The sequence below is a fragment of the Pleuronectes platessa genome, chromosome 18 (assembly GCF_947347685.1).
Source record: "Pleuronectes platessa chromosome 18, fPlePla1.1, whole genome shotgun sequence".
NCBI classification, from domain to species: domain Eukaryota; kingdom Metazoa; phylum Chordata; class Actinopteri; order Pleuronectiformes; family Pleuronectidae; genus Pleuronectes; species Pleuronectes platessa.
Window position 1 is genome coordinate 14,229,781 of NC_070643.1, and position 125,799 is coordinate 14,355,579.

At 43.1% G+C, this 125,799-nt stretch overlaps 10 protein-coding genes and 1 non-coding gene across 24 annotated transcripts in view; 5 read left to right on the forward strand and 6 right to left on the reverse strand.

Annotated features, from left to right (window-relative positions):
* tmem64 (transmembrane protein 64) overlaps positions 1-246 on the forward strand; it is a 15,609-nt gene extending 15,363 nt beyond the window's left edge. For all 4 annotated transcript variants that reach the window (XR_008342273.1, XR_008342274.1, XR_008342275.1 and 1 more), the window contains one exon: positions 1-246. This exon is cut by the window's left edge and continues 2,369 nt beyond it. The gene's annotated coding sequence lies outside the window, so the exon portion shown is untranslated.
* A 7,977-nt stretch (positions 247-8,223) lies between these two features.
* On the reverse strand, positions 8,224-10,501 carry LOC128461936 (tyrosyl-DNA phosphodiesterase 2). Of its 2 annotated transcripts, none has more exons than XM_053447126.1 (6): positions 10,208-10,501; positions 9,626-9,759; positions 9,357-9,448; positions 9,059-9,177; positions 8,798-8,968; positions 8,224-8,717 (listed from the first exon to the last, which is right to left on the reverse strand). In XM_053447126.1, the coding sequence occupies exons 1-6, from the start codon at positions 10,208-10,210 to the stop codon at positions 8,436-8,438; spliced, it is 801 nt and encodes a 266-aa protein (XP_053303101.1). In that variant the 5' UTR covers positions 10,211-10,501; the 3' UTR covers positions 8,224-8,435. The 2 variants fall into 2 exon arrangements, with proteins under 2 accessions (XP_053303101.1, XP_053303100.1); XM_053447125.1 differs by having other exon boundaries at positions 9,626-9,754; positions 10,208-10,494.
* A 78-nt stretch (positions 10,502-10,579) lies between these two features.
* On the forward strand, positions 10,580-18,286 carry acot13 (acyl-CoA thioesterase 13). Of its 2 annotated transcripts, XM_053447131.1 has the most exons (5): positions 10,580-10,773; positions 11,212-11,257; positions 11,588-11,664; positions 16,096-16,280; positions 17,005-18,286. In XM_053447131.1, exons 3-5 carry the CDS (start codon positions 11,647-11,649, stop codon positions 17,189-17,191), a joined length of 390 nt encoding a protein of 129 aa, XP_053303106.1. In that variant the 5' UTR covers positions 10,580-10,773; positions 11,212-11,257; positions 11,588-11,646; the 3' UTR covers positions 17,192-18,286. The 2 variants fall into 2 exon arrangements, with proteins under 2 accessions (XP_053303106.1, XP_053303105.1); XM_053447130.1 differs by lacking the exons at positions 10,580-10,773; positions 11,212-11,257; positions 11,588-11,664 and adding an exon at positions 15,800-15,959.
* On the reverse strand, positions 13,170-15,759 carry tdp2b (tyrosyl-DNA phosphodiesterase 2b). Its single transcript, XM_053447124.1, has 7 exons — positions 15,348-15,759; positions 15,125-15,243; positions 14,652-14,801; positions 14,358-14,449; positions 14,001-14,119; positions 13,751-13,921; positions 13,170-13,670 (listed from the first exon to the last, which is right to left on the reverse strand). Exons 1-7 carry the CDS (start codon positions 15,492-15,494, stop codon positions 13,389-13,391), a joined length of 1,080 nt encoding a protein of 359 aa, XP_053303099.1. The 5' UTR covers positions 15,495-15,759; the 3' UTR covers positions 13,170-13,388.
* On the reverse strand, positions 17,362-21,681 carry c18h6orf62 (chromosome 18 C6orf62 homolog). Its single transcript, XM_053447127.1, has 5 exons — positions 20,016-21,681; positions 19,719-19,895; positions 19,506-19,631; positions 18,824-18,958; positions 17,362-18,721 (listed from the first exon to the last, which is right to left on the reverse strand). The coding sequence occupies exons 1-5, from the start codon at positions 20,142-20,144 to the stop codon at positions 18,596-18,598; spliced, it is 693 nt and encodes a 230-aa protein (XP_053303102.1). The 5' UTR covers positions 20,145-21,681; the 3' UTR covers positions 17,362-18,595.
* Positions 20,982-25,385, forward strand: gmnn (geminin DNA replication inhibitor). Its single transcript, XM_053447128.1, has 7 exons — positions 20,982-21,864; positions 22,159-22,226; positions 23,249-23,350; positions 23,511-23,664; positions 23,753-23,835; positions 24,209-24,319; positions 24,591-25,385. The coding sequence occupies exons 2-7, from the start codon at positions 22,176-22,178 to the stop codon at positions 24,753-24,755; spliced, it is 666 nt and encodes a 221-aa protein (XP_053303103.1). The 5' UTR covers positions 20,982-21,864; positions 22,159-22,175; the 3' UTR covers positions 24,756-25,385.
* Positions 25,386-25,783: 398 nt separating this feature from the next.
* On the reverse strand, positions 25,784-85,180 carry ripor2 (RHO family interacting cell polarization regulator 2). Of its 3 annotated transcripts, none has more exons than XM_053447123.1 (22): positions 84,956-85,180; positions 49,191-49,311; positions 46,477-46,632; positions 46,043-46,121; positions 45,488-45,511; positions 45,081-45,134; positions 36,927-37,076; positions 35,278-35,341; positions 34,891-34,934; positions 34,524-34,649; positions 33,895-34,043; positions 33,094-33,223; positions 31,525-32,274; positions 30,790-30,962; positions 30,371-30,533; positions 30,120-30,252; positions 29,844-30,005; positions 29,536-29,709; positions 28,898-29,100; positions 28,708-28,791; positions 28,496-28,586; positions 25,784-28,244 (listed from the first exon to the last, which is right to left on the reverse strand). In XM_053447123.1, the coding sequence occupies exons 2-22, from the start codon at positions 49,283-49,285 to the stop codon at positions 28,144-28,146; spliced, it is 3,105 nt and encodes a 1,034-aa protein (XP_053303098.1). In that variant the 5' UTR covers positions 49,286-49,311; positions 84,956-85,180; the 3' UTR covers positions 25,784-28,143. The 3 variants fall into 3 exon arrangements, with proteins under 3 accessions (XP_053303098.1, XP_053303096.1, XP_053303097.1); XM_053447121.1 differs by lacking the exon at positions 84,956-85,180 and adding an exon at positions 78,018-78,446; XM_053447122.1 differs by lacking the exon at positions 84,956-85,180 and adding an exon at positions 66,047-66,336.
* Positions 85,181-90,334: 5,154 nt separating this feature from the next.
* Positions 90,335-90,406, forward strand: trnam-cau (transfer RNA methionine (anticodon CAU)). The gene has a single exon. It is a non-coding gene; the product is annotated as a tRNA-Met (tRNA).
* A 3,627-nt stretch (positions 90,407-94,033) lies between these two features.
* On the reverse strand, positions 94,034-104,311 carry si:dkeyp-120h9.1 (Y+L amino acid transporter 2-like). Of its 4 annotated transcripts, none has more exons than XM_053446792.1 (13): positions 104,094-104,311; positions 102,410-102,467; positions 101,778-102,119; positions 101,255-101,430; positions 100,780-100,922; positions 99,579-99,704; positions 99,322-99,466; positions 98,954-99,077; positions 98,031-98,134; positions 97,802-97,898; positions 97,511-97,660; positions 96,903-97,086; positions 94,034-96,073 (listed from the first exon to the last, which is right to left on the reverse strand). In XM_053446792.1, the coding sequence occupies exons 3-13, from the start codon at positions 101,904-101,906 to the stop codon at positions 95,979-95,981; spliced, it is 1,473 nt and encodes a 490-aa protein (XP_053302767.1). In that variant the 5' UTR covers positions 101,907-102,119; positions 102,410-102,467; positions 104,094-104,311; the 3' UTR covers positions 94,034-95,978. The 4 variants fall into 4 exon arrangements, with proteins under 4 accessions (XP_053302767.1, XP_053302766.1, XP_053302768.1 ...); XM_053446791.1 differs by having other exon boundaries at positions 104,012-104,311; XM_053446793.1 differs by lacking the exon at positions 102,410-102,467.
* stmn2b (stathmin 2b) lies at positions 104,284-118,858 on the forward strand. 4 transcript variants are annotated; one of them, XM_053446799.1, is made up of 5 exons: positions 104,284-104,296; positions 113,149-113,244; positions 113,334-113,506; positions 114,138-114,329; positions 114,618-114,677. In XM_053446799.1, exons 2-5 carry the CDS (start codon positions 113,163-113,165, stop codon positions 114,675-114,677), a joined length of 507 nt encoding a protein of 168 aa, XP_053302774.1. In that variant the 5' UTR covers positions 104,284-104,296; positions 113,149-113,162. The 4 variants fall into 4 exon arrangements, with proteins under 4 accessions (XP_053302774.1, XP_053302773.1, XP_053302771.1 ...); XM_053446798.1 differs by lacking the exons at positions 104,284-104,296; positions 114,618-114,677 and adding exons at positions 106,632-106,650; positions 118,853-118,858; XM_053446796.1 differs by lacking the exon at positions 104,284-104,296 and adding an exon at positions 106,632-106,650 and having other exon boundaries at positions 113,149-113,247; positions 113,319-113,506.
* On the reverse strand, positions 118,403-121,234 carry hey1 (hes-related family bHLH transcription factor with YRPW motif 1). The gene is made up of 5 exons (XM_053446795.1): positions 121,031-121,234; positions 120,809-120,884; positions 120,581-120,664; positions 120,386-120,467; positions 118,403-120,099 (listed from the first exon to the last, which is right to left on the reverse strand). Exons 1-5 carry the CDS (start codon positions 121,114-121,116, stop codon positions 119,441-119,443), a joined length of 987 nt encoding a protein of 328 aa, XP_053302770.1. The 5' UTR covers positions 121,117-121,234; the 3' UTR covers positions 118,403-119,440.
* Positions 121,235-125,799: the final 4,565 nt, after the last annotated feature.

Here is a 125,799-nt window from a genome sequence, read left to right on the forward strand (position 1 = left end):
AATGTCATATCCTCTTGTAGAAGTCATTTCATATCCAGTTAATCATATGTATTGTAATTGGTCATCCGTCTCCGTGATTCTTTAGGTTTTGTCTGAGCTCTGAGTTGTATTACTCTCATCCATAGACACCTATGAAGGTATTTTCTGCTGCAAAACACTTGTAGAAAATCGTCTTTTCTTAAATGTTCTCCATACAGTGTAACATGAACCTCTTGGTAAAATAAATTTAAACTATTTAAGTCTGAATTTTGAAATATCCTGGGTTGTATAATGTTCACATGTTCGTTTGTGATGAAATACTGCGGCTAAGAGTTACACGACGAAATGAACAATGTATTTTGTTTCATTTATGTATACATGCATATGTATATGTATATAAACATATATGTAAATATATATTGTATATATATATATATATATAATATATATAATATGTATATATATATATAAATACTAAGACAAGAAGGTGATAAGACAGGAGCCATTAAAAAAATTAAAGATCAGATGCTGCAAGAATGATGCAATTAAAAGTCCACCAAAATGAAACGTCCTGTTTTTATTTACAGAAATAAATGATCGCAAAACTTCCTCATCAGTAGGTGGTTATATCACCATAGCAACCAGATGCTAAGATTTGAAATAGAAGATTATTTTGATTGACAGGGACACTCTCTCAATACCTCCTTTGATGCTTTGATGAACAGCATCAAAGTTGGTATTTTGATAGGAGACCTCTGATTGGCTGTTGATTGCTTTAAATACTGTTAAATTTTAAGACAGCTGCTATTGCACTCTGACCTTGACTGAGGTAAGTCATGTCTCACTCTCTCTCTCTGTATTTACCCAGCATGCTAACCAATACAATTCAGGCTCATTATTCAAGTTTGAAATTAAACCACTGTATAATATGAAGCTTCTGCTGTTACATGTTGATAATGTGCGGTTTTCTGTTGCTTTTATGACAAATGTGAAAATATTGTTGCTGGCTTCTTTTGTGTTTTCTGCTGCTTATCTTAATGAGTGATATGTGTTAACGTGATGCTAAGTAGCTTTAAGTCGCCGAGGCCAGGCAGAGCGAGGCATTGTGGACAAAGCACCTGTAGCACCAGGAAATGTTCCCATTTCACAGCTTATTCTACCAAACGATGTGTTTTGTAACATTGGGAAGATTAACCTTGGTATTTAACTTTAGTATTTAAGATAAAGTAAAAAAAACAACAGCTTCCATCACTGCCAATCAAATTCAGATTCAAATTCAAATCGAAGGGGCTTGGTGCCATGGTGATTGATGAGGGAAGTTTTATTTCAAAAAAACATTTACTGGTGATTTTTTGGTTAATGTGTAGTTTGAATGTGTTGAAGGACAAGTTGACGGAAGCTTAAGTTAATGCTAGGAGCACATTACATGAGGTGTGTAGCTCCTTTAAGGGAAAAAACAATCCCTCTCCACTGGGTCTAATGTTATTTCAGAGAAAGCTTTTCTGGAAGGAGCATCAACTTGCATAACTTGCTCACACGGCCCCATTTTTTTACTCTCACAAATTTCTAATTTATCTGTGTGTCCGGCAAATTCTTGGAATTCTCACGATGTCTTTATTTCACAGATAGGACTTATAGTTTCTGAATTATAGTTGTTTGAGTGGTGCACTCAGAGTTTAGATTTCTCTCTTCCCAGTGAGGAGAGAGCAGTTGCATTCAGTTGAGTTTCCATGGCAACCAGATACACGTAGCAGGAGGGGAGTCCCTCTCTCTCTCACTCTCTCTCTCTCTCACTCTCTCTCTCTCTCTCCTCTCTCTCTCTCTCTCTCTCTCACTCTCTCTCTCTCTCTCTCTCTCTCTCTCTCTCTCTCTCTCTCTCTCTCTCTCAATCTCAATCTCTCTCTCTCTCTCTCTCTCTCTCTCTCAATCTCTCTAGCTCTCTCTCTCTCAATCTCTTGCTTAAACCAGCCAGTCTGTCTCTCTCTCTCTCTCTCATTCTCTCTGCGTGTGTCTCTCTATCTGTGTCAATTGTTTTATATTGAATGTTTGATTGATCAAATTCACCTAAATCTTACACACTATTTCATCCTGTCACCTGCAGACATAAAGCCTTTTGACTTCAAGTTCCAGACAAGAGCAGAAACTTCTTCGGAAAATAGTGCATCCACTCATCCAACAGCTTCTTCAAAAGATACATCTACTCTCTGTGGTGAACCATGGAGAAACCAGATATTCTGAAGATCCTCAATGACGAACTCCTCACAGCCTACAGGAAGATCAATGCTCTTAAGGAGGAGGTGTGGCAGCTGCAAGACCAGCTTCAAGACAGAGATGAGTTCATAAAGATGGCGGTGGAGAAGGATAAGGAGAAGGAGAAGGAGAAAGAGAAGGAGAAGGAGAAGGAGAAGAGGAAGGAGATTGAGACCGAGACCGAGAAGGAGAATGAGATCCAGGCCCTGACGGAGAAGGTGGAGCAGCTGGAAAACCAGCTGAAAGAGAAAGATGTTGTCATAGCGAAGGAGGTGAAGAAACGGCGCGCTCGCCTCAGGGCCTATCTGGACTGCCTTGCTGAGCTAACTGACTGTCAGGCCAAGGTTAAGCTGATGGAAGCAAGGCTGCACCAGGAGCCGCACCAGGAGCCACCGCAGCCTGATACAGGATGTAGCAGTGAGGTGGAGGTGGAGAAGAAGAAGGAGAAGGAGAAGGAGAAGGAGAAGGAGAAGGAGAAGGAGAAAGAGAAGGAGAAGGAGAAAGAGAAGGAGAAAGAGAAGGAGAAGGAGAAAGAGAAAGAGAAGGAGAAGGAGAAGGAGAAGGAGAAGGAGAAGGAGAAGGAGAAAGAGAAGGAGAAGTACAAGGAGAAGGACAAGGAGAAGGAGAAGGAGAAACTTGTGACGATCTACAATGTCGAAATCCTCCGAGCCAACAGGAACATTTTGATTCTTAAGGAGGAGGTGTGGCGGCTGGAAAACCATCTTAAAGACAGAGATGATATCATAAAGATGGCGGTGGAGAAGGAGAAGGAGGAGGAGAAGGAGACGGAGAAGGAGAAGGAGAAGGAGAAGGAGAAGGAGAAGGAGAAGGAGAAGGAGAAGGAGAAGGAGATTAAGATTGAGACTGAGACTGAGACTGAGAGGGAGATGGAGACGGAGAAGGAGAATGAGATCCAGGCCCTGACGGAGAAGGTGGAGCAGCTGGAAAACCAGCTGAAAGACAAAGATGTTGTCATAACGAAGGAGGTAGAGAAAGGGCATGCTCGCCTCAGGGCCTATGTCGACTGCTTGGCGGAGCTCACTGACTGTCAGGCCAAGGCTAAAATTCTGGAAGCAAGTCTGCACAAGTGAGCAGTGAGGTGGAGGTCAACATGGAGAAGGAGAACGAGAAGGTGCTTGCTTCAGGGCCGAAAGGAGACGAAACTGCAGCAGGAGAAAACTCCAACTATAGGACTGAGCTACAGAAAGGAGGAGGCCGAGATGAGCTGGAGGAGAGAGAAGAGGTGGAGAAGCCCCCCCCCCCCACCCTTTTTCTACTCCTCAAAACAAACCCCTCCCCTGTCCCCCTTTGTACATATTTGAAATGATCTAATGATGTGTTGTAAATATGTTAAACTTTTTGAATAAAAATAACTAGTATATTAACATCTACCTCTGTCTTTCTGAATATACACACAGGATTCATTGATCAATTAACACAGTGTTGGAGTGAAACAAATCAGTGTGATTCATTTAGTTTGCTACTATTCATATGAACACAGCAGAGCATAGACAAACAATGTTTCTTAACTTTTTTACATTTGGTCAAATCTATATATTAATTATGACAACAATACAATAATAATACTATCATCTCATCTGAGGGCCCACCCATCACACTGACCACGCCCATCTGACACGCACACACACTCACGCACATGCACACACACACACACACACACACACACACACACACACACACACACACACACACATACACGTACACACACACGCATACACACACACGCACGCACACACACACACACAAGTCATTATCATTTATATATTTACTGTATATATACACATTTATTTCAATTTATTCATGGTTGAGGTCAATATCAGATCAGAAGACATGTTCATGGCCCTGAAGTCAATTTAAAATGACATGTAGCATGTTAGAGTTATAAATAACTTGTCCATGTGTAAAACAATAGTTTAATTAAAAAAAAAAAAAATCACAATAATTATTTTGGGGGGCTGAAGCACATTTTAGGGGGCTTCAGCCCCCCTAAAACAGGCCTAACGACGCCCCTGTTGACGTGAGACAATAAGTATCACTAAGCCTTCAAAGCTTAGGGAGACACCAGCTAAAAGTGTTTCAGACAGAAGCTGAAAAGAGGAGCTGCAGCAATGGACACTTTTAGGAAAGAGATGTTTTCTGAACATAAAAGCATATAAAACCTTTAAAGTAATAACCCACATTTAAATCATGAACATGAAAATGAGCATTATAGGTATCTTCTTAATGTTAAAGAAATACATTTTGCATCCTTTTTTACCATTCTTTCCCACACCTCATGGATGACTAAATCTCCAGCTGAGGTTACCTTTTGTAATACCCATGTTCTTGCTAGCCTCTAATATATTTTTTTTCATCTTTCTTATCAAAGATGGAAAAAACCACAAAACTGAATCTTCCTTACATTAGTTTCCGCTCATCAGTATCTTTAAGCTGCCACACATTTCATAATCCTTTTCCCCTCACACCCTAACCTCACCCCCTAATCCCAGCATACCTGGCTCAATCCCTCGTCCTTTCAAAGTGATGGGAAGACAAAATATTCTTGCCTAGAAGGTTTTTCCCTTACCTTGCAAACCTCTAAATAACTGTCAGCCCTCAAATATTCAGCAGAAGCAGCGGCGGCCGCACTGTAAGGCCAAAAATAACACTGTGGCTTCTGGGATAGTTTGTCGCCACGATTTTGAGTGAAGTTGTGATGGATGTGGCGGGGGGGATAGAGAGTGGAGCGGCACTTACGCCTGCCCTTGCCCTTGCCTTTGACAAGCTATCTGTGCAGGGGGAGGTGGGAGTGGGTGTGGATGGTGTCTGACATGGTTGGATTCTGTGCCCCCCCCCCCCCCCCCCCCCCAACACACACACACACAGTCATGTCTTCATGACTTCACATGACATAACATAGACTTACATTGATTTCCTGGAGACATACTTGCATTTACCATAGTGACTACTTGCCAAACCCTTATAACAACCCTAACCCTACAACGACCCTAACAACAACCCTAAATACAACCCTTAACCTAATTAGAATCCTAACCCTAACTAGGGCTACGTTGTAGCATTAACAGGACGGAGCCCTGCACTAATATTAATATATGGAGCTGTTCCCACCGTAGGTGCTCGGGCCCTAACAAGAACCCCAACCCTACACCTAACCTAAACCTAACCCTAACCCAAGTAGAACCCATTCCTAATCTAAATCTAACCTAAATAAAAACGCAAACCCTTAACCTAACTATAGCTACTACTTTTCTAACCCTAACTAGAAATGTTACCCTAACCTCAACAAAACCTTAATAATAATACATTTTATTTGTAGGTGCCTTTCAAAGCACTCAACAAAAAGCGATGTATCAAAAAAGAGACGGGATTTGAAAATGGAGAGAAACCCTCAATCTTAAACCTAACCATAACACATGTCCTCACCTAAAATGTAATCATTTACATTATGAGGACTTGATTTTACCCAGAATGTAAATGTGAAAACAACATGAGCAATACCTTAGAGACAGACACACACACACACACACACGATCTATCTGTGAAACAGTAACAGCTCAGACACCCCTTGCGTTTGATTGCATTGTCTGTTGAGCTGCAGCACAGATTCCGCCGCTGCTCTTTGCACAACACAGTCAGGCTGGGGTCATATCTGTGTCCAATCCATCATCATCCAACCCCGCCTCAAAGGACAAAGGGCCTCCTGCAGCCTCGCCGCCAGCGCACAGATACGTCCACGCACAGCCAAGAACATTCATTTTGACAGGCCTCAAATAAAAGCCTCAGCTCTCACTGAAGGCTACGCTTTTGGAAGGAAAGATCCCAAAATACATCTGTGCTTGAAAACACATCTGAGAGGGAAATAATGTATTTCATAAAAACAGGGTGAGTGAGATTATCTTGGAATACGTCCAGTTATCCGTCCAGAGGGAAACTTGCGGTGCGGATGTTAAAGGATTTGTGGAGGAGGGGGATGTTGATTGGCCTCTGGCACAGGGATCCAGCTCAAGACAGACGGATTGATCACATGACCACTTTCTTGGCCCAGACAGCTGTCGCCTCCATCTGTACCATCTCTGACCTGCTGATGTGGAGTGAAACTGCTCAGTAAAAATAGTTGTGCAGCTCTGGAGGAGCCTGGGAAGCTCGACGAGTCGGATTTCTGCTGATTATCAAATCAACTTTTCAAACAATGCAACAATAACACCTCAAATATTTCTAATGCAAAAGTAATACACTAGTGATCACATATAATCGTCTGCATGTTGCTGGATGAAAGAAAATCTGCTTCACATCTACATATTTTTTCTGTGGGTTAACTCATATAAACAGATTGTCCATCATCCATTTATAAAGCATTAACTTTCCATGTTAACTCAATAATGTCCTTATTGTGCATATTTTAAGGGGAGAAAATACAGAAATGAAGAAATATATCATGTTTTAATATGGGGTATGGGTTATGGATGAATACATATAGGGACAGTAAGGTCACAGATGCAGAAGTCATGAAAGTCCATTATTCTCAGCTGGTGTTACTGAGATCTCTAAGGCATGATTTTATGTAGCAGCAGAAATATCTATAAAGTGTAAAAGCTATTGTTATTTTTCAAACCGTCATATATGAGGCTGATGATATCAAGAGAAGTATTTTTAAGCTGTGTCAGGTGTTCCAGTGTCTCCTGAACTCCAGAGGGAGCATACACAGGAAGGAAAGCCTTGAAAGGAAAGAAATGCTTACTCTTCAGATTGACATATTGCAGGTTTAAGGGTGAACTCATTCAAGCTCTGCAGTTTTGTTCCATGTGTCCTTGCTGATCTGGAACCAGGAAGGGGGGAACAGATAAGGGAGAGAGGGAGGGTGGGAGGGAGGGCCTTTTGTGATGACGCCTGCTCACACAGAAGAGTCACATCTGTGTCCTCTCCTGAGGTCAGCTCTTCTTCACGCTGTGTAACTGTGCTGTAAAAAAAACTAAAAAAACACGGCGCCGTCTACACTCCAGACAAACATACAAACACCCTCTCAGACTTCAGGGGGTGTTGCAGAGAGGAGGGAGAACTGTTGACAGTGATGGCAGGGGCAGAGAGGTGGAGGTTACATGTGGTTTGATGTAGAACTCAGTTCTTCATAGATTGTCAAAATCTACGGTATGGATTATAGGTGCTATTGAATAATTGCATAGAATAATCCTTCGAATGGTTCTTTTTTTCAAATCCGATATTTCCTGTTACATAAGAAAATTGGTGGATGAAGAGGTACAAAGGTTCAACTTATCAGGGTCAGCCTTATCTTTGTTTTTTATTTATTTTGTGGTTTGGCCTTTTTAAAAATGGCCCTTTTCCAGCAAAAAAACTCCATGTATGTGTGAGTATGTGTACACACACTATGTACATGTCTCTATATTAAATCTCTCATATATATATATACACATATATATATATATATATATATATGTACAAAAATAAATAAATGACTCTGCACTGCCCTCTAGTGGTGTTGATGCCAATATCACTAACAGTGCTGGCAGTTTATAATACAATATAGTTGTTGACATCAGTCACATTCCTTCCTAAAATGTGACTGAAGCTTCCTGCTGGAGTTAACTTTATATTAAAATACAGACTATTTGACGAGCTGTAACAACAACAAAAATCTCACATGAATAATCATTTTCAGGCCGAACCTATCAAGGCCCTAAAGTTAATGGAAACTTGAACATTAATGGGCAAGCTGCAACTGTTGATGAAGATCGTGTGATGTGCACAAAAGCTCCAGAACACTTCATTTTGTCTTGGATTTGGATAAACGGGTGGATCCTGGATTTCCTTTCTTTGACATGGAAAGATGGGCATTAGTCTTACTGGAGGTAGAACCACTGAGCTCCCTTCTAGCTGACCTTGTTGTTGGAGTGCACCGTCGAGGGCAAAGGCTGTCAATGTTACACTGAATAAAAAAGTTAATCTCAAATCACTGCAGACTTTTATTTACCATTTATTGGTACTTTCTGCATTTATTTGTTCATTTTAAGTTCAGAAGATAAAACAAATCAAGCGTTAAAATAAGAAGGCAACGAGAGGTGAGAAAATTAAAGGAGAAACTGATTGTGTGTTTTAAACCCAGAGGCAATGCTTTGCACTTTGAACAAAACAAACTGGACATTGCATGTTTTAGCAATATGTGTAATCTTCTACCCAGCTGAGAAGCTGCAGTAGATTCCCCAGTGATCACTAATGAAGCGTCCACAGTCCAGCTTCTCCAGGCCCACCAGGGCCATGTGGTCGGGGGCAAGACGTGGGACTCCATCCTTTGTTGCTGGGCGGAAGTAAACCCGGTCGAAGCGGCAACGGCTGATATAGGGAGCAGCCTTGTTGTTGTTGGCTTTGGTGTCCCACGTGTAGCGGCAGTGCTCCTGCTTGCCCAGTCGCTCCCACACATCACACACACTGGAGGGCAGGCCCACCTTGGCCACCTGAGATGAAGCGGAGGACAAGGATTACTAAAGAAAGAAATAAAGGAGATTGCATGTGACTGGAGAGACAAATGACTTACCTCTGGGTCCCTCAGGTTTGTGTCCCCTCCAAACAGGACGGTGACATCGTAAGGCGCCCCCTTCATCCTCTGCTTCACCACCCTCAGCTGCTTCATCCGCTCTGCTGCGTGGGCCTTACAGCTCTCAAAGTGAGACGTCATCAGACACAGCTTCTGGCCTTTGAAATCCACCTGTTTTTGAAGGAAAAATATGTTTTAAAAAAACAATTTGAGGTAATCAGAATTTAAATATTTGTAGTGTTTGGACGACTGAGCACGTACTTGAGCTAAAAGCAGATTCCTCATCATTTGCGTGGTGGGATAAGTTACTATCTCGCTCTCCACCAGTTTGACTCGTGACCTCTTCAGCATCATACCAGTAAAGTAACCTTCTTCACCACCTGGTTAGCACAAGGGAAGAGAAAGTGAAACTTAAATGATCAAGTTTTATCCGCAGATTATCTCATGTTTTTTTCCCCAGTATAAAGACGTGTGGTTGATGCTGGGTATGTAGAAACTTTAACAGAATCCTGCACTACTTATCTGAAACATGGATCTTGCCTCATTGAAAATAATGTACCTTGAATGATCAGGTAGCTGACGGCCCGTTTCTTCAAGTACTGGACGTAGGGAGGAATGAGCTCCTGTAGGAGAACCACATCAGGAGTGTATCTGCATGAAAAGAAGAAACACTTTACCTATCTGGGTCGATTATGTATCACTGAGTCATACATTGCATCTCCAGGGATACGGCACTGCAGCTGACCTTTGATATAACTGCCCCCCTTAAAACAATTTGAATATCAATTGATGCCAAGTAAGTGTAATAGTGAAGAAACACAGGCTCACAAGGCTAAGAAGGAACACAGGCCTCTGGCGCGCTCTTCAATTTTGTCTGTGTCAAGTCCGTCCACGTTCCAGGAGATCACCGACAGTTTACCGTTATCTTCCTCGGACGGTTTGTGTGAGGAGGCTGGGCTGTCCTTGGTCAGAGAGCGTTATTTCCACAGTGTGTCCGACAACAGGTTTTAATTTACAAAATGTAGGCTTTTTTTTTTTTTTACACAGAGCAGATGCTGATTTACATTTAAATACATTTTAACAAAAGACAGACAGAATATAAGACAGAATATAAATCACAACCAAATTAAGGAATATAACTCTCACGTTTTCCTCCTTTGGTTCTTTTTTTTTATTAGATAAACATAATAATGATAAAAAGCCAGTTAAGTCGTGGGTCATTTTTGTTTTCCAACATTTACGAGACATGATCAGGAACTTGGCAACAGAATCAATGTCATTATTGAACATATCAAACTATAGAATTACTTTTTATTGTTAATTCCTACACATTTGTATATTTAAAGAGACATTCAGGGAAGTAATTGTGTGCTAAAGATGGTGGAACTAGGTCAGAATGAGTGGGTTTACCATGGTTCTGCAGCTTTTTCTTCTTCCTTCTTTCGGGTGTCAGGACAGGAGTCTCTGTCTGGGATATCTTCATCCTCGAATATTCGCTCCATGTCCGCCTCAAAGAACGAGTTCAGCGCTTTTTGAGGGAGGAGATGAGAATGAGTAGCCTCGATGAAATGAACAGTGATCGCAGGCTAAAGGCTAAAGGCCGAATTTTAGTACTGCGACTGCAACCGCGGATGGCCACGTAGTTGCATCGACGGACTCGTTTTGGTTTCTGTTTCCCCAAGGCTTGCGCGTGTTACAAAGCAATTCCCCGCCAGAACACTAGGCGGAGTAACGTGTTTAGTCGAAGACGACCTTAGAGACGCCTTCTTTCAGCTTCGTTGACTGTTTATTTACATCGCCACTGCGGCTCCTCGTAGCCTTTTTCTGGCGGACAAATCCGCCAGTCAGTGACGGGTTGTACAAGAGGTCATGCTTTCGGATCTCTTCTGCCAAACGCTCTTCTATTTGGTCCATATGCGTTCTTCTAAATCTTCCGTGGTTTCCATTCATTAGGGTTTTGTTTCACTTCTGTTTAGGTCAGTGATAATAATTTGCAGTAGGTTCCAAGCATAGGTTCCAAGTTGGGTTTTACCCATAGGTTTTACCACAGAGATTTATTTTACCGATCTGATTGATGACCAGGAACATCATACTGGATATTCTGGTCATATTCTGTTTAATGAATAGATATTCATTGAAAATCTATTTAATGAATATTAAATAATCGAGGAAGACGTGATAACTATTGATCTTTAATGAATTCCTCAGTGTGTTCCCAGTCATTAGAATATTCCTCTGTGATTGACTGATTCCTCTGTTTATGCTAAAATGTATCTAGCACTGTGTGATAAAACCCATTCATGCTCGTAAATTCTCTGATCTGTCAAAGATAAAGATCAAAGAATCTGTTTAACACTACATAATCTGTCTGATTCAGGTTTGAAGTCATTGTGGTTCTGTACATTTTTTTTCAGAGAAACCTTCAGCGTGTAGTGTACTCCAGGGCCAAGAGACAGCCAGGTCAGTCCCGCAGTCTAAATCCTCTATAAGGCTTAGAATCACATCGGCACAGCTATAGTGACTCAAGAAGCCAGGCTGTAGACCTCCTGTCCGTATAGACTGCAGAGATGCTCTAGTACCCAACAGCAGACATGGAAGCCCCCTTACTCCTTCCCATCTGCTAGCTGAGCTATAATATTTCATCTTGTCACGCAGCATGCCACAGAAATGTCACTCTGTCTGCCACTTTCACAGCCGTTTGACTCCACTGTATATTTCCTGTGAACTAATCTTAAACCTGTATTTCCTTTTTGTTTGTTGTTTTGTTTTTGTGTGGGTGTGTCTCCACAGATCTTAAGGATCCGTACGCAGAGGGAGAGGGGACCTCGAACACCATCGACCGCAGCAAGATGCCAAAGTTCTCCAAGGTGAGACGAACTGTCAGAGGCTTCGACGCAGATCTTACCATTCTACCTTTTTCTTACCTTCCATTCTGATTCTGGTTCTGTGAGGATTGTACAAATGCACTGCCTACAGGAGACGTGAAGCTGCTATCTACTTTCTGTACATAGTTGATTTGCTCATATTGGAATCACAAAACAATGACAAACAATTACCATGTGGTAACTGGTCGTGTTCCATGGAAACTTAAGCCGTTGTCAGACGTGACCTCCGGTTAAAATCTGAAGAATTGGCTACAGAATTCAAACATTTAAATTACTTTAGCTGAAATTTTGATTAATGATAGTTTGATCTGAGAGATTTGAAATGTCACTAAATGTCTTCATGCTTCCTCCTCACGCCCACGATTGCACGCCCTCAACTCAGAGTAAATCAATTCAACAATATACATAATGATTTGTATAATGAGTTTAATATTTTAAAATGTACAAGAGAAGTTGAATATAGTAGATTTTGTGAAATCAGCAGTGACCTCTGAGTGGAAGCTGAGCACAGTCAATATGAAAAGTTGTGAGGCTCACAAATTGGGTGAAAAGCTTGATATTCAAAGTTTCTCATTTATACTGACATCCTTCCTGATGACAGTGATGGCAGGGAAAGAGAGGTGGAGGTTACATGTGGTTTGATGTAGAACTCAGTTCTTCATAGATTGTCAAAATGTACGATATGGATCATAGGGACTATTGAATAATTGCATTGATTAATCCTTCGAATGGGTCTTTTTTCAAATCCGATATTTCCTGTTACATAAGAAAATTGGTGGCTATTACAAATGATGAAGAGGTTCAAAGGCTCAATTTATCTGGGTCAGGCTTATCTTTTTTTTTAAAATTTATTTTGTAGTTTGGCCTTTTTAAAAATGCCACTTTTCCAGCAAAAAAAACTCCATGTATCTGTGTGTGTATGTGTACACACACTATGTACTTGTCTCTATAATAAATCTCTCATATATATACACACATATATACAAAAATAAATAACTCTGTACTGCCCTCTAGTGGTGATGATGCCAATATCAGTAACAGTGCAGGCAGTTTAAAATTCAATATAGTTGTTGACATCAGTCATATTCCTTCCTAAAATGTGACTGAAGCTTCCTGCTGGAGCTAACTTTATATTAAAATACAGACTATTTGACGAGTTGTAACAACATCAAAAATCTCACATGAATAATCATTTTCAGGACTGAACCTATTAAGGGCCTAAAGTTAATGGAAACTTGAACATTAATGGGCAAGCTGCAACTGTTGATGAAGATCGTGTGATGTGCACAAAAGCTCCAGAACACTTCATTTTGTCTTGGATTTGGATAAACGGGTGGATCCTGGATTTCCTTTCTTTGACATGGAAAGATGGGGCATTAGTCTTACTGGAGGTAGAACCACTGGGCTCCCTTCTAGCTGACCTTGTGGTTGGAGTGCACCGTCGAGGGCAAAGGCTGTCAATGTCACACTGAATAAAAAAGTTAATCTCAAATCAGTGCAGACTTTTATTTACAATTTATTGGTACTTTCTACATTTAGTTGTCCATTTTAAGTTCAGAAGATAAAACAAATCAAGCGTTAAAATAAAAAGGCAACGAGAGGTGAGAAAATTAAAGGAGATTGTGTGTTTTAAACCCAGAGGCAATGCCTTGCACTTTGAACAAAACAAACTGGACATTGCATGTTTTAGCAATATGTGTAATCTTCTACCCAGCTGAGAAGCTGCAGTAGATTCCCCAGTGATCACTAATGAAGCGTCCACAGTCCAGCTTCTCCAGGCCCACCAGGGCCATGTGGTCGGGAGCAAGACGTGGGACTCCATCCTTTGTTGCTGGGCGGAAGTAAACCCGGTCGAAGCGGCAACGGCTGACATAGGGAGCAGCCTTGTTGTTGTTGGCTTTGGTGTCCCACGTGTAGCGGCAGTGCTCCTGCTTGCCCAGTCGCTCCCACACATCACACACACTGGAGGGCAGGCCCACCTTGGCCACCTGAGATGAAGCCGAGGACAAGGATTACTAAAGAAAGAAATAAAGGCGATTGCATGTGACTGGAGGGACAAAGGACTTACCTCTGTGTCCCTCAGGTTTGTGTCCCCTCCAAACAGGACGGTGACATCGTCAGGCGCCTCCCTCATCCTCTGCATCACCACCCTCAGCTGCTTCATCCGCTCTGCTGAGTGGGCCTTACAGCTCTCAAAGTGAGACGTCATCAGATACAGCTTCTGGCCTTTGAAATCCACCTGATTTTCAAGGAAAATGTTTTAATTTGAGTTAAACAGAATTTAATTATTTGTAGTGTTTGGACGACTGAGCACGAACTTGAGCTAAAAAAAGGTTCCTCATCATCTGCGTGGTGGGGTAAGTTACTGTCTCGCTCTCCACCAGTTTGACTCGTGACCTCTTCAGCATCATACCAGTAAAGTAACCTTCTTCACCACCTGGTTAGCACAAGGGAAGAGAAAGTGAAACTTAAATGATCAAGTTTTTTCCGCAGATTGTCTCAGGTTTTTTCCCCAGTTTAATGACGTGTGGTTGATGCTGGGTATGTAGAAACTTTAACAGAATCCTGCACTACTTATCTGGGACATGGATCCTGCTGTTTCATTTCAAACTAAGTACCCAACACTGATCATCTGGTAAAAAGAGCAAGTTCCTACATCATTGAAAATAATGTACCTTCAATGATCAGGTAGCTGACGGCCCGTTTCTTCAAGTACTGGACGTAGGGAGGAATGAGCTCCTGTAGGAGAACCACGTCAGGAGTGTATCTGCATGAAAAGAAGATTCACTTTACTTATCTTACTCGATTATGCATCGCTGAGTCATACATTGCATCTCCAGGGATACTGCTCTGCAGCTGACCGTTGATATAAACACGGTTTATATAAGAACGCTTAACTGCCCCCCTTCAAACTATTTGAATATCAATTGATGCCAATTAAGTGTAATAGTGAAGAAGCACAGGCTCACAAGGCTAAGAAGGAACACAGGCCTCTGGCGCGCTCCCCAAGGTTGTCTGTGTCAAGTCCGTCCACATTCCAGGAGATCACCGACAGTTTACCGGTATCTTCCTCGGACGGTTTGTGTGAGGAGGCTGGGCTGTCCTTGGTCAAATCGATGCTGGAGATTTTTCAGAGAGCGTTAGTTCCACAGATGTTTTTCCTCCTTTGGTTCTTTTTCATTTTTTATGCGATAAACTTAACAATGATAAAAAGCCAGGCAAGTCGTCTGTCATTTTTGTTTTCCAACATTTACCAGACAAGATCAGCAACTTGGCAACAGAATCAGTGTCATTATTAAACAAATCAAACTATAGGACTCATTTTTTATTGTTAATTCCTACACATATGTATATTTAAAGAGACATTCAGGGAAGTAATTGTGTGCTAAAGATGCTGGAGCTAGGTGTGCAGAGATATAAATATCAGAATGAGTGAGTTTACCATGGTTCTGAAGGTTTTTCTTCTACCTTCTTCCTCTTGGCTTTAGGACAGGAGTCTGGGAAATCTTCATCCTCGAATATTCGCTCCATGTCCGCCTCAAAGAACGAGTTCAACGCTTTCTGAGGGAGGAGATGAGAATGAGTAGCCTCGATGAAATGAACAGTGATCACACGCTAAAGGCTAAAGTCCTCTGGTGATGGTGCAGCTAAGCTAACCACTGTACCTCCATCTCCCAGCCATTTATAGACAGGTAGGACTGCGCTGCGTCGCTGTCTTTTCCCGTTATGGCGGCAAATTCCTCGCAGAGACGACTCCTGCTTTCCTCCAAGTTAGAAACGGACGGTTTGTCCGAGTCAGATGCAGACGCCATGTTGGGTCGCCACCAGTTTAAATCACAGAGGAAAATTCAATGTAAATATCATGTTGCTTGTTTCCTCTGCAAGTTCTGGCAGGTGCAACAGCGAAAAGAGTCCGGGTCACGCTGCTAAATAGTTAGCTAAAGCAAACAAAAACTAGAACCTGGCAAATAACTACAACTCTACGCGACGTGAATATTTACTAATACATATTTCTACACATCTCTGTAGTAGCTGCGTAGTTTATTTTAAATTCACCCTAGCTAACACATTAGCTTCAACTGGTCCAAACAAGAAGGAACTCATGTTCCCCCCGGAAGGTTTATGGAACGCTACAGTTTCCGGTTGGAAGTAAACAGAAGTTTGACATTGGCTGAATTTACCAGGAGTTAAATATGGTTTCACTGTCTTTAAACTCGATAAGACAAGTAATGAGAGCAATAGTGGACACTCCGGGTTTCGAAAAAGTGTTGAGCAAGGTAACGACGCAGACTGTGGGATAGTTCTCCACCGTTTTAATGTCTTTCTTTCAGATGTGAGCATATTAACCCAACCTGTTCTTCCAGTCTCTCTCTCTGTCTCTCACACACTTCGCTTCACGTGTGTTTTCCTCAGGTGGATATTTTATCCGCCAGCCCGGGTAAGGTGGTGTGCGAGATGCGGGTGGAGGAGGAGCACATCAACCGGGGAGGGACGCTGCACGGCGGGCTGACAGCCACCCTGGTCGATGTCATCTCCACCTTGGCGATCATGAACAGCGAGGGGGGATCACCGGGGGTCAGCGTGGACATGAACATAACGTGAGTCCATCGATGTCATGAGCTCCATGGATTGATGGTACAGTTCTTAAATGTAATGTATTATGAAGCCTGACAAAGATGCATTATATATGGAGACTCTTAGCAACTTCCATGGATGCATTTATTGTCACCTGTAATTGACTTATCGGTACTTAGAAATTCTAAGTTTACCCCACAACTATTTTTAAAGGTTTGTATTTAGGTTGTTATACTAAAGTTTTCAGTTAAATGTGAAGTTATTCATCCTGTAAATAAAATTCCCTTAAGTGAAAACGGTTTAACTGCAATTTGGTAGCCTTCTTCACAATATTCTATTTATATTGTACTTTTTATTTTTATTGGCCTAAAAAGTATTTGAAAAACCACATGTATTGATTCTAAAAAATACTATAATCTACACATGAAATACCCACCATGTGCAGAGTATTAATAATATTCTAAAAACAAATTTTCATTCCTAAACACCCTCCTAAAAGCCCAGGAATAATAGTTTGATACGTCCTGAATTGTATCTACAGCTTTTTGCTTCGTTTTCTTATCTTCCATGTTTTCCCTGACCCCAGTAACCTGAAGATATGTGTGGTCTTGGCTTGACATAAAACATGTGATGTTGAATCTACCACGAGGCTTAATGTTCCCATTGTCGACCTTTACCTCCAGCTTCTTGACCCACCCATGTTGTTGAAGATTAACTTAATTAACTACGGCTGTCACTGTCTTACAGATATATGAATGGTGCCAAGTTAGGAGAGGACGTCATCATTACGGCTCAGGTTCTTAAGCAAGGACGGACGCTGGCGTTTGCCACCGTAGACCTCATCAACAAGGCCAATGGGAAGCCCATTGCACAAGGAAGACACACAAAGCACCTTAGCAGCAGCTTAACAGGCCCCAGTCTGAGCCATTTGTAATGTGTGGTGATAATGAGTGGTGAGTGAACTCCCTAATACCACCCACAGCTGGTTACAACTGTTGCATATCTGTTATCAACAGTTACAGAGGAACCTTTGATATTGTGGTCAATTCTGACACTTCCTGTATTCTTGATTCATGCACATGCAATAAAAGAAGTGAACAAGGGTTATGCTTTCAGAATTTGCACTGTATTGGGATATGCTCAGCAGTATTGATTTGCGAATCATCAACAGAAAAAAAAAAACAGAAGTTACACGCCTTATAACCTTTGAACTGAACACACTGAATCAACAATGAGCAAAATTATACGTGCTATGTACTTATTCTTTGACAAGCAAGCCTGCAAAACCCAATTTAAATGTGCATGGCAGGAAATCTTAATCTTACTAGGTCAAATTAAACTAAGATCCGTTAGCGTTCAGCAACTTTTGTTAGGTATGTTTAACATTAAATCTTACACCACATCTCAGTTTCTCACCAACCCACATCCCCAATAAAACAAAATGTTAAGAATCAGATTTCAGTAGCTTGAGTAGTGCATGAACGGCCAGCTTGAACGATGACAATGACCTTCATGTCTCACCTTTGTGTACAATGCCTTTCAAGTAACTTGAGATTTTAGCAAAGGCCTGCCTAGCGTGTTTCAGAGAAAAGCAAATGACACCAAAACATCTTTTTAAAGTCCAGCGGAAAAAAAGAACTAAGGCAGTTTATAAGAAGCAATGCCTACACCATATGATTTGACAAATATTGTTCATCTTGTTATCTTTGTGTATACAGGTGATTTAACACCTGTTCACACCTGTCCTTGGTCAAAAGATTGTGTAAAGTTGTTCTAGAAACCCCAATGACATTACAAACAAGCTTTAACAATCCTTTCTTATGACAACAAGGATATAAAACACGTCCGTCTGAGAACCACCTTGAAGACCTGGGTATTGTTTGTTCCTGTTCTGATGCAACATAAAGAGTTCCTTCAATGACCGGTGCTGTTGACAGTGCGGCTCCAAGCGAACAACCAACCACTCAAAATCAATGTTCGTGCAGGTTCAAATAAACAAGAATGGATGAGTGAGTAGGAAGGGAATAAAGAGGGAGGAAAAACCAAACCAAAACGAAACAAAAAAAAATGGGGCAACCAACAAAAATGATGGCAGAGAGAAAAGGGGAAACGTTGGGACATGAGGGAGAAAAACAAGGATGGGAACTGAATCAGCCTCAGGCCAGGGAGGGGAGAACGAGTAGGTAACAAAAAAGGGGAAAAAAGGAGAGATCCAAGCACAAGTTCAAATCTTTTAAAAGGAAACGGGTGGAGATGAGTACATCAATTTGCTTCTGAAGGCTTAGGCAGGAGGAAGGGGAGGGGCTTTTCCCTATGTGGCTGGGTGGAGCTGGAAGCCTTAATCAGGCATGTATGGGCGGAGGTGATCCTCGATGTCTCCCACACCCCAGCAGGTCAGCTGGTCCTGGGGCAAGTACAGGCAGAGGCTGCAAAGCTTGAACACTGTGGCCTTGGTTTTAGCAGTCTGCAACAGAGGTCGACAGAGAATGTTTGTAGTCAAGTGAGTTTGAAAGGTGTCCCAGGAGTCAGCTTTTCAAACCGGTTACATCTCAATTGACTCACTCACCTGTAAGTGCTGTCGATCCATGAAGAGAAATACAGACTGAGTTGGGTTGTTCATGACCATTCCAGCCTTGTCTTTCCGCCCCAGAGCATGCAAGCACTGCTTCTCATAGTCTCCATGATGAAATTCAAACTTGGCCTGTAAGTCGGACGATGAAAACGTGCAACAAGAAGAAAAATATCGTTAAGTTCCGATGAAGGATGGTTGACCAAATATCAAATTAATCTGATTAAGTAATTTGTAGTTTTTGCACAATGTGTATATTTTCTGAACGTCAGCACCCAAGTCATTCAAACAGACGGAACAAGGTTTTCAGTCCAAGAATAAGTTGATTAATGGTACTGCACCTCAGTAGCTAACTTGTATGAGTGTTTTTTCAAAATATGTATCAAGATGACCACCTTGTCAGCTGTGCTATTATTTTGTTATCCCTGCTCATCCGTTTTTTGCATGAAGGTTTAAATAAAAAAAAACGTCAGTTTTTTTGGGGCAGTTTGCTGACAGAAAAGTCTGATGGAAATTGATAAATGTCTCCACCAGTATAGGAAGAGAAATATGTATTGACCTCACTGCACAGCCTTAATTCAATAACATTCAACTTCATTGAGAACAACTGCTACATAATAATTAAATCACAACAGACTTCAGACATCTAGGTAATCTGACAAAAATGCCAAGTTCTGACCTGAACAGGCCTAAAGGGTTCGTCATCGGCCCCTTTCCATCTGGAAAACAGCAGACACACAATCTTCTCAATGTCGTTGCGAGGCCAAAGGATGAAGTCCATCTCCTGTGTGCATCCTATCACATCCTGTGATGACATGGTAAAGACACACAGTGTTATAACACGACTCAATTTAACTTCCAGGTATCCCACCCTGAGATGGTTCAGTCTTACCCTTCGCATTGACTGGTATCGGGGTGCGTGTAGTTGCACAACATCTTTTTGCAGGAGCTCTATCGAACTCTCGAGAGAGTAGTTGGAATCCCGCACACCTCGTAGGATGTTTTCCTCATAGTTGTTGGTCATCACTGGCACAACTTCAGCTACCTCAAAGAGGGCAGACTTCTTCTTCTGTGACGACAAAAACCAACACAAGCATTGAACCAAGTTCGAAACAGACATTTAAACGCATCACGAGCAAGTCTGAGGTTAGTTCAAGAATTACTGCAGGCTTCCACTTTGCCAACAAACCTTGTCCTTGAAAACGAAGGCTATATAAATCTTGAAGTCAAACTGATCAGCCAACGATTCCCTTTTCTTCCGAAGTTGAGCTCGAAGTCGATTTCTTGTTTGACTTCTTCGTGAAGTTGGGTCCCCCATGGTGAGATTTTGATGGTGATGCTCGTCTTGCACAGAATATTTTGTCTACACTCTCTACTTTTTATATCTATACGTTGGATAAAGGATGGAGTTCGCTACCCTTTGCAGAAACAACCCATCAAACAACTCTTAGGTTTGATCTGTGAAATACCCAGTAACTACTAACTGAAAAAGGTCAACAAATCAGAAACGAGACTAAGTCATTTTTTTTTTTTTTGTGTGTGTCAGGGCAGTGTTGAGGAGGGGAGTGATCCTCAAACTAAAGACTACATCTCCTCATTACTTGATCAGAAATCCATGTTTTAAGACATGATTTTAAGCCGCGTGAGCTTTGTTTTCAACCTGCCACCGACAAGGGATTTAAACGAAACAGCAACTTAAAATTTGACTAACTTTTCTTCTGGAGAAAACAAATGAAATCAACAATAACGGCTGCTACTATAAAAACCCATAGTGACAGAATGTACCTCTGCTAGTGATTTTGACGACTACAGAGACTAGCGAGCAGACAAATATTCTATTGTTTGGGTCATTTCAAAGTCTCTCATCCATGGCTGTCGTTGTGTGCGTTTCTCTGCGGAGACGTCGCTATGTGCGTGTTACAGGCGGATCGGGGACACGGACGAACATGGCAGGTAAATGCAGATGCCAGGAGAAGCTGGCACCGGGTAACATCGAAGACTACTGCGAAGGTAACTTGACATTTCCTTTGACTTTCACTGCCACTCATTCGGCCCACGGCCCCGCGGCGCTGCCGCCGCTAGTAGTCATGGCGTGGGCGTATTTTTAGCACACTAGCTTAGGCGAGCTAGCAGGCCGACCTCGGCGCTCACTTCCGACACTAACTAGTAGTGAACCGACGATATAACTACATCTTATCTTCCGACTGACGGGCTGGATCGAGGCCTGTGCGTGTGTGTGGCGGTGGAGGCTAAGCTAGCGTGCGGTCATCTTTCCACGCGTTTACATCTTCTCGTTGGCTTCAACGTGGCTGCCAGAGCTGTGAGAGTCTGGAGACCTGCGGGGGCTCGACGGACTAGCTGATTTCGCTTGAGCTCGACATTTTTTTTTTTAGCTAGGTGCCAACATTTCCTGAGCCGTGCGTCGTCGACAACTTCACCGACACCCCGAAATAATCAAACCAGGGAACCGAGAAGCAAACCACACACACAACGCTTGAGAGGCTAAAGAGACGCTAGCTTGATCGTTCCGTGTCTGGAGCTTGGTGGCGTTAGCTGCGCGTGTTGTCTTTCTCTCCCTTTTCTTCCGTCGTCACAACCCCCGACTCGCCCTGCCGCATGCCATGTCAAGATAAATCGACCGCCAGGCTGAAGTCCTCCGTTCTCTCAGTCGACGAGTGGCGCGTCCTGTCTCCCGGCGGCCCCATAGCTCACTGCTTCTTCTTCCAACGTTGTGTTTTGCTGATCGCTCCTTCTCTTTGTGTGTGTGTGTGTTTTTTCGGGCAGCAGCTGACAAGTGGGCTACAAGCTCGTCGCTCCGCAGCCTCCCCAAAATGGCCGCGTCTACAAAGATGTGACGTGTGTTGACATGTGACCGCACGAGGGTGAAAAAAAAACAAAACAACAGCGTGGAAAAAAAGGAAAAAAAAAAATCCTCGTGCTGCGTCACGTGGCCGGATGGGCGTTATTTAAGCTGTTGGCGCGGGAGCCAGACACAAGAGAATCAGCTCGTACAGGAAGTGAATAGCTCCGGATCGGCGGTAAGTCGGTTTAACGTTTTATATGTTATTAATACCGTGTTTTACGTTTATCACCACGTGCTGCCCGTTTAATAGCCAACGCAGTTAGCTGAAGCCGTGTTAGCTTTAGCCTCACTTCCCTGGAACCAGCATATTTGTAATCGTTTCTGACTCGGTTCACTTATTTCCTACAAACATGGCGACCTCTTTACACGTCAACGAATTTAATACAACAAACACGCACACAATATAATGATACACGCTGTTTATTTATTCCGTGGTTTGCTCTAACGTTGTTTATATTTGCTTCCTCAGGTGTTTTGATAGCCAATATGAGTGGAAAACTAAGACCAAGCCAGCAGAAGTCTAACGAGAACATAACAGTAAGTGAAATGCTCCCTCCAGAGTGTGCTAATGTTAAAGTTTAAGACGGTAATCAACAAATTGAACGTTATCATAGTATATGATTAATAACCAGTAGCTCTTAGTATCTGTAGGTGACACCAGCAAGTTCTTGTAAATGTTCATATGACGAAATGAATGACTGCTGGGCTAAAGTAGCTGCCCAGGCTTCGTACTGGAACTTTGTCATGTCAGGTAATATTAACCTTGAAATGGAGTCATTGTTGTTGGTGTCACCTGAGCATATCCTGCCAAGTCAAAGGACTTGGATTGGAAAATTACCTTTTGTACCACACTGACCTGCTCAGTGTGGCATGAGTGGTAATCTGAGACCATTCTGTGTGGTACTGAGTCACAGGATACTTGATTAGAGGGGTTTGCATTATATATCAAGATCCATTTGGTCAATATTGATAAATGTTACTTTAAGTTTAAAGACTAAGATTTGCTCCCCAATGAACGTTATATTTAAAATAATCTTTATGAACAGAATGGAAATATTTAAGACTATGCATAGGCTCTAATTGATAATGTGGACACTTGGTTTCAATTTAGAAAACCCCTAGGTATTTTAATTTCTATGTAATTGAATGTTGAATAGTTTCAGTCATTGTCTCAGCTGAAACTCATCAACAGATCACCCTTTACAGGCCTGAAACACTATAGCTGTGAAGGTGGGCTTAAACATTAACAAACTGATTATTGGCTACCCTGTAAGGCTCCCTGAGGAGAAACTTTCCCACGGGGGTTGTTGAGAGATTTCAGGCCCTGCCCCTGTTCCCACACCTGTTGGTCTGTTTCACATGGCAGCAGTGTTGTCTAGCTGCTTCACTTATACCACCTCCCATAGTGACTGTGTAACTGAGTAAAGAATTCAAAGTAATGTAAAACCCTAATTAACGGGGGCTCTGAAAATGAGAATGCTGATTGTGCTTGTTTCCCATGAGACTCAGTTTTGAGGTCATTTGGGGTAAAACTAATCGGTCATTGATTTTTCTTTCAGAGTTTTTTCCCACCCTCCCATAAGGCAATGGGACCCCCCAGACAATCCCTGCAGGTCCTTCAGCCCTCAGCTGTCAACAAAGATCTTGGGCGGTCAGCTCAGGTATTTATTGGCTTGTCACTTAAACTCATTGGATGTAAATGTCTATTGTCCATGTTTTCATTAATTATTAGAGTTGGTATACTTTGTTAACTCGGTTGAACAAATGATCTAGAGCCACCTTCTGTTATACATTTTATAAAATTACCTTTGTTCTCTTTAGGCAGGAAAGATCATTCCCAAAAGGAAACACTGGAGCGCAGAACAAACACGAGGCCCAAAGAGGGTGAAGGTAGAAGTCAAATCCACACAAACAGAGGAAACTCAGTGTTTGACTGATGGCACGTCCACTGAAGCATATGAACTGATGGTCAAAGGTAGGTTTCCTAATCCATATCCAACTTATCACAAAATGGTTGTCAGCTAAAATTTGTTTATCTTGACCTTAAATCTCCCCTGTTATAGAAACTCCTCCCTCCACCTACTGGAAAGAGATAGCCGATGAGCGACGGAAGGCCTTGTTCAATGTTCTACAGGAGAACGAGAAGGTGAGTTAATCACTAAGGGGCGGCTAATGTTTAGCTGTCGGTCGAGCTGTTCCCACGCTCCTGCTGGGTCGACCTCGGTTGGATGTTATCCAGCTGGCACTGAATGTTGACGTAACTCTGCACCTAAACTTTTAAAATCTGTTCAACTTTAACAGGCTTTGTCCTGAAGGTGCCGATCCTGTTCAACTAAACTCAATTCGTACACACTGATTCATAAAGGATTTAAAGTTGATCCCAGTACCCTTTTACCAACAGCCTAATGTTTTAGTCAGAGATTACAGTGCCATAGTTTAAGATGCATTTTATGTAAGCCCCATTGCCCATTGTGTCATCACGTCTAATGAGGTATTTTTCTTTTTTCTTCTTAAACCAGTTGCACAAAGACATCGAGACCAGAGATGAACAGATAACTCGACTGAAGAGTGAGAATGAAGAGCTGCAGGAGCTGGCACAACACGTCCAGTACATGGCTGATATGATCGAGGTAGGCACACAGCACTGCTTGTTTGTTACCCACGCTAAAACCTGTGACTTTTGTACACATTTTAAAATCTGTTTTTGATGGCCTGCCCTGAATTAAAGTTTAAGTACATACAAATGGTTTTCTTGATGTGTTTTTTTTTTTTTAAAGATTTTCTCAAGATGCGTGTACATGTTCTGATATACAGTGGTTAATATTTGTATCAGTAAACATGAACCACTATATGGATGTCATTGCAATTAATTTTAACTGAATGTATATCTTGTATTTTCAGAGGTTGACGGGAAAGTGCCCTGATAATCTGGAGGAACTGAAGGACATTGCTCTAGACGTGGAGGAGGAGGAGGAGGATGATGAAGATGACAGTGACGCTGCCGACGAGAGTGAGGATGAATATTCAGATGACGAGGAAGCAGAGACTTCAGTGGAGCAGGATTAACTGACTCACCTCGTGCTCTTGGACTTTGTCTTAATACAGAAGCCGATTTTTGGCCCGAGCGACATCAATCTGAAGATGTTTGCTTTTCAGTGTAATATATGTTCAGACCGCATTGTTCTAGAAATGCATCATTTTAAAACCAATGTTTTACAATGAGTTTTTTTTTTTTTTTTTAACTTGTAAAATTCGTGGCCAAGAAGTGTTAAACTAAACCAGTATAGAACTTTTTTTGTTTTTAATGGATGACATGTCAGTAGTAAAGCACAGGCTACACTGTTTCAGTTAATGTAAAAATCAATACCTCAAACATGACCGTTTCAATCCTTACAACAAAGGGGATCCTCACTATTCTGTAGCATACCAAATTCCTTGTGTTCCTTCGTCTCCTGGTGTGTGACCTGTTTGCCCTGTTGAACGTCAGCAACCTGTATATTGCAAAATCACAATGAAACAGTAATGCCTGTGATTTTCTTACTGAGGTCTACTGTGAAAAGATTTATTTAAGAACAGTTGTGCTACACTCACTGGTAGCATGGCTATAAGTGTTTTGGTTTACGCTGTAAAAAAATGTGCAATGTTACAGCACAGCTGTGTACATAAAGCTTGTGTAAAATAAACACTTTTTAAAAAAAATCTTGACATTTCAATTTGTGATTACATGGTGCAGAGGTGATTGTTTAACCTGGAGCTCCAGTTCTGCTTTAGTAAACAAACCTGACAGATGCTCTTTGCTGCTAAATTAACATGCACTCTTATAAATTGTTCCTACAACTACTGCTTTGGCCACATTAAACATCGTCTGCACTCGATACAGAGCCCCAAATGTGGTTTAAGCATTCCACTAGTAAAAACAAATTTCCAGTGTTCCTTAAAGCGAAATAAATGTGTATAAAACAGTCATTCTTGACTGATAAATGTGAGTATGAGGTGCTGACTTAATAGGCAACCATCCAACTGGCCTGTTTAATACGAGGATATGACAAAGGGAAAGGTCCTATTAAGATTTAAGGAATCCACAATTATTTCAATTATGCAAAAATAAAATTTATTGCAACTTTAGATGAGCAGAGTAAACGCTGCTGACCACAATGAAGAAGAGGATGCAACTAAATGGATGAGTACAGAAGCTACAGAGATGGATCAAGTTCAATTTTAGCAAGTGTACCAAGTTATTCTGATAATTAAACATGCACATTTTTGCCAACTTGTATTTGTGGTGATCAGGAATTGAACAGCAAAACTTTATAACACTGGTCACCTGCAAGTTTGTAAAAAGAGAAAAAAAGTAGACACTGAATGAGTAGCTGAATTAGATACTCGACCAAAATACTGTAACTGGACTTAAAACATGTTTTGTAAAAGGTTGTATAGAAAAAAAAAGTTTCAGCTTTTAGTAACAACTTCACACATTTAAGATTATAATACAAAAAAAAAAATACATTTCATAGAAATATTACCACTTGTTTTAAATCAGTATGGCTTCTGGACTGTGCAGTTAAATTCATATGTTATGGGTTTGTCGTATTTTTTAAAGTTGTGCTTTAAGTTCGAGTCTGAGCTTTGTGGCCAAAATGCCAATGTCGTATTGAAAATACATTCTCCAAGATGAATTATGAGCGTTTCTTAAAGGACAATTTAAAAATTAATTCTTCCTTTGGTTACAGTTAGTCTAAGTCATAAAGTAAAATTTCCTATATATAATGTCCCGTTACGTCTGGGACCTTTTAGGGGAAAACAAATCCATAACGCTATTAGACCATTAGCAAATCTTAATCTTCTCCAAAATAATAATCCATATAATATAATTCTTTCAAAATAAACTCCAATTTAAGTTAAGCATGAGATCAGTTGCATTTTAACACAGAGGCCTTTTTAAACCAACTGTCCTAGACCTGATCCAAAAGTCCAACCTAAATATATACATAACAAAGTCACCTGCACGGTTACAAAACTTCCAAAGCATATTAGAAATCCGAGAGGTAAATAATAAATAAGAGGTGAGAACAGAAGTGAGTTTCATCGCCTCACTGGACTCAGTAGTTGGGTTACAATGAGAAAAGCTGAACTCGGGTCAGTTACAGAAGAACGAGACGACCCGAGACGCACCAAACACTTGATCCTGCAGCTTCTCATAGAAAAAGCTTCACTTCTCATCTCGCTTTTTTTCCGCTCACACGCCAGATGAAGGTGCAGTTACCGAGAAATGAAACAACATCCATCCATCCATCCATCCATCCATCCATCCATCCATCCATCCCCTCCGTACAGTTACTGAGAAAGTGCGTTCTCATGCTCCGCAAACTGAATTTATTGCCCTCGAGTGGCTCCGTACCTGCTAGGAAAAAAAAAACATTTACAAAAAGAGAGAGAGTTCCTGCTCGACCACATCAAGGCTCAAATGGTCAAAAGGCCGACTTTTAACAAGTCAGCTATGTACAGAAAAATTGCACTTGTTAGACTGCAGGTGTGAGAAAAACTCCAGGTTCACTCTCTCAGCAGTTTAGATCTGAGCTTCATCCTTTTTCTTTCTGTCTCCACTGATAAACACGACTTGAGGTTTTTAAATCTGCTCGACGCCCTTTCACCGCTTCACCTCACTCTCTCTCCGAAGCCACTCTCCACTCGTTAACGGTCCTCGCCGCCACAAAACACACGAGAATCCCTGAAACTCAAAAATGGAACGTACTAGAAAAACGGAACCTAAAAATACACTTTGAATTACAACCATATATATATTACACCGGCCGTGTAAAATATGCCTTATTTACATGCATTACAACAGTGCAGGTCGTCCGAAAGCGCCGAGAAACATCTGTGATGCAAAAGCCACCAACTTAAACGTGTGATAAAACAGTGATTATACAAAGGTCATAGTTAGAATATCGCTCGACCCGACCGACGCTGCAACAGCCAAGACGAGAGTTAATCAGCGGGGGGGGGGGGGAGTGATACATGTGTTGTGCACGTTGGCGTGTGGGTTGTGTGTCGATGCACCGCTTCCAGTTTCCACATCGTTTCTGCAGCGTTCAGTGGCTTCGTGTCCCGTCAAAGCTGTGCTCAAGTGAAAAATCCACGTGACCAGTGTTCCTGGCTCAGAACGCGGGGGGGAGTGAGGGGGTGTGCGGGAGTAAAGGTGGCGGGACAACGTGTGTGTGTGTGTGTGTGTGTGCAAGAGGGGTATAGGTTGTGCGTCTTGGTGGTTAAGACAGTTTGTATGGTGTTAGTTCCTTGTAAGAGGCAGTATCAGTCAGAACAGTGATAGATGTGGCGGGTGGAGATCAATAAACTGATCAGTAAATGAACAGCCCTGTGAGGTGCTGGGGGGGCAGTGGTATCCTCAGAGCTCAGGCTGGGGGTTGATCTCTCGTCTTCTCCGTGGAGCTGTGGCTCAGAAGGCCGTGGTGACAGCGTTCCCTCGCCGCGTGCCCAGTCGGAGAATTTCCCCCGGCACGGTGTCCAGCTGCTCGTACGCCAGCCGCCCCTCCTCACCTGGAACAAACACAACGTTGTCTGTCAACAGTGTACAAAACACTCACTACCTCACAGACTACAGTTATATTCGTGTGCTCTTTAATTAGGACTAAATATTTAATCTTTCGGTCACAATCATCATCTTGTATAATTTAAATCTCTATAAAGCAGAATTTATCACTGTAAATGCCATATTTCTGGAATAACACAGATTTCTAGAACCATATCAACAGACAAAACTGAATATTTTGTCTATTTTTTTTACTTACCAAATGTGAGTAGTGTTTCTATGGCGACGTGGCGAAGCTCCTCATCGGCTGCATCGCACAGAGCCACCACCGCCCTGATGCTCTCCACAGCCTGCAGGCAAAACCACAAGCTCTCTGAGGTTGGTACTCATCAAATACATGCAGCACACGAGGGTCTAGATAAACACAGGCATCCTCGCCATTGTCCCTGTGAACAACGAGAGGCCACTGACCTGCAGGCGGCTGAGAGCTGAACAAGCCGCCCTCTGGCTCTGACCTCCGGCCTCTGACAGGGCCTGGGTGTAGCACTCCACAGCCTGTAAACACACACACACATATTCAGACCTGACATGCAGCATCAGTCATGACTCAGTGAACGGTGAGAGCGGTGCACATGCAGCCTCTCTCTTTAGCCCCACTCACCCTGCTCCTGAAGTGGCCGTGTGACGCTCCTGAAGAGAGGTAGTCAGCTGCGACCTCGTTGACCTGAGGGTCGTCTGCGGTGAGCAGGGAGGCCAGGGCCCTCAGGGTGCTGGTTTTAGGCCACAGGGTCGACACGGGCACCAGCTCCAGCTCCGCTAGACACCGAGAATAGTCCCCGCTGCAGAGGGCCTCTGCAAACAACTCTGAGTGGGAGAGACACACATGTTAGAGACTATAGACGTGACTTGTAGAGCAACAAGCAGAGGTGAGTCAGAAGCAGGTTTCTAGTAATAATTATTAAGGTAACAAGGAATTTATGTGTGTTTATTTTAGCTGTAAAATTTAGTTTTAGGTGTGCCGATCATTTGCACACAACCCATTTTCTGAAAATGTGTATTCTTTGATGAAATCAGACGAGGAGCCGTATCTGCATGTATTATACAACTTCCTTTCAAATTCAGATTTATTTTACTATTTCATCATTTTTGTTTCAAAAGGCAACACAGAACCTCAACACTTCCTCAAACACTTTCTCTACCTCTAACTAATCACAGAGAGAAAAAAAATAGACCCTCATTTATCTGTCAATGTAAAACACAAATCATCTTGAGACAGAAGCAGTGAGAACTATGGCTCACCTTCTCTGGCCAGGTGCAGCAGGTGCGTCTCCATGTCCTGGACCTCGTGTTGGGAGATGTAGCTGTGGAACTGAAACACGGTCAGGACGTCCTGGGCCAGAGCAGAGGCGGGGGGGTCGTGTGACGTCACCAGGTCGCTCCTGTCAACCATCTCGCCCACCACGACACCAATCACTGCAGAGAAGAACAAAGGAAAATCAGAAAATACTGAGAGTGTTTCATCTTTGATCTATTCTTGGCGACTGCAGTGATCCCATTTCCCCCCAGGAGCATATTTAAAATGGTAACTGACTAACTGAATAACCGACCTGTGTCCGCGCTGTGTGGGTGTCTCTCCTGCAGCGCTGCCGTGTAGCGCTGGTTCATGTGTTTGAACACTCGGTCCAGTGTGGTGTGGAACAGTCCAGCAGACCCGCTGCACTCCGACCACAGCGTCATCAGCTCGGGGCGCTCGGCGAGGCCCGGGAGGACTGAGAGGGGACGACAGAACCCAAGGTCAGAGGCTGAAAAACGCTGCCACAACACATAATATTCTGTGTGTGTCTTCCAGTGAACCAGACTGGTTGTCACTGGTTGTCACGCACCATCAGCGGCAGATGTGATGGCTCCCAGTCTGTCCACACTGATCTCCGCTAGCTCTTCTAACAGCTGAGTCTGTGCGGACAGTTTGATGAGCAGGCTGCGCCGCTGCCACCCACCCGGCCCGGTGGTCAACAACTGTGGATAAATGAAAAATCAAAAGGGCACGGTGAACAAATGTGTGTTTTTTACGCCTGTATGGTTTAATGTTGCCAAAATGAAAGATTTGATTGCCAGGAGTGGGAAGCAGCTCTACCTGTATGAGGTGGTTACAGTACTGCAGGTGGATGACGATGGCCACGTCCAGGTTCTCGTTTCCTGTGGTCAGAGGCAGGGGGCTTCCCGCCACGCTGTTCCCGACCCCGGTGTCTTCTGTCAGGGCCTCGCTCAGGTGTCCTCTGGCTTCTGGATGCTGGCCCCTGAGAGGTAGATACACAGAGTCACCACCGGGGGGCAGCAGCACAGAACTAGGTGATATATGTGACATAATGTCTAATCAAAGGCTAAAAATACAAGAAGATTATATTTCTGTTTTAGAGAAGAGCTGTATTTCTACAAGCAGTGCATCTGTTGACCTGAAACCAAGCATCAAAAGCTCAGATGTCCAACTTCAGCTCTCACATTGATTTTGTGATTATGTGATATCGTTTGCGTCTCTCCATGTGTCCCACTCACCCGATCCTCTCTCCATCGGCATCGAACAGCGGGGGGGGGCTGAGGACGGCGTTGTCGTCGCCCGTGTCCTCGTCATCGAAGTCGGACGTGTTGAGGAAGTCGAAGCTCTCCAGGGCGCTCTCCACCGTCAGGCTGAGGCTGGACGACCTGCTCCTGTGGCCCGGGAGACGACACTGCAGAGGGAATAGAGCGGGTTCATGATCATTTACTCTTTTGAGTCCATCACATAAACGGCAGCTTGTTTCAGTTTTTGATTCTATAGGTGGATTTCATGCTGTTTGAATCAAAGCTAAACCTTTCAGACAATATTTCATCGTATGGATAACTTTAGTACTGGGATTCAACCAGGACAGGCACTCAAACAAGCAGTACTCACTTTCTAATGTAAATTCATGATAATAAGGGCTTTAACTTTACTTATTCAAAATGTATGATCAGTTATTATTTAAATGTATTCTCGTATACATTGTGGATATTTCCTTTATAGACAGTAGATCATGTGCACTACATCTATCGTTTGATTTATCAAAACGAATACACTTCTGAAACCTTTATAAATATTTATGTGCTGATATTTTTTACTCTCTTCTATCATGTCAGCATTTCTCTATGTCACTGATGTAATATTTAAAAGTACGATAGGTAAGAAGCATAAAATGTAAGTAGTTATCTTTGTTGTTCATCTCTGTAAATGTAAAAAGCGAGACATTAAGGACATATCAATGGTTCAGTCACCTTGAGCAGGTCCTCCAGACGCATCACTTCCTGTTCCAGGTCCTGCAGCTCTCGGCAGCGGTGGGTCAGTGACTCCAGCCTCATCAGCAGGCTGTGGATGGCCTCCTCCAGGCTGCTCTCCAGGAACGCCCTGCTCCCCTCTCCGGCCCAGCTCAGGCTCCCCCCACCCTCGGCCGAGCTCCCGTTGGAGGGCACGATATCGGAGGACGTCAGCCTCTTCACGAGCTGCCTGGTGAGGCTGCCCGCCTCCTCCGTGTCCAGTTCCACGGGTTTCAGTTCATCAGCGTGATCCAGGAAAACATCCTCTGGAGCCACCGTAGACAGGTGGCTGTCAGAACACAGGGACGGGGCAGCAGAACCACTGTTGGAGCCAGAGTTTCGCTGGGACTCGGTGCGTTCCCACTCCTCCTCCTCTGTCGCCTCAGCTTCATCGCTGGCGAGGCTGCCGCTGGTGCCCCTGCTTCCTCTACTTCCTGTATCACCTTCTTCTTCATACTCCTCCTCCTCTTCCTCTACAAAATGTTCCTCTGCGATGGAGTCCTCTCTTGTCGGGAGGATTTGGGTGGGCGGCGGTTCAGTTTCTGGAGGAGTGACGGTGATCTCCGGGTTGGACTGGCTGTGGGAGTGGGAGCTCGGGGCGGGGCTGGGGCTGGCCGTGGAACCAGAGGTGTCGGAGAAGGTGAAGGAGAGACGCTTACATTCTGCCATGCCACAGCCGCCGTTCTCAAAGACATCATCTGGTAGAGTGGACTGGAAGAGGAGACAGGAGTGTGAATATGTGGAAGATAAAGACATGAAAAGAGTGAAGTGGAAAAAGATTCTTTAACTTTTCTCTATTTTCATTCCCCGATCTGTGCAAACAAGATAGAGTCACAGGGCATCTTAGCAGAGAAGCACAACAAGAACACAGACAGTTGAATGCATGTCATGCGAGTTAACATGCAAACAGCCCCGCATGGTGTCCCCACAAACAGGGAGTGGTCTGTCCCAAGTGTGTGCACACCAGCAGGGGAGTTCATTCCCATCATGTCAACGAGTCAGGGGGCACACGAGAGTCAGGTTAGGGGGCTCAAGGGGCCACAGCACACTCACATAGACCTCCAGACTGGATTTGGGCCTTGGCCGAAGCGAGGCCAGGTCACCAAACGAGCGACTGCGCCTGAGCTTCTCTAGCAGGCTGTCTCGGAGCATGTGCAGGAAGGAGAAGCGCTGGCGCTCCACGGGATGTGGCCGCCACTTCGTTGCACAACACACGCAGGCAAGCGGGACGAGGTGTCGGGTGTTTGAGCGAGGGCAGGTGAGTGGGATACAGCAGGATGAACGGGGGATAGCAGGGAAATGGGTGAGGGTTAGTCAGGAGAAGGGCTAAGCATCGTTTTAATTAGTGCAACAACAGGGAAAACTGAGCCACAATCACAATGTCCTAAAACCTCGGAGCAGGCAGTGTTCACATTTGTATGTGAGAATCTCACAATGTTGGGAAAACTAAAACAAACATAGTCCAGAATAACACCAGTGATGCCAAAGGAGGGGTGTGTGTGTGTGTGTGTGTGTGTGTGTGGGACTCACAAAGAAGGAGTTGTCCTGGAAGGTGGGTGTCTCTGGCGTCCCCTGGCTGTAGATGGACACTCGTCTCTGCAGAGCTGTGGCTTTGCTGACGTTGCTGGACGACAGAGTCAGGTCCTCGACATCGAAGGGGCTGGACGGGGGGGGGGGGGTGGTACGGGAACAAGGCACTTAGTGTGATTGCATTATGATTCACCAACGCCTTCCCGCTGCTTAAGTGATGTCATTCATTCAGTGTTGTCACAGGGCAGGATTTGTTATTGTCGTCCCTTGTGGTGACGATAACATGTTTCTCCACTAGATGGCAGTCAACACTCAATTAACTGCTGTGCTACTAAAAGCTTTGACTTTGGGTTCTTTAGCAAACATGGACAACTGAGTGTTAGTTACAGACTCCTTTTAATTTATGACACCATCAGGAGTGTTGAAATACTCTTTAAATATATTTGACTCAAACATTAAATCAAACATTAATCCCCTTAATAAAATTAAAATAAAGGAATCTCTACTTTATTTCCAAACTCACAAAATAATCCAGTAATTGCAGTTTGTCAGTGGTATATCACTATCTCATCTATCAATGATAAAATACAATTATATTTTTGGCCAAACTTGTGAAGAAAATGAGGAAACGGCAGAGTGACATTTTGTATTTATTTTGAGCACAAATCTTTTTACTCTTTACCCCATTTGAAAATGCACCAGTTTTCCTTCATGGATTAACACATAATCAACCATATAAATTAAATGACAACTACAAGACAAACCAATGACTAGCATTAAAAACCAGTAGAGTCTACTTACTACCACATGACCTCCAGGTTGAGTTTAATGGTGCCCAGGTCGTTGACGTCCACAGCCACCACCTGAGGCATGGCGGTGAACAGCTCCTTGGTCTCGCAGATCACACTGCCCACCAGCATGTGAGTGGCCAGGCCCTTCAGCTCCGTCACCTGATTGGACCACAAAACAAGTTCATCATCAAGTGAAAGTGCCTAGAAAACAATCTACCAAGCTCCTCTCACAAGGCACAAGTCGGGCGAGCGTAGATGAATTGTTGTTTTGTGTATGGTCTTATAGATCTTGTGCTTTCATCCTCCACTGCAGATGAGAAATGAGAAAGAGACGTGCATCTGCAGCAAATTTTGATTGGGATGTGGTCGCAGTGAAATCAAGAACAAATCTGTGCTGGGAACAGTCATGAGCCATTCGCCTGAATGATACACACACATAAAGAGAAAGACCAAGCTCTGAGACACGAGTCAGTCCTTCCAGCCGCAAATAATACAGATGATAATCATATGTGAGAAAAACGATAACAGGGACTGAGGTGATCAATCAAAAAAGTTGATTTTCTGCAACGTAAATTATGGATTTATGAATGAAGTGTGTCAGCTCTATTCTATTTTTTTCTTATATTTTTCTATCTGTACCTTGATGTTGATGAGGTCAGTGATAAGCGGCATGAAAACCATCTCATCTCCATCCCAGCTCTGTCTGGAGTTCACCTCAATCCTCCCCTTCAGCTTCCACCTCTGGCGACCATAACGCATGAAGATCTGAAGGGAAGGAAGAGCAAATCTTTAAATTGTCACCATACCAAGAATGTCAAGCACCATTGCCCCGATAAGATCACATTGTAGCCACTGCCACTATGGAAGCGACCCACTGGACCTGCTCCAAAGCTTCTGGTTAAGTAGTATTCATTTTTAAGCCTAGGCCCCAGGTTTGAATATGCAGGAATTTCTCTTGAAGTTGTCATTAACATCACTGTGTGACATGTATAGAAGAACAACTTGCCTCATACTGGTCTCCAGGACAGAGTCTTGCAAATCCAGCCAATCCTGTCAGGATGAGGAAGTAGATTTAAGAAGACGTTTGGACATGACAGGAGAAGAAAACTGAGCCTCTTCAGCTTTTGTGTTACTTTAATATTACGCTGGGTGATTGAGTATATCAAATGGCTTTTGATGGAGTTACTTTCTTATTGTTCCCCTTCCCAGGATAAGCACTTGTTCAGTGATGATCTTAAAAACAGAACGTGGACATGTTCCATACGTATTGTAGTGAATATAGCTCATCCCCAAAGCTTTCTTGTGAATAAAGTTTAATTAATGCTTCCTTTTCTATAAATTATCCTCATCTGTGAATACGCAAACTTTTGTTTTTGAAGACTTCTTATCTCACCTTTCATTTTGATATGAAACTCCCCGAGCAGGTTCTCCAGTTCACTCTCAAACGTGCTCATGTTCTGGAGAAGACAGACGGATAACAGTGATTACATAAACAGCCATTTGTGACGAGGACAACAATAGTAATCATAGTTATCTCCAGGGACTTTGACAAATCCAGTCAACACGTCAGCAGAGGCAGGACTGCTGCTCTAAGCCTGAGGACAGCTGACGACGTGTGTGTGTGTGTGTGTGTGTGTGTGTGTGTGTGTGTGTGTGTGTGTGTGTGTGTGTGTGTGTTTGGAACTTACAGGCCATTCTGCAAATATGTGACTTTACATATTATTGTTTACAAATCAGTGTAAGCAGTAATCTGTGTTACTCAGTATAGTTTGACTATATTGTGTGTTTTGTCAGCAGTTAGAAACTGTATATGAATGTATCTGTTAGAATCTGACCTAAGATATATATTTTCACTTCGGTACACTGTTAATTGTAGTTATAATGAGATCATATAAGTAGTGCTGGTGCTAAAAGTGCGACACCTGCTGGTCAGAGTTTAAAATAGGCAAATACAATATTCAATACTAGAAATATCTTTTGCATATCTCTACAGTTACTACATTATACTATAAACAATACAAAACAATGACTATAGTAATCAACATATTTTCTCTGTATTAATGGAACAAGATTTTGGAATAACTGCATGATGATGTTTTTTATGACAGGGCACAGATGATGCTGGGGTTTTAAAGGCATCGATACATTCACAGCTGTCTTCTCCAAAATTTCAGTGGAACCTCACTCCGTTCTGTGATAGAAATTTTACTATTAGGGCAATGACTGATACGAGGAACTACTTTGATGTTTCGAAAGATAACAAATGTTGCCTGAGAAGTCAGGGTTGCACTCAAACCTGTTATATGACTTCTTCACTGACAGGGTCACCAAACAAAGACTTAACAGAACGGGGGATTTGTGGTTGTAAACATTGGGAAAGGGATCTTGAAAAACAGATCTTACATTCCAAGGGTCTGGGAAAGAGTAGGTGACAGGATATTGGTCACCTATTGCTTAACATGAAAGAGGTTGATCGATAACATTTGTCTCCTCTCTAGGAGGGGCTTGGAGATGTATAAAGTGCTGCTTTTCTTGTATGTCATTGCTCATTGTATGAAATCTATTCCATGGTCTTGTACATTGATGCCCATCTGCAGATGTAGAATAAAACTTCCAGAAAGACATTGTAATGACTTGTGCTTGAGTATTGAGAAATTCCCATGACAGTTCCTTGTGTTGCAAAACTTACATTTTTTTTCCCAGGTGGATCCATCACAAATATAACCAAGACACTCACAGGCAAAATGTCGGTAATCAGTAAGTGTGACCAAATACTATGAAAATGCATCATTTCTCTCGCAGGTCTGAAATATACAGTTAAATGTCAGTTTGTTGGTACAGACGGAAAACAATGACACCCGTAATATTATAGGTTTAAAACGATACGCGTGTCAGAGGTCAGATAAATTCCACACACTTCCAAGCCTCCACCTCTCGCATGAAATCCCCACAAATAAGTAAACAAGCACGACGACTTGACTCATCGTGACTGTTTCACCTGCAGATCCACACTGGTATTCCCAACACACTGCATGCCAGTACCTCTGTGTATTCCTTGTAGCGGCGGTTGACCTCAGCGATGCTCTCCTTGGTGCCTTTAGTGGAGGGAGAGGAGGAGAAGGCCTGCTTCATCCGGCTGGCACCGTCCCTCAGACGGCTCTGGATGCAGAACGCCTCGTACAGCTCGTCCACCTGAGAGCACACACACAAGTGTCCCTCCGTCTTTAGTGAATGTGCAAAAGGACGAGGATGCATTCTTAAATGTGTAACTTTCTTGTTCATTAGTACGCACAAAAACACACACACACACGCGCAGAGGAGAGAGAGAGAGAGAGAGAAAACGTGTGCACTAATGAAATGGAACAGATCTTTGAAGTTCGCATACATCAAAACATCCCTGGGCAGGAAGCTAACTCCCCAAAAACTTCCAACCGCTGCCTAAATTATTCTGGATGTGTTCGCATCTCACTGGGATTCGTTCAAGGACGCCCAGCGCGGCTTTGGGCTTGTGTAGCATTCACTAACTCAGCGATGATGTTACTTTCATGCACGGCTCCTGAATGAGACCAAAAATAGGCCCCGATGAAAAAGAAGCTCCAGTGTGACTGTGTGCATGTAGCAGAAAGGAGAGAAAGAGAAAACGGCAAGGAACAACACGTTAGAAAGAGAGAAGAAAGTAATGGAGCATAAATGACAGGTATAGAAAAAAAGATAAACCTGATAAACTGAAGAGAACTGACAGGGAGCAGATACAACTGGTATCTGAGAGTTTGACTGCAGCTTCCACCAGCAGCCGCATGTACCCCCAGTGAGACACTCCCAACACGGAGGAACAACAACAGACGGCGTTTAGAGTTCGTTTGGAGACGTCTGTCAAACTTCAGTCTGTTCTGACCCAAACCCACAGGGAGACGCAGCGACTCAACATCCTGTTTTCCCACTGAGGGCTGAAGCATTGGAGAGAAATCATTAACAGTGGATGATGATGTTGTAACCAGTAATGGTGCCTAAAATGATGTAAATGTAATCATCTATGAGAAAAAGTATTTGACGGGTTGTTTGACTGCTGTGTTTTGCCAATGTCCCATCTACTAACATGGAGGAGGCAGGGTGCCGCAGTCAGCCACCAGGGGGCGATTAAGATTCTTTGGCTTCACTTTTTGAGCACTGTCATGCTGTCTTAAAGTCAGTTTGATATAATTTTTTCACACCAAGTGTCAAAACAAACGCTGTACAGAAAAAGGAAATTAACACACAAAACCAAAAATCTTTAAATCTATCAACGCAAAGTTACTCTCCTTCACGGAGGAAAGCGAGACTTGAGGAAACTGAAATTCTGCTGAGTCACTACAACTGAAAAGAAAACTGCAACACCATCAGCACTCCACGTTTTTCTGTCTTCCTGAATTCACATATGATGGAAGTGGCAGCCGGGCAGAAAAAAACAAAGCACCTCAGCTGAGCCTCATCAAAGGGAAATATTGCAGCCTGCCTGACGAGAGCTCTGAAATATTGATGCCTCCCGCTCTTTACGGTGCTCATTAGGGAGAAGCGGGAGAAACTGGGCTCCTGCCGTCCTAACAGCTTCTCTGAGTGTTTGTTTGTGTGTCTGAATCGAACACAGCCAGAATGTCTGGGAGAGTGAGTGTGTGTGTGTGTGAGACCATGCTTGTATGTGGAGAGCATGTTTTTGCTGTGGTGGGTGGTCACGTGATGGTTCACTGTAAAAAAAGTGAAAAATGTGAAAGTGGTTTGCAGTGCACATCCTGTTTTTGCAGCACCCGGGCTCATCCCAACGACTCAAACCAAGCCGCCCCCTCCCACACCCTCCACCCCGACGGGGACCCTGCCCTGTCTGCCTGTCTCTGGTATGTGGTGTATGTGGCGGGGCTGCAGCAGCTGAGCTGAGGCAGCTCAAAAGCACTCTCCGACCACCACTGTTCTCCTCAGCTCTCTGACTGGTACAGAGCTGGTTCAGGAGCCGACATCTGAAAGCTTTAAAACACCAGAAAACAAAGGAAAACATGAGCAGTGGAGGTCGGTGATGAAATTGAAAGAAACACACATTTGTACAGGAGAACTTTTGTGCACTAATAAATTCGAGAAATACAAGTTATTAATTTGGAGAAAAGCTGCCCCTCTCCAACTGGTCCTTCACACACTGAGGCTGATGATCAGCGGCCGTTCTTCTCAGGCGATCTGTAATCGCATCATTATCAGCTGATTAAGCTTCATTTTTGTCCCCAATTACAATGGCCTCTCGCTGCCTTCAAGGAAACTTCCTTTTGAAGGTCAGCCAAGCGCCACTCCAGAGGACGGCCATCGGCATATTGCGTCGCCTCAGGCGCATTTCACCCCAGAAACAGGGGGAACGCAGCCAAAACACAAACAAAGGAAAAAAGTGAAACCTGGACACAGGCAGATGTATGAAATATGTATATAAAAAAAAAAACTGAACACCTTATTAACAGAGGAGAGACGGGGAAAGGCAAGAAGCAGCAATAAATTGGGGCCGCTGGTACATATTACACTCATCTGAAGAGCCAAACTTATACCACTTCTAACTTGTCTCTCAACTTAACTATGACCACTTCATGTCTAACACAAATTCACACTGAAACCCAGAGATTAACCAGGTTCTCCAAAATTGGCCAGACTTTGGTCCAAAGTGAGTGACTATGCTGGAAAAGGTCCAAATCAAGTACTAAGCAAGTACACACACACACACACACACACACACACACACACACACACACACACACACACACACACACACACACACACACACACACACACACACACACACACACACACACACACACACACACACACACACACACACACACACACAGACAGACAGACAGACCTTTGTCTTGTCGTCTTCTATACGTTTTTTAATCTGTGAATAACTTTGGATTAATACAACTAATCAGACAATAACAGAGGTTAAAATAATAGAGGTCTTCGATTGGTCAGAAAATCAATAAGCATAATTTAAATAATGTGCCTGGCTAAAGACTCTTCTATTCCAATAATTATTGGTGTTCTTAGTCAATAGATAAATAATTGTTACTTGCAGCAAAGCTTAGATCTAAGTACACGTTTCTATCTCTACCCACAACCTTATCAGCATACAGTAATCCTAGATTTCTATTGTGCTTGTTTAATGACCTACTTCATCACAAACTCAAATCCTGATTACTCAAACACATCTGATGCCTCTTTAAGCAGATGTGAACAGATATTAAATGTAAATATATTCTAAATTAGGTCGTCTTTTGGGCTCAGATGGAGTCCCTGTATTCATTATCACTCCATGGGATGACAAAACGTGCAAGACTCACACACCCAGACAGGGATTACGGCAGAGTCTGTATTTGGGAATCAATTACGCCCCGAATGAGGATTAATACAGTTTTAACATTTATCATAAGGAGTAACAAATATATAGTTTAGCTCCATGTTTTTTTTAAGTGCGTCCTAAGCCTTTTAAAAATACTAAATAATAATATTTAGTGCTTTGGCAGGCTGGTGTTTTTTATTAAGAATTACTGGGAGTTTTAAAGGATTGTCTCTGTATCAACTGTACATCTGGATTTAAACCGTGGGATTTTTAATATGAGCAGAAAATCTTTAGGATTTGGCAGGAATCCTCTTAAGATATGGCCATTAACACACACACACACACACACACACACACACACACACACACACACACACACACACACACACACACACACACACACACACACACACACACACACACACACACACACACACACACACACACACACACACACACACACACACACACACACACACACACACACACATCCCTAGAGAGGGGCTTGTGTGTTTGATGCTGTTTGATGTGGCCCGCCTGTTTTAATCTGCTTATAATCACTCACCCCCTGGCAGAAAGTGTGTGTGTGTGTGTGTGTGTGTGTGTGTGTGTGTGTGTGTGTGTGTGTGTGTGTGTGTGTGTGTGTGTGTGTGTGTGTGTGTGTGTGTCAATGGCAAGATTAACATTCAAGGAAAGAGAGGAAAGCAAGAAAGCCCTGTAATAAAAAAATAATCACATGTGAGGTATTCTCACTCATTTCATAGTTAACACAGACACACACAGACACACACACACACACACAACTTCTCTTTCGGGTGAAGAGGATGTCTGGCAGCCTCTCTTCTCACTTTCCATTTCTTTGTCGCGGGTATAATGACGCCCTGCTGATACTGGTAGCCAGACACACACACACACACACGGAAACAAAAATACACAAACACAAAGACACACACACACACAGCAGTGCCTATCCCGTGCAGGACATCATAGGACTGATATGGCGCCACCTGCCTCCACCATGTGTGCCAATTATGGCTCGGACATCTGCAGGCGGCTAGCAGCACAAACAGGAACAAAAGAGCAGGCAGATGTGAGTCTAACACACACACACACACTCACACACACTAACAACTTGCTGATGGACGATTGTTAAGTCATCCCTCACGGCAGCCACCCAGCACAAAGAGACACGCCTGGGCCTGAGCACAAACACAATAAACACACACACACACTTACTGTAGCTCACAACTGCTGAGACCCTGAACGTCCTCTGAAAGCTGCTGATTGATTCACTGTGACTATCCGGTTTTAACTGTCCTGTATCCGAGAGCGGATGAAGTGCATGTGCTGCTCTTGCACCGAATGAATGATGTATAATTACACATATTTAAGACAACAATCGATTCTGATCATCTTACGTTCATTTCCACACAGACAATCTCCATATCAGGTATTCTAGTTGTCCTGCACACAAGGGTCCATTGTTGCCCATTTCCCGTACACGGGTCCACTGAGGCAGCAGCTTTTTATCTCTGAAGTGCTCATCACTCTGGCTGCAGAAATATAAAGGTGATGAGGGCTCCCTCTTTCCTCTACAAAGGCCGATCAGCACACAAAGAATCTACTTCCCTCCGCGTGTTCTTGCTGATATGGCAGGGTCACAATTAGTGTGCTGAAAGCTTTATAATGCTGAATGCGCTGAAAGCCTTACAATGCTAAAGTAACCCGACCTTATTGGGTTTTTGAGGCAGGTATTGATATTTCAGATCACTTGGATTTGTTTTTAGTATAATTGTGGCTAAATGGGTTAGACTGGGCAGAACATTTAACAGCTTGTCATTAACTTGACACAGCTACACTTCCTCCCAATATCCAGAAAGTAGTTATAATATCCCGAGTACGAACTCTGGCTTTTTGAGCATTTGGAGCATTGATGTCCTGCCATATACTCATTCGACCAATCATGAGCCGGTCTCAGCTGTCACTCACGTTCATCCCCTTTTATTGAATCAAATAATGAACTAAAGACACCTGGACATACTCTACACTAATGTGATAACAACTACAAAACGAAACCATCTTTGAGAAATAATAATGAATTAGATATTAACTTTTTACTTTGATTCATGTCCCATACACTAACATGGAGGAGACAGGATTAATGACCTATACTGCAGCCAGCCACCAGGTGGTGATCAAGAGGGATTTGTGTCACTTTAGGCGAGCTGTCACGTCATCAGCTGACCTGAGAAATTTCACAGTCTAGTTCGACATAACTCATTGTATAACCCACACACACAGCAGGAAGGTATGTAGCACACTCTGAAAGTAACTGTAGATTGCATAACTGGAACAAGAACATGAATTATTAAAACTATCACAGACCTACTGTACAGCACCAGTTCCCAACGTCAACGACACCATGTAATGATGAAGCCACATCTGTGAATGTGTGAGTGTGTGTGTGTGAGAGAGTAAGTTCCCTGGCCTCAATGCTTTTATGGTCGACAGAATCTCTTAGCTGGACATTCTACATTGGATATCTATCTGCTGATGCTGATATTTGGAAAATGGAACTGTCCTCTGAGAGTGTGTGTGCATGTGTGTGTGTGTGTGTGTGTGTGTGTGCGTGCGTGTAGCCAATAGCTGTTTACGAGGCAAACCGATACATCAAGGTCTGCCATTGGACTTGGCTCTGTTTTAGCATTTCCTCTGCCCTATTTGAAATTTTTCTAAAAATAAGATGTTAATCAAACACTTTCAATTTCTACAAAACCTGATGCTGCATTTAACGAATTGCACCTGACTACAAAACTGCTTCCTGCATTAAAATAACAATTCAAGCATCTTGAGTGCAAAGGACCTCCTGGGATAAAACTACAACTGATTAATCCAAATTAAGACAAAGCCTTTCTGAAGTCAGTCCTTAATCAGATCAAAGATTAAAGCATTTTTAAAAGGACAAAAAAATGAGCCGTGGTATATATTTAGAATATAGAACACAGCAAGGTCTAGATATAACTTCCTTTTTTAGTTGTGCTTTGACTTTTGAGGCTTTATACCTTTTCTGGTGAGAAATCAGTCACCGCTTCACTATTTCAAATATTAACATTGCATTCAAATCTATTTTTGTGGCGAACCGGTGAGAACAGAGAAGCTTCAGAGCCTCGTTGGATGTTAAAGAGAAAAGCTCCTGTGACAACCTCACGGTGCCGAGCGAGTGCTGAATCTGCCCGGGTGCGTTTTTTTTCTCCGCTTTGACTTTAACAACAAAGACACCCGAGTCTCTAAGACCACCTCATCTATTTTAAAATGACTCGTCAGACCTTCTTTCCTGTGATCCCTCCATCATTACCTCTCCCCGTGTTCATCTTGAAGCACCCTGTTAATTGCACCTCACTGTAGCCTAGTAACTGCCCTGACCTAGTTTCACTGTTGCCATCAAACCCTTCAGAAACTCATGAGCCACGAGCAGGACCAAGGTCTGTCTCTCTGTCTCCTGTCGTGCTGTGAACTTGTGTTTGTTTGTGAGGCACCTCATGGTGAGTTATGATTGTGTGTGTCAGGACGCATGTGAACACAATGGGTTAACGCCAACCAATAGATGTGTCCCCTGAGCTGCTCGGGAGTTCAAGGGCTCCGTCTTAAGAGGTAGCCATGGTTACCTTTGGAGTGGCGCTGTTGTTTGGGGCGTGTGTGTTCTGATTGCCTGCTGTCACGACCGAGTGGACGCACAGCGAGGGTGGCCTCTATTGGACTACAAAGGGGGGGGGGGGGGAGAGAGCAAAGTCACAGGGCCTCGCAGCGGATCAATGTCCCCCAAACGTGCAACCTGGAGAAGCCTACAAAAGAGGACGTAGGAGGGAAAGGTTCCCTACCTGGCAACTGTGGGGGGGGGATTTTTGACTCAACCTGTTGGAAATGTCCATAAAACATCAACACATGAGCCTGAGAAGAGCTGGAGCACCACAGTAACCTGGCTGAGAAACTCCTGCCCGGAGCCAAATGAAAATAGTCAATCAAGTGTGGTACAGTCGTGGAACTGAAACCTGCAGGACGGGGAAAACGTAAGTAGACAAATAATGACTCCTGACTTATTAGAACGGGAGATAAATGAACAGTTCAACATTTTGGGACATGTGTTATTTAGTTTTTTCCTGCCGAGAGTTAGATAACAAGACTCAAAACATAAAATGCAAAACATGAGGAAATGTAGTGGGATTGATGTTTACATGTAGTGGAGTACAAGGGAAATGTACCAAAAAATATATACTTACACAAAAATGCATACAGACACGTGTAAAATGTACTTGAGTAGAGTTGGTTGTAACTGAGTAAATGTACCTCAGTATTATTGTATATCTATGGTACATGGACTGCATACAGTGGGTTTCTGGTCGTATCGACCGCTCTAAGTGCTTTACACTACAAGTCACAAGAGCCGAGGATCAAACCGCCAACGATCCGATTCTTTGAAAACCCTCTCTACCCCATGTACCACAGATGGCCGGCTTAACTAAGCAAAGCTTACCAGCTTGCGATTCATATTTGCTGCGTAGATACAAGAGGAATCAACATTCTCACTAAAATTTCTAAAAATGTGACACTACTGATTCAAAAGAGGTGGAAATATGCACCGGTTCGGTTTTTCCTGAGCGACTGTGTGAATGGCAGAGATGTTGAGAGGCTTTGTGAAGGAAGGTATTGAGTTGAAACATCTTCAAGAGCACTCACACACACACACACACACACACACAGGAAATACTTTAGACCGCAGACTCAGTATCTGAAAGACTAAAACAATATGAACGTTCTCTTATCACTTACACACACACACACACAGCAGTGTTTACCTTGCTCATGTGAAACTCCAGACGTCTCATGTATCTCTCAATGGTTTTGATTTGCTGCAAAAGACAGACACAAGGTTTACTGCTGCTGTCGAGCAAGCGGCTTCATGTTCTTTACAGCTGTAAAAATAATGATTTGTTAGTCCTCACTATAGAATATAACGAGGCACAGTTTGAAATGCCAACTCTCCTGCCGGCCCATCAACCACTTCTCCCTCTTTGATCACGTTTTCTTACATTTTTCCTCAATCCCTTCAGCCCCTCACTTTATTTTCTTCCTCCCTTCTTTATTCTGCCTTCAGCTGTTTTTACTCCCTCCTTTCAACTCCTCTTTTTTACATCAAAGATTCCTCAACACATACCAAACTCAGTGACTGTTACAGAAGAGACCCTCCCCTCCGTCAACTCACCTTGTCAAGATCGTACAGCACTCCCTGGAGAGGAGAAACACACACACACACACACACACACACAAAAACACACACACATTTACACAGTTAGCACAGGACGACAGCACAGGCTGCGTAAGTAATGCAAAGTAGACTACAGCTGTCGGGCATCAAGAGTAGATCCTATTAAACGCTCTTTTCAGGGATTCTGTGTGAGTACAGTACGTGTGATCACAAAAGTGATGTCAGCTGCAGAAACATTTTCTCCAGCTACACTAACACACTCATTAATTCTGCTATAGTTGTTTGAAATTGTATAATTTCTCCATTGGGCCTTTTTTTTTCTGTGAGCTTTTGAGATGAGACTCAGTGAGAACATCGTATCAGACAGTTATTACAAGTTTCTAAATTTAAACAGAGTTCAAGTCAACAATGTAGTTGTAATATCCACATTGGTTTATTGGATGTGTCATCTGTCTGGTTCTACACTGGCTTTCTATTGCAATCTATTCTATTTTCTGCTTTTCTATTAGCTGAAACGATGTTAGTGTAACTGAACATTCTGCAGTTCCTCACCAGGCGAGAGTTCCTCTTCATGTCCTTCATCAGAGACATGAGTTTTTCCAGCTCTGCTTGATGAACTTCCAGATACTCACTGCAGAGCAGAAACAAGGAAACACTTAGTGTCTAATGCAAATGCATTGTTTACAGATTAATCGACCAATTATCTTTTAAATAATCAATTTATTGCTTTGTCGTGTCAATTAAGTCTAATAATGTCCATGATAATTTCCGGCAGTCTTTTTTAAACACAGTTAAGTTGCTTGTGTTTGAGCAGTTGTGTAAATATATGGAGCAGGAAATGTCAACAGCCTACCGCTGTATTTAGAAACTATAATTTTGAACATGTAAGAATTGAATCTGTTTACTCATAGATACTCTGGTATTGTTACTCTTACGAGGAGTGCGGGTTGACAGTGTCAGTGAACATCAGTATATGAGTTACTCACTCCAGGCCTTGTTTGAGCGCAGTGTACACCTCCTCCACTCTTTTGGGCTGCGGGTCTCTGGAGCTGCTTCCTCCCTTGTGTCCGGACAGGTGAGTCTTCTTGGGTTTGGACTGAGGCTTCTTCTGCACAACGGAGTTCCCCATGAAGGAGTTACACCTGCACAAACACAAACACACAACAGTGAGTGTGATGGATGGTCCACACAGGGCTTGTGTTTTTTTTTAGTGAAACACGTAGGATTATTTTCTGTTTGCTGTGCAATGACTTTATATACATACGTTTCAAAAAATCAAATGGAAGCGGGAGAAAGGAACGTATTTCACATAGATTATAACAATTATAACAGATCATTTAGCCTTAGATGAACCGTCTGTATAATTTCATAACGTCCATGTGAGCGTGCCCTTAATGTGTCAGTTGCAGAGTGACTGTATCTCATTTGACAGAGGGAGTGAGTCTGTCCACACCGACATTACTCAGCCGCACATGGACTGACACGTTTAGCCTATATTTTATACAATCGCTCAAACTCCCAGCGTCAGCCTCCGAGGTGAAGATCCTCATCAGTCACAGGACTGTGCTAAATCACAAGTATAAACACTCAAAGTTTGACCTGTATAAGGCTGACGTGACCTGTGCGAGCTTGTGTCGGGCTGCAGTCTTCTGCTGGAGTGAACGCACAAACACACACACACACACACACAGAGAGGTTCTCTTTCCCTCTATCTATCCCTCTCTCTCTCCCTCCCAGCGATTAATGACATTCAAGTGTTCTCCAGTCTCTTCTCCACAGTTCTCCAGCTGTTGACCAGCATTGTGACTGACTCCAGGCGAGAGGCAGAGGGAAATACAGTTCATATGTAGATATGTGTAAATGAGGAGCAGTGCAGCCCCCTCACTAGGCTTTCCCTCTTCACATCTTTCCATTTTAAGGTCACATCATCATCATCATCACCGCCCATGCACATTTCAGCTGTTTAAAGCATCACAGATTTAGCTGACGAATTACATTTTTCCCCGACGCTTAATGAAACGATCCCGGAGTCGTCTCGGGGACGTGGCCCCGGCCTTCTCCAGCGCTCGACAAGTCGGAACGTGCCACGTCTTCGCCGCACGCCAGCAGCACAAGTGAAGCTAAGCTGCCACAAATGTAGGCCAACACTGAATCAGAGCGCCGCGTAGCCTTGGGGTCACGCAAGCTGTGGTGCAATAGGGTCTCTTGGCGGGGACACACACAGAGAAATACACATATGCATACATGCTAACACAACTCCATACTGACTTATAATTGTGGATTTGCACACTGGCGCACAAGCTGCAAAATTTGCGGTATGCATGCATGCGTAAATGCAGATGAAACATGCACATGGGTACACACTTGGAGGGTCTGAGCTGAGGTCTAAAACAAACACACACAAACACACACACACACACACACACACACACACACAGACACACACACTTGAGTGGCCTCAGAAGCCGTATCTCTGCAGCGCTCCACCTCACTCATTATCAGCATGGTAACTTGTCAGTCGCTGCTGTCAGTCGCCCCCACACCCGAGTCATTCCAACCAATTACCCCATTCAGCGTCTGAGCCGAGAGTAGGAACAGGCGAGGGGAACAAGTGTCTTCAAATAGGTTCTCGCAGCAGGAGCTGCTGAGGAGAACCAGACGGCGACAGACCAAAGCCTCAGATCCCAAACGAGATATTTCCGGGACGTGAATGTGTCTTTGTCTCGTGATAATGGAGTGAGAGCCGTCACAGATGAGTCAACGAGGGAAGAACGCTGATAAAACTCTCAGAACTTTATCAACATCCAGCTTCTCACAAGTAACTTGGGGCTACAGATGAAATGATCAGGAAAGGGAACTTGTTGTAAGACAGAGCAAAGTTCCTTCGTGGGATCTTAGGTTATGGAATTAGAAACGTGTCTCTTTGTGTGACTGAAGCCTGTTTTCAGTGGATGTGTAAGAAGAGCAAACAGCTAAAGACACCGTCACGCGCACAAAAAGGTTTAGTGAGATTTAATTCAGTTTGATTCTTGTTGTGTAGCGCAGCTGTATTTTTGGAGGGTTGTATTGAGTCACCAGCTGTTATGAAAGCAGTGAATGACTGAAAACACCATGGTTACCGCTTCCACATCAGAAGATGTCATCCGAGGAAAGGTCACAAGTTCTTTAAAAACTAAAATAAAGATTGACTGCGATACGACCCTCAATAAGTGGAGCAGCCCTTTAAGAGTACAATGAAAAAATGACTTCCCCTTAATGCTGCTATATTAAGGAGAATGGAGATCTGTTGTGTTCTCTAAAGCAGCGGTTCTCCATCGTTCCTCAGCCAAGGACTCCTCTACAAGATAGACAATACTCCAGGGAACCCTCATGTAAACGTCACACATATAATTAATTATGTGAAAGAACAACAGGAAAGAAATGTCTTAGAAAGATATTAGATACGTATTAAAGGATAACTCCTCCATCTCGTGCATTGAATGAATCTGGAAACTTTTCACGGACCTCTGGCACTTACAGGGGTCCACAGTCCCCCACTTGAGAACCACTGGCCTGAAGAGCTTTACACTTGAATAAATACTGCGTTTGAGGATGTGATACTGAAACAACTTTCCCTCGTTAACACTCTGAACTCAGTTGTTATTGCAGAAATGAGTCACAGTCGACTTTATATCAAAAAGCTTTCAAGGTTTCTGCTCACCGTGAGCGCCGTTCTTGTAGCGTGCTGAACCCGGCGAAGGACTGACTCCGGATTATGCCATTGGGCCCACCGGGGGAGTGGGTGCCGGCCGCCATGATCTCTGGGATGTGGGACGCCACACCTGGAGAAAGAAAACACACGAACAGATCTGTTACATACAGGGACAATATTTAAACAAGGAGTGAAGGACTGGGGACGGAGATACATCATGTTATGAACTGTATTTACACCCAAACCAAGTCTAAACAGAGGGTAACTGGAGCTCAGTGAGCATTGTTGTGCAATGCGGCACAAAGTTAGTACTGTAAGTGATGCTCGCCATGTGCCATGTGGACAAGCAGCATTCAGAGCCGGCGCGGACATGTCTCAACTCCTCTGGTTTATCTTTCACCACTCAAACATACTTCCACTGTTACTGTTTCAGATTCTCCCACCTCAGGCGGGTTTCGCACAACAAGACTTGTGTAACCTTTCATGGAGTGTGGTGTGCGTCAACCAGAAGTGAGATTTACATTCCTCTACATATGCAATGCACCTGACTGACAGCTGTTTAAAAGCCAGAGATGTGTCACAGGCAGAATTACCTACACACAAAGGCCCTTTTTGCCTTTTAGTCATTGAAATGGAATAAATTCCATAAAAGCCAATCCAAACCATCCTTGGTCAGAGTTATCTAATCAGCCTCTCTTTTAGTTACGACATCTTTTATCAGTGTATATTTAGCAGCAGCAGTCAGTCAGATTTCCACCTTTTCTTTTTTTTTAAGTTGAAGATGCAACATGAGTCACGTGGGCACTTTGGGGAAGAAGCTGAAAATAGACAGAGAAAGGTCCATGTCCAGCTTTCAGATAACGTTTTAACAGACAAGTGCCCAGAGGGAAGAGTCCACTCACATAACTCAATCACTCACTGGACCAGTGTGAGGAGATTGTGTCCAGATCAGGGTACAAGTCTATCTGTAGTGCCGCAGGAATCTCTGGACTCAGGTTACCTTCAATAATAAGCATTTGGAAACACACTCGAAACTGTTTTGCCCTAAAATGCGGACATATATATTTCGATTACAAAAAACACAAATTGTGTGTTTAATGTTCATATTTATGTGTAAGTTTACTTTATTTATAACTCAACATGATACAAAGAAACTTCCTTAAAAGTGTTCCCATTGCATCAAACTTATGCAATAAAGCTACAAGGAACTTTAATGTAATCAAATACGTTAAGTTAACAGTTAAGTTCGGCTCAACTCTGTCAAAATAAGAGAATCAGACACGAGGACAATCTTTTGTATTTATCCACAAGGTGAGATTCACTCAGCCACACACTGACCACATGAACTTTCATCATTCCCGTGTGTGGTTGGTGTTTAAAATTAAGTCTGTTTCCTTATCAATGTGTGTTTGACCTTAAACTGAACCTTACCCTCACCCTTAGACCTCAATCACACTCCTTTACAGACATGCGAGTGGTTAACAGCGAACACCACAGACTTGTAGTTTCTATTACACGTCTTCCTAGTCGAGCTCTTGTAGATTAGTGGCCACGGGGAAAGCAGCAAATTGGAGGGTACACGTTCACTCACACAGAGCCGCACAAACACTCTCTGATGAAGGGATTCACGTTACGCTCACATACCCGTGCTTAACCCTCAACAGCACTGGACATGGGTCCTGGGACCACTGGCAAAGTTCCTGCTGAGCCGCATCATTCATCTGCTGCAACGCAAGCCGTTAAACTACTGATCATGTGCACCATGGGCCACCAAATAGAAAAACACACCAACCAAGGTTCAACATGGCACTCATGACACCGGCTCAGCTGACTAACATGCCGACCTCTGTGGCGATAGCGTGACGACTGTGAGAGACGAGAAAAACAAAGAGTAATTTCTCTCTTTTGAATCTCTGTCGCCTCACAGCTGAGCCTCATGAAAGGTATGGTAACATAGAAATATAGAGAGAGGAGAGATGAAGCCGGATGGAAGTTTAGTAACAAGCTGGGAGGAAATCAGCCTGTGACACCTCAGTGCTCAGCTCTTACTAGTTACACAACAAACAAAGTGACAAGTGACAAAACACTGCACGTTGGTTTCTCTTCACGTGTGTCATCTGTTCGAGAGGCCCCTGTGTTCTTTTTTCCACTCGTCCATCCGTCTTGCTGTCTCCTGAGGACAGACTCTCTCTGTGTGGTGGTGGTGGGGGCCTGGGTCGGGCTCGTGTCATCAAACAAATGCAAGCATGTACACACACACGCACACACACGCACACACACACGCACACACACACAAATACCCACACTGATACACACAAAAGATTACTGCAAGTGATTGAACCAGCAACCTGATACCCTCCCCCTTTGGTTTCTGCGACCGACACAAAGACCCGACACGGGACACGAGGAAAGACTAGCTCCATGTTCAGTGATGGGGGACAAAAGGACAGTGAGACTGATACTGTTCAGGCTATTAATAGCAGCGAGCTCGCTTTAACACAGAGGACCCTGATAGCTCTGACTCAGAGATAGAAAAATTATATATCTCGTTATAAAGGCTAGTGTTTTATATATGAGACAATAAATTAAAAAAATAGGGCCTGACCCATTTATCGATTTGCGGATAACATCGGCCATATATGTTTTTGCGCCCACGTTTGCTGATATATGGCAATATGAAAACTTAACAGTAAAAACAATGCATAAAAACATATTGGAAATGGTGCAATTACATAATTCATATTATATTATTTTAATAAGTCAACTTTTCTCAATCAAAGTTCTGTATTATTGGTTGTATTTCTTCGTATTTATGAAGTTTACCGTTAAATTGTAAAAATATCAGGCCTCAATTAAATTAGTTTGTCATAACCTCAATGACCTGCACCAATTGGACGATGGCAACTGTCGATTACTCACAAACACAAACCATGCTTTATCCTCTATTTTAATCTAAAGAGGAACATTATTTACAAAATGAATATGCTGCATTGAAGAAGACTTGAAGCTAGAGATTGAAACCATAAACCCCTCGTGAAAATAGTTACCGTTATAAATCAAGTCACAACTTGGGTCTTTTATATTTCACGGATTTCCATTGAAACTGAAGTTTTTCAACCTGTGGAGTTATTCCCCTACTGGTCATTGGAGAGAATACATGTTTCAGGATTGGCTTCACTTTGCAGAGGCTGAGTCTAAGTCCATTCCCAGTCTGAGGGATTGACTCTTCATATGGAGCAAACAAAAACCAGAGTAAGTAAATTAGCTTTTGGCTTTTTTTTACCTTTTTAACTGAAAAAATGCTCTAGACAACAGAAACGTATCCAATAACACGATGAGGACATATCATGAAATACAACAACTATATCACCACCTCCGCATCATCACGACTGACAACGGGTAAAGGTTTTTTTTTACAGGATGACAGCAATTTGTTCTAATGCTCTGAAGCACTTTAGTCCATTTCAGTCTGTGGATGTTCAGCAGCACAGTTCTCTGCCCGGCCTTGTTTGTCTCTGTGACTTTCTGACTCACTCTCCAAAAAGAGGAGCAGTGGGAGGAAAATGATGGTACATGTTGTTACCTAATGTTCACTGAGGAAGGACAGGAGAAGGAGAACGAGAAGATGTGGACACTGAATAAAAAAAATGTAGGACAATGGTAGCAGATGGTTTAAGCTGTTCAGTTTCAAGTCCCTTCACTAACTCGATGTTCCCAAACGGTAGCAGCAGTTAGTTCTGCCTGTGATGGAGACTCGGGGGAATAACACTAGTACAGCATATTCTCACCGGAGAGTAGATGTAGAAAATAGCTTCATATTTACCTCAGAGTTACACCTTGTGCTCAGTAAACTCCAGGTGGACGCTGTGTCTGAAACTCACTGTTTGTCCTGCATTCATTTTCAGAGACTCACTCACACACGACCGGATAAAAGTGGTATAATTATCTTGTCTCTTCTCACATATCAAATGTGTGACAGGAAAGAAACCTTTAAAAATGTTGCGGATCCAGGAATTTTGTTTCCCACACAATTCTTTCAATCTAAGTGGCTCTCTCAGATGGACAGGTACACAGACTAATGAGTGAGAGACAAGTTCTCACCCAACGGAGAAAATACATATATATGGAAATAATAAAAACTAAATAATCTATCAAAATATATCGGCATCAGACCCTCACGTTAGTCAGCAACAGTTAGGAGGAACTTTCTTTTTCCCATGAAAAGCAATGAGAGCCGTTCACTCTTGTTGATTTTCTTCACTACGCTCGCAGCATCACATGAGGAGACGAGGTTATATAACAAATCATGAGTCGCTCTGAGCTTCTCATCTGTTATATGCTTCTGCACAAAACACCCAAACACTCCAAATACACGGATTGCGCCAACTTCACTCTCCTCCTTTACACAGGAGTCTCACCCCAAACCCGCCCACACCCACCCACACCCAACCAAACACGCACACACACAATTAACTCTTGAATAGTCCTCTGAGTGTGTGTGTGTGCATGCGAGTGTGTATTTATATGTAAAACCCAGTGTCAGCCCACAGTGCATGTTAACAACAGGAGCCTAATTCTTAATGCCTGTATAAATTAGCCTCACCATGGCAACAGCAGACTAGTAAGTGTGTTACGTAAAACAACGGTTATGAGCAAACAGCCAGAAGTAGGACACACGCCCTCATGTTACAGGGGCCGAGGCTTTAAACGCACCAAACCATCATTTGGGGAAAAAAATGTTTTTATACTTGGATCTTTTGCAGATGTTGTTTTAAATGTGTCCGCAACTTCATGAAAAGAGTCCTTAAGCTTTTTATTTGAATCCCGTTGCATTTAATGTGACAGGGAGTGGAGATTAAAAATAGAAAAGAAATTAAAGAATAACGCAGGGCCAGAGAGGATGAGAGGCTGCGTGTAAAAGAGTAGAAAGTGTGTGACGGGATGGAGAAGTCTGGTTACACGACACAAACGTGGACACATGGACACCAATACTCAGATATTAACCTGATTAGGACAAAAGCCTGAATAAGACACTGCCATTTAACGTCACTTTCTGATGACCTCAACCAAATTAAAGACATAGCCAGAATAGGAAATAATCAAATTATGACATGTGAAGTATTCCGACCTTAGAATTGAAATGAAATACAAACACTCAAAATGTTGTTTGGTAGCATCGTAAAGAATTTCAGGTTGGGTTTTTAAACTGGTGAAATAACGTTGGACGTAATAATCAAACGGAATGGAATATTCTGTTAGCAACTCATGTAAACACCATAATCAAAAAAATCTTATTCAGATTTTATTCTAATATCTTTTTGGAATTTAGGTCAACAGTCAGAATATTGGTGTCTTTGTAAAAGTAGTCAGTGAGAGTTGTGTTGGAACACAACTAATCCCAGAGATTAGAGTCATGATCTACTGTCTATATATGACTGGAAATAAGAATATTTTCCATTACACTGTGCAGGTTGCAAGCTCGTGCCTGAAAGCTCCTCTGTTATCCCTGCTGACAGGCTTTGTGTCCATGCTTGTGTGAACTGGTTCAGTGATGAGCGTAGCCGCTTGGGCAGCTCCAAACTGGGATGAAACTGGCAGCTGGCTGCCATCCCTCAGCCAGACCACACAATATTGTCTCTTCCAGTCTTTTTGTTTTCCCATAATCCTGTTCAAAACAAAAATCAAGAGGGTGAGACTGACTCACTGACTCATAACTTGTTTTCTATCACAGCAGCTTGTTATGAACCTCTCACATGTCTCAACCACAGTCAAAGAGCTAAGGTGCATTTAACGTGCTCACACTGCGCTGCCAAACGACGCATGCAAATGAAACCTTCCCTCAAATATCCCCTCAGAGTGAACAAGTTAAGATCCAAGAGTCTCAGTGACACATCCTGAAAGTTTCAATATAATCCCAAACCTGCATAACATTAAATTTGAGCTGAAAGGGAGCATGTTTTAATCCCACTCTCATCACACTTCATTAACCTGTTGACCACATTGGAAAGAACCAGTTTCAAATCCAAATGTGGTGTCTGCAGAACACACACACTCACAGGAGTGTAATCACAAGCTCCAGAATGATGTGCATACAAATCTACAGTAATATAGAGGAGAAGAAGAAGAAGTTTCTCATCTTCACCAAGAGAACTCTCAGAAGTGAAGCAAGGTCCTGTTTGAGGACGACTGTAGAGAGCAGGAAAAAAAGCCAATGTCGCCTCGTGAGGAGGTGATTAAACACGTGGTTCAGGTTTAACTGCCGGTAAAACACTTTAACTAAGAAGAAACACCATCAACATGCACACATGCTTGTAAAACATACTACGGATGTTTTACTAGGAGGCCGGTAGAACAATTTCTGGAAAACGTCAGAAGCGACTCACGTGGCCCTTTGCGTTTTCACAAACAGCCCCTCTGGCAAATTCCAGAAACATGTCAAGAGTTCAGCGCATTTCTGAAAGCAGCTTAAGTAAGAAGCAGAAAATCAAAGCTTATATAAACAATATTTTTATATTCAGGATCAATCAAATTACTTCATGTATATGTAAGGTGTTATTGTTGATGAACCCAAGTATATGCCAGACATCCAAGTTGGCAGTAAATCTCTCCTGCTTTGGCTCACTTTCACCACTGTCATCTTTGGCTGCATATGTTTTTATTCATAAAGCTGTGAAAACCACACTATCTGCTTAGCAGCTGACAGACACAGTTAGTGAATAACTTGTAAACAAAGCAGAGCATTAAATACAAAAATAAAGATCAAACGAAGAGTGTGGATTTGATTTATAGTCATCGGACGGCTAGATAATCCAAATGTTTCTTCGTAATAACCATGTATGATAACATGTTAGCCACATCACCTTGGAAAAGAGTATTAGCACATCAGTATAGTGTGTATCACTTGTTTGGCTAAAAATAAATCTGTTAAGCAGATTTAAGGTTTTTTCTTAAACTTGAAATAGGAAGTCAACTTAATTCTCTGTGAAATTAATCCCTGAAAACTTTCACCTTAAATCACCAGCCCTCACAAGTGTAAACTAATCTCCCTCTGGTTACTAGGTAGTAAAATCGCACACACTCACACAGAGGACGATGTTGTAAATAACACAACCCGGTGACATTCAGGAATTCAAACGCTTTGATCCTGAGAACAGAGACGCTGTTATAGCTAAAGTCAGCTCTGCTCCGTCACCTGTAGGATGATAGATAATGAGTTACAAGGTTTTGGTTCCACGAATCCCAACACATAGACAAAACACACAAAGGGAACAATGTGCAGCGCAGATATTTCAACACACCCTGTGTGACGCTGGTATGCAGTGAGAATCACCTCAGGTACAAAAGGAATCAAAGGCTCGGTCAGTGAAGACGTGAACAATGCCTCTTTACAATCGACCCTGTGAATGGTCAACGTGGAGGAAAATTCCCGAAGGAGCACAAACGTTTGACAAACACAACAAACCTGACACGCGGCAAAGACACAGTAACAGAGCCAGCTCAGATGAAAAAAACAGTCTGGACCCAGATTAGATGTTTGCTTATCAAACGAAACTGAGGATATCTATTGATCGCAACGACAAAAAAACAGGCAAAGTTTTTTGAGCCAAAAATACTGTCGCGTTAGGGAATAATTAATTTTGGGGGAAATCCACCTATTTGCTTTGTTACTGAGTCGTCTCGGTTTCATCATCCAGTTTCATCCTATTCTTACTGCATCAAATAAAGTAAAACCAAACTTTATATAAAAATGAGCTTCTTATCAACAGCAAATTACAGAAAAAGTAAATCAAAGTGTTATCACACAGCTCCCAGTTAATCAGGAACCTTCTCTGACCCCAAATAATCATGTTGCCTGACACACTGACCGAAATAATCGGAGCCTCCTGATCTCCCCTGTCCTGCCATGGGGAATTAAAAATAAACAAACAAAAGACAAAAACAGAATCAGCTGCTTAACTGATTTCAGTCATCTGATGAAGTTAAACGGTTTATAGCCAGACAGACAGGAAAGTGGATGTGGTGCAGAGGGGACGTGACTGCTGTGCGGGTGCCAAAGCGTGGGAATCGAACAAAGTCGCCTGTGTTTATGTGTGTGTGTGAGAGAGAGAGAGAGAGAGAGAGAGGCCAGTGCAGCTCCTTCACATGAAAGTTGAGACAGGTCAGAAATATTTAACCAAGCTGCAGAAATAAACCTGAAGTGTGTTCCTAATCTAATCATAAATAAGAATTAACGTATCACCTCAATCAGTGCAAGTAATAGCATCTACTCATATATCAATCTGTTTATCCCCTAACAAGAACCAAAGGTCATTTCTCTTCACCTCACTGACCTTTTTCTTCAAAGGCACTGACCGCCCCCCCCCCCCCCCCATGCTGTGTAGTGTGCTCAGATTTCCTCGTGTATCGTTAACGTGCGTTTACAGTCGCTCTTTTCCAATTATAGGTCCTGGGTATCCTCGTGAGACCGAGCATGCAGGAGAAATTAAGGTCAGGCTATAGAGTGGCATTTCAATGTACGGATGACCAGATGAACTGAGGCGTGTCTGGACTGAAGTTACACTCAGACAGCTGCCGCTGACATTTCCACAGTGGAGAGCAGCGTGTAATCACTCCTGAGGACTGTGAGGCACGGCCGTAAAAAATGCACAATCCAGATTAATGGTCTCAGATTATTTTTCATGACATACATTATTAGACAGTACAGTGGAAGGAGACAGCGGGGGGGAGACAGAAGCTCGTAATGCGTCTCCTGCTGACTCGTCCACACAACGACGACAAAGTCATTAAACGCTGCAGCCGACTCAAGCAATGTCATGACAACATCATCACAAGCACAGGAAACATCCTTGTTAACGTTGAGCCACTGATGAAGATCTCTCATGTAGAGAGTGGGACATCAATACAAGTCAATTTACTCTCCATTTCCCCACAATGATGCACTCACACAATTCAATCATGTCCAAACAGTAATATCAAACACTGTCTGGCAATCACGTGCACTGAGCCCCCCCCCCCCCCCCCCACACACACACATTACAACCTGTGGACTAGTTTGTTCTCATCTTGTCAAACTGATTCCAAACACTGACACCATCATATCCTATGTTGTGTTTTCTCATCACGACACCGACTCCGGTGACATGAGGCTGCTCCTGTGCCAATTCAGATGTTGGAGAGTGTCGCTTTACCAATAACTGAAAATCCTTGTTTTTGCTGACTTCCCATGGTTCAGCCGCTGCCCATTCAGCCAAAAGTTCAATAAGTTCATTTCCTAGCATTACATACACACAATTGTGAATTTCTCAACTCAGATTTTTGTTACACATGCAGGCGAGTATCAGAATCACCACAGTGAGAGCACGACAATGAACATTTTCTACCATCAAATGTCTTTGGGCTCCTCTGGTCAAATTTATGCAATGTCACATTATCTATGTAGAAAGTTACTCCACCAAAACAAGATTGCTTTAATGTAAATCAAACCTCACCGACAACGTGTTGAACCATTAACTCAGGGTGGGTTTTTCCCTCAATGACTATAAGGTCCTAAGGATTCCAACTTCAATTGACTATTTCCCATCTTCCCTCTAACACATATCTGACTGGCATTAGTACTCTGTGCATTTGGGTCAGCATTAGAACCACATTCCCACTTGCTCTACTTCTTGGACTTGCCCACTGGGTGCGACTCGGAGAGAGTGACCACCTATGCTGCAGCGCTGGAATGCAGTTGGCATACAAACGGGATTACATCGGTTCTTTCAGCTCCATTTGTTATTTTGAGCAGGAAAAGACAACATTCTTTTCACTGATAGCTTCTACTGTGATAACACAGGCTCAGAGTTTTGTAAAGCTGTGGGAAAAGCATTCGGCAACAAGAGACAAAATTCATGAGCGCAATGTATCATCTGGGAAGGTGGCAGGAACGGGAGGTGAGCTCCTGGGCCCAAGGAGGCAGAGCTGAATTTGGCAACTGGGAAATAACAAATTACGAAAACCAAGATGGGCCAAGAGGATGTCCCTGTTTATATTAGAGAGATTCAAAAGGTTTAAAGGGCACAAAGTGTATGAGAAACTGACCTTATTGACCATATTTGAATTCGGGAAAAAAACGATTAACGCTTAAATTGTATAGGATTTGACATGACAGCAGCCAGATAAACGGACTGAGGCTAAATCCATGATCCACGCTTCTCGTCATATGTTTCTAATGCTTTCTGTTTATGTTCAATATACAGCACATCCATAAATGCATACTGTCACTGACCAGCAATGCTTTAAACAGAAGTCATCCTCCTCCAGCCTCGACTAAACCAGTAACACACTGTGAACAACAGATTTACTATTCTCAGAGTGGTTGAAAGAAAAGAAAATGACATCAGAAAAATAAATGCTGAAAAAAAGTACTGCCCAAAATGTATAGTAAATCGGATAAGTTAATAATAAGTTGTAAAATGAGGCTTACCTCGTCTTGGCAGTAGGTTGTTCTATAACTATCACCACAAACAGACTAAAAGATCTGCTCAGGTCAAAAACTTGTTTTCTCTTCAGATAGTACAAATGTTTAAAAAATGACCCGTATTCATTTCCTGTGTTATTTCATGCATGAGTGGATGATATGCAGAAAGGTCGAGAGCCGTTCAAAGATGCACAATGTCCTCGGTGTGCTGCAGCCTTACGCTTTATCATGAGATTCTCTCCATATACTGAATATTCATTATTTTCTTTCAACCTGCGAGGATCTGTAACTGAATCACTTAAAGCAGAAATTATCATTTTAAGTGACCGACAAACTCTCCTCAATCAGGGTTCAGGTGAATCTTGTGCAACATTATTCAAGCGCCCAGCAAACCAATCATTTTTAGGATGAAAAGCTTTTTATCTGTGTTCTCCTGTATTTTTCTAATTGCTGCCTCATTCATTGTTAATAATGGAGAGGGTGGAGATGGATTCACAACGACTAACAGCTAATGCCTTTTTTATGTAATTTTTATGAGTGCAACTGGATTTTAATTTGCACCGACCTTTTCCTGATAAAGAAAGTGTGAAAGGGTCAGAAACATGAGAAAGGCTGTGGAACTGAATTTGCTACTCTTTTCATTTAGTGTTGATTATCTTTCAAACGTCAGCTTTTGAGAGAAAGTGGGATTAAGAATTGAAGCAAAATATTTAGATTTTAGTCGATGACAATTTGGTACTCAATGACAGGTATAACTAATATCCACTGTATTTTTCATTTATGATGGACCCAAAAACATAATCGTCAAACTGGTCGGCAGAAATGTTCAAAGACATATTTCGCTGCTGTACAAAGAGTGAGCAGTCATCCTCACAACGACTGGCCTCGGGACAAAAGAGCGGCGTCATCCCCTCCTTCCCTCCTCCTCGATTCATCCGTCACCACACAGCTGTGTGCCACAGCCTCCCCGAGGCAGCTGGGTAACGGGAACACCCACCTCCTGGTGCCTTGACTTTGAGGCCAGAAAAAAACCCAGGTCCTCTAAAAGATGCAAAGGTGCCCGGGACCAAATGTGATCACTGCACAGGAAGTGAGCGCTGTGTGTTGTGGGTAAGATGAAGGGTCTGCACTAACACAGAAGAAAGAGTGAGACACAACGGAGACAACAAACTAAAGAGACGGGAGGGAAGACAAGTGAAGCGCTTTATCACAGCAGTGAGGAGATGTTGACAGCACACGTCGTTTTTTTGCCAATCATACCAAAAACCTGTCAGGACGGCTACAACCAGATGTGTCACACACCACAAATTATCATCTGTGTTGTCCTGAAGCTGACAAACAAATAAACAGACATAAACCTGCCATGACACACAGACGTGAACCAATCATGTCTCCTCCAGCTGCTGGACCCTGCTGAGGGAGTAAATACCAAAACAGACAGATTATCAGCTTAGGAGCCTAAAACGCTTATTGCAATAGAACACTGCTGGTGCCCCCAGCTGCCCAAGCCAGAGGTGTGTGTGCATGTGTACGTGTACGTGTGTGTGTGTGTGTGGGTCAAATATCATGTGTCGCACATGACGACTACAGCATAGCATGTTCCATGTGGTGCATGTGTCCCCTCAGAGCAGAGGATTAACGTGGAGCACCTCCAACACCACACACACACCAAGAATGCCATGCTGATCTGCTCAGAAACAACGGGAGGAGGGGTGAGGTGGGGTTCAAACCCCCTTCCATAAATTCTCCGTCTGTATCTATGGAGAAGGGGGAGAGAGAGGAAGAGACTGGAGGAAGAACCAGAGGTGGATGGAAGAAGGGACGAAAAGAGGAGAATAAAATAATAAAGATGGAAAACACAAGAGTAGACCTTCCCCACGCACACACATTGTGGACAGCCTAACCACAACCTTATCCCTAACATTAACCAGGAGCTCAGAAGTGACATTTTGTGACGTTAAGACCGTGCTTTGGCCCCATTAGGTCTACTTGTCCTGACATGGTTAAGTGTTTATGCTGGAAATGGTCCAGAGGTACCAAAAACAAGTACACACACACACACACACACACACACACACACACACACACACACACACACACACACACACACACACACACACACACACACACACACACACACACACACACACACACACACACACACACACACACACACACACACACACACACACACACACACACACACACACAGACAGAGATGTGCTTTCATTAGCAGCAAATAACTGTTCCGGTTATCATTTTACACACATCGCTGCTTCTTATACATGCTGCCACATGAAAAAAAAACACACACAAATACACACAATTGCACAAGCAAGTAGTTGTGTGTGTGTGTATGTGTGCGTTTGTGTTGTCTGGATGTGCTGTGATATAACCGGCAGCGGCCTACATACACTCGTACACAGCAGCTGTCTGAGCCATGGTCTGTGGTAAAGCAGCACTGACACTCAAGACAAGTTATCATCAAAGTCAATGGGGTTCATCCTCTGAGGGTCATGAACGTCTGAAAACATTTCATGGAGTTTCATAAGATTTCAGTCTGGACCAAAATGGCGGGTTGACATTCCCTACAAACCATCTCCTCTGTCCCCTCCCAACCTCCATTCCTGCAGCTGGCCGCCTCACTGTTCAAACCCTCCCTTCCCCTGCTGCCCCTCCCTCCACATTCCACTTAACCCCAGTGGAGCAACCCCAGCCCACCTTCTTGACACCGCAGATTCCCAACCAACATAAAAACACCTCCCACCCACCCCTGGGGAAGAGGTGATTGCAGGGTAGGACATGTTGAGACAGGCGGATAAGGCCAGACCATCATCTTGAGGCCAGATAGCCTCCTGTCTCAGAGCAGACGGCGGGGCCCCTCACTCTGACGCGGCCGTCTCTGCACCACAAATAATGACTCACTCTGACCGAGCAGACTTTGAACGAGCTCGAGGAGGTGTGAGGAGTTGAAAAGTAGCCGTTTCTAAAATAAAACCACTTTGTATACTCTGTGACAGGCCTGTAAAAAATAACACAACTGTCCTTTGCATCAGTGAACAGAATGGCACAATTTCCCCACAGGGAAGTTTCATCAAAGATCCAGAAGCAGATCAACCTCTTGCCAGTTATTGGTTTCATCAAAGCGGCTTCGCAGACGCAGAATGAGGGGTCGAGTTAATTTTGGAAATCTGGATCGTGGAAACTCAGCGGGGGATTTTGACTTTATTATTTAAGCGATCTGTGTCATTAAACCCTGACAGAGCATCCAGAGCAGCAAAAAGCCTCGGACTGAAATCATTTCTTTGTCGGCGTTCCCAGCAGAGCACTCAAACTTTCTGCAGCCTACACGCCTTATGAAATAACTATCAGCTGTGAAAACTGTAAGGAGCAGACACTCCTCCTGGAAGAATGTGAGGCCGACATTCCCCCCCCCCCCCCCCCCCCCCCCAAAACCGCACATGTGCTCCGAGATGGAAAAACATGTGTATAAATGCATGCAACCTACACATAGCCAGCCAGCCACCCACCCACCCACACACACACACCTGCAATCTTACTGAGAGCAGCAGCTGAGTGTTTCTTAGGAAAGGAAAAGGTCAAGTGCTCCCATGTGAGACGTTGATAGACTTTTAAGTTCTTATCATGGCTGCGAGCACAATTCACTTCCAGGTCGTGTTCCTCCTCCTTTTATTGGTTTGTTATTCACGTGGCCTTCGTGATCTACTTCCATCGAATTATGTCATTGGATTTACAGGTATTTGGTGATAACTGGTCACAAATTGGCCAAATTGAATTTGTTGTTTCAGGGTGGATTGCTGTGAGCAGTGCTGCTAAAGCCAGACTAAAAAGTCACAAAATGTTTATGAGACATTTTTCATTCAGACTTTCTAAACTATGCGTTTGAATATTATTTGATCTAATAAAAAGAATCAGACAGTATCAGCAAGACAAAGTGATTCTTCTCCAGAAACATTGGAGTTTCTGCTTAAATAGGTTGTAAAGTTAAAGTCAAATGACCCACTGGATATTGGATGATTGCTAATATTGTTGTCATGGGATGAAATCTGAAGAAACTCCAGTTTCTGAGCTGATTATCATCTGTAATATAATATCCTGACATCACAGGCTGCTCTGTTTGTGCCAAACATTCTCCTGCTCCACTTTTTCAAATGGGAAGATGTGGTACTTTATTTGTCTCACATGATCGTATAGTTATATCTGGATAAAAATATCTGTTTGGAGAAAACAAGAGATTTGAGAACATCAGCTTGTTTAGCACTGGAAAATTGACTGTTTATCGGGTCATAGACAAAACTCTTAACCGTGAAAATGATCAATAAAAGACAAGAATGTCAGGAGAGTGCATACCTCCTCCAAGGTCTAACAGTCCCCTCAAATTCAATCAAGCCACCAAATCTAACACACTGAGAGAGATAAGTCCTCTATATATGTTTTTCTTAAAAAAACACTAACTATTCTCAGTGAGAAAAAGTCCCATCTCACAATGTCAAATAAAGTTTTTTTTTTTAAATCCCTGGATGCACAACAAAAGTGAAGGAGCTCTTTCTTGGCCCGTGTCCCATTCTTCCACCAGGTTCAAGAAAATCTGTTCAGTAGTTTTTGCGTAATCCTCCTGAGACAAGACCAACCTCAACGGTCAGAGGCCAAAAGAGTTCAGGTGATGCTGACTTTAATTAAAAATAGAAGAATATAAATCACAGCCACTTAAGGTCAGCGCTGCAGTGTTGTGCTTTTTGTGTTGTGTTTCAGTAGCTTCGGGGGAAAACCCAACAAAACAAGATCCAGCCTCTGAGTTCCCTCCAAACCACACAGTCATAATTTCTGTAATGAGTCTTTGGAGGGAGAAAGAGGAGGAAATGAATGCATGGGTGTGTGTGTGTGTCTGTGTGTGTGTGTTTACTAGTCTCTGCTTTTGTGGGACAGAGAAAGTGAAAGACTGAGAGGGAGAAAAGAGTGTGGGAGCAGATGCAGGGAATGAAAAGCCGGCTCTGGGTAAAGTGGAGAGCAGGTGACGGAGAGCTTGTGTGTGAGAGTCTGGGAACAGACGCTGGTCTTGCATCCCTGCAGCCCGTCTCGGCTTGGCACTCGTCTCCAGCCCCCCTCAAACATCTCAACCACGACTCAAACAGGCTGGCAGCGAAGCAAAGCACTTCCACTTAACCATATCAAAGTCACGCTGGCGCGGAACTGAAAGAGCATTTCGCCCTGAATGAAAAAACTCCTTCTTTTCTCTTCTACCCCCTTCTGAAGCAGCATGAGCAGCCCGGAGGAAAGCAGCACCGCAAGCTGCATATTTATTTGCTGTTTTTGTTGTTATTTTGAAAAGTGCTGTGGAATTGGCAGTGAATTAAGGGCCTGATTTCTGGGGGAGACCTGTTTTTGATGGAGGACGTGTTGAGTTGGGCTGGCAGGGTTTTAAAAAGGAGGAGATCTCAAATCATCACTTTTCTCCAGGTAGGCTCCTGTGGGTTTTTTTCAGAGCCCAGAGAAGAAGAAGTCATCTGCATACCATCTGGCTCGAGGAACTGTCTCCTGTCGAGGCTGCTCACTTCAGACAGTTTTATTTCACTGCTGCTGTGTTGATCTGCTCTGGTTCAGCCGGCACCTCCACTGAAGCTGCGACCACTGCTCAAAACATGACATGGAAAAAAAGACCTGATGCCCTTTGACCTTAAACAAACCTGGAGGGCCTTTCATTTAAAAAAATGGTATCCCTGACCTGGTTCTCTCACTTTTCGCATGCATGCAGCATCACAAGTGCGTATGGGTCTCAGCAGGGAAGTACACACGCACGGATGAACACGCGCGTACACACACACACACACACACACACACACACACACACACTGACAGGAGCTGCACAATAACATTTTCTCCCATTCAAACTTGCATCACGTGTCTCCTGCAAACACAGAAACGACTTGAATGGCAGAGATTGCTCACAGCGCAGCATCAATCCGGAGGGACGCACTCAAACACTGCTCATGTTGAGGGAGTTGCAAATATTACATCTTTATCTTTTTATAGTTTTATTGCAGTTTTTGAGCTCCACTACTTTATGTTCTGGCTATTAAATTATGCAAAGATCATCCTCATGCAACTTATACAGTTTAATGTGGGACCTATGGGATTCATGCCATATAACTCGACTTTAAAGTAAAATTGTTGTTGGTGTTTCTCCTCCATTCAGTTGCATCCTCGGTGAAACCAGTTCACGCGTGGCTCAGATCCACTAACCCACTGCCCCCGGAGAACAGGCTATTCCTCCCCAACAGCCCGGAGATACGAGTCCCTCCCTGGATGAGGCGCACCACAGTGTCCACACCACCACAGCTCGTTTGCATTGACCGTGTTCAGCTCACCGGGCCCGGGTTAAACTCACCTCTCCAAAACTTCACTCCAGCGTCTCCTCAGCGGCGCCTCAGCCCTTCTACCTGCGCCGCTCCATCCGTGCGTAAAACGGGGGGGAAAGTGCGCTCGCTGCTCTTCAATGTGCAAATAAATAAATAAAAAGAAGATAAACTCTCAGTTCCGGAGAGGATGAATCAATTCGCCCGAAACGAGCGCCGGCTGCTGGTCGTTAGTTCCCCGCTCCGAGCCTCCGAGCAGCGGATCGTCCTCCACAACAGACACTGGCTCCACTCTCACTGCCTCCGGTTCGTGTTTGCTGCGCTCCTCCCGAACAATGGCGAGCCAATGGAAGGCTGCGGGTGTTACAGGGGGGGGCGGGGTCACTCTGTTTTTGTTGAGCCCCCCTTCAAATCTCCCTTGTGTGAGTGGTGGGTTTGCGTGTGCACGTGGATGGCCGTGAACGAGCCCTGAGAACATGACTTAAGCTTGTGGAGGGTCCTGACACTCTTTGTCTCTCCAATAAAAGAAAAACGTCCCATAAGCTATATTTTTGCATAACATGTTAATATCTGCACCGATTGTGTTTTTCCTACAGAAATACTGAATCAAACCAAAGGAAAACATGTATTTTAGGTTTGCACAGTCTGAAATATAATAGTCCCCTTATGAAACCACATTTAAAGACACTACATCCAGATTTTTAGTTTTGGATTTGCACAAAATTTGATTAGATTTTATTTTATTTTTTCATTAAGATCCAGAAAATGATTGTCCGAGGGAATCAGTGAAAATGTTGTAAAACACTCACAATGTTACAGAAACGTTCCTGGATCTGTGCTTTGATCTGGATCTGCACCACATGGAAATCAGTGCAGGGGGTTTTGTGTATTCCTGCTGTCAAATAAAGGCAGGTGAGGTAATAAAATAAAATAAAACAAGAGCTTGACTGTATTACCTTTAAATAGCCGTCTATTTATAAAGATGTTTATCTAAGTGGTGTGAAAAGCTATTAGAACCTGACATCAAAGCTCTTCAAGGCTGAATAAACACTCAAGAATGGCACTCAGAGCACATATCACTGCCTTGCCCCGACAGTCTGCTCATATTCAATCCCTCTGCACCACCAGGATCCAGCACAGATCTCACAACGTTAAAGAAAGTGGAAGTTTTGTATTTGCCCATTTATCTGGATCCACACTTAATTGGATTATTTCTTGCCCCACATCACATTCTTCCGTCAGACAAACAGCAATAAAACATAACGTGCTTGTGATTGTCAATAGTAGAATGTTAACTCAACTTGAGGAGAATCAAACCCTCAACTTGTATAGAGGAAAATAATGAAAATACAGATATGACATGACCTCAGTCTCCGCTGCTCACACATACATTGTGAGTTGTGCTGCTCCGGGCGTTAGCTGGTTTCTCTCTGCTCTACAAGTTCAGCCTGAGAGGTGAATCCCCGTCTGAGCAGCAGACTTAACCAGCTGTCACCTCATGTATCTGATATTTGTCCCTGTATGTGGATGGCATTGCAGTAGGGACATTTTAACTAAGACAATAATACACAAGGTTTTATTTACCTCTTTTACGTTCACTATAAACCCAACTTTTAAAATGAGTTGAACTTTAACACCTGATCTCATTCTGCTACAAGAAACTGTAAACAGAAAACAAATAGTTCTACTCTTACTTGTTCACGTATTGACAGGATGCGAAAACGACGATGTGATCACGCGCCTTAACAACAACAGTGTCTTTTTCCAATCCATTCGCCTCAAGTGGGTTTTTACCGATTGCTTTTCCCTGGAAGGAAGCGAAGAACAAATTGAATTATACGCGGAGGGAACCATGAAAAAGACAAACGCCTCCATCTTCAGAGCCACAAACGGCTGGAAACACACAGGTGCTGCTCAGAGCGCTGCAGGAGAACACATTTCTGCAGGGCGGCTTATGAAGAGTGGCTCGTCTTGAAGTGGCCCTGCCAGCATAATTGGCCTCCATAAGTGGATATGCTGTTCCGCTGAGTCCATACAAATCCAATTCAGCTCGGCCTTCCACGAAGCAAAGGGAGCAGAAAATGGCTTGTCCCTTTTAATCCATCAGTTTGGTAGTAGTAGAGGAAGGGATTTCATAATGACTCGCTGATATGATTAATCTTGTAGTGAGCGTTAGGGGATTTTCATGGAGTCACCCCTGGCTCCAGTGTGGCTACATAGCATCTAAAATGTGGTCCCTTTTTCACTTTCTCACAAAAAATTCTTTATTTTAGAAATGAGACCACCTCAATTGAAATACCAATATAGATTTTGTCTTAGAGGGTTGTCGGTGAGGAAGAGAATGCAAATAACTTAACAGCCATACAGCTATACCCACACTGAGTGGGAAGAAATGGCTTCAGTTCTGTTGGGATATACAAGAGGTGGAAGGATGGAAAGAGTCAAAGCTGAGGAAACTCCACTGGCTGGTGATGACCATGAGATGCAGCTGAAATTCAGTATATTTTGCCAAAGGTCAAAAATAAACCTTCAGGTTCAGTTCGAGAAAGAACAACAGTTTAACCAGTGTTGAAATATCTTGCAATGTTTAAGAAAGTGAAACTAAAATTCCTGGGTCCTCCCAAAAGCTATAACGGGTTCTTACCTGCCCCACACGGAGTCCTTCCACCATGTGGCGTGGAAATGCATTCTGCTGTTTTTGTGTGATCTTGCTACAAACAGACATACACACTTACCAACAAATAAATAGACAGGGATGAAAACATAACATCCTTGGCGGAGGTGTAAAAACAGACACCCTATTAGACCTATTGTGTATTTTTTCGCTGCTTCAGGCTATGATTGGTCCACTCGTGGTTCAGTTCTTCTCCGTAGAGTCAAACTTGAATGTTTTATGATGAAATGAAACATTCAGTGAACTCTGTAGGCTTTACATAAGCCCCTCAGCCAACTTTAACACACACACATAGACACACACACACTTATGTGCACACCCACGCACACTCTTCTTTCTTCCTGCTAGACTCTCAGCTGCTGAACAGCTCAGCCTGTAATTATGCCTGTCATCAACAGCCCTTGACTAGCGGCTATATTTACTGGGGAACCTGTGTGCACATACACACTCCCTGCACACACACACACACACGTAAAGTGACGACCATCCACACAGGACAGTATAACAAACACACACACACACACAAATATATGCATGCACATACAACTATTTATAGATGTTCCCAATCAAAATCACAGGTAATTTCGCATCGAGTTCTCAATAATTTCCTCAGGTATAATTTCACTCTGGCTCGCCCTCTGTGTCCCGAAAGAAGTTACACTATATTTCTAGTAACATCCTTCCTTCTCACTCACCTGTTTTCAGTTCAAAGAAGTTCCCAATGAGAAAAGTGATTTTCATGTAATCCATAAATGATTGTATTATGATATTTCTTACAGCAATTTATGGTAGAAATTCTATTATCAAATTATCAAAACTCTACAGTACTTGCAAGCTATTTTTGTCATCTGTAACCAAGAACACAAAGGCAAATTAATAATATTATTTAACAACACCATCTCTTATGTCATAAGTACCATGGACCTCCTGCTCCACATGTGGCATTTAAACCCCTTCGGTCGCTCGCTCAATCTGCAATCTCAAAGTCTTAGCATTTACAGAATCCCTTTCATCCAAACGCTTTACTTTTTTACTCCTTTTCTCTTTTCGTTTTCACTCTACATTTTTCCTTTCTGCATGGCTGTCAACCTCTGACCACTAAATCAGGAGGAGTCAGAGAGGCCACATGACTGGAGGGCAGGGAGGTCAAGGCTAAGGGATGTATAGGCAGAGCTGACGATGTGTGTGCGTGTGTGTGCGTGTGTATATGTGTGCGTGTGTGTGTGTGTGAGAGGGGGGGTATCAGAGTGAGAGTTTGTGGCTATAAAATATCAGAGGAACATGCTAAGTCCCGCCTTTCACAAGTTACTAGCCCTGTTAAGTTTGCCTCATTGTTGGACTTAGCCTGAATCCAACTTAAACATTAAGAAACACTTTGTGAACATTCACTTTTTAAAGTGTAGAGGTGTATTGCTTCTTAAATGATGATAAAAGCGTCTAGTTGCACATTGACCTGCGTGTCTCTGACTCAGAGGTGAACCAATTGCAGGCTGTGTCTGCCTCTGAGCTGTAGCTGTGCTTTGGTCCGTAATGACCGGTTCCTTTTGCAGGGAGAGGAGCTTTGACGCACACCACAGACCTGCAGACTGCAGGTGTCTGGCAAATACATCATTTCACCCTTCATTACACACAGGAACTTAAAAACGCAATATATATTTATAAGTATTTTGCTTCTAAGCTTTTATAAAATGTGTTTCTGGCTACAGTGATAGATTAAAGCTGCACTCACCAATATCTTGAAAAAAAAAGTCTATGCAATATGAAAATATGATTAAATGCCTTATTTCTCAGAATGTAAATCAGTCAAATCAAGAGTAACACACTTGTGACCTGCTGCACAGTAAACTCAGCTCCTTCCACCAGGTGACCTCTCTATGAAGAGTCATGGGTGGTCCGTTACGTCCTTATTCTGAACAGGATGACCTCATTGTGAGAGAGGTTCTAAACCACTCAGTGTAAACCTTGCACGCCCAGTGTTGCCAGCAGCACAGACTGCCATGGTAACCACGCGGGAACAGTAAAGGAAAGGTTAGCAGCTCTGACATCGTGGACACGAGCCACATGTTAACATCTGTGACCTGAAAAACTGAGACGTGTTAACCCTCAAGAATAAAACCTGTTGGCAAAGACAGAATAAAAGAATTGAAGATTTCTTCTCTTGCGTCATCTGGATTACTGAATGTTGCACCATTAAAAATTCACCTCTTCCTCTTTTTTTTCTTCCCTCCTGTTCTTTCTCTCCTCTCCAGTGAAAGCTGCAGAAAATAATAACAGTTGAAGTCTTTTTGGCTGAAGTAGGTCAGTGGAGCCAACTGTCAGAAGCTGGAAAGAGAGATGCGGAGCAGCCAGCTACCGTAGGTCCCCTCCGGTCAGAGCTACTCCCAACACAGAGACACACACACTACTCTACTGAACTGTGTGTGTGTTGCACCGCTCTGGACAGAGACGTCATCTGTGGTCAGACAGTGGAGGTGGATGTGGGGGCGGACTGTCAGTGTTTTAATGTTCAAGCTGCAAGACAACACTTGTGTGCATGTGAGAGGTTAGGAGGGGGATGTGTCACTGCATGCGTTTGTATGTGTGTGTCTTATAGCAGGGCAAATGGATTAAGTCGGTTTTAGATCATTCTCCAAGATCTGGCGGTGACCTCTTTGTCTCTAACACTGTTCATCCTGTCCTGCATGTCCACTGCTGCTCTGATATCAGATGTACACGTACAAAATCACAACAACGTCACTGACGAGCCCGTTTTTACGACTGACAGAGAGAGACGAGGGGCGAGCTACTGTATCTGCGTGGCATAAAAGTTGAGCTCAAGTTGACAGACAGCAATAAACATTGACTAAATTATTGCCGAGCCGGACCACCACGCTGCTGCACTGAAGTGTTCAGCTGCAGGGAGAGCTGTTTAAGAGCTGGGTGTAATCTCGGCACATATTTGATCCGCAGCTCGTACACTGAATAAAGCAGAGTCGTGTTCAGCGATGAAACTTCACCTTGGAAATACCCTGACGTTAAACATCAGTGTAGGTGTTTGATCTATAAGTTGTTATTAAGGAGAGTAAATATCAAAACAAGAGAGAGGTTTCCCCTCAAACGCTCTGAGTTGTGTGTCTGAGCAAATAAGCTTGGTGGCTAAATAAACGAATAAATATACTATGATTTATTACTTTAAGTAAAATGTATCCGTTCTAAATTTTACATCTTTGTGGGTTTTAAAGTTTATAAGACTTGACAAGGCCAGACTTAATAAATTGACACTATTTAGGTGCTTGTCAATATTGTTGACATGATAAATAAACTTTGATGATTTGAGTGAATCATGTTGCTCTATCTAAACTAATGAACGAATGTCTCAGGTAAAGGCCTCCCTCATTCCTGGAAACATGATGCTTCAAGCAGTAGCTAATCAAAAGCAAACATCTCAACAGAAAGTCAGCATGTGTATCATATACTGTGAGATAACTTCCTAAGTGTAATATCAATAGAAAATCCTTTAAAACACAGGGCATCATTTATTTGCAGATGCTAACATACAGAAATGCCAATTAGTCAAATATTATTGATAAAACATTTTGAGGTTTAAGGTGAAGTATTGTTTATTCTTTTTGAAATGCAACTTTATATCTTAAAAACGTACTTCTTGTTTAAATCAAAAGTCCCTGAAAAGCTGACAACGTATGTTCATCTTTTCGGTGTCTTTAATACATTTGGATCTTAGTTAAACCATTTTCTCGTACATCTGCAGTAGCCCATATGTAAACATGTAAAGTCAACATGATTCTCTGAGCAGATAAATAATTTCCTTCCCAGCTTTCCAGTCTGTAAAGCAGGACTGTGATCCTCAGCCTCTGTGGGCACCAAGTCGGCTCAGACTAGGATACAGTTTCCTGGGGTTTGCCACGCAAGACATGTACAGACAAGAGACTGGGAGAGAAATTGATACTGAGGAGGATTTGTGAAATCTGACCTGGCTTCTAATCTTGCAGCCTTTTACTTGAGTATCTCAGGCTAATGCCCTGTTTGAGGGTGCGTGGTGCAAAGGTATATGTCCCTGTTTCACCCTCCAGGCGAGAGTTGAAAGCTTGTTCTGTAGAATTGAGAAAGACATCAGCATGATAATATAATGAGTTCTCCCCAGAGCTCATATTTGAGTTTGTGATTTGATTAAAACGTACTTAAAGTGAAATAGAGATGTAACTGTGTGGCTGCAGTGTTCAAACGCCCACATTAATCCTTTCTCTTTAGCTAGCACGAGCATTTGAGCATAGGATTGGTGTTAATTGAATTGTTTTCAAACCAGTCAGATGCCAGTTAAGTTCCCATTTAAATGGGTAATTGGTCACCGAATGTGTCATTTACAGCTCCATATATCTCTCAGTATCAATTCTGGTAGACTAGCCAAACAATTGCTGTGTGTTTCAATTTACTTTTAATAACTTTAACATATATCAAGCCTCTTATGTCACTAAAATGTGTTGTATTTGGTGTACACTGCTTGTAATGTTGGGTTTCTATTATGTTATGGCACATAAAATTGAAATTAATTGATTTTTATACAAATTAACTTTCCAGATAGGCTTTCCTGTTCAAAATGTGGTGTCTCCTTTAACATAAGCAAACACCCTGGGTCACTCCTTTACATATTCAGGTTTATTTGCTCTCTCTTTAACATCTCTGGTGTTGTTAAGCTGAGAACATTAAAGAAAAGCTGAGCGGCAAAGTCTGGCGTGACGCCTTAAAAAGTGAGTTGAGGTTAAAACACCACATCAAAGCTTTAATCACATTCAGGTAAAGTGTCAACTTGCAAAGTTACACAAAACCTCTCTTTGGGAATTATTCAAATACGCACCTAAACATAGTTTCAATGGCTTAAAATGTTCTCAAAATCTGCAGAGGGATCTGAGCAGAAACTACCACAAAATCTAAATGATTGACATGTCATCGCACAGCAGTTAGTGTTCAAAAAGCCAACCAAAAAACAAAACAATGGCTGTTGAGCCCAGCAATTAGTGGTTTTGTCATGTAATTGCCAGTCAGGGGAGGAGTGGAAATGCATCCTATTGCTCAAGGGACAGGAACAATATGAGACATTCCTGCCTGAGAGCAGATAAACACTCTTATCAGATGACAGGGATCCAGTCCAGTTCAACACGTGGAAATGCAAAGCAGAGACATGCAAACGCTTCTAAAAGTCTCTCAAGGCCGACCTGTCAACCTAAGAGCTATTTCCTATCTGAGTCTAAATATAATTCAAGGTGCTGCGAGGAATTCTGACAGTATTAACGACCGGGGCCTTTCCCTGGAGCTCCTCGCTTGTAACTCAAAGCAGCTCTTTATGCTTTCTGACCTGACCCAGTAAGTCAAACACTGGTTTATTTGGACACCAAACACAGACCCTGTTTGACCATCGATCTCATTTTCAACTGTATTTTGACTGTCATTAAAGCCTCACTCCTGCAGCTCTCCTCTGAGGCACATTGGTCTCTTGTCCCTTTGCTTCGCACGCTGCTTGCTACTTCTCCGCCGACCACGGGGGTAAACTAGCAGACAAAAATCAGCCTCTTTGATTTACTCATGAGGGAGAAGAGGGAGTTAAAGAAGCCATTGTGTTTAATTTGGTCTGTTTTTCCATTTAATTTGGTTCGGCCATTTTCTTTTTCTGTGGAATCTTTTGAGATTGTGTGCATGTGTGGTAAAGTGTGATTACACGGGAAGAAAGCAGAGGGTTGTTTGTGCTAATGTGTGTAAAACTACTTAAGGGCTTTGACTGTGTATTCTGTGTGTAAAACCATTTAGGTGAGGAGGGGGTTCGTGCAGAGGTTGTATTTCAGGGACTTATGGGTAATGATCAGGGGTGGGCTGAGACTTGCAAGGAGCTGAGCCCTTTGAGTTAATACAAATGCTATCTTTGGCAAACAGATTGTCGATATCCATAAAATGCAAGTGAACAATTAGTGTCAAACATCTCAGTTCCATTAAACTTTTGTGATTCTCGTATGTTCACACTCTCTTATACAACTGGACTCTAAGTCTATGACCTCAAAGCTTGTGTGAATCTTCCAAAAACCCCTCAAATAACTCGCAATGTATGTCAGTCAAAGCTGTCTGGGGAGCCCAGTGACCTTAAAAGACTAAGTGCTCATCTGCATCAAAGCATCCTTAAACGGACATTTGACCCAAATAACAAAATCAAACAGTCCCATTCCTAATCTCACCCTCTAAACCTTGCTTGGTTCTCCAACAGGAAAAAAGAGCTTCCAATGGACTCCAACACCAAATACGAACCAGTACCTATATGAACTGCTGAAAAAAATTGAGATGTGGTTCAGAAGAACCAGAAAAACCTTCTTCCAGGATGAACTCCAAATTTATTCCACAATATAAAACAACATAAAAGCATAAAGCTCAGTGAGTCACCTGATAAGGCTGCTTTGGCTTTGAGATGTTTGCAGAAACAACACAGCACGTCTTATCGCAGCTGAGCATGCGCCACCAATTCTATCCCTTTAGAACCTATTGTTACTATGAATGCAGAGCTGACAGCTAATGCGTCTGATCTGCTCCCTTTTAACTCTGAGGTCAGGCCACATGAAGGTTATGCTTATAGTCGTGGAGATATAAAGTGTTGTTATCGTTTCGTGGACTCTGGCTTTTAACGTTGCACTCAATATTTTATTCTGTGCATTTCACAGCAATTTCTGCACTGCCACACACTCACCACAAACAAAGACATTATTGCATTAAATAACATCAGTGATTTTTAACTTTGCTTGCATCTTAGCATGAAAAAAGGAATGGCGATGTCACATGGTCAGTCCTACACTTTGGTCAATATTTAACTGTGGGATTGATTTGCATGAAATGTGGTAAGAAATTCATGTGCCACTCAGGAAGTGTTTGGACATCTTTGGTTGTCTGACTTGCATCTAGCACCACCCTGAGGTCAAACCTCTCATTTGTGCGATATTTTGGTTTTTGACCAAATCCTAAAAACAAGCAATTATTAGCAAGCTAACAGGCAAAACTAAGATGGTGAACATGGTAAAAAATATATTTACTAAACAACAGCTGGTAGCATAGTGAACATAATAGCATGCTGACGTTAGTATTAGCTAGTCGCTAACAGGCGGACTGACTCCTAAATGAAACCCTGTTACAGGTTACATGTCAATAAAATGTCGTTCAATCTAATGTTGTTTAATTTGAATGTCTGGCTTTAAATCTAGCTTCTGTACTTGGAATTTAATCAGTTCAACACTAAATTCTAATCTTGTGGAGAGAGCAGCTCCAAGATTTGCATTTCCACTAATAATGATGATTTAGAAAGAAAATAGGCCAGTGGTTGTAATTATTCAACACAGAATACACAGTTGAATTTCCATGACTGATCCAAAGAGCTAATGAGAACATAAAATATAACTGATCCATATTCTGCAACCTTCAGCTGTGTCTATGAATAAACACACTGTTGCCTGCCGGCCAGCCTATATGCTTGGATCCCTGCGCTGTGATTGGCTGGTTTGTGGCAGAGAATCCTCCGGTTGTGTAGCTCGTGGATGTGTTGTTTCGAACATCACGTCTCAGTCAGAAGTGGGTCAGTGGAGGCATTAACATACATTACACACCAAATGATGCAATATGAGGGAATATCCTCCTCCTGTCCACTCATCATGTGAGGAGCTGCTGCGGAGCCATGAAATCCTGAGTGGAGCTTAGACATTTACTGTGTGTTAAACTGTATTAATACCACGGTGCTGTAATGTGCACAGTGCAAGCAGATGAAGTGCAATTAGGTGGTGCACAAGATAAAGGAATAATTAGACATTTTTAGATAGTATTAAATAATAAAAACCAAACCATTTCAGAAATGTTATAGTATAAAGTTTTGGGCATTTTATGATGAATTATGGACTATTTCTATGGGGACTATTTATAAAAAAATTTCAGTTTGACACAAGATTAAACAAAACAAAATTAGAACACAACAAATTGTGAGCTTTACTTTATATATAAGTTGCTGTCAGCAGTTTCCTCATATTTTCAGTGTTCATGCTGTAGGATTATCCAACTAGCTACTGGCTGTTTAAGTTTTGATTCATCCTGTACCAGAGTGTTTTTTCTTCTATTTAAATCTACTGCCAGAGAGCAGATAAGTTTATTACCTAAAATGGAGGCGGCTATGAGTCAGGAGGTAGAGCGGGTCGTCCACTATCTAGAGAGGGTCAGCAGTTTGATCCCAGTATCGTGAAAATGTGTCTTCAGGGGAGAAACTGAACCTCAAATTGCCACTGATGGCTGTGCCGACAGTCTATGAGATGTGTGATAGCGAAAGTGCTGCACATAGTTGCACTGTATGAATGTGTGTGTGTGTGAACAGGCGAATGACAAACCTGTCAAAAGTGCTATGAGTTGTCATCAAGACTAGAAAAACTCGATATAAATACAAACCATTTACCATTGAACAAAATGTCAAACCTCTCCCTAACATTGAGGAACTTTGAAACATGTATGAGACAGAAGTACATGTGCGGAGCCATGAAGCATTAAAATACAATTCTGGTCAGAAACAAAAAATTTATAAGATATTGTACATATACCCTTTTTCTACCTGCTTCTTCTACCTGTAAAATAATCATTATTCAAGTCCTGCTGACTGATGCTACTGCTCATTATTCCTCCTGGGAGCAACTGGCCACAGGTTAGGATTACAGCTGGTTTGTAAAATAACAAACACTCATAGACTAAGAAGATGTTGAAAAGGTTTTTCTCTTGTGGCGCATAATACTTGGTTAAAACCATGTGCCTGTTACACAAGAACGCCCACACTGCAGAGGGCACGGCTCCTCTCGGTTTCTAAAAAAGGGTAAAAGTTTAAAAAACTGATATTCAAACAGTGCACATGCAGAGCTGCTGCAAAAAAGGGGAAGTGGAGAGAGAAGGCGTGAAGACCTCGTCCCAAGGATTCCTCACACTGATTATTAGGAGTGTACCAGTACTGCATTATGACTTACACTATAGGAGCAAACATTTCTATCTTACTCTACAATAAGTTAAATCATTTACTGGTGATTTTTCTTTCTCATCTGTGTGTAGCAGAGCCAACTCAAATGTACATCATCAAGCCCACCTACACGGCTGAGCAAATCCCTCCAGGCCACACTTCAACCATCACTTCCACTCACTCCTCAACCCTGAGCACAACCACGACTCACAAACCAACCAGTCGGACCGCTCTGTAATCCTCGAGCAGCTGCTCTATGCCCAGCAGCCCACCTGTAAACCCACGCCTGCTCTCACACGCCACAGCTGACCCTTGGCGAGCTTACCGTCCTCCTGGAACACATCCTCCGCCTCCTCCCGCATCCCCTCATCCAGGTCATCCTCTACAATGTCGGTCATGGCCATCACTATTCCTGTTCTTCCGCTGGTTCTCCCCCCACTCGGCTCCCTCAGCCGACTAACCGCAGCTTCAGGGAGAGCGACCCGGGTGCAAAACAGAATCGGTTTGGCCTCTTCGCTCCAGGAGACAGACCGATCTCCAGCAGGCTCCTTGCTCGAGCAGGAGAGGACTGGACTGAGCTGAGCTTCAGCTTCCTGCACTGGGATGCGTGTGAGTGCAAATGTGCCAGAAGAAGAAGTGTGTGTCTGTGTGTGTGGGTGAGAGAGAGGACTCCCAGCCACTTTCATTAAGTTTCAGCAGCAGTGCAGATTTCATAACATCCTGTGTAAAGCTGAAGTGAGAATGTGGCGTTCGGAGAGCACTTGTATGAGTAGGTGTCCGCATGTGTGTGTGTACAGTGTGGGGAGGGTCATTATGTGAGTGTGCATGTATGAGTGTTTCTGCATGTGTGTGTGCAGGTCCACAACACACAGCACGGCAATGAGTCAGCTGGAGCGCCTGGTGATTAGCAGCAATAATTAGATTTGTATTTTGAGTCAGCAAGGACATGTAAAAAGGGTGTGAAAATGTGTGTGTCTGTGTGAGTGTGTGTGAGTCTGTGTGTGTATGTGTGTGTGGCATGGGAGATGTGAGCCTGGCTCTACTTGTCATTCCTTCACAGCTCACTAGGAATCATGGGACCACACTGATTGCTCCCTCTATTTTTTCCACTTGGCCCACATCAAGGAGTCCTCGGCGTCACTGATAACGTCTGATATCTCCATGGTGCTGCTCAGGAAGCAGGGAATAAACACACTAACCTACCTACTCACATAAAGAGAGCTTTTCAGTTTTCTTCCCCCTTATTAGCATCTGTGTTTCTGTTTCCTAAACACAAACAGCTCTGCACACTGTGTGACACCACTTAACTCTTATTTTTAACTTCATTTAGCTTCTTACATTAATCAATCTAATTTTAGCTGGCATCCTTGTTTGCAATTTTTTTTTAATTCCTAATAATTTTGTAATGACAAACTTCATGCATTCACAGGGAGACTCTACTTTTTGACTATGAAATGTTTTTTAATCCAGTTTTCTAAGATGTTAGCAAGGACCTCAGGAGGCCCACTTACTACTCTCTCTCTCTCTCTCTCTCTTCGCTCTCTACAACCATTTCATGTCCAGTCCTCAATCATTAAGGAAAAGATGAAAAAAAAAGCAGAAATCAAAAAAAGCAGACTGACAGCTTTGTTCTTCCTCCTTTTTACACCAGACCTCCATCTGTCTTCTCCGTGCACTTTCTCTGACTCACATCCCATTTAGACAAACCAATTCCCAACCAAAATAGAAACTAGGCCTCAAGTCAATTCATTAACACTTTTCCTTAAGACTTCCTCTCCCCTGCCACCGTCTCCCTTTAAGGCTGCAGCTCAAGGGAGCGAAGCTGAAGACAAACTCATTTTCACTGCAGCTTGTCCAGACAACGCAGATACATCACATTCATCAGGAGGTGGGATGTGGCTCTAAAAACACGTCAAGAACATTTGCCCCGGACTGAAGGGTGTTCTGAACAGTTTAACAGCTGTTACGAAATAATTAATCTACGTCATTACAGAGAATGAGGCGAGAAATCGATTTTTGTGAGGTGTTTAGTTATATTGGTTGGACAGAGAGTGTATGCATGGTATTTTGGGGTCAGTCTAAAGCAGGAACTGAAACTATGAATATGGCTAAAACTGGAACCAAAACTGCTTCAAAGAATAAACTTGGACCTGCTTTGGCAAAGATAAAGCAGCAAAAAGATGAATATGATTGCACCATGCTCCAAAACACAGTGTTGCTTCTAAAATTGAAGATTGGTAAAAAAAAAAAAATCATGTATAATAAAGCACGTGTGCATAACATGTGTGCATTAGCTGGAATTTTTCCCTTCCAAGCACAATCAGTTCATCTCTGGGGAAAAGTGTAGTAACTTGCAGGCGAAGCAGCCTGCACGACCCTATATCAGCAATATGCACTTCAAGCAACTTGATTGGTCGATGCACCCCCTGCTGAGAAGAGGATTTGAAACAGAGACAAAGACACTTAGTTGTTCAACGTACAGAAGAAACTCCGACTACAGATTCATTGATAAAGAAAATAGTGATTAATTACAATCCTATTGGAACGAGTCCATTAACTTGAACGAAACCTTTGAGGTTAACCCCTGGTACGACCCTTGGAGCGATCCCTGACTTAGGGCCCTAATGGTGGCAAGCGAACCAACCTAAGTCGTCTTAATAATAAACAGATTAAACTGGCAGCACCGTGGCAGACGTTTGTCGCCTTGGTAACAATAAAAAATACACAGTTCAGCTTATGGAAAGGTCTACAATACTTTGGTTATGTTTGGGCACAAAACCATTTGTTTGGGTTTAGGATTAAAATGGCTTAAAAGTACATTTGTTGCCATGGCAGTAATAAAAACTTGGTTAAGGTTGTGGAACAGTCACGTGTCAATGAAATAACATAAGACCAGTCTCACATGAGAAACGAACAAGGGTCGCTGCGTTAAAAGTCAATCTGTAAAGTACATCACCTGACTTTCCTGTCATAATTACTGTGGCCACTAGAAGTCGCCCAACAAGAAAACCTAACTATGGGGTTCGAAATAAGCAGTTGCACCAAAGAATGACTAATACAGTATGGATGGAACTATAGTTCAAACGTTTGAGCGTTGATCAAAGGGAGGGAGCAGCAGGAAACATATAAAGTGGTGTCATAAACTGTACAAAAGAACAACTAGAAACAAACAGAAGTTAATTAACTCCCGCAAATTTTATCTGTATAATATTTCACTGACTTGCAAACAGAGCTACAATGAAGATGCTTAGAATTGGTGCTGGAACAGCTATAATTAATGATCACAATCTGGTGGCTGGCAGCAGACAGCAGGGACATTTTGACTTTAGTGATCTGATCCTCGAAACAAGATGCTGCGAGAGAGAGTCACCGCAGGGCCGCAAGCAAGCAAACACAGAGCACAGTGATACAGGCAGAGCAAACGCCAACCAATGCAGATACGTCCCACTCCCATCTGTTCACTTCCTTCACACTGTCACATGCTCTGGTGACTGTACCAAGATTTATGTGCAAAGTTATGTTATTCGCGTTAAAAATAGACTAGAAGCAGTCGTGGAAATTTCTCAAATCGAGTATTTGCAGACATTTCTCCATCTCCTTCCCCTCAGCAGCCGCTTCTGACCGGGAGCTTCTTTACAAGCAGCCGAGCCGGAGAGACGGGGTCACGTTCAGGCTGCGTTCACCGTGCTGCATTTCAATGACTGGGTACATTGTTGTCAACAGCAGAGAAAACCCCCTGCTTTTGGTAATGCAAACGCATGCTGCTGGGATGCTAACACACAATGCCTCCCGCGCACACACAAACACAAACACACGTCCATATAGTAAAACTTCACATTCGCACACAATGCCACCAAAGCACAACACACGCAAACTGACACGTACACACACACACACGTTTGTTACTCCTGCACTGCAAAGAGCAGCACAATCAGACCCGCTCGGTACAATGGTGTTGTTTGAATGGGGTCAAACAATGGAGCTCTTTGGCATCTGAATCGAGCCAGATGATGAGTGTCCCAGGAGGCTGAATAGGCGGCTTCAGCCTCCTACACACTCGCTCCTCCGGCCCTGACAATATGCATCAGTGTGCCGCCCGCTACTGTAGACGAAAATATCAGTCGTTAGCATGGGAGCAGCAACTCATCCGCATCCAGGCTAATTCTACGGTGCTAGCTAATTTGCAAGCGTGCAGCCTTTTGCCCGGATGCTCCAGTTGCCGTAAAACCAGCTACGAGAAAACTAGAGAAAGTCTTCAGCATCAGACAATTGAAATCCAGCATTTGAAACTTCATTGTCCTGGAATATACACAAGCACCAATTTAAACACAAAACATGAAATCGAGTTAACGCCTCGAAGTTTAGTGTCACTGCTAATTCAGTTTTACATGTCAGCACGAGACCCAGAATACAAGTTGTATGTTTGGCAGAGGACTTGGTTACATGCAGTGTATGTATGAACATTATGCATCAAAACAATAATGTAATAATGTTTATGGCAAGATTTGGGTCACTTTCATTCATTTCTGTATTCCAGGGCTGAAGACACCATAGAGGTCACTGAGTTCATTTCCTTGATTTTTTAGGCTTTCAGCTACACAGAGAGTTAATATTCTATAAATAAAAAATAACTAACGGCTGATTCAAGCATTTTTTTTCTTTCCAACTCTGTATTTTAAATTTGAATCGTTTTTTAAAAAGAATAATTTCTGCAATTTAAATTTCATATCCTCCAGTTTAAATGAGGTTCAGATTAATAATAATTAGATTTATCATGCTGAATTTTTTAGAGTGACATTTCTATGCCTTTCTAAGGTTTCCAATGCATAATATAAGTCTTCTCAGTTAAGAACTGCAGAATGTAAATTACATTTCATTTAGCTGATGCTTTGTTTCTGTATGTAAACGTATTTGCAGAAACAATCAAACAAGCATACAAACCTGAATAAAGAGAGATTAACATACACAACATGCACAAGATATTGCTGCTACACAAAAAAAACTGAATTTCCGAGTACAGGGAAATTCTGCTCCTCAGCTCAGAGATATCAGATGAGTGAACCATGACACCACAAGTCTGAAAGGAAAGAGGTCAGAAAAAATTTCCCTGTGGAAAATGGTGCATGGACTTGTCCTCCAGTCAAATGGCTGGAAGACACATGGAAAAGAAAGGCGAGTGAGAAGAGACCTGTTTGGACATTGTCTGTCTCTTATCGTTCCCCCTGCACTCTGCTCCCTCCATCCAGACCACTGTCTCCCCCCCCCCCCCCCCCCCCCCCCCCCCCCCCCGTCACTATAAGAAAGATGAGAAAATGGGTGATTGTGAAGGGGTGCCGGGTTACCCTGGTAACAATAATGAGGGCATTGCGTGGTAAATCCAATTTGCCAGGGCACTCTCTGACTCATTGGATGTGCACGTGTGTGAGCTTGTGTGTGTGCATGTGCGTGTGTGTGTCAAGCAGCCTGGGATTCAAGTGTCTGATGGAAGACATCCACAATGTACGGAGACCAACCTTTCACATACTTATGCAAGTAGAGACTCTCACACACACACACACACACACACACACACACACACACACACACACACACACACACACACACACACACACACACACACACACACACACACACACACACACACACACACACACACACACACACACACACACACACACACACACACACACACACACACACACACACACTTACTTACTGGATTTTTATGCTATTTACCCAAAACCTGGAACAGCACAGAATAATCAGTGATAATAAGTGGGTATACCAAATAAAAGTTGATTAAAACAAAGTGCAAACACTGCAAACTGCTGATTGAGATGCTTCATAAAGACCCAGAGTCAGAAGTTATCTAATCAAATAATTGTGCAAACAAGAGTGCATCAGATGTATGAACTCAAAAATTAGCCTTGTCCAGTTCACACCTCAAATTACTCATTTGCATCCTCTGGAAACTGAGCGTACAAGCACGCAGCTTGTGATTGTTTGAATAAACAAACTGGTGCGTATACCTACTGTAAGCATATCGATATCTTCTCATCTTTATGTGGTTGTAAGTCCTGACTCTGCGGTGCATTGTGTTGAAGGATAATCCCAGCGGACGCCTCCTTGTCGGTGTGGATCCTCCAAATCCCTCTGTGCTGCCACCAATGTCTAATTTAGAGCTCTGTCCCTGTCACTCCCTGCCGCTATTGTATTTTGTCTTTTTCTCCGATCCACAATCGGATCCCTTTCTCTTGCTCATGAACTCTTTGACTTTCCTTCTCCTTCCCCATTGTGCGCATCGGACAATAGTGCCAATACAGCTGCTGCACACCAGCTGTGCAGACTGGCACCGCGGAGCCGGTCGTGCCCATGCTGTGGCCATGTGGTGCCCTGCTGCTCCCGGGTTCACCTGGAGGCACGGCACTACAGGGAGCTGAGGCACTCATCTGAATGAATCAGACCACGGCCTTATCTGCTCGCTTGTCTATGTCACACTGATGAACTCAAGACTATGTGGAGGATGAGCCCATAGAAACGGATTAACTCTAGGATTCCTTTCCCAATGCTCTGATCTTTTTATGTCAGGAGCATTTTGCAGTTGCTCAAAGGCGGGAAAGTGTGATGGATGAAGCTATTAAACCGTTAGCCTAATGAGTTAACTAGCTTACAGCAATCAAACATTTCTCCCAAACCAATAAGTGACATATATCATAGGGAACATTCAAAATAAAACACCCTTTCACAATGAACTAGCACATTCACTGTGTCAAACCTGTTCTTAATGCTATTGCTAGCAGCTGCCTGATTTGGGTAGCCCTTCTGCGGCCCAGCACTTCCTCTTCAGATTTAATCAGTGTTATCATTGATTCTTGTTCTATTCTGCACCCTCAGGGGTCTTCAGCCCCCGGCCCTCCTGCTCTAAGCTTTTCATGTACGAACATGGAAGAGTAGGAAGGTCCCAGGTCATACCCCCAGGTAGAAGTTAGAGAAATTATGAAATCATTGGAAATATTAAATAAATAAAATAAATTATAAAATCAGCCTCTCTTTGGTGAATGAGTTTACTGGATATATTTTCTCAATATATATACTGAAAGTCTTAAAGCTGAACCATCAAGTGCATGTTTAAGAACACATTTTTATAACGAGTCATCTGGACGCAGGAAGCTTCCTTGAGCTAAACATCCACAACTGTCCATTCAGCCACAAGTCTACTTCTTTTTAAAACATCCAATAATTTAACAATGATGCAGTACTCACACGTAGTTGTCGGAGGCTTCGGTCGAAATGCTGCTCATTCACTTTGAATTAAGTGATGTTGTGCGTTGCCAAACTAAATTGTGGTTTTGTTGCATTGCGTTGCTCGCACCCTGGCACCGGCCAATCAAATCATGCTCATGCAAAAGAGGAGACAGAGGCAGCTGGTTAACTGGTGTGTTTATCTGAGCTGGGTTTTATTTTCTGTTTACGTCTGGCAATGTATTGATAACTATCATGGCCCGTTTGCAACAGTAATAAATGTTGGCAGTTTGTAAATCCTTAAAAAAACCTACATGTCACAACCATCTGATGCGCCCTCCAAACCCGGCAGATCTCTGACAGTTGTTTATCGCCCTATATCTATAAGCAGATCACAAGTAGGCTACTACATAATCTTGTGCTATTTTTGACAAAGAGCCATCTTCCCTAAAGGGGATATCCAGAAACCAGATAAGAAGGATTGCAGCAGGGTGGGGCCGCAGGGTGGCAAGAGCTGTCAAAACCACAGTTTCCGCTCCCACGCCACCCAACACACCACTGTGTCCTCTAGCTTACATTACAGCCGACACCTGCCGGCTGCAAAATGGGGAAGTCGACTTTCAAAACCAGTAAAACATTGGAAACTTTTGCAATGTGCTCTAGATGGACAGTGACATCCACATATACTGTATGTGGGCCTGCACTCATGTTTGAGCTGTAAAACCCGTTGTCAACAGGTATGTGAACACTTAAAAACACAAAGACTTCATTCAGCAAATTTAGTCAGCTTGGGGGGGGGGATGCATTCATAGATTTAAACAAATTCAACCTAGTGAACCGGAAGGGAGGATGTCACAACTTCTGAGAAATAGGGTGGGGACCTGGAAGAAAGGTTGGGCAACAGTGTGTAAAATAACGTTTCGTGCACATTGCAGGTGCAATTCTCTAAAAAGTCAAACCAGACACGAGGGTTGTCACGGTTAAAGATCGACATTAAAGGGATTCATTCAGAGTTGACAAAACCGGTCTCTGTGTCACACATGCAGCTTTTCTGCCCTGATGGTCAGAGGAACAGGGGAAGTGGGAGCGGCGCTGGAAACTCTAGTGACAGCTCATCATCGTGCATGAGGGAATACAGAAAAACTGTGTATGTATGCATGTGTGTATGTAAGAGTGTGTTTTCCCCCTGTGTAGCTTTGCATCAAGTCACTGCAGGGTGATGACATCTGGCGTGACTACACATCTGTCCTTCTCCCGGTAGGACTGAGATGTGCCAACCTCACATGACCCACATACATTTAAAGTTTTGACTATTTGTTCCTGCTGGATTTCTTATATTTCTGGGTTCCTCATTTCATTCTTGTTTCATAAACCACCCTGCATCCAAACACCGTCATCTGCTAAACACCACATCCCTTCGTCTTGTGATTTAACAACTTAAATTCAGATTTTAGAAAGTACCTCCAAAGCCAGATGACTTTATACAACAGTTTTCACAGGCCCACTCCCAATGACAAGTGTGTTTATGTGTGTGTAAAATAGGCGGATTGCCTTTTTTAAATAATAAACCAAACCTCTCCATAGCAGCTTTAAATATGTGAATAAAATACTAAAATAAATAATAATTGACTCAAATGAACGATTTCTCTCTATTTAACAAGACTAATCGGACCGAGCATAAGATGTCAGGATTCCTTATTTTTTGGGACATGATGCAATTAAGGTTTGATTTCCATCCCTGCTGGTCACAGCAAATATATTCAAATTGATTTTAAAGAAATATACTTCAGCTGAGAGAACGAGAGGGAAACAGAGACTCTCCAACAAAACCAGAGAGTTGAATCGAGGCGTTCATTCTGGTTCATCAGCATTTGAATGTTCCTTGTCATGTGTGAAGCCAGCATGGGTTTAACCAAGGCCAGCAACACACACACACACACACAGACACAGACACACACACACACACACAGACACAATTATCTCAGTCTGGCATCCCTCTGTGGGGAATGGACACTCAATAAAGCCACATCCTGGCCTCCATGAAAACCCAGGAGTTCCACTGAGAAGCACAAAGAAGAAGCTGGCAGCTCGGTCCAAACCCAGTGACATGGGAACCATGAGCTCATGAGCTTGTGTTGCTCCACACTCAGACGATGCCAAGCCTTCCAGCTTTGACCCTGAGACCCTGAAACTGGCATAAAGTCTGACTGGTCAGTTTTATACTATTCAGCAAGACCTTTTCTCTTTGTGTCTCAATGAAAAGATTAAACTGATGAGATGGTGGGAGGCTGTTTTGTTGTATATGTTGTGTGTGTGTGTGTGTGTGGGGGGGGGGGGGGGGTGTTGAGTCTTTGATACCGGCATCTCTGAAAACCCAACTGAAACTGAATGAGGATCTGGCAACAACACTATAAATCCTGGGATGAGAACCTGGACCTCCCCTGAGAGAGGAGAGAGACAAAGCCAGCGGATGTTCAGTAGAAAGGAAAAAGGACACTGGCTCAAATTCTCTTATCGATATACGTCCAGTTTTGTCACTCTAACGAATTCATCCGGCTGCAGGGAGACATTGGAAATAAATCCTTCCAGGGGAAAATGAAACTGCATTCATCACAGCACCACTTTGGACTGCGCTGTTTCTCGTTATTGTGAAGTAGCTTTCAACGTGATTCCTTTTTTCCTTTCAAACGTTGTGCTTTGTGAGTCATCAGCGAGGGGCTCAGAGCACGACAGCTGGACAAGGTCGTCCTCTACTTTCCTCGCCTGTGCATTGTGCCATTAACGCCGACAGCATGATCTTTCATTGTTTTTGCTGGTTCCGTCAAACAGAGAGGTCAGAGGTCAGGCTCGGTTCAACCTCTATCTTACTCAGTGGAAGGATATTGATTCTCAGCTGTCTCCACATCAAGTGCTTTTCCATCATTTTCATTCCATTTTCATCATTTTTCTATTTTCTAAATTTGTAAATCAATCAACAAAATGGGATGGGGAAACAGACTTAGTCCAAAAAAATCTCCAGTGTACAGAATTAAAATACAAACATGAATGTGATATATGCATCATATTCTCCACGTCATTTTCTTTCATTTGGGATTTAAGTGGCGCTCTGTTACAGTGATCACGCCTTGTCTCTGCCCCCTCTTCTTCTGTGATGGATTAATGGGACCTGACAAGACTATTAGCTCCAACAATTAGTGATCTTGACGTGCCCGACTCTAAGTATGAGGAGCAGTAACAGGACTGGATGGAAATGTAGATGAATGCACCATGTATGCTGAATTTCGGGAAGTTGGGTAAGAATAAACATTCAGATGGAAAATGTACTATTGACTCATGATTGACAGCAGAGACTGACTTGAGAATAGGTTGAGCGTGTATATGGATGGCATTACAGCTGCTGCACACCAGCTGCAGACTGGCACAGTGGTGACCACGGTGCCCATGTGGTGCCCATGTGGTGCCCTGATGCTCTCGCTCCAAATACGCAAGAGGGCAACGTTCATATCTGGGATATTTTGGCTTCATTTCTGAATAGTGGGAGGAAATGGAGACGCGTCATCCATCTTCATTTACAGTCTGTGTCTCAGAGTCTGAGCAAATGGCCATGTTGGAGATGACTGGAATGACATGTTATTCAGATGAACTGGGCGATTTTTACTCTTCCATTTGTTTTTATTCGTACAGCACACTTGTAATAGTAGTAATATCATTTACATGCCTGGGCTTTTAAGTGTTGTGATTGAAGGTACTTGCATACGAAGACGTGCTGTCAAACACAAGTGGAAATGTAAGCTACAGCAGAAAGAAATAAATGCTTAACATGCACTCCTTCTTCGGGATATGCAGGCAGCAATTTATTTTGTTCTCTCCCCCCCACCCCCCCTCCCTTTCTCTCTCCCTTTCTTACTCTCTTTCCATTAGTTGTTCTCTGTGTTCATAAGCTGCCCACGCAGCAGCCCTGCTTGTTGGATTTATTGTGTGAAATTACAGAGAAAGGGCCGGCTTGATTCCTGTATCACATGTGCCCTGAAAACTCGTGAATTGAATTGTTTTGCTGGCGAGGAGGGAGGGACGGGGGAAACGCGTAGATAGGCAGGAGAGAAAAGAAGAAGAGAGAGAGAGAGAGAAAAAAAAAGTCAGAGACAGAAATTAGAAGAAAGGAGAATAGTGGCTGAGCGCTGAGGGAGTATCATTTCCAGCTACAGATGACAAGTGGAAAATGAGCCTAGGCAATGTGTAATCTCCTCTGATGTAGTTTTACATCCCAACACTGCCTCCTGAATCAGCGGGGCTGCAGGAGTGAGGAGGCGCGTTGCTATGGAGTGGGAAGATTTTTTCAGAGAGTGAGCACCATTACAATTCTGACTGGAGAGGAGAGGAGAGAGTGACATGAGGAGTAGGGAGAGGAACTAGAGGAGAGGACATGAGAGGAAGGAAGAGAAGGCGAGAGGAAACTTTAGGAGAGGAGGTGAGAGAGGGCAAGAGGAGAGGAGGGAAGGGAGAGGAAGGGGGAGAAAGTGAGGGGATAGGACAGAGGCATCTAGAGTAGAGGAGGCGAGAAGAGAGAAAATGAGAAGGAGAGGAGAAGATATGGGAGGAGAGAAGACCGGGAGCATGAAGGGGGATAATGAAGATCTGATGAGAGGAGGGAAGGAGGGAGGAGAGATATAATAAGGGGAGTGGGAGATGTGGGGGAGGTCACAGGGCGGGGGACGATAAGTGAGAGGAGAGGCTGACACGAGAAAGAGAGAAAGCAATAAAGCAAATGCAGGAAGGGCAGAGGTGAGGGAGGGAGAGGTGCAGACAACAACAGAGTGAGGTAGAGGAGAAATGAGCAGGAGTCAGACAGGTCACACAAAGTGAACAGCCCCATCTGATGAGAGTGGTTCATTTCAATCACCTCCATTAAGGTTGAAGTCATAAAAATACATATATCATGATGAGCGAGAGACTTTTCATCATCTCATTCTCATGAGATAAAGAGAACTCCTCTTCTTTCAGACACGTCTCATGAAATCAGATGGAAGATGCTCCGAGTCCCGTCTTGGCCTCAGAGGGAAAACAGGAAGGATGAATGAAATCTTGAGGAGGAAGAGAGAGTTTTTTTTTTTATTACTTTAGCTGCATTCCAAAACATTGTTATGAGGAATTATGTTCTTGCTTCACTTCCCTCGGAGCATGTTTTTATGTGCTGTGTGTGTCTGTGGTGAGCAGTAAATTATATTATCACAGTGTGGAGGCCCCCTGCTGGTGGTTACTGGGAACACAAAGGGATAGTAAGCAGAGAAATAGACGCAACAATATGGACATTTAAAGTTTTGTAGAGAGGAATTGTAAATAATTGTAGAATATGGAAATATTTTAACGGTTTGAATTTGTTTCGATGATGACTTTAATGTGGGCATGGTGGCCAAGCGGTAAGGCATTGGTCTCATGAACCAAAAATCATGGGTTCAACCCCCATTCATGCCTGCAGAGTAAAGAAGAGGTGATTATTCAGCAAAGGTAAATGAGATTCTCCTAAACAAAGTTAAACTGCTATGTGTAGGACTATCATTTTCAATTATAGATATCAAGTTATAACGTATTTCCCTTTCTGTGTCCAATAAACAGTAAATACAGTAAATGTACAGCCTGATGTACTTCATACTATGTGACACTACATATCTAATTCTCCAGTAAATAACAACCACCAGAGTTTGTTGTAGCCCTGAAGGCATCAAAGTGCCTCATCTCTGAAAGATACTCAGATATGAATAACTTTCTATTTAAGTGAGTGGTTGCCAAGGTTAAAGCACGTGTCAGATAAAATATAATTAGAAATACAAACCGGAGTCATCAGGAGAATTTAGAATTTTTTTTACCTTTTGAAATGGTAAGAAATCACTGATATGTCTGGAAGCAGCAGCAGATAAATCAAGAAGAATATTCAAGAACTTTGAGTAAGAAAAGAAAGAAAGGAGACTTTCAACTTTCAAGCTTATTCAACGTGAACTTCAATAACAGTGGAACTCAGAAAGTCATCGTGTCTTTGTCCATGTTGCATGTTTGAAAAGGCAGAGGAAATATATTGAGCCCCAGAGGTGACAACAGGAGTTTATTTTAAGGTATTCGGGAGCGGCGAGGAGAATTTATTAAATAATGCATCATCCAGTGCAGCAGAATATCTTAGCCCTGATTTGAATTTTTCAATTTCAACTCATTCTTACATAATTTCTCGACGTCTGTGAAACTGCAGGTTTCGCTGCCTCCATTAAACAACATGAGTTCAAATACATTCCAGACAAAACTGAGTTCTTTTGCAGGACATGTCTTTAGTCGCATCAGCATTTTAAGCTTTTTCCTTGTCATAAAAAACTCTAATGATCACCTACCCCATGGTTATGACTATTCACTGCTGAGTCAACAGTTACCTAGTCCAACGTGCACACTTATACATGCACTCTCCGGACAAACATGCACAGGACACAGCGTTTACTCTTTGTGCAAGATGTGCAGTCGATGCATTAGAAGACTTTTTACTGATTCCCAGGAGGAAGATAAAGTTCCTGAAGCAGGATGTGGGTATAAGGACGAAGTTGTAGTAGAGCAGTTGATGATGTTCACTCAGTTTCTATCGATCCACTAATGGGCTGTAGTTTTATGCATGTTACGATACACATGTTTCCTGTGCACGTGACTTTAGCTCATGTGAGGCAGTCAGCCAACATTTTAAAGAGGGGCCGGAAATGTCAGGAAATTACAGTTGGTGAGCGACACCAGAACAAAGTGCTGTAATCTTATCACGCACAATCAACAGAACAAGTCGGAACAGCCAGAGACACAAAACAACCTACGACAGAGACACAAAACAATGACACAGCATGAGTGAAGCAAAATGATGATAGAGAATCAAATTGAGCACAAAGATGTCAAAACTACCAGACCATATGCGTACCGGACATAAAAAACAGTGAATATATCAACAAAAAATCACAATAATCCTGCAGATAAAACCCACAATGCCTCTGAGTGGAGTGCAAGCCTCCACCAAGGCCCAACAGTTCCCTGATGAAACCACATTTAAATTCATCTGATGTAGATTTTTATTTGGATCTGCACCAAGTTGCAAATCCCCAAAGTTCCCTAAATATTCCTGATTTCTCCATCAAGTCCCGTGAATTAATCTGTGAGAAATAAAGAAACTTGTCTCTCCCCTCTGAGCTGGATATCGCAGGCTTCCACCAAGTGATGCATCCAGTAGTTTTTTTGTAATATTACTCACACAGATGTACAGGGGGGGGGGGATAACCTCTCTGGATAACGGTGAGCAAAAGGAAAACTAAAGATACACACATATGTAGTTATTTTGTGTTTCTATAAATGGACATGTGAGGGACCTGTCATAATACTTGCATGTAATAATGAGTTTGTGTCTCAAATCTGCATGTGACCTGATGTATACATTTTACTCCAAGATGTCTCATTAAACATGCGTCTCACCTGACACCTCAGTCACGTGACTCATTTAGAACCTGCAGAATATTTACTATAGATCATCAGACACCTTTAGAAACAGTAGATAAACGTGTTTTCTGCAGCAAGGAGCACATGAGGATTTTCTCAAAGCAGCAGGACACAGTTTGTCTGAGTCTCTAATACGTCCCTTGATAACACAGTAGTGACTTTGCCGAGCTTCTCAGGTTCACAGCAGCACTTAAGACAATTAAAAGGACATTTTGAAAGGGGCCTAAAATATGAGAACGGAGAAAACTAATAAAGCAATAGACATCAACGCTCCGGATTTATTTACATCTGAAGACGGCTGCACTTACGCTTGAACTCCCGGTGGTAGACATGGGGCCTCCAGGGTCGGTGCCGTATCCAGTTCAGGCGTCGTTGCAGCTCCATGATGCCGAGCGGGTGCCAGCGTGCGGCGGCCACTCACCCATCACCTCTTCTGTCCCTGCAGAGCATCTGAGGTACAGAGCACACACCCAGCAGCCTGGACCTTTCACAGATCCCACTCCGCTCGGTGGGAGAGAGCTGTTACAGTAGCTGTTGTGGTTCCTCGGCTACACTCACCCTCCACTGCTTTATCTTTAATGCATGAGTCAGTGGAACCCAACTCCCTCTGTCCTGGTTACAAGGACAGAGGCAGGCCTCTCTCCAGGAAGGAGCACCTATCAGTGGGTAGCATGTGAGGCCCAGATTGCACACCCAGGTGAAATGTGAAGCGTCTGCTGCACCGAGCCCCCCGGGGAGCCAAGGTGGGTGGAATGGACAGGAGGTGGTGCCCTGCCAGCCACAGTGGAAGGTGGATGGTCAGTTATAGACGCCATTGACAGGCTCTGTGTGTGTGTGGAAACCCCCAAATATCATGACACAGAAAAGCAATGAAGAAAACAATAACAGTAGATTTCTAAACCTCGAGCCTCAACAGAAAGTGAACATAAGACTAAAACATTTTCTACATAAGCAAAGAATGAGTTATAAATGTAATATCTCCTGTGAACACTGTTTTCGTCTGTTAAATAAAACACGTTTTATCTCTGAAGTTTTGATTAAGGCCTGTTTCTAGATCCTAGTGAACAAGTCAATCTTGGAAATCATCTCGTTGAACATTTCAAACATATCAGTGTTTCAAATTATTCTGATGAGCTGTGTCAGCAGTTCAACTCACATCGGTTTGCAGTAGTCTTGGCCACCATTCATTTAAATTTAGAAAGTTACTTTTTCGTAGAGGTGAGTCATCTCATCTTTCGTGTATGTCAACAGTTCTACACTTGACAATGATATATACAGTTACACAGCATTTACTGTTTACTCTATCAAACTAATTGTTGATCAAAGTGGGTGAAATACAGAAGCACATTATGTTTTAATATTGAACACAATTTTCAGCAGCAGCAGACTGGAGAGGCTGGTGGCTTCAATGGGGTTTTGAAAGGTTTCTTTATCTAAATGAACAGAAACAGATCAAGCTGCAGATACTTGACAGGGTTAAGTTGTAGGAGGAGACAACGACCTCTAGTGGCCGTCAGTTGTCTGCGCAAACACGAAGGATACAGAAATTTGTGCTACCTTCATACGGACGACAAAGTCAAAGTCACTCAAGGGTTTATAATCCACATTCTGTACTTGTCTTTATTCAGATAAAAACATACGTCACATTTATACCTCGGTTTCTTGTTTTATATTAAGGTCAAGAATATAATAAATAAAAACCATCAAGCACAGAAATTAACCTGACCAGATAGACAAATTTGTGTATAGAGCAGTTCATAACATGATACATGGAAATACTCTTTACTCCAGATATATGGCCAATGACAAACAAACACACACACACGCACAACTGGCTGGTTTGGTTTACATATCGACTCCAGAGAAGCAACATTACAGATACACGTGTTCTTCTGTTGGCTGGTGTTATGAAGGTGCTTATGAGAAGACACTAAAGTAATTTAAGCTGAGCCCTGATTATTTCCAGCTAAAAGTTCACTGACCTCAACGACAACATCTGGTTCAAGAAGCCACTTGGGCTGAAAACAGGAAAAAAGATATCCTGAGGAACGTTTGGCAACTCCTACAGCAACGTGTGTCAGATTGACTGTGCTCACGGTGAAGTACATTACGATATCAAAAGCAGAGCAGGCCTTTTTCTGACCACGTTCACAGAAGGCACGTACAGTGACTAAGGATTAGAGAACAATGCTAACACCAAAGTTCAAATCGTCTTTGCCTGTGGCTGAAAACTAAAGCTACAATATTCTCACTTGAACCCAGAGACACTTTGCTACAGGCTCAACAGACTTTTAGTTACGTACCATGGAATAAATGGTCCAAGTTGGTGATCTAGACAATATTGGGTTAAATATCCTAACTGTAATACTAATCCTTAAGACAAGAGCGAGTAAGAATAAAAATCTGCGACAGCGTGTGCACATCAGCATGGTCGATCCTGAGGTTTGGATCTACACAGATGTCCTCATGGAGAAAACACACAATCCATCAGTTCACGTGAGCTTTGACTTTTAAAGCCCATTTGATTTCAGTAACACTTGAGAGAATGAGGTGATAAAAACGACAGGAGCAACATACACACAACCAATGTAAACTCATGAGTGACCCCTGGGACATTGCTGCTTGAGGCCACTAGGAGGCCCCAGACATCAGACACAGCCTGGAAGATGCAAACAAAAGGATTTTGCCGAAGAGAGAAAAAAGATTTCACAGGAAGGACGTTGGTGTTGACAGAGCTATGATCATGTAGGATTACCCCTCTTAAAATAAAACCACGAGTCAACAGACGCATTGCACCTGGCTTAAACTGACTGACAGAAATAACAGCACTTTTGTATTTAATCTATTTTCTTTGCTAATTCCTATAAAACCTCGACACCTGTTCATTTGGTCCTTTAGTTCAGGTCAAAGATGAGAATAAAGCTTTCTATAAACACGGTAATTATACGACAACATAAAGAGAAAATGTGCAAAATTGTCGCTATTCATATCACTTTCTAAATCCACCGTCTGTCTGTCGTGCGTTAGTTTAACTTCACACGTACATAATTATACATCTCTAACAAGGATTCTTACTTTTATTGTGTTCATGTAAGGCATGAACACTGTTTTTATCCCACCTGTGTTTTGTCTGTAACATCCTATTATTGAATTAATCCGCTCAGCCGTCTCTCCTGAGTCCAGCCTCTGGACTGGATTATTATTTCTTGTTTGTTTCAGTGTCACCGTGAGTTTTTCAGCTCATGTGCTTGTGAGTTGCAGTGTTGGAGCACGTGAGGATGGAATCATAGAACAGACACTGCATTGTGTGCCACTGTGTGAATGTGCTCTTAAGTGAGTTAATCTGGGCAACGCCATGAGAGAGAGTGAGAGAAAGAGAGAGAGGAGGGGTCCAGGTGTGTTGAACTAATGTGTGCATTTTTTACTTTAAAAATCGATCCAACCGTACACATCCAAATTCTGATTGTCTGCAGCTTCTGTCTTTCACGGATCCTCCCATTCCTTCCACGTGGTTCCTTTAGAGAACTTTGTCGCTCCGTCACTCGATCTTTTCTGGGTCAAGGTTGTCCAGATCAATGTCACTGGAGGCCACACAACACATGCAGAGTTTTTGGGTGACCAGAGAGCTCCTGTCTGAAGTGTCAGAGGAAAGAAAAAAAATGTTATCATGGGGAACAGGAGAAAATACTGTGAACAAATACATTTTAGATAAAGCATTAATGGTTTTATCTTAAGGTCAATAGAAGTGGGAGGGGTTTACCTCATCTACAGGGGTTTCACATCTAATTCTTATCTTTGCACAGTATGTTTCCTGCACAGTCTGTTTTCTCAGCTGCACAGAGAACTTTCAAACACTAATCTCAATCCCTCTTTAACAAGAGGTATTTCTTTCTTTTTTTTTTACATGTGTACAGTAGCTGGTGTATATAAGACTTAAAACTAGTAAGCTACTTTTGAAAAGTTATACGTAATATCATCACACAATGATATTCATTCATACAAAAACATTTTGAACTTACTTATACGATAACTTTGTGCTTATGTACTTATTATGTTTTAAATATAAAATACACAGTACACAGTCCAATCCCTTGAGGAATTTAAATTCCTCAGCAACAAAAAAGATTGGCCAGGCTGACAAATTGGCCTATTGTCTAAGTGTATTTGAGTTCAATATGCAACTAAAATAAATTTCGACCCTCAGTTGCCAGTTTTTCAAGGGATTACCTGCCATGTATTCATTCATTGATGTCAATTGTGAATTGTATAAAGTGATGGAATTATAGGGAACTGAAAATAAACATGATGGCACCCATAGGTCTCTGGATAGATGGATTAAGGACAATAAAATACTTGTTTGAAAAGAAGCTCCATTACAGAACATTAAGTGATTTTGGTCTCTCCAAAACAAACATGACAACTATGCTGGACTCTGTACTCAGTTTCATTCAAAGCCTCTTACCAAGTATATTTCTTAAGAAGGGTGGTCTGGAGGAGGGTGGTAGGTGGATGCATAGGAAGTAGACTGGTACTCCGGACAGCGCCACCCCAATTCCAACCAGAGAGTTGACTGTGTCGCTGTAGAGAGGCACCACCACCAGGAACACACTGCACAGGCAGTAAACGATCGGGAAGAACAGAGACAGCTGCAGGAGTGAAGAGAGGGGGGCGACAATGAAGGGAGAAAGAAAAGTAGGATGATTAAATAACAGAAACAAATATAAATATTATTAGCTTCAAACCATAAACCTTCTACTGATTTAATAGTGGCTCTAATAAATGTTTTATTATTTATGGATTCTTTATTGATTTTGATTTATATGTATTTTAAATCTGGTGTTGATTAAAACAAAAACCTAGGCTAAAGTAGGAATAAAAAGATGAAACAATGACAGATAAACCAGGTTTTAAGATGTGAAAAGTTTTTCATAGACTTTCTTGCTAACCCTGTTTTCAAGCATCTTCAGTGGTCGCTGTGGTTAAATGTATTCACTAAACTTCATGTCTCAGCATGTTTCAAACCACACTGATTCGAATTGAAAAACATGTCTAGACTCATGCTGCATATACCTTAACAGGTCGAGGCAGGTCAGGAGCTGTGAAGCGAAGATATATCAGGCTGGCAATTGAGAGGCCGATGAACAACCAGTAGTTAAAACTGAAGTAGTTGATCAACTGGAACACGTCAGGCACAGAGAGATACAACAGAGACATGCCACCCTGGGAACAGAAGAACAGACACATACAAAACAATATTGAGTTTGTAAATAAACGACACGGCATCCTGCAGGCAGGCTTACAGAGGAGACCAAAACAATAAAATACACAGTTTAATTTCACTAAATACACTAAAATACTCACATTGAAAAGCAGGGCAGGAATTGGAGTGAAACGCTTAATGTGAATCATACACAGGACGTTAGGCAGGTGGCCTTCTCTGGAACCAACAAAAAACAACCTGCAGGAGAAAACAAATGGAGCAAGGGTGAGAAACGGTGTGAATCGACTATTCAGACATTTTAACATTCAAAACATTACATTGGCAGAAAAAGACTTTTAAGGCGGAGACGTTTTCTGTGTGTTTACGGACCTGGAGGCAGCGATGATGGAGGAGTTGAGACCTCCGTAGCAGGAAATGGCCACAGCCAGAGGGATCAACCAGCGACCCCAGCCCAGCACCTCATCTGCAAACGTCTGTAGAGACAAGTGTTTATTGCTCATTAACAGGTAAGACCAAAAGCCTTTAGTGTTTAAACCGTTTAAATACATATTAAGATATAAAATAATAACTACAAATTCTAGTTGAAAAACCTTTATAAAAGCAAACACTAAGCACTTAATTTAAGCAAACGAATATTTACTTGTAATTGAAAACTAATGTCAGTTTTTAAACACATGTATTCAGGGCTATTTGACTTTGAGGTCGTATCAGCCTCTTTTCAATGTGGTACTTTAGTGTCAAGTCTCCTCAATGCCCAGAGAACAAGGTTTGACATTGTCACTAAACATCATCTGACAAATCCAGTCATAAAAACAAACATTTGCTCTTTCGCGCTGCCTTAATTCAACAGTGCAGAGTCAATGGGGTGTTGACTCTCAGAACGTTAAGGAACCAATACAGTGAATCCTCTTATAGAATCATATCAAATACCACTGACAATACAACTCTTCCTCTGCCAGTGCACTAATAACATCATCAACTTCCCCAGGTTCCTGTGTGGGGCGCTAACCTCTTTAGCTAAATGAGGTTCCTGTCATCATCTCGTCTACTACAGTCACAAATAACCAATATGGAAGGACTGAACCAGATACTGGGGCCAGAGGCATCCAGCCAGACCGAGAGAGATGACAGCAGACGACAGGATGGAGATCAAAACCTGCTGTCGCCAGGAGACGGAACAGATGTGGACAATCTGGAGGAGTCCTGTGATGTGCTAATAAGCTTTATGGGCAGATTTTAGTATCACACACTCTCAGAGGACTGCGCCAAGTTAATGATCTTCAGATACTCACCACGGCAACAGCGTCACTGTTGAGCACTGTGTCTGCATCCATGACGACGTAATAAGCTACGTTGGTCAAGATGTAGATCACGGTTACAATCGGCATGGAGATAGCGATGGATAACGGCAGATTCCTACAAGGTCAAAGGAAAAAGTGGTTTAAGTTCACTTAGAGCAATCTGTTGACTTACAGCTATGATGCAAACAAGTTACTACTGAGATGGAGGATTGATGACTTGTGAAATTCACAAGGAAGATTACAAGAGGTTTAAGATTAAAGCAAGTACAGATTTAAAAGGAGCTATGCAAAAGAAAGTCCATCAGGAATGAAAAACCACCCGGTTTGATCTGAGACGGTTTCTCCATCGCACTTCGCACCTCTTTGGGTTCTTGATTTCCTCTGTGATGAAGTTGAGAGTGTCCCAGCCGGAGTAGGAGTAGAGCGCTGAATAAAGGGCCAAGGCCATGTCGCCAGGGTTCAGCTTGGACCCTTTGAACGAGTCCTCAAAGTTCTGGTCAAAACCTACAACAAAGAGTTGGTGCATTAATCCCAACCCAGCCAGTTCAGTTTTTAAAGCATAACTGACCTTCAAGTATTTCCTGCATTTCATATAAAGTTAAGAAGCTTTTCCTACCTTGTGCCAGCTTAACCATGCCAGTGATGATGATGACTATGAGAGCGAGAACCTTGGCTACGGTGGAGAAGACCTGAAGAATAGCCCCCCATTTCACTTTCATGCAGTTCACACAAGTCAAGAGACCTGAGGGAGAGAGAGGACGAGACAACAGCAGTTTAACAATGTAAACTCCACCGTGTTCATGTTGGATGATGGACATAAATAATGCAGAATAGATGAGCAAGGATTTTAATATAAAGACTGACTGATATGGATTTTTTGAGCGAATGACAATACCAATATTAGGGCTCCATTGCGGACATATCAGTAGATATGTACATGTATATAAAAAAAGGTTTGTTGATGATACAATCAAATACATAGAACATACTGTCTCAGGTAAGGCAGGCATAAGGAACTTGATAACCTGTGCGGCAACTAGATAATTATAATCCAGCAAATACAAGCAGGAATTCACTGCGTCAGACAAGCAGTAGACTAGCCTGATTTTTGCATTCTCTGATTGGTCAGAAGGGCAACTCTCAGTTAAACACTTGAGGGGAGGATACCTCTGCATTGTTGCCAGGCAAACATTGTTTAGTTGCCCTAGAAATGTATGAAACCTTAGATGACTTCCATCTTAATCTAATCCTCTGGGAAACGTTCATGCATTCAACCCAAGCAGGTTTGACTACTTTTACCCTCCTTGCATAAACGCCCAAATAATGCCGAGGTCAGCTGCAGCTCATTCGAAATGACACCTCTCTGCATTTAAATATATTAGCAGCGCATTTCAACAACAAAAAAAGAAATTGAAAAGTTGGATAATGTTGATTTAAATAACAAAAAACACTTTTTTATATTTCCTTTGTCTGGGTACACTGGTTCACAGCCAATACTTTTCTAATGGACCTTGCTGCCAGCGAGGGATGGGAACAGAGCATTTGTGCAAAGTGTTGGATTGTGCCATTTAAAGTACTGCTGATTGTTAAAGGTAGGTTTTAACGTCACTATGTGGTTCATGCAGGAGTTTAAATTGTGTCCAAGCGTTATGGATACAACAGCTCCAACCTGATGAACTGTTGCTGCAACCCAGACACACCCACACACGCACACAAACACACACCCTGATCGCCCGGGTCATCTCAGTCATGTAAACACTTACTGTCCACAGCTTAAATAAAGCATGCAAGTGTATTCAGTGCAGGTAGAGACTTACATATAATAGCAGCCGCGATGAGACGGACAGCAACGTAGGGGGCTGAACACGATGGGTAAAAAGGCTGGACTAGGTAGTTGGAGAAGGTCAGGGCTATCACTGCCTGACAGGCTGGCTCCACTATCAACAATGACGTCCACAGTCTATAGGTATGATACACATTTATCATTATGAGGCATGAGTACAATATACGTTACATTTTAGTAAAATAACAATGTATAATTTTAAACTTGATGGTCTTCTGCCATTTTGGGAAAAGGTCAATGTTTTCCATGATGCAGTGTCTGCCTGCACTAATGTCATAATCAGTTGACACCTCAAGCAAGTAACCTGACATGTCTGAAGATAAGAGTTAAACAGGATCAAGTTCAAACTATGCTTGATGTTTGATTGACTCAAAACAAAGAACCTGCTGAGCAAGCAGCAAGTTTAAATGAAAGTGTCCGCAGACCGGAGAAGCAAAAAAACTACATACCGAATAAAAGCTAAGAAACCTCCAAAGGCCTCCAGGATGTAGGCGTAGGAAGCTCCAGATTTGTGGATAGTGGTTCCAAGCTCAGCGTAGCATAACGCTCCAAAAACAGAAAATATTCCTCCTATGGCCCACACGACCAGGGACAGGCCAAATGAGCCTGTATATAGAAGAACCCCCTGTGGGATAACAAATAAGGGTAGTTTCTATAGTAAATACAGTAGCATATATAACAATATATGTACAAAGAACTAGCAGTTAACAAATAAGGGTAGTTTCTACAGTAAACACAGTACCATATATAACATTACATGTACAAGAAACTAGAAGGTAACAAATAAGCAGTTAAATGCATTAGAATTTGACAAGGCAAAAACTGCAACTGCAACCTTAATATTATTCAATTAGTACTTATTTCCGATTAATAATAATCATGCATTTTTTAATAAAAACCGAAAGAGCAAGCGACTATTTTCATCTTAAAGGACAAATAAATTGTTGGGCTCAACAAAGCGGAGCATCCTACCTTGGGTGAGACGAAGATGCCAGAACCAATCATATTTCCAACGATGAGACAGACCCCATGGAGGAGGGAGATCTCCTGCTTCAGCCGCAGACTGCTGCTCTGAGAGCCCGAGTCTGCCTCTGCAACCATCCTGATTTACAGCCCCGAGCCTCGTCTCAGAGGAGGTAACAGGACAGTGATGGGGGGAGTGGTAGAGAGGATCAACTGATTCCAGGCAGCAGTAGAGGGAGTGGAACAAGAAAAAGAGAAACGGTGGTGTGTGCGTGTCCCAGGAGGGCAAATACTCTGCCTGTCTCAAAAAGCCATTGTTGAATCTTGGACGTACGTCCCTGCTGGGATAATCTGTAAAACAACAACATTATCATTTGTATACACCTTTATGTCAGCTACCAATGGGAAGCATTGAAAACTAAATTCTTGGTTCATGTCAATCGGTTCATGAGGCATGGAACTGACAAGGTAGGACATCACATATCCAGGTAATATACCTCTGCCAACCAGTGAGGTTGAAATAAATATGATAATCTCTCCTCTTCTGCTCATGAGTTACAGTGTTAGATATTGGCCGGACAAGTGTTTTTTGCTGAGTATTATGGAGTTACAGTTTGAATGGATATTTCAGTCTAACTTACCTCATCAACCATTTCTCTTTATTTTGGCAGCAGAAAGAGTCTGATGTTACCCGAGGTTCTGTTTAAAACAGTTTGCTCATCATTAAACACAAATCCTCACTCAATGAAAAAAACATAATCATATTCGTGTGAGTATTTACAAAATGTCTTAAGGTTAACTTTAAATCACAAAGCTAGTTTCTAATGATTCCTATATATTATATTATATCTTATATATCAGATTGTTTACTTGTTGGATGCTACTTTTGTCTGGCGCCGTCACTGATTTTACCTGCCATTATAAGTATTTTAGGAATTATATTTGTGATTCTGACAAGGCTGCTTGTAACTAATACCGCTGCCTCTTCTACATGAACACGCTTGAAGATAGATAAGAAATTACACTGTTTACTGAGAAAGGTGAACACAGTGCATGTTTTCCAGGAGGGACAATGTTAAGTTCACTTCAGCCAGATACCAAAATATATTCTTGGAATGTTGAACTTGGGACGTAGTAAAAAGGTCCCAGGGACATTTATCAATACATTTGACTATAAGCAGTTGTGAGGGTCAAGTTACTTCTCTGTAGTATTTTTTTCCTAAAAATGCCACAATTGTAAAACTCGGTTAAACATGTAAAAACACACATTAACAGTGCAGTTAGTGAATTAATAAACTTAAAATAAAACAAACTCAAGGGACAGATATTTGATTTCTAACTCACTGACTTCTTTCCTACACATTACAAAGTTATGTTTTAACACATTTTCCTCGAATCTTTGATGCTTGTATCCTGCACAAACCACGTGGTCAGGTGTTTCCTTCCTTATAACAGTCATAAATGTCTGTGCATCACTACGTTGAGGCAGGAGGAGTGGTCTTCAGAGGTTCGAGAGCCATGTGTCCTAATACGGGACCAATGAAATGAGGCCAGCATCTGGTCTGCGTGCTGCAAACATGGCTGCAGTTGTGCTCCCTCGCAAGTTTAAAAAAAGACATCTCCGTAAAGTCAAAGATCGCAACTGCCACAAATCAGACACTTTCCCCACCCAACTCCCCCCCCACCGTCATTAGGACTGGAACAAATGGAAAAGTTTAACCGGCCAACTTTTACCGCTTCTGTTAAAGATGATGAAAGAGTTTCCTCTCACACACGGACATGTGCACTCGGAAACGTGGTCTCACTGCGGCGTGCGATCAGGATGGGGACATGGATTCTTCGAAACGCGTTGGCCACCTCGTGTATTAAATCTAATCACTAACTCAACACATCACCATTGGTACTGACTAGCGCCGGCGGCATTAACTACCTAATTAGACTAACACAAACTAGCAGGGATGGTTAAACCGTGATTTGGACGCTGTCATTAGCAAATCACTGGTGATCCATGTCCATCTTGAAGCTTGTGAAAAGGAGGCATTTAGCTCCTCGGGGCTAGCTAGAGCAGCGGAGCACCACATCCATGATGCCGGTGATGCGCATGCTAACGTGGGTAAACTGCATGAGACTGACATGGGAGGGACGTTAAGTCAAACTATCGGCATCTTTGCGGGCTGACGACAACCTTCCAGACTGACCAGTCAGTAAACACAATGAAAGAGACGCGGTGGGGGTCACGGTACCTTATGTTTGGTCTGGTTTTCTCCTGAGGAGGAATCAGCAGAGCCCGGACTGAGCTCCTCATGTGTGAAATGCTCCCGTTACCTCTTCCTCATCCAGTAGCTGCAGCTAGCTCCTCCTCATCCTCCTCCAGCCGTCAAACACCGTGTGACACCACCACGCCGAGCAGACCCCCGACACCAATCAATCATAAACACGATTATTGATCGATTATATATTGAGTTCAATCGATAGCATCGACAGGGTGTCCGTCACAGCGAAGGAGGAACTAGCATCGACTGTGGCAGGTTCCCGGCAGCGGATTGATTCTTTTGGTGATGCGGTATCCCAGGTGTGCAGTGTGAATCATAGGTGTGATGGGGCAACGGTGCGTGGCTCAACCAATCAGAGGCGAGCAAAAGTCATCGCACAGGTCTTAATCACATATCCATACTTGTATTAAATTAGCTCCTCGTCGTCCTTATCAGAATATTTGTTCAATTTACTGCGACTTAAACAGTTTGGTCTAAAACTGTGTCTAGTTTTATTAATGATAAAAGCCTGACTTTTTAATAAAGCACTTGGTAATTTATTTGATTGTAAAGTGCCATTCAATGCAATGCAGTAAGCTTTATTGGCATTTTACAGACAAACAAATAATTATATCAACGATTAAAATGTAAACAACAACAGTAGTGAATAAGAACAACATGGAAAATAACGACATAAATTAATTTCTCCAATTATTTTATCCCCCTTGTAAATATTGACTTCAGTTTTTCAAAGTCATCTTTACCCACCACAACTAAAAGAAAAGTTAGTGTCAATCAGTCATCCTCAGAACTTCTAACATTTGTTTAAATAAGTGTACGGTTATTCAAACTTTTGAATAAGGGATGAGGAACTTTGTGTTGCCCATAAGTCAAGCATATTATTTGTTATAGTGGCCTGAATAAAACTTGTGTAAATAAACTGAAACACTTGGAAAAAATGGTCTTGTCTCTCTGCATATCTGTCTAAATGGAGTTTGGTCTGTAGCACTTACATATTAAATCCATACAATAAACACAGTAAATGCTTCGACACTGAGACCTGAGTGTGGAGCCATATGCTCAGGGAGAGATTTGCTGCCACCTAGTGGTTGTTTCTCAACAGGCTTGACCATCAGTATTTTCTACAGTCAGGAGGTAAAACATCCAATGATTCAGGTGTTTTGTGGATTATGTGGGAGGTAAGGAGCTTTATTAAATAGATTGTAAAAAGACTGGGGTCGCTGCACTGCTTCAACCCGATTCTTTTGGAATGGAAAAATGTGTCATGACCTGCGAGGAACAATCAAACCTAAATGTCTTGAAATATATATTTTTAAAAAGTAAGTCAAGCCTATAATATAAAGTCATCACGTCATAACCATTCGTCCTTTCAGCAGCATGGACAGAGAGTTTTTTTTTTTTTTTTGCACCTGGCCTTCACCAGAGGAACAAAGAGGGAAACACCCTGTTAGCTCTTAGCAGGGGCCTGAACTCTCCAGTACAAGGGGACATTGGATTTGTCAGGGCTGTGATTAGGAGAGGCGCGTCAGGGGAGTGTGGTACCCAGTAAGATCTAAGAGGCACATAAACGCTCATTACTGAGTCAGTGTCAAGCCAATCAGGTCATATATACTGTGACTTCCTCTCAGGGATTTCAAAATAAAGCAAGCTTGATGCAAGCTAATGATCGGGTGTGTTCTATGGGAATACCTCACGCATGGACTACTGTATTTAACTATTTCCATGTACCAGTCAACACCTATATCTCTCCAAGTCGTACCTTGTTGAATTGGCAGACAGTAATATTTATGATTTTAAGATTCTTTAATAACTTTTAAAGCTCAACAAGGCCTGGCCCCCAGTTAAACTATGGAGCTACTCTCTCCCTTTGGTCCGAGCCGTAATCCAACCGACACTTTCTGGTACTTAAGGCTTTTACCATATTACCTCATTTATCCATCCATCCATCCATGCACTCATTCTTCCATCCATCCATCTATCCATCCATTCATCCATCCACCAAGCCATCCATTCATCAATCCATCTCTCCATCCATCCCTTATCTAAACCATTCATCATTTTAAGGGGAACAGGGTTTGGAGCTGGAGCCAATCCCAGCTTTCTTTTGGAAAGATGCGGGCTGCTCCCAGGATAGCTCGCCTATACCTTGTATCCTCTTGAATTATCACATTGGGACTCTTACTAACAAATACTTCATCATCAGTTCATCTGAACAATGAACCTCCTTTCTTGCCCATTTGAATGTCTATGGACCAATACATTGTTATTTATACTTTCTTAATGCAAGTGAAATAAGATAGTGGGCTCTTTGGCTCAGCTACATAGCCTTCAGTTGGTTTATTCCTCCTGAACCTTGGAAAGTCGAGGCTTTTATTCTGAAGGCCCGGTCTGCACACTTCCTGCGGTGTTCTAGTTATTTCCCCGCGACTTGACGCAGCTCGCTCCAGACCACCAGGACGCACCAGCAGCCCCCGTCTCTGCTGACTCAGTGCCTTACCAGCAGTCCCTCCACCCCGAGACAACAGCATCCAGCTACCGACGCACACTCCTCCGGTCGACGCGCCCCGGCATCACCACCGTACTCGCAGAAATGGCTAAGACCGCAATCGGTGAGTTTTTAAACACTTGATATCTTGTGTATTTTTTTGACGGAGGTGGCTTCGCAGGTTTTGAGGATGCTGAGGCTGTGGCGACACCCATGGCACAAAAGGATGCTGAGGGCTGGTGAGAGGGAGCGGCCAAACTCATCTGCAAGTCACTCTTAATGATTCAAATAAACAATTTGTATTCGGGAGCCGCATTTTTACATTCGCAATGATTTAAAAACGACTGTTAATTGATATGCGTCCATAATTATGGCACAGATGCCGATGCGTAAGAGCGAGTTTAGGACGCAGTTTGTCATATCAGTGACGCATATGGATCAATCGAGAATCAAAGATCGGTGAATCAGCATCAAGCACCAGAGAGGAGGAGGTTTTTCCATCGCATACGCAGCAGCGTTTGTTCGATGCCTGCCGCACCTGCCCCTCACCGCCTGACTCAGTGCCGCGCAGCATAATGCAGCGACCCCACCCAACATCCCCGGTCCCCTTCAGCGCCGGCTCCTGCAGCCACGCAGCCACTCAGCGCTGCATCCACGCAGGGTGGGGAATATCTCACCGTGACAAATCCCCTTTATCAAAAACCGGGCCATCCGGCGTTGGGTTGTTCTGAAAAGCTCGTTCAACTCCACATTTTTTTGTAATTCTTTATTTGTGGGTGACCGCCAAACGCATGATTTAGGGAGCGAGAGATAGAAAGAGATAGAGAGACAGGGAGAGAGAGAGGGAGGGAGAGCAGAGGACAGAGCATCCCTATCCAGATTTTGTTTTTGCAGTCGAGGAAGAATTTAGCTCAATGTCGTTTCAGGAATATCGCTGGTCAATCCTGCAGGCTGTAAACGTGGCCTATATTTTCAATAACTGCATCACTGCTATTATCAGGCCACATTTCTGGATTTATTAGAAGGATTAATAAAATGAGAGTGCATGTTATGGCAGGTGGGCGGCCTTGTATTTGTGTCAGCCTGTTAATTTCCATATCAAGGCATGGCATATTTTGCACTCTCCCTTCATGCCTCATCTCAGGCCTATGCACATTAAATGTGATCTGCAGGCTTGACGAAAAAGAAGAACATTAAGGGAATTGTGTAGTTTTTTTTAAGTTGTGTGTGTGTACAGGCAGAGAAACGCAGTGTGTGTGTGTGTGTGTGTGTGTGTGTGGGTGGGTGGGTGTGTGTGTCAGTAGACAGTCTAGGGGCTGGTCTGTTTGTTTTATAGTTGACTAAGCACTTGATGGATGGAGGGGCATGCAGACAGACAGACAGCGGCGAGGGTCCTGCATGGTGTCTGCGCTGAGGGCCACTAAACCCGAGCTGTTAAGAGTCAATGCCCTCTCCTCCTCCTCCTCCTCCTCCTCCTCTTTCTCTGTTTCTGTCTCCATCTCTTTTTCCTCCTCCTCCTCCTCCTCCTCCTCCTCCTTCTCCTCTTTCTCTGTCTCTGTCTCTGTCTCTGTCTCTGTCTCTATCTCTCTTTCCTCCTCCTCCTCCTCCTCCTCCTCCTCCTCCTCTCTCCTCTATGATCTGAGCTGTGGACAGGCAGAATGGGATGGGCAGGGAGCAGACACTCAGGGAGAAAGCCGTCAGCACGCCAGTCAGCACTCGGCAGGTCATCGAGTTCATTTAGATTCTTTATTTTATTTTAAGGGACACGTGGGATAAATAAACATAAACTAATTCAATATGAATTTGTGGCTTTTTTTCATTCCTCAGAGGAGGACAGAGGACAGTAATAAACTGGTGTCTGAGGCCTCTGCTCGAACCTCCCGTGTGCATTAAGGCCTCTATAGCACTTCTCCTGATCCGTATCATGCAGTCTTGTCGTATCCAATTAGGTGTGGTCATTCAGCTGGGGCCCTAAGATCAATTCCTTTGTGCCCAGAAACACAAGACGACAAACACCAGCAGCTGATCACGTTCAAATACCAGCAGCTGATCACATTCAATACCGCCTACATTGTTCATCTCTATCACTATCATCATTATGGGCTGTGTCCGCAGAGCTCGAAAGCCCCATAATTCATCCAGATTCATCACCGGGTGCCATCGATCGATGCGCCACACCCACCGGTTACTGGCTCGGATGACTGTTGCTCTTTAAGACAGGTGACATCAGACCGGCAGAGATGTTATTCTATATGCTCAGGGTGCGATCATCACTTCTGGGTCTCAACATCTGGATAAGGTCATTTTAGCCTCTGGTAAATTTGAGGTAATCCATGGGTTATTTCTACATCTCACATTTACCTGTTCTGCTCTTTTATTATTCTGTGACACAATCCTGCGTCATCCTGCAGTTTGGATGTCATGATCAGCAACTGACTGATATACACATCTAATTATTATTTTTATGATATTATTAAATTATTTAAGTCATTTTTCAAGCAAAGACTGATTCTTACAGCTTCCAACATGTCAACATTTTCTATATATCTTGATCTTATGGGATAATAAACTGAATATTTTGGAATTCAGATTATTTTTGACATTTAAGAAACCAAAATCATACTAATCAGATGATCATATTCAGTTGCAGCCCTGAGCTCCTGTGGGGGGGATACATGTTACTGTCTGGCGGAAAAAACCATGCCCACCACTTGTGAATCATAGAATGAACCAGCCCCCGCTCATCTGGGTGCCATAACGTTTTGCTTTAATAGCCAATTTTGCTCCAGTAATACCTCCATAATTTTGTGATTATATTGTTGCCAGGTGGCCACGCAGTAAAGCGCCTGTATGCGCCGAAACACAGCCAAGCCCATGCTGCTGTGAAGCCAAAGATCCCCTGAAGGGCGGTAAGGGCTGTGAAACACAGGCTGTTATATAGCCGCGTTGGCCTTTACAGACACTTCACTCGTGGCCTCTCATTTGTTTTTTTTGCCCAGAGTGGCACGTTTCACCATTCCTTGTTTTAATTCTTACAAGATGAAAGCAGGAGGAAGAGAACAACATCAAGAAAAGAGACCAAATGGAGGTGTGGTGGTTTGTGCTAATGCAGAGTTGGAGCTCCCGGGGGATGCAGAGTGTGTGGGTGAAAAATATAGAAACAGAATAAGGGAGAGAGGAGGAGATTGAGAGGGAGACACATATCAGAAACAGATGAGACGGAGGCCTGGGGCGGGGGGGGGGGGGGGGGGGGGGGGGGCGCAGAAGGTGGCGTGGAAGAGGGATGCTTGCGGCGGAGGAGGTACAGTAGATACTAATGATCTGCGCTGATGGATTGAAGGAGGAAGTGCAGTTTGCTGGTAGTGCGTCTGTGGTCGGACAGGAGAGGCAGCTCTCTGACAGCCAGGCTGCAGATCTGACTGGTTGAAACCAGCCTGCAGGAGAAGAATGGAGTGGAACCATTAAAGAGGCATCCAACATTATCTCGTCTCATCTCGTATTCTCATATTGAAAAAAGCTGCAAACCCAGCAAGCCTACAAGTGAATATTTCCTGCGGTGGAATGGCAAAGGCTGTCATCCAGGATCGTTCATCATTTTTTATGAGTCCCATCCACAGGGAAGGTGCTTATTACTACAGCGGTTACAGAAGAAAGTGATATTTTCTCCCCGGAGTAATACAATTGTAATTGGATATTTTTGCACAGAAGATAATTCGATTTTTATTTTTTTTGATTATGGATATAAAAGCCATATCTCAGAGGTTCAGTGTTAAAGTGCTGCAGCTCAGATTAGAATCACAGTATGTGTTTATCTTCCAAGACAACAGAGGAAGGACTGATTTGACTTGGATATGGTAAAACCAGGCTTCGAGTATAAAGTAAACAAGTGAACATTCTGGCACAGCGCCTCAGTTTGTTCAACAGAAAGTTGATCTGCACAGAGATTTATCAGAGCCTCAGGTGTGAGGATCTCCTTTCTCTATTTTACATCACTGTAAATAGACATAGCTTTGAATTTTACACTATTAGTTTGAAAAAATAAGACATTTAATAACATTCCTCTGGAGATTGTTAATTTGTTCATATTTTATAGAGCCAATAATTGATTGATTAATTTAATTAAAAGACCCAGTGAGGAAGATCTGAATCATAATGACGCCAAAGTGTCCCACAGAAGGGCAGATTATTTCAAAGAGATAATCAATTATAAAAACACTAGAGAAAAACCTAAATCTCTGCCAGGGCCCAACAGTCCCCTTATGAAACCACATGTAAATTCATTAGATCCAGAGCTGCACCAAATCACACACTCATAGATATCACGCCTCTGAATATTTTTTCTTTCATCAAAAGCCCTGAATTCTTCTCAGAGAAGTGAAAGAAAATGTGGGGGAGACAATCTATTTCATAATCCTAATGGAAGTGAAAAAAGATTCCTGGATCTGCACCAAAATTAAATATATCCTGACACATTCCTTCCTTCCGCCAAGTTCTGTGATAATCTGTTTGGTAGTTTTTGCAAAATCTTGCTCACTAACAGACAAATAAATGCAGGTGATAAAATATTGTAATAATCATTTTTAGCTAAAGCCCTAAACTAGAAGATCTATATGTACTTCTCCATAATCACTGAGCAGAGAAAAGGCTTGAAACCAGAGCTTGTCAACCACTGAACAACAATCTGTGCTGATCTGCTCCATAAGCACTTAACCCAAATTACCTGCTCCACTGAATTGTTCCAGTCTTGAGCTGCCAGGCGAGGTTGTGCGTGGGAGAAAATGGCTGCTCGAGTCTTGACATGTACACGGTACCTAACGAGGGAGTGACTACCCTCCAGAAGCGCTGTTCTCCCCGTTGTCAGCAGAAATGGTGCGGTCTGCTAATTACAAATTAAAGGGCCATCCACCTGAGCAGCCTGCCTCCATTAGACTGGAAGCAGCCTTCCTGGGGGCTGCTGATGGCGTCTGCAGGTCCCAGGGGGAGCTGCTGTCGTCCCTGGTTCTTATGTCCCCCGTCTGGGATTTCTGTTTATATCAGAGAGGTGTTATCATGATGATCAGCCCCACCCAAAAAGCAAAGCCTTTTCTTTCTCTTCCTCCATCCTCCACCAGCCACTTGATCCTCATTTCTTTCATCTGAGAATTTCTCTTATTTAATGTTTCTCCACCTTCATCTCCACTCCTATACCCCACCCCCTTTCCCCAATTTTTCCACTATTCCTCAGTATTGTTTCATCCCAATCGTGGCCTCGCCCTCCCCTCTTCGTCCTCAGGGTACCGGGGTTAACAAGGCCTTTAGAGAGTAGTGAGAGCTACATCTGAGAGTTGATCACATTACTGTGGCGTCTGACTGTCTGCAGGGCAGAAAGTGAGACACAGAGAGGAGAAGACGGAGAGGGGAGAGGGAGCAGGGAACAGGAGAAGAGATTTGGATTAATCATGACTGTACACTAAGCCCCACTGTGGGGACGCTCTTTTACAGTAAATCTAGTTTTTTTTGTCTTTGCTACTGTGCGCCTGCAAATCGTGAATCAATGAGGCACGTGCCAGCGCTGCAGGCCTTGTGCTCTGGGTGATGGATTGTTCCGCGCCGTCAAGTTGGTCTGAAAATCTGCACCGTGATGCAGTGCACCCTGACGGAGCAGCGCAGCTCGATGTACAAAAGAACAGAACATTTCACAAGCTGCAGTGTGTTGCAGATATTTTTGCCGTTCTCCCTGCGGGGACTTGAAGCATCGCATTACGAAGTAGGTGACAAAAGCACATGAATAAAATCTAAATCAAGGTTACACAGAGGGTTGTTATTTCAGTTTTTTCCCCCCTACTGCTCTTTGGAACACTTCTCTATAGCAGATTGTCATATGCAGCCAGAATGATTTGATGCCAGCTTTGCTCCAGTGTTATTATCTTTTTGGACCATAAAAGGAAAACAGGGTGGACAGCCATATCGCTGTGTGGTGCTGATAAGCTAAACGGTCGGCCACTAGCCTCCTTCCATAATCCACACAAGAGGAAGATAAGGAACAGCTTCAAATATTATCCCAACATCAAACCACAATCCCGGTGACTTTGCTTTTTAAAAGCATAAAAATCCTAATCCCTGGTGGGTGTGTTTTTAAGGACCCAGTCAGAGAATGGCTGCGAGGCAATAGGGCGTTGGTTTGGGTACGTTAATAAATAATAGAGTAAAAATGAAATGCGTAGCTAATGATGTGTGGAGAATCCTGTGGGGACGACAGTGTCTTGGCTGCTGGGGGAAATTAGGCCAAGGAAGGACACATCAATCCTAAAGTGGTGAAAACAAAAGGCCTCAAAAATCTCCAGTAAACCCAGAGCAGAGCAGCTCCACCACACTTCCCTTTGATGAGGGGTTTTTCTTGTCGGAGGATTTGATGAATAATTATTTGTCTAAAAATCGTGATCAAGGAACCCCTGTGGAGGCAGAAGTGGGTTAATGATGTTTCATTATTTTTGTGTGGTAGTGGGTTAATGATGATTCTTCTGTTTGTGTGCTAGTGGGTTAACGATGCTCCGTGTTTGTGCATGTTGAGCATGAGTTTACATGCAACTTCAAAGACGAGCGACAAACTCCAACACAGTCATGTTTCCATTTCTTCCCTCAGCTTACAAAGAGAAGATGAAGGAGATCTCAGTTCTCTCACTTATCTGCTCCTGTCTGTATCCGGAGACCCGTAAAAACATCATGGGCGACTTCGAAGGTACGTGGGAATCAGACGGAAGATGAACTGCTCATCTTCTGTAGGACACAATCTAACTGTGGGGTTCTTCGTTTGTTCCTCACACGCAGACATGGACATCAAGCCCATTAACAAGCGGGCCTCAGGCCAGGCCTTTGAGGTCATCCTGAAGCCGCCCTCCCCCGTGTCCGATGTGGCCCACTGCGTCACCAGCCCCCCGAAGAGGGACATTTCCCTGGAGGACATCCAGAAGAAGCTGGAGGCAGCTGAGGACCGGAGGAGAGTAAGGATGTTTCCATTCATTATCACTGCAACCCAGCTGCCACAAATCACTTTGCTCTTCTGCCAAAAGCCACTAAAAACTGCAGTAAAGCTTTTTGTTGAAACACAAAACAAAACCATCCTAGCAAAAGCTAAAATTCAACCTTAACACAATCCCACTTCTTGACCTCCCTTGACATTTCATTTGATATCTGCTTGTTTTGGCCAATCGTGCATCACATTGACTACAGCAGCTGCAAAAAGGCCATGAAAAATCTAATCCGACCCTGGCTAATTCCTGCATCACATTGATTCGAACATCAATACCGTCAGTCCACCAGCTGACAAATCCAGAAACCCACCAACCAATCAATCCCCTAATCAATAACACAGTTTGACAGATTGTTTAAACACCAGATGTCCAATACTGTGGGTCTAACATACTGTGTAATTTACAAAGTACAAGCCATAAGAAGATGAAGGAGGCCAATAGAGAAAGTCTGTTGCATCCAGATATTTTATTCTTGATCCAACTCTCTCTGATTTTAAAAAAAAGTTAAAATGTTGGTGTTTAATACATCGCTGTCCTGCTATCGACAGCTCCCTCCCTGACTCATTGTTTCTGCTTCCTCCTCCTCTTCCTCCTCCTCCAGTCCCAGGAGGCGCAGGTGCTCCAGGCCCTGGCTGAGAAACGGGAGCACGAGCGCGACGTGCTGCTCAAGGCCATGGAGGAGAACAACAACTTCAGCCGCATGGCCGAGGAGAAGCTCCAGATGAAGATGGAGCAGATCGAGGAGAACCGGATGGCTTACCTGGCCGCCATTATGGAGCGCCTGCAGGAGAAGGTGAGGGGCCGGTAGTTTAGAATTCATACTGAGGTTATAAGAACCGTCTCCCCCAGACACCACAAAGTATAGTCTCAAGTATATATATTTTTGACTAAGACAAAGATGCGGGTTGGAGGAAGAGGACAAAATATCCTCAGGGAGGAGGACAGGCAAAAAAATTGGATAAAAGGAGAAATCACTGCAAAGGTCAAAGGAGGGAAGTGGTGCAGTGAGTAAGCAAAAATAAATAAATCATGACGTCCTCACCGTGTGTGTTTGTGTGTGTGTGTGTGTGTGTGTCTGCAGGAGAAGCATGCCCAGGAGGTGCGCAGGAACAAGGAGTTGAGAGAAGAGCTAACAGCATGAGAAGCCCCAACAGGTTCTACATCCCCACCTCAGAAACCCCCCCTTCCCCCCTCTATCACCACCCCCGACCCCTGAGGAACACCCCCACCCCACCCAACCCTCCACCAGCTTATCCCACATTTCCCCCCACACTTCTCCAGCCTCCCCCGCCCGCCCTGCCATACTCCGTCATTCTACTACGAAACTACAACAGCCTGAGACACCACCCCGAGGCAGTGGGAGGTTCGAACGGTGTTGGGGGTGGAAAACAAAACCGGAAAAAATCTAAAATGATTTTTAAAAATGAGGAAAATTAATGTCTCCCACCCACTCTTCCCAAAACAAAAAAAAAAAGAATGTTTTTGCTCAAACGAGAGGAAAAAAAGAAAAAAAATCGAATTGACAAGTGACAAGTGGGTATTGGTTTTTGTAAATACTTCTTTTTTTGTTATATACAGTATGAGACAAGCAGCAAAAGTATTGATTGCAGTGTGCCATTTTTATATATAAGTTTCCTCTCCTTGCATATATATGGGTGTAATGATTTGTTCATTTCCATGTTTTTTCTTTTCTTTGTTCATTCCAGCCTGAGAATCTTTCTGTTTTTTTGAGGTTTCTCTCGTGTGGTAACAGGCTTAGATGTTTGTCGTGAGTTTGACAGCTAGCTGATGTGACGCCGCGACCGGCTGCGTCCTCACAAGGCCCCGCAGCCTGGCTCCGTTCCCCTCGTCCCTTCAAGTGGGCGCACTCACTCATTTGACCCCTCGGATCTGGAAGCGGAGTAAAAAAAAAAATTTGGATCGCCGTGATTTTCCATCTAGTCCGCGCCAGTGTTTCCAATTAGCGAGAGGGCAAGTTGGCAGAGGGAAGCGGGGACAGTTTGCTCTCCTGTCGGGGGCCGCAGGCCGTCGCTGCACATCCCCTCCTGTGAGGTAGATGGTGACTGTGCCACAGGAGTAACACTATAGCATTTAATGAGCCCATCCTCATCCCCCCCTCCCCCCATCTGCAGCCTCTCCATCTCTCCACACGTAAACATACCGTAGAAGCACTCACTCACACGCTCCCCACATGGGCAGGCGTTTGTCCAATCACAGCACAGAGCTCGGGAGGAGCTTGCCAAACTCTGTCCATCTGGCAACCGGAAAAATCACAAACAACATCTGTGTGTCACAAACTCCAGTCACATTTCAATCACTGTAATACACTACACAGCTGAGGTTCAAGTGCATCAGAACGCTCAGAGCAAAGAACAACGAAACATCACCTGACATCAGACTTGTTACTGTGAATCTTACTCTGGAGAAAATACAAAGGAGTTACACCTCTCGCCATCTCATTTAGAGGCTAGAGTAGTGTTCAACGTCATCAGCACCTACTGGAATCATTGCACTTCACTCCAAGACACCGTCAACGCCACCGCAAGGTCGGCGCCAGAACTATATTTAAGCCATAACAAGGTATCACTGCAACAATGATCCATGAACACAGTATTTCCATCTGTAAAGGTGTACATGAGTGTATTAAAGCATCAGAGTAGTTTGTAACCGGGGGTGTTGAAGCCTGAGGTTGAACCCTGTCGGTCACATACACACGGAATAGGCCCATAGGTGTGTGTGAGTGTGTGTGTGAGTGTGTATTTCAGAAAGGGCGGGTAGATGGCCGAGCGTTTGATCTGTTGAAGTGTAAACCGACACAGTGTGTAACAACTGTTCACCACAGACAGTGACTATACCCTACCTGCCTCTCTCTATCTCTCTATCTCTCTCTCTCCTCCGTCCATTTGTGTGTTTCCCCCTCTCCACGTATATCTTTGTGAGCAAGCAGTGGTTAATAAAGATTTGGGGTTCAGTGAATGAAACTGTCTCGAAGAGTGACTTTTTTCATATATTATTACCATTTCATTTTCGTGACATACCTAATAAATATTCATTTATTCTATGCTGCTCAATCTGCAAAGGTCAGAGGTCAGAGGAGCCGACACTGGACGAGAGGGGCGCTCCACCCTGGACAGGATGCTGGGGTGCAGGGTCAACATACAGAGACAGACAAACATTCACACTCACATTACCAAATAAATATATATATAAACTACACATTAAGATTAGAACAAAAATTATTGAGTTACCGTATAACTATATACTATGTTACAGTATTTATCTGGACTGTTAAAAACACCTATCTTAGCACCCTGAATTTAAATGAAATTCATTTGATTTTATCATTATGGTTGTAAATAAATGTAAAGGTCCAGTGTGTACGATTTAGTTGAAAGGGTTCTTTTGGCAGAAATTTTACATAAAATAATCCTTGTCATGTTTTCACTAGTGTGTTTCATCTAAGTTCTATGAATTGTTGTTTTCTCTACCCTAGACTGGGCCATTTATATAATTACTTTATATTAACATTGTGAGCTGGTCCTCTCTACTGTTGTTTACAGTAGCTCAAACTGGACAAACTAAACCTTTTGAGTTTTTATGACAACTGAAGGCTACCACAGGTTCTCTGTCATGTTTGGAAGAATAGAGTGAGGTGAGGAGTGTTCCGCTGCAATATGCAACTTCACCACTAGATGTCATAAAATTCTCTACACTGAACCATTACCTTTATTTTAAAAGTCCAATTTAGAGTGACAAGAAACAAAGAATACCACATAAGACCAGTGGTTTCCCAGCATTTTGCAATATTTAACTTAACACAATTGATGACATGATTAATACAACTAAATTGTTGTTAAATAATCAGTCGGTTAATCTAGAAATCATTTTAAACATCTGAAAGCAGGTCAATGACTGTACTTACCCATACTGTACTGGAGTATAGAAATTGTACGTAGCTTAAGTACAAGTACCAAAGTATGACTTTTGACCAAGAGACATTAAAGACGTCTCTAAAATGTTGTAAAAGATAAATATATAAATACCTAAACTCTTCTATATCCCATGCTACACTTATGTTACAGCTATAATTAGTTGTAACAAATTGTATATGCAAAACATACAGTACGACCCTTGTATAAAAGATAATAGTAGTATAATAGCTAGTGTGTTTGTGTGCGTGTGCGTGTGCGTGTGTGTGTGTGTGTGTGTGTGTGTCTAGCTCTGATGTTGTTGAAGTACCGTTTATGACCACGAGGTGGAGACAAAAGACAACTTATCCTCCCCCACGGTGTCATCGATCTTGTGGTTTTGGCTGCAGTGGCTCTTACATCACTACCTGGCCCTGCATCATCCTCGGCGGAGGGAGGGGTGATTTGGGGAGTGAGGGAGCTAGTGAGCGTTTGGTCGAGCAGAAGAAGAAACAGAGAGTCGGAGCTGAGAACAGAAGGTGCAGCTGGTGCGAGGCCGAAGCCGTGGCAAAGAGACAAAACTGTTCTCCGCACACTTCCTCTCTTTTTCTCCATCCCTCTTTCTCACACTTCCCTCCATCCCCTCCTCTACGTGCAATCCCTCCATCCTCTCCTTTTCCATCCTCTTCAAACCTGCCCTCCCTCTCTCTTTCCTCCTCCTCTTAGTTCCCACGGAACACATGGGGCCAGCCAGGCTGCTATTGTCCAGGATATCCCCTCCTTGTTAATGGCTTCCTGTGCACACACTGAGGGCTACTGACAGAAACAAGCCTCCTCATCTGATGCAGGCATCGTGCACACACACACACACACACACGTACACACACATGCACTCACAAACACACTCATACCCGGTCTTGAACACACAGACACATAAACACACTGGTGAAGCCACAAGTGATGTATCAGAACTCTTTTATTACAGGGAAGTTGTCATCGCACCAACAACAACTTTGAAAATATTTTTTTGTCAGTGCTCACTCGTGTTTTTTATACAACCATAAAATATACAATCTGACAGTGAGGTTTATCAGGAAACACGTTAAACTTTCAGGGGGAGACGAGAGGCTACGATTTCTAAATGTCTCTAAAGACAGTAATGACAAAAGAAGACTGAAGTGTGTAGCTGTGATGCCTCTCCCTCTCGGTAAATACTGATTGACGATGCTGCAGATACAAGAGACGAGGTGATAAACAAATCACCCAAACATCATTTACATGAGAAAAAAACTGGTAAAAACGTATGTGAAGCTTGGATTGTTGAGGAGAGAATTTACTGTAGAGGGGAACCATACGTTGAGGAAGTGAGCCCGAACAATGGAGCACCAGCCGAGCATCAGAGGTCGAGGGGTAAATCATGGTTAAGTTTGTTTCAACCAAGCTGGTAGCGAACTTCTGTTCCCAGTATTTAGTCAAACAAACACCTGGTTTCGGTTATTCCACCCCATAAAATGCTTTAAAAAGGGGGGTGACTCTGAGAGCACCTCAGACCCTCCTCTCACACCAGCCTCTCTGTGTAACCAGGGCATCAACACTGGCTGTTTCAGCTCGGGGGGGGGGGGGGGGGGGACAAAGGGGAGGGGGACGGTTTCACCCAGGAACTTGACGGACGGCAACTGCTTGACCATCTGGAAAAGCCATTCCTGATTGGCTGACAGCGGTGGGTGTAACTTCTAAAGGGGTGGGCAGGAACACAGATCAATCAACACAATAAATCACTCCTGTTGCTTTTTAGCGGTGGTTCTCCCTTCTCACTGCTTTCTCTTCTACACAATGCGTTAGCAAGAAAATAAACATCCTACAGCTATGTGTGTCCTCTGTGGGATCATAGAAAAAAATAGTGCTTTCTGAGCAGGGAAGCGAAAAAGTCTTGTCCTTGAAAGTCCAGCTCGGCTGTAGAGTCTCTATGCAGAGTGTGTCAAGGGGATCACCTCAGTCAGAACGCTCCTATCTCCATACCCCAGGGTCTGTAGGGTTTCCCCACACTGGATGTTGGCGCTGGTGGGCTGATGGTGGCGGGGGAGATGAGGGGGAAGGCGCTGAAGGGGAAGGGGAACGCCGAGAGGGAGGAGAGGAGAGGAGGGGAGAGCTTTGACACTGATGAGGGGACCAGGGCCGGGTGCAGGATGCTGGTAGGGGCGACCGACGTGGGGGGGACCCTGATGGGGCCTTGATCCGAGTGTGGGGTGGCGCTGGTGCTGCGTCTGCCCGGGACGTGAGTCTCTGCCACCGACGAGGAGGACGACGGCGAGGAGGAGGACGACGTGGACGTGGACGACAGGGGAGTCTGCGGGCTGCTGGTGGCGCTGCGGGGTAGAGGGGCCAGAGGTACGCCCTGTTGGTGCTGCAGGAGGAGGGAGTGGGCGAGGTGGGCCGGAGGGGAACCGAAGGCAGAGCCCCACGCCAGGTGGCTCAGGCCGGAGTGAGCCTCCCTCTGGCTGGCGTAGTTGTTCAGGTGGGAGACCAGACGGATCCGCAGAGGGTCCGTGCTGTCCAGGCCTTCGATGATACTCAGGTAGCGGGCCGTCTCCGCCAGGCACTCCCTGAAACCCAGACCCCTGTAGTCCATCGCCAGGGCGTGGGCGTCGAAGTAGCCTGAGGGGCGAGCGAGAGGAGAGTGGATTGGTTAAAAAGGTCAGCTCATCAGCACACATCTAAACCAGTTAGTCCAGAATTGAGGGAGTTCTGACATGAATCAATATGACCCCGGCCTTGGGACTAATGTGGAAAAGCAAATAATCTGTCTAAGGAAAATGTATAATAATTTATTTGTTCATTTAAATATGTATTTTAAGTGTTAAATGTCCAGTTTAAGAACTTTTAAATGTGTGAATGTGAAGTTAGATGAGTTTTTCTGTAACAATAAAACAATCCAACGCACCTTTGCCTCCGGCTGCATGAAGCATCTTCAGGTGGTCAACAGTCATCTGCAGGATCTCTGCTTTCTCCAGTTTGGCTGAGCCCTTTAGTGAGGGGGAGAAAAATAAGTTAAATACAAACAAACCATAAGAGCATTAATAAATAAAAATCCAAACACTTTCATACTTTAAAACTGAGCTCCGTAAAAGTGACGTACCTGTTTCTCGAAGGCGCTGGGGACGAGCCTGCGCAGCTCACTGAGGCTGTTGTTGATCCGGTCCCGACGCCTTTTCTCGATAATCTGATCAAAAACAAAACACACATTCATTTAGACTCGTGCTTTTGCGGAAAATACTTGTGCACGTGGCGATATCTGCAGGCTTCATTCACCGGGTCAACAACTGACACGTTCTACAAAAAAAGAAAGAAAAAAAGATCCACTTACTCCTCGACGCCTCTTCCTCGCCTGCACCTGAGTGGATGTGGCTGGAGACATGGAGCCAAGGGGAGAGCTCATGTTCCTGAAGAGGAGAAGAAAATAAAGAGGACGAGTTAGAGGATTCTTGACCTTTCATGTGTTTTTACAATAACAGAGTTGTGGACTTCAACCATCTATAAACCATAATCATGAGGAATAAGAGAGTTAAGTTAAAAATAACAAACTTACCCATTTTCATCTGCGCTCTCCTTCTCCACCTCTATGGTCTCATCCAGTTCGCTGTCCGAAGAGCTGAAGTCGTGGTTCCTCTTCATCTTGACTCTTCCTCAATAGTCCCTCAGTACAAGTCCTGTATTGTGCGGTGTTGTGCGGTGTGGTGCTCTGTGTGTTGAGTCCAGGTTCGCCCGCAGCTTCTCGGTTTGTAGCGCAGCCGCTTTCCCACGGTGTCATTTCAACGCTGCTGGCCGCCAGCAGAGGGCGGGGACGAGGGCAGGGCCAGCCAATCGCACGCCGGTCCGGTGTTTGAGTGACAGCGCAGTTGGGCCCGAGCACGTCCCCTTTAGGCCCGAGACTGAGAGGAGGCTGAAAAAACTAAAGACCCCTCACTCTGAGGGTATTTCTGATGACTATGGACACTTCCTTGACCTTGATCGTTATTAAGGATAAAGGTCCAGTGTTTAAGATTTAGGCGAAAGGGATTTATTGGCAGTAATTGAATGTGAAATAATCCTAGTGATGTTTTTACTAGTGTGTTTCAAATCTAAATTTTTACAAATTATCGTTTTCTTTACCCTAGAATGGCCCCTTCATATTTAACATGCTGCTATAACACAACAATTTCGCAATTTGGGATCAATGCAGTACGTCAAACCATCTATCTATCTATCTATCTATCTATCTATCTATCTATCTTACCCTGTGAATCACTACATGCAGAAAGGGAAAAAGGACATAAACAAATCTGCTCTTTCTGTGATGAGCATCCTTCTAAAAGTCATTGCAGTGTCCAAGATGAAACACCATGTCTTCACCCTAAATGTCCTCTGATATCCTCCTCTGGAGACACGTGCACGGTCGCACGCACACTCTGCACACGTGCTCTCATCCAAGTAGATAATGAGTGCATTTCATTTTTGGGTGAACTACCCCCTTTAACATCAGAGTGACCGATCTTTCCAAGCATGGAGGATCTTTGGAGAGACTTTGACAGCGGTCCAATGGACTTTCGGTCCGTGCCTGTCCCCCCCACCACCCACAACCCTCTCCTCCCTCACCCCCCCCCCCCCCCCCCTCCTCCTCCCTCGTGCATGTCCCGGTGGTGATGAGGAGTGGCTGGCCGGCTGTCAGCACGCGCTGGCCGTGGGAAAGTTCCCCAACCGACGCTGATAACCAATCAGAGGCCGGCGGCCGTCTCCGGCGCTGGAATGAATGGAGCAATTGGTCGGGGCGACGGGCGGTCTGCGAGCGAGCGTGTGAACCTGTAATCCAATCCTGACTCAGGCAGAGACAGGGAGAGCTGCCGCAGCCGGAGGAAGCCGACGGGTCTAATCTTACCCCACAGAGAGACCTCATGCACGGCCACGACTTCAAGGAGTGCGTGCAGGGCGCGCCCCACAAAAGAGCACAATAACGATGCGCGCTGCCACATCAGCACCATATACACCACCACTGGCTCCTGTTGTGGTCTCACACACCCACACATACCCACACACTCCAAATAATGTGACAGAGCTGCTGGTGTGTGTTTGTCCACACTGAGGGCTCGTGTTTCCGCAGCCGAGGGTCTCCTGCAGGGACCCAGCTGAGTCATGTCAAAGCACTTTAATACAATATCATTACACCAGATAAGCTGAGGCTGATGGGCGATAAAAGAATCCCACAATATAGCTGTTGTCATAATAACAGCCTCTTTATGTCTTGATGCATTGTATGAGGTTTAAGCACAGTGAGGAGGGACAAGACATTACTGTGATCCACCTCAGATTTGCTGTTTATCAAGTGTTTATCATTCTCTGCTGATGAAGACGAGTTTAAAACCACAACTTCAGTCTGGAGCAAAAGTCTCCATCTAGATCAAAACATCATGGTAGACAGTCATCTATTATATATTTTTTATTAACTTGATATCATTTTTGGCCATAAATGAAGTTAAAGATTGACCCAGATTCTCATGTGAAAATGAGTTGAAATAAAAACAATTTTATCTGCATTTCAAAGACATTGGCTTGTTAGCATTGTTTTCATTGTTTGCAATCAGCGTTGAAACCAGTTGGTACTGGCAGCACGATGACATTTTGTCCAAAACTGTCTGAAAGGAAAAATTGTGTTTCAAAATGTCACTGAAGGTCATCTTTGACAATAAATAATGCATCATGGGAAACTTCAGGCAAATGAACCTGAAAGGCAATGAATGAGGCGAGAAAACACTATGGAAATAAGTAAACGTGAAAGCCCTGATCCATCAGACGTGAAAACAATGTTGCAATGTAAATGAAATACGACGGCGTTGCCAACTTTTATCTTGTGCTAATAAAGATTAACAGTAAATCGTGCATCGGTCAGTGCTAACACAAACACACACGCATGCACACACACACACACACACACACACACAGTAACATGTTGATCCTTATCAGTGGGAGCCGAGAGAAACCAAAGGCGTACCAGTCATCACAGAGAGAGAGAGCGAGAGAGAGAGAGAGAGCGAGCGAGAGAGAGAGAGAGAGAGAGAGAGAGAGAAAGAGAGAGAGAGAGAGTACATATGAATGAGAGGAAGCACTTAGGGCTGTTTTCATCTTATTGTTGTTGTACAAGGCTGACAGACACACAGATGCACTCACAAACTCAACCACATGCCTATATATTATTTGTGTGTGTGTGTGTGTGTTTGTCTGTGCGCGTGTGTGTGTGTGTATGTGTGTGTGTGAGCTGTTTTCACACACACACACACACACGTCTGAGTTCGTGCAACCTGAGGCCTTTGTCACAATAAACACAGGTGTGCATCCACATGAGTATCTGGCTCTGTGTGACTGTGTGTGTCCTTGTGTGTGTGTGTGTGTCTGTGTGCGTGTGACTAGGGGGAGTGTGAGGGGAGGTGGGGAGTGAGCTCCCTTGTTGTATTTCAAGTTCACCCAGAGTTCCCACGCTGTTATTTTCTGCCCCGGCCGTCTTTGTTCTACCGGTCTCATCACATGTTGTGATTAGGAGGGCCTTTCAGGGGCCGCCCTTTGAAGGTGAGGGCCCGCAACACAACATGATCAAATCCCTGCCTCCTCCCTCTCCCACTGCGAATCAGGCCACCAAACTGATTCACGCTCGGGGCCGCAGCAAATCGGAGTCGCACTGACAGTTCACCTCCGTTGCTCTTGCTTTCCTTTTCTCTTTGTCTTACTTTCTATTTTGACGTATTGTCTACTGTTCTGTTTGCTTGGATTCATCCCTCCATCCGTCTTTTCTCCTCCTCAATCAATGCTTTCCTGTTAAATTGAACTCTCAGGTACTGTCGCCTCCTCAAAGCCTCTCTTCCACGGCCAGATACTCTCAGACGCTGTAAATTGATACACATGGTTTGGGGTCGGTTCTAAACAGAGAGATAAATAAGTTTATTTAACATTCAATTATTAAATGATCTTGAACTTTGGGTCAGAAAAGGATTTGTTTCCACATCCTCTGCTCTCTCTCTCTCGCTGTATGCAAAAAGCTTTTTGAATATCAGTTTATTTATGAGCCATGACTGTGTTTCTGCATCAGTAACATGTCATCAGTGCAGACATGAATTGAGTCTAGTCCATCTCACCCATCAGGCTTTGAAGTTGTTTTAAAGGGATATTTCACCAATAAATTCCCCCTCACGGCTCTCTTGTTTAGCATTGAGTGTAATGCTTCTCCTGTGAGTATTTACACAATGGTCCACATGTCACCGTGTGTTTAGTTGTATTAGTTTGTTTGGATTTGATTTCCTGCAGCGAGCTGATGTGGATCCACATGACTTCAGTGAGTGTAAATGGAGCCGGGCCGCGGTGCTGACAGACTGACACTGATGAATGATGTTGATATCACGTTCAGGAACCCTTAGTTTGTCTTAAACCAAACACAGTCATGCTAAACTGCTAACTAAATAATAAATACTGAAATGTTCCTGGTGGTTTCGGTCTTAAAATGCTCTTAACTGACGACTGGCCTCTTTTTTTGGTCTTTTTCAAGTCTGACTGGGTTTGCAGTCTGTACAGAGACCATTGTATTTAAGTTTATATATTTTGTAAACTTATGGGAACGTGCAAATGGTGTAAATACAGAAATACAATATTTGTTTTATGATTTGTTTCATGCTTTATAATTTGGAAATTACTTGAATGATTAAGTTGTCCGTTTTATTGTTGTTTGATTGTACAAAACACAACATGAAGCCAGAAATAATTCTCCCTCACATGTTGATTAATTTTCATCTGCTGGTTATGTTAAATAAGTCTCATTTCAAAAAGACTGGAGAAATGTAAAAAAATACATAATATTTAGGAAAAAGTGCAACAGTAATAGACACTAGTCTTCCTATCACAAGTTAGTGTACCATCATAAATCATTTTGAAACTGTGAAAAGTTAAGTTGCATAATGTTGCTTTAAACTCTCCCGCAATGTAATCACTGGCTGGATGTTTGGAGCAAACAGTTTTTTGTCCAGATCCAAGTCTAACTTTAATGAGTTCTTTCTTGGCACATGTCCCAACCTTCCACTCATTTTAATGGAAATCTGTTCCGTGGTGTTTGTGTAATACTGCTGACAAACAGACAAACAAACAAACACACAAAGTGACAGGGGTAAAATGGACACAACCTATTTGGCAGAGGTAACAACCTAATCCTATGGTTCCCACACCAGACTCGTAAAAGAAGCACGCTGTGTCGTGACTGGCTTCCAGCTGTTGCACATTTGCACCTACACATTTAAAGTGAGCATGGATCAACTCTCCATCTTCAGCAGATGAATGTGAAAACAG

Coding starts and splice junctions, on each gene's coding strand:
- LOC128461936 (XM_053447125.1), bottom strand. CDS start 10,299: ATGGAGCGAATATTCGAGGATGAAGATATCCCAGACAGAGACTCCTGT. Junction 9,449..9,625: donor CTGTGTTCCTTCTTAGCCTT/GTGAGCCTGTGT, acceptor CTTTTCATGCAG/ATACACTCCTGATGTGGTTC. Junction 8,718..8,797: donor CAAACCTGAGGGACCCAGAG/GTAAGTCATTTG, acceptor GCTTCATCTCAG/GTGGCCAAGGTGGGCCTGCC.
- tdp2b (XM_053447124.1), bottom strand. CDS start 15,494: ATGGCGTCTGCATCTGACTCGGACAAACCGTCCGTTTCTAACTTGGAG. Junction 14,802..15,124: donor GAAAAACCTTCAGAACCATG/GTAAACTCACTC, acceptor AAAAATCTCCAG/CATCGATTTGACCAAGGACA. Junction 14,120..14,357: donor CAGCTACCTGATCATTGAAG/GTACATTATTTT, acceptor TGTGCTAACCAG/GTGGTGAAGAAGGTTACTTT.
- acot13 (XM_053447130.1), top strand. CDS start 15,876: ATGGTTTCACTGTCTTTAAACTCGATAAGACAAGTAATGAGAGCAATA. Junction 15,960..16,095: donor TCGAAAAAGTGTTGAGCAAG/GTAACGACGCAG, acceptor TGTTTTCCTCAG/GTGGATATTTTATCCGCCAG. Junction 16,281..17,004: donor AGCGTGGACATGAACATAAC/GTGAGTCCATCG, acceptor ACTGTCTTACAG/ATATATGAATGGTGCCAAGT.
- c18h6orf62 (XM_053447127.1), bottom strand. CDS start 20,144: ATGGGGGACCCAACTTCACGAAGAAGTCAAACAAGAAATCGACTTCGA. Junction 19,632..19,718: donor GATACCAGTCAATGCGAAGG/GTAAGACTGAAC, acceptor ATGTCATCACAG/GATGTGATAGGATGCACACA. Junction 18,959..19,505: donor AACCCTTTAGGCCTGTTCAG/GTCAGAACTTGG, acceptor TCCGACTTACAG/GCCAAGTTTGAATTTCATCA.
- gmnn (XM_053447128.1), top strand. CDS start 22,176: ATGAGTGGAAAACTAAGACCAAGCCAGCAGAAGTCTAACGAGAACATA. Junction 23,836..24,208: donor TTCTACAGGAGAACGAGAAG/GTGAGTTAATCA, acceptor TTCTTAAACCAG/TTGCACAAAGACATCGAGAC. Junction 24,320..24,590: donor ACATGGCTGATATGATCGAG/GTAGGCACACAG, acceptor TTGTATTTTCAG/AGGTTGACGGGAAAGTGCCC.
- ripor2 (XM_053447121.1), bottom strand. CDS start 78,378: ATGAAAGTGGCTGGGAGTCCTCTCTCTCACCCACACACACAGACACAC. Junction 46,633..49,190: donor CTACAAGAACGGCGCTCACG/GTGAGCAGAAAC, acceptor GTGTTTGTGCAG/GTGTAACTCCTTCATGGGGA. Junction 30,253..30,370: donor ACTGTAACCACCTCATACAG/GTAGAGCTGCTT, acceptor ATTTATCCACAG/TTGTTGACCACCGGGCCGGG.
- si:dkeyp-120h9.1 (XM_053446793.1), bottom strand. CDS start 101,906: ATGGTTGCAGAGGCAGACTCGGGCTCTCAGAGCAGCAGTCTGCGGCTG. Junction 99,705..100,779: donor CATCGCGGCTGCTATTATAT/GTAAGTCTCTAC, acceptor TCTCTCCCTCAG/GTCTCTTGACTTGTGTGAAC. Junction 96,074..96,902: donor CTTCTTAAGAAATATACTTG/GTAAGAGGCTTT, acceptor CTGACACTTCAG/ACAGGAGCTCTCTGGTCACC.
- stmn2b (XM_053446796.1), top strand. Junction 113,248..113,318: donor CATGGGCGACTTCGAAGGTA/CGTGGGAATCAG, acceptor GGTTCTTCGTTT/GTTCCTCACACGCAGACATG. Junction 113,507..114,137: donor CAGCTGAGGACCGGAGGAGA/GTAAGGATGTTT, acceptor CTCCTCCTCCAG/TCCCAGGAGGCGCAGGTGCT.
- hey1 (XM_053446795.1), bottom strand. CDS start 121,116: ATGAAGAGGAACCACGACTTCAGCTCTTCGGACAGCGAACTGGATGAG. Junction 120,885..121,030: donor GAGAGCGCAGATGAAAATGG/GTAAGTTTGTTA, acceptor TCTCCTCTTCAG/GAACATGAGCTCTCCCCTTG. Junction 120,468..120,580: donor CCAGCGCCTTCGAGAAACAG/GTACGTCACTTT, acceptor CCCTCACTAAAG/GGCTCAGCCAAACTGGAGAA.